Here is a 144,179-nt window from a genome sequence, read left to right on the forward strand (position 1 = left end):
TTTGCAAGGTTGAGATAAAACCCAGCAGAAGCAAACATGGAAAAATCCCAGTGGATGACCAACCTCACAGTCCAGTGGGAGATGTTCCCATCCTTTGCTCAGGTCCTGACAGACTGCAGTTTGTCATATACGCTGAAGTCAATCCATCCTACACGCAGTTTCTGGTACTTCCTGGTGTATAGAGGGACTAAGCTATGCACAAATCCTGGTCTGGATAAAGAGTAATGCCATGTAGCTCTCTATTATTTCTTGGGAGCTGACAAAAAGGGGTCGATGCTTGTATCTGTCAGCACGTGCATATCTGTCAAAAGCTGACAAAAGGAGTTGATGCTTGTATCTGTCAGCACTGTCAGTGGGTGGGGTGGGTGTTATTCTTCTGTGGGATTTGGGTTTTTTAATAGAAAGAGTGTTATTCATGAGGTCCTCTACTGATGATCACAAGTGAGTTGGAGAAGCAAGGGGTTTGACGGTGAAGGAAATCATCCTTATTTGGGTCCCTTGCCCTTGCGTGCTACCTGACCTTCTGCAGTTCCTGTCTCAGCCAGGAGGGCAGGGGCTGCCCCAGCCTGTGCAACAGCTTGGACAACTCCACGTTGTGGTCTCTGTAGTAGCTCGACAGAAATTCTCGAGACTGAGGAGGATGGGGAAAAAAGAAGAGAAACAACAGTCAAAGAAGGAAACCCACCAGGAGCTCTGCACTGCTCCCAGCGAGGGGCTCAGGGTGGCTGGCTTTGGAGTCAAACAGAAAGTCAATACTCAAACATGTTAACTTGAATCTCTGGAAAGCCCTTACCTCTTGGTCCATGGGTGGGTATTTCCGACCTTTGCTCTTCCCCAGGCACTTTGTTTTCCCTCCTTCCAGTAACTGGCACCAAAAGCCTTTCTGAGGGTCAAACCTGTAGAGGATTGTATTTTGTAATGACCGCACTACAGAATAATTGTCCAGCTACTAAGACATCAATGTGAGCCAACAAGTGTTGCTGTCCACTTCTCTCTAGATGACAGAAATACTGAGGACAGACTGAGGAAGAGCTTTCCTGTCTTGTGAAAGCTCCAGAAATGTATTTATTTTCCCCACAAACTTTCTTTAGACGTGGCTCAAGGTTAGACGTTTTTCACAGTGTTTTACCTACACTAGCTAGTTTTTATTCTTCTTGGCCATCATATAGAGTACAAGTTTTAAGTGTTGATCTGTAAGATGCCAGTTAAGGTCCTGAGCCTCAGTCTCAAGGATCTTACACAACCCCAGTCCAGACTGTGACTTACATTTTGTTTTCTGGTTTTGGTAAGAGATTTTATTAGTGTCAAACTGCTCCATGTACCCCTGTGGGATGGTTATGTTTTGATCAACTGACACTTGAAAAGAACTTTTTTGCTGAAAAAAGAATTAATACATTCTTTCCATGGAATTAGATGTGTTGTATTCTCAGGACATCATCAGCTGTGCTAAAGGACAGCTGTCCATCCTTCAGCTGGAGCTGATGCTGTCACTGGTCAGCACTGTCAAGGGGAGAGGGGTTAAAAAGGACAAGCATTTATTTGCTGGCTTTAACAGGCATGGGCTCAGTCCCTAAGTCTACTTGTACAGAAAAGTAATTATTGTGTGACTACCACATGATGAGAAATATAATATTGGCAGGTTTTATGTTGATTTTTGAGTGAAGTAAGCAGTGTTCAGGTCTGCTGAAAGAACTGTGGTTTGCTTGGTGATAATGTAACTGCACCTGAGAAGCTGGTGGTTCCATATCATTAGATCTAAATATGATTTTCATTCCAAGGATGGCATTAGAGCATAAACACTGTCTTAGCAGTCTTATCTGAAATACACAATTTGATTTGCATGTCTAAAACTCAGAGATATGGGAATTTTAGATTAAGGCTTTAAAGCACATAAGGAATGAACAACATGCAGCATTAAGTATTGAATTTATTGCTGCGGGACTTGCAGCATGCATAAAACATTGGCAAGGTTTGGGTTACTGCTATTCAGCAGATGTTTGAAAAGGATGAAGCAAAATTGCCCGGAACAGGTTGTTAATGAGTTACAGACTACCTTCTTGCCCTAGGTCTAGCTGTACAATATGGGTGCACCTGCAATTTGCCACTGTACATAAGTGAACTGATTTCTGGAGAAGGGTGAACCTTCTGCATGTTTTCTTGCCCAGCCCTTTATGGCAGCCCTGACCCTTGTTTCCTAAATATTTTCAGTAGCTGTATCAATTAAAAATGAATAAAACATTTATTAAATAGATATATCGATGATAACTTCATTTCTGCTTTGGCCTTTTCCATCTGCTCGTTGTATGGTGAAGTACTTGAGCTGGCTTGTGCTAATTTCCCAAAAGAAGCAGTAATATAGTGTGCTGGGAAAGGAAAACTACAAGACTGTGCCCCAAACAATATTTCTGCCTCAGAAGAAACATATTGAATGAATCTGGGTAGGGGAAAAGAGGGTAAGACAGCTAGGGCTGAATTCAATCAATGTGTCCAGCATGATGGAACTCTCAGAACCCTGCAAATGTAATTGGGCACAATGGAAGTATTTATCTGAAAATAGTGATAGTTTAAAGGCTAAAGTTACAAGCAAGCTCTCTAAAGCAGCCAGCAGAAGCCTCTCCTCCAGGCCTGGTTACCTTTTCCTCCCTTACAGAGCAAGGCTGTGGGAGGTGAAGGGCTGAACCGGGACACCTGTATGCTCACCCCATTGGGAAGTCAATATCCAATGCTAGAGGCAGGGTGGGTGCCTGTGAGGGCAGAGATAAACAATGCCACCATGAGGATCCTTCTGTTATCCTCTGACAAAGTGTTGCAGTGCTCCAAGAGAAAACTTGGGAGCACACTCCTCTAATCCTGCCTTTTCCTTTCTTTCCTGTTTTCACAGGAGAGAAAACAAGGGAAATCTCCCCTCAAGGCTGATGGATGTGGAGCTGCCCCCATGGCCAGAGCACAGTGTGAGGAGCCCAGGCTAGTGGAAAAGGTACTTTGTCCTAGGTTTCTGTTCATTTAGTTCAGATACCTTAAAATGTTAAACTATCACTCCATGTGAAAATGAGTTGGGTGGGGGAGAGGTGGGAAGCATCTCTTCAGTGCCGTAGTGGGAACTTCATGCAGACAACTGACTAGTTTCCCTGTCCTAGCACTTTGTGGGTCACCCTAACATCGACTTGATGGCATTGCATGTAAAAGACTTGCAACATTAGTTGATTTTCCTCATTTCTTTTCACTAATCTCTCAGGTTATGGAATCATAGAATCATAGATGGATTAGAAGGGACATTTAAACATCTTGTTCCAGCCTCGCTGCAATGAGCCAGGGAAACCTTCCACTAGACCAGGTTGCTCAAAGCTCCACCTTGAACACTTCCAGGGATGGGGCACCTACCACCTCTCTGAGCAACCTGTGCCAGTGTCTTACCACCCTCATTGTAAAGAACGTCTTCCTTGTGTCTAGCCTGAATCTAGGTCCTCTTTAGCAGTGTGTGTAAGAAGCAATGACCTAATTGCCCATCTCAGCTGTGGCTCTTGCTAACCCAACATGATGTGCAATTCTCTCCAGATGCCTAAGCCTTTCGTCTGTCTCCCCTCTGCTGTCTTCTGCTGGCTCTGATTAGTACTTTCCTTCTGCTTGGGTTGATTTTACTCTCCTATAAGATGTTCACATAATTACTCAGGGTGATGAACTTATCGCTCCCCAGTGTTTGCAGGTCTGGGTCCTCTGGCTGCTTTGTGACAACTTTAAAATCTGTGGTGTACTGTTATTAGGCAGTAATGACAAGGAGTGATCCTATGCAATCTCTTTGACAGTCCTACCATAAAGCGACTACATTGTTCGGTGCATTTTTCAATCCCATCCTAAATCTGCACAGAAGTGTGTGCTCCCACAGCACATTTGCATTCCTGGTGCCTCTAAAAAGTGATTGCATCATTTTATGGTTGTGTTTACAATCCATTTTTCCTGTCCAAACAAATAGGAGGCCGAAGTTTATTCCTGGTGTGTGACTCTGCTGGCTTTAATTTAGTTACGGAAAACAAGATATATGTATGTGGGTGTGTATTTAAAACCCAAGCAGAAGGCACTGCAGATGTGCAGCAGCAGTTACTCAAAGATCAGTAGTTCAGCTGTGTATTCAAACTCCTCCTCTATTTCAGCTGCTTTGGAAAACAATGACTTAAAAATTACATTGTCAAATATAAGATTTTTCCTTTAAAGAAAGATTTTGGCAGAGCAACATTCTTAAGGCCTGAAGACCAGCAAGCACTCAATTCTCTCTTTAAACCTCTTGTATACATAACCAGAACCCTCCTAGTGGAAGAAACATTAAACAATCATGAGCAGAGAGGAGGCTGTGTGGGGTTGCTGGAAAGCCTGTGGTCTCCTTTCCCCCTCACTTTTCCTGGTATCAGCCTTCAGGGTAAGGTACAGGCTTTGCTATTTCCCACCCTGTGTGCAGGCTCATGCTTTCTGCTTGCACACTGACTTGGCAAAACCCCCTACTGCGGTGCCAGGCTTCTCAGCGCTCTCTGAGCCCAGCACTTTGGGTCATAATGGGATGATGCTCCTCCTGTATAGAGGCTCAGTACAAAAACTACTTACTAATTACTTACTACTTACTTACTTTTCTGCCAGCTTAAGAGGGCAGAAAGTAATTCAGCCCACCTGCCACCCCCGCAGAGACTCTGCCTTCCTATGGGGAACTGAGTCAGAGCACCACACAGGCCATTAATCCCCTTACAGGGGGAAAGCTTCACCCTCCAGGTAATGAGAGTGAGAAATATGATCAGGCTCATCATAGCTGCCTTTGCTAGATCTGAACCAAAGTCTGTGGGAGGTCAATCAAAGGGCTTTCCATATATGAAAATGGGATTAGGGAATTATATATTTGGTCCATGTTAAAAGGAAATTATCAAGAACCTATATGACCAGACAAATCTTCGCGTACTGGGCAATTCTAACCCAGTGTCTGTCATTAGATTCCAACAAGAATATGGTAACAACATTTAAGCCAAATTTTTCACACCTGACCCTAGGTAGTCTTCAGATTCTGGAGACTAGCATAATGTTCAACAGTCTGATGTGTAAATGTGTGCTGAGTTCTTACGTGCACAGCTCACAGCAGCAGAATGTACATTTTAAATGGTCTAGTAATGAAAGCAAAACAGATACCCATAGCAAACAAGCACTGGGCACTTCAGATCACACACCCAGACTTAGAAGATGTGTTTTTACATAAATCTGTATGTTTGTTCTGCATCTGATACAACAGATTGTGAAGGTATTTGTTCTGGATGTTGTGCAAAGTACAGTTTGCATGTGGGAATGTGTGCAGTCATTAATTCTGTAATGTGTTACATGTGTGCAAGTTAAGGGAAAACTGGAGGGGTGTTAAACAGACAACCCCAAGCTTTGCAAAATTAGTGTTGTTGTGGATTTTTTTGTTTGTTTAATTGTAATTAATGATCAAGTGAGGATATACAGTGTGATCCCATAAGGTCGAGAGTAAAGGAACAGACTCACGTTAGAGCTTCAGAGTAATTATAATGAGGAGAGACTCCAAGAAACTTCTGCACTTCATCCATCACAGTAGCTGGGTCACTTCTTAGCTGCTGTCCATCAATAATAAGCAACTGTAGGGGTAAAAATGCTAGTTATTTAGAACCAAGACTAAGGCTAACAGCATAGGGTTAAATTAGCATGTGATTCAGTACAGTTTTATTACAGATGAACTTCCTTTTAGATATACTTTATTCTGTTGAATGTGTATAGGTGGGCACTTTATAACACTGTGTGCACATTGTTCAAATGCAACAGTTAAATCTCACAAGCCAATCCTGAGTCTCAGAAAATTCAGAGAAAAAGAGATAAAGAAGGAATGTAAAATTATGGTTAAGATTTATGTTGTGTTTTTAGGAAATCTGGCATGGAAGGTAAGTAACAGAAAACTCATGTATATCTTAGAATAAAGTGTTCAGAAGCTACTCAGGTTTGCAAAATTGTTGGCAAAGGTTTTATTGTTTTATTTCTAATTAAAGAGGAGTGTGGCATAAAGGTACATTGACCTCCACAAGCAAATGTTCAGACAGGGTATCAAAAGTGTCGTGGTGTACCACGCAGTATGGTTAATAACTATTTCAGGCAGATGGGGTTTATATTTATTTTGAAGGGTTATTATGAATTATTAAGGTTTTGAGTGCACAGGCCAAGAGAATGCACATTACTGATGCCCATTAGTAAGCACTGTGAGTGCTCTCTCTCTCTGTGCATCTTATTGGGAATGAGTGCATTTTGTTGTGCATCTTGTAAAATTAATCACTGTAACCATGAAACATGAGTGGTTACCGGTTTTACAAGGGAGATGTCAGTGTTTAATAAGAGGGCTGCAGTCACTCTTCATTGGAAGAGGAGAGAAATCTTCGTGAGAGGGACAGCAGCAGGGTGAGGGCAAAGAAGGAGCACGGGTAACAGGGCATGGGATGTTTGGCATCCTTTGTATGCTCCAAGTTGATCAGGACAGACCTTTCTCCTTCAGAGGAAGAAGTGGGTCTGTGCTGGAGATGAGGAGCCATACCCTGTTTGCTCCTAGGGCCATACTGCCTGGGGACAGTCTTTGCTGCTCTAGGCAGTACTGCTTCCCTGTTATGAAGGTGTAGAAAGGCCAGAGATGAAAGAAGAAAGTACTTTCTCCTTTCTCCTGGAGATGGGATTGGCCTGCTTCTCTTTGTAGTACAGCTGAGACTGTATGATAGGAAAAGGGAGGATTGCAAAAAGACAAAGCTTCTATTTTCTTTTTGTATTTTCAGGTCCCTGACTAAACAGGCAACACTCAGTTCCACCTCCTTTCAGCAAAATTCTGTCTCACATAAGGTAATCTCCGGAGATACTTGTTCATTATGCTTGCTCATTAAACACGCTTTTACTACTTCTTCTTACAGTAGGTAAACTTATGAGCTGAGCTGTGGACAACATCCATGGGTCAAGAGTGCCCATGTGTGTATCTTGTAGTACTAAAGTTTTGCTTTAGGTTTATATCTGTAAACAATATTTTTAGTAATGGCAATATTCTTTAGGTCTATGTGTTTACATCTATTTCTTCATGGGAAAGATTATAAAAGACAGTTTGGTAAGACATCTGAAGGAAGATGGGGACAAAAGAAGGTATTGCTGTCTAACACTGAGAAAGGCCTTGTCAACCTTGGCTGATGCTGGAAGGAATCCCTAAAGTCTCCCCAGCAGGCCCATGTGGCTGCAGTTCATAGCATTTTCCCGTTGCATCTTTTCCATCAGGAAACAGAAAAATCAATACACATCTGCCAAATAGCCTGGTCATGTTAGAACTGCATTTCCTGTCAGCTTAGAGTTGCAGTGGTAAATATCCCAGCACCTCTAGTGATGAGGCCATGCTCATTTTTGGGACTTTGATGAGCTTGGTTAAACAACAGGTTGAAAATTACCTGTGAAGCAGGGTAATGAGTTAACCATCGTTCAATGTGGACAGCATACCAGCCGGGTGTCAGGCATCTCTTCTGGAGGGTCCTTATCTCCGAGGATGCCCACTGGCTGGATGTAATGACTTCATAAAAGTTGAATTTCAAGGCAGCAGGGTCCTCATGGGATCGCTGGTGCTAATGGGAGAGATTAGGCAGGTATCACAGGGATGCTGAGGATAAAGCTATGAACCTCCCAAGGTCTGTTGGGAGGGCTGTGCTGGCACAGAGGGAGAGGAGCTGAGAAGCCAAATTTTGCCAAAATAGACACAATTTTTTACTGCTTTGCATCTCTCACATTGACAATTGTAAAGGTGCAAGTGAGCTGTTAAACATGGTGCAGACTGCAGCCCTAGGCCATGTTTTATTACTTGCAGTACTCATAACACCAGTATCAGAAATGGTGTTTTTTATGCTGATTGCAACATTAGTAATCCATGTCTAACTCTGCTTTCAATATGCCCTTTTTCTGTATGATTACACCATATTTTACAAATACATTTTTTAAGTAGAGTAGACTTTCTTATGCAAAGACATAGGCTTGGTGTCGTGGTTTAAGTCCAGCCAGTAACTCAGAACCATGCAGCTGCTCACTCACTCCCCCCACTTCTTTCTCCTCCTGCTCCTGGAGGGACAGGGGAGGAGAACTGAAAGAATGTACCTCCCATGGGTTGAGATAAGAACAATCCAGTAACTAAGGTATAACACAAATCACTGCTGCTACCACCAATAATGATAAAGATAAGCGATATAACAAGGGAAGAGAATACAACTGCTTCACCACCCCCCGACCGATACCTAGCCTGACCCAAGCAGTGATCTAGCCCTTCTGGGTAACTCCCCCCAGTTTATATACTGGATATGACATGCTATGGTATGGAATACCCCTTCGGCTAGTTTGGGTCAGGTGTCCTGTCCCTGCTTCCTCCTGACTTCTCCTCCTCCCTGCCAGAGCATGAGACTGACTTTGGTCAGAGTAAACATTACTTAGCAACAATTAAAAACATTGGGTTTTGTTGTTCCCAGGCTGAAAATCAAAACCACAGCTGAACCCGGGACAGTCGGTAAAAGATAAAGTGTTTCCTAGAGTTTTCTCAGGAAAACAACAGGCTTTATTTTCTTCCACTCTATACACATGTACACCACCCCATGTAGCTTGGCTTACATGCTGGAGTGTGGGATGAGGTACCAGATTCTAAGCATCAAGAGAAGAGCTCTGATTTTCTAGCAAGGCTATGCTCATTTCCCCTATGTATTCCCCTGGGCAAGGTGCACTGCTTTTCCTCCATGCAGTGTCAGTTGTAATTGAGATTAAACTGTTTGTTTACAGCTGGTGGCAGCTCTGTGCTGAGAAGTTTCATCATCTATGACACCGGTGTCACAGATGCCAACTGCAAAAGCTGGCACTCAGAATCCTTCCACTTCTACAGAGTTCATATTAGGTAACCCTAATTCTTGCTCAAGGGGGTTGCTCAAATTCCCACAGATGCTGGCTATCATCCCCTGCCACTGATTTCTCAAAGGCAAGGTCTGTACCTGGTACCAGGAATATGCCCGATCAGATGGGTCGATGAGGATGGTGATGATCTTGGCCTTGGGGATGAGGGAAGCAGCTCGCTTAGGGGCATCCTCAGAGTGGAAATAGTTGGCACTTTTCTCGAAGATGAGGTCAGTGGTGGTGTTGGAAGGAGTGGGGAAGAAATCCATGTACCTGGGAGGCGAAGGAACCCATTAGAATTAGCAAAATCGACAAAAGGATCGTATTTCTCTGCTTCCCATTTCCTTCTAGGTGAAAAGGTGGGTTTTCAGACATAATGCTCAAGAAGCAAAGTTGAATTTCTCAGCTCATTTCAGAACTGGAATAGGGGGAACACATCTTGGCTCTTATGTGGTACTGGTAATAGATAACGCTTCAACGAAGTCAGCTAATTAGGTTTTTCCTTTGATGGATGGGATTTTTGCTAAGAAGTTCAATGTCAAAGGGATAGCCTTCACCAGTTTGGAATAAGTTTGGTTTTACCTGCAGAAGAAAATGGGAAAAGCTTCAAAATGTCAAGCATTTAATTTTAACATTGTTAAAATACTTCATTTTGGAGCCACCAAATCTTTCCTTTTAGACATTTTCAGAATGTAAAATTTGGATTTTGGCTTTGAATAGTCTTTTCCACGTAAAACTGATTAGAATTAAAAGTAGAAGAGACAGTTCGACTGAAAGGGTGAAACATTCAAATGAGGCAAAAGGTGACATTTTTCTGGTGGTCTTTTCGGGTCCATTTGATTTCACTGAGCACCCAGTTTTGGTGGGGCTCACTGTTTTTTGTCCTTTCTATGGAAACAAAGTATGCAGGGCTCACCCTCTGCCCAGGACCCCACTGACTTTGGAACCTGAAGGCCAGTTTTTGGTGACACCTGGCAGAAGAAGTCTCCGAGAAGCCAGCCTCTTCCTCTACGTGTTACACGGGGTGCAGAGGAGAGAAACCCCCCTGCCCCACCGCCACTCCTTCTTCACTGTGTGTATTACACATGTAATATAGGATGACCATGGTGAGCTTCCCCTTTATGTAGTATGGAATAACAAACACCAAGCATTTCTTTCTCTTTCCCTTTATTGTTTGTGCCATCTTGACCTGGGCAGCTGGTGCTGTGGCTGGGGCACAGCCTGCTTATAGCAGTCAGGCCTATTCACTCCGCACACTCTCCATGCTGTATGCCAGGAAGGAAACCACTCCAGATTAACTTGTGGATTCTGACACATTTAGGCTTTCACACAAGGATGAGAACTGCTGTTCCCTGTGGAAAAAGAGCCTTACACAAATGCTTTTCTTAGAAATAAATAGTAAAAGCAATATTTAGAAGTGTGATAGTGATACCAGCTGAAATGCTCTACACTGTTTTTTTCTCAAGAAGAGACAAATCAAATGTTACTTGCTGAAAAGCCACTTTCAAAAGAAGAGAGTATAATTCAGTATAGAAACAGTTATGAAAAGACAGTTGCTATTCAGCATGAAGACAGACATCATAACTGGGGTGTCTATTGTGTTCATTGATGAAAAGATAACAAAATTGTGACTGTGATATCTAAACAAAATTAAGGACTTGATTAAATGTCCCATTGTTACAAATTAGTTTACTTTTGTTTGATAATGTCAAGCAGAACAAATTCATCCACTAATTACGTTGATGTCACACATTCTTCTGTAATTGTTCCATTGTGGTTTACCATGTATTAATAATGAATGCTTCTATTTTGTTATTCTTCTTACCAGTCGATTCCCTTGTGATAGTTATTTCCATTGAAGAACTGAACTTCTTCAAAAGTTTTTGGGCTAGGAATATTGCTGATAATGGAAGGATGCATCAGAAGAAATAAATAAAGGGCTGTTGTTCCTACAACAACAAAAAGAGATGCCATTAAATAGTAGAAAAATCCCCACCTTTGACTTTATTCATTCAAGAAAGTACTTTAAATCAATGCATGCTGAGATATACGGGAAAATTAGATTACCTTTTATACGGAAGTTTCCTATTGATGGAAGGCCTGTGTACGCACAAAGGGCTTTCAGAGGGATGGGGGATACGTGCAGACTCTTCTGCTTTTTGAGCTTTTGTAATTTCCAAACCCTGTATTCTGCTCTGTGATACAAGCCCGATATTGCTGCTGAAGGCATTTCTTGCTTGACTCTGTATTTAAACCTCTGAGGCAATTCAGACTGAACACCTTTGTTTTCAAACTATTCATGTTGCACTAAACTTCTCAAAAGCATTAACTGTGGGACTATGTTTTTGTTGCTCCCAGAACTGTCCTTTTGCCCTCTGTGCATTTGTCCTCGGGGTCTGCTACTGAGGAATAAAGGTTCTGTTTCAATGCTACCAAGCCTGTATGTGGTAAGTATGCTTTCAAATCCCAGTAATAGTACTTATTTGTTATTTGTTTGAGGAAAATAACTGGAAATGTTATATGGTAGTAAACAGAATTTTGGAGAATGTCTCTTTAAAATTGCACTTCAATGTTTTCATGCTGTGCAAACTGTCATTGGACTATGGATCAAAACCTGCTGTCTCTGTCACTGTCACAGTATTTCTGCATCATCTTGGATTACTCAATTATTTCCTTGCCTCAGCATCTTCTTAGTGTAGTATGTCCACAACAGTTATCACTATCCTGGGAAAGGAATTGGTGGCTTAATTTATATAATGCCCTGAGACCCTCAGAGGTCTGCAGGGTGTTAGGTACATTTGTTGTCAGATAGGTTCTTAAACAATGTTGAAATACTTAGTCAAAGAAGTTAATAGCTATCGTAACACAGGGCAACCTGACAGCAGCATTTTGTCATGTCAAATGAGTGCAATTTTACTATACAAACAGTTGTCACTGTCTGTTGGCAGTGGAGTTACTGTCTGAATCCCACAGGGTTTGGGAGTGAACCCTTTCTAAGGCAGGGAGTTGGTTTCCATTTACAGGACACAAATACAGATGCAAAACTGGGTGGCCAGCTTTGGTTACAAATTCATTACTTCTTACCTGTTTTCTGGGGTCCTATCACAAGGAATTTGGGCAGGTGGTCACAAGTTTTGTCTCTGGACCAAATATCCCTATGTCGTTTATCATCACACGGGTTCTGAAGAAGAAAAGGCAGTTGTGTACATCATGCTGGGGTATCCTAAATGTTTGCATGTCTTTGCAGGTGGGAAGTGTTAGGCACTAACTCCAGAGCCTTACACCAAGTAGTAAAATCCTGTATTTCCTCATAAGAGTTTACTCGTGGCAGATATTGAACACCATGGGAGCATTCAAGTACGCAAGGGACCAAACTCTCAGGTATCTCCCAGGACCAGCCCTTCCAGGAATCCCAGAGAAGTCAGTAAGGCTACACAGTTGTGCAAATCCTGGAAGGACTGGTGTCAAAATCCACACCCTATGAGACTACTGCATTTCCTTCTCTCCATTAGCTGGGCTCAGTTCATAAACTCAGTTTGTAGGCACTTAGGTTGTCTCTTTGAGTAAAAATCAATGCACACGTAAGGGTTTTGCATGACTGAGGATTAAGTTCACTCATTAGAAAAAAAGAAAATAAAAAAAAAATATTAAAAGATTGATTTAATCAAGTTTTCATTTGAGGTTAAAATGGAAACCTCTGAACAGCTTCAAGGCATTACTTTCTTAGGTGACAAAATGGTTTCAGATATATGGGACTTAGTGCCAATTTTAATTTACATAAACACCCAAAAGGAAGAACAAAATAGAAATGTGGGATATTATTAATCTCCTTATCTTGCTACTACCTATGAATGCAAAGTAAAAATGTGTGAACAAAGAAAAGGTTAGGATTGACTGCTTCTTAAAACAGTTATCACATGTGTACAGTTTTTGCATAGTATCAGCTAGTAATAGAAGATTTTGCTAGTGAATAAAGTTATCAAAATACAATGGAGAAAATCATTAACTGATTTGAATTGCTGCTGCTCCACTGATGCCAGTGGAAATATTATAGATTTAGACTTCTTTTGCATCTGGACCAAAAATAACAGGAAAAATTTCAGCTCCTTTTTGCTAGCATAAGCCCAGAATAACTGCCCAGATCGCTATGGTGTCGCTCTGGATTTATACCTGCATAGTTGAAAGCACAGCTTGGCATATCATATTCTGAATAAGAGAAGAGCCAGACATCTGTAACAATGATTAGGTAATTACAGTGCTGAAGGAGGTTACAAGCATCACATTTGAAACATACAGTTTATACAGAAACCCTCTTTATTCTTAAACAGAACTGCCCATTCTGTTTGCTGCTGACCCCTCCTGCTCTCCCTTTTCCTTGCTGTTCCACTGAAGGGGTTTCAGGTGGTAGGAAACCATCCTGGTAGCTACAGTAATCCAATGTTAGTGATTTCCCATTGAGGGGTCCAATGACTCTGCATCTCTTACACCTGGCTGGCTGAGAGCATCTTATGGGTAGTGCAACACAATTAGCGAACACAGGGCAATGCATCAGTAGAACTACAAACAGGGAGGATGGGAAGGGAAGCTTTCTCACACATAAGTGGCAATTAGGGGCTTTTACCATGTCTGAGTTAGGGGGAGTGGAAGCTAATCCATTTCTGTTCAAAAGCAGTGGTGTCTCAAGAATACGTAAATAGTCTAAGACAGTATGCAGGAAGAAATAACGTACCTGAATGAGAAGGGGGATTATTTTATTTTTTATAGGAAACGATTCTTATTTCAACAAGTGACTTGTAATTGGAGGAGGAAGAAGATGTGACATTACCTGCCAAAGAGGGTCTGTCTGCTCTGGGAAGAGCTCAAAGTACTTCTGAGCCAGCTGAACAGGGGGCAGTGTCTGAAGGTTCAGGTTAGTTGAGCTTTTAACAAAGTTGGCCAGGTTGACAAAGGTGTATAAGCCCAGGCGGTCGTTCCCATAATTAGACAAATGGGTCATGAAGATGCTGATCTGGGAGGCAAGAGAAACTTTTCAGTTACAGGGTATCAGCAGATAGCAGCATCTGGATGGAAGGGCAGGCACAGGGGCTCCAAGAGGTTCGCTAAACCCTGTACACACACCCCACACACACCCAAACCAAAAGACAATAAAAGTGTTAAACTAGTTGCACTTCCTGTCCTCTCTGTGAGGGTCACATCTTGAAACTTGTCACATGTGCACTTTAAAACCCGTTATCTGAAGGGATGTATTGCTCAAGGGCTCCCCATGGAGTGGCATTCAGGAGATGCTCTTGGAGACATTTTTGTTAATACTATGTTTTGAGCTCTTTTTACAAACAACATAGAAACTGTTTATTGCATGCTTTAAGTTTACTTTGCTCTTTCTCATCCCTGGGCAGGTGTCTGGGAGTCGCTGGCAAATGTGTAGGGTTAGGAATCCCCAGCACTCTGGAACATCTGAGGGAGACAGTTCAGTGCTCTTCAGATGGGTAGGCAAAGCTTAATTTCAGGGCTGCTACTTATGGAATTAACCTGAAAATCTGACTAATACGGTGTCTCCTATAAATGAAGGTTGGCTAATTTGTTTAAATTGGCATAGCTGGAAGTAGGTAAGTTCTGAAATGTAAAGATTTCAAGCCTTTGTGAATGATGGTATCTCAGCTAAATGTCACTGTCATTGTTTTCTCCTTAAAACCAATAAGGCTGCCTTTTTGTCAGCCTTACTCTGATTCTCCTGTACAAGGCCACTGCTTTGTAGATCTTATCATTTCTTTCAGAGGGATACAGATAATTTGTAAGAATAACATGAAGAATATATTTCCCACTATTTTCTTTACCTGGGGTGATTAAATTCAGTTTTGCAGCTGCAAAGGCCTCATTTTTCTGTAGATGGTAATGAAGATACTGTCAGACTGAGTGTTGCTACTTGACTCTTCTACTCAGTGAATTGGCCTATGATAGGATGTGCAATGATAGTACGATTTAATGACGCTGTTATCAAGAAATAACATCATAGTGGTAACGTTGCACACACAGTGCAGGTCATTGCACACTTCTGCTGGTGTGTGGTCCCAGGGTTTTGCTCTGGCAGAAGAAAGGGCTGCTGATAAAAATACTGTGTCCTGACTTTCAAAGTAACTATGGAATGCAAAACCACATGCTTTCCACTTCCACCATCTTGCTCTGCCAATGTGGTGCTTCTTTAATGTTTAAAATCATGGCCATTAGTTTGTTAAATTATTGATAAGGCTTTTAATTCTTCTATAAGGTGAAGATGGATGGAGCTTAGGACAAAGTGTCCCTTATGGCCCATCTGCAGTATGTTTACCCTTTGCCCACTTTATTCCACAAAAGGTAATTTGTTCCTCACTTTCATTCTGTACTGAGCCTCTGTTGAGCAAAGATTGTCAGCTGTGCAAGATCTGTGTTCTGCGGGCTTGGCTTAACTGGAGTGAACACTGAAATTGCCCTAGACATTGAGCAGGTCCGTATATAGTACCCCAGAAACAGAAGGAAGGCCATGAGTCCTCTTTGGGCTTGCAGTCTACTGACCTTCTCCTTCATACCCCCAAAAAATGCCAATGCAAACATATCCTTTTTGATTTAGAGTTCAGCTTCTTCGCAATATAACAAATACTTCCTGCAACCCAGTTTTAAAATGGTGTAAACCACAGGAAATGTTGATAGAGAATATTATCTTGTCTCAGAAGTGTTTTTCATAAGTACTAGAGGGTCTGTCAATGACATTTAATATTATTGCAGCAATTTAATATTACTGCAGCAAATAAAGTATGCAAGTAGATCTACTTGGTCTTTTTGCTTTCTTTACACTTGAATTAGAATGAGTTATTTTTAATGTTAAAAAGCACTTATAGGAGACACATATTAGCTTATTTTCAGAGTTTCATTAGGATGCAGCCCAATACAAAGGTTCCAATGGATGACTCTTCATGGAGTCAAAAGATCTGGGACATCTCTCTTGACTTCTTTTATTCCATTGACTTATTTATTTATTTATTAAGTGAAAATCTCTCAAATGTGGTGCATAATAGATGGGATAAAATCACAGCTAACTCTTTGCCATCTGTCTGTGAATCAGTTGAGACAAAAGGAGATAGATACTAACTGTTAATGTTTACAGCATGGAGGGACACAAAAGTTAGTTTTCATGCTGATGCCTCAATCCATAGAAAATGCAGTAGTCTAGAAATGTGCTGAGCTAGCACAGGGCTGCTGTGGTGTGCCTGAGGGTGGCGCTGGGCTGCTTAGTGCCAGTGCACTGCTTTACTGGGCTCTTTTGGTGTGTCCAATAGTGCACTACAGGGGCAATAAATTGTTTCAGGTTCCAGAAACTGGGGACAGGGCTCTGTCTGCTTTGCATTACTCTTGAGGTTAAACTAGCATAAGCAATCTGTGTTACACAAATATGCAGAAAGATACTGAGTAAAACCCTTGCGGTCACTACACAACCTATAGTAAACATGTTATGGGAAGTGACGTCAATTGTGCGTTAGGTTGTTCCCTCACCGGGGCCAGCCCAGACACTCTGCAGGACAGTGGTGTTCAGGTGACGCTGTAGTTTGTTCTGATGTGGTATCTCATCGGCTTTGGCAATTGGTCTCTCTGATATGAGATTGTCTGTAAACTAATGACAGGATCGTCACACAATTTTACTATCTAGTTCTTTCTTCCAGGGCTTTTTAGAATCAGTTATATCCAGAAATTATAGATATACAGGGAATTTTCTATATGTAATATTTGTATTTGCATGCTTGTGTCATATACATGAAATGAATATGACTTAATTGTTGGTTATCTTAGTAGAGGAAAATAAAAAGCTTGCTTCAAAATTATTGGAATATAAACAATGCTGGATCTGCTTAAAGTGTGCCAAAACTGTCTTCTCTACTCAGAGTTAGTGCACTTTCTCCAGATCCATAGCCCCGTGTACCTATTAATGCAGAATATAGAGGTTTATTTCCTCCTATAAGTGCCAAATTCAATACAGTCTTAAATAAAAGCACTCATTTTTGGACAAAGGTTAGCTACCTGTCTCTGGAGGGCACTAGGATGCTAGTCTCCTATAAGACTGGAAATCATATTTGTCTTTGTGTTGTGGGAATCCCTCCAGCCTGAGGGAAATCTGCAGTTGTGTGTGTTTGTACAGGAGCTGATACTAAACAAGGCTGTTGGATCTATGTTCCCAGGAGCCGATGCTCCATAGCCACCAATGTCCTTGCCATTTATCCTAGTGAATTGAAACAGTTATGAAATTTGCACAAAGCTTCTGGCTTCTCCTTGAGAATACTGTATGGCTACATTCCAGAACAGAAATCCCTGGGAAAAGGACTGTTAGAGCTCCAGATTTCAGCTGACGTGTAACCCAAGTAAGCTCACTGGTGTACCTGGCGAGTCTGAAGGATCACTAAGATGACCCAATATGTGATACTGGGAATCAAATATTGGCCCATATATGTTGATAATTTGAACTTATGCCTTTCCATTGATCTAGCACTTGCAGTCAAAAAATCAGTTACAAAACTTACATATAGATTTGCTCTACCTCACTCAGCCTTCAATAATTAAATAGGATCATTGTTCCCTTTTAAGTCCTTTCCTTCTGCTCATCCTTCGGCCCTTCCCCATTGCTGGAAAAGGCCAGGAACAGAGGTAAGTCTTATGTGTGAATCCTGTTTCTCTGAGAGGAACAACTTCTTTCCTCGCTTCTGTGCCTCTTAAATAACATTTGCAAGAAGGGATGAATTAACACACACAAAGTAAATCAGGAGTGTAGCTCAACTTTGTGCAGACTCAAGACACTGGGAAATACATGGTGCAGGATCCTGTTCTTGTAGAAATGTGGTAGCGTATTTCCTGCTCTTCTCTGCCCCTCTCTTGCATGAATGTCTCTCAGAAAAATGGATTTTGCTGTTCCATCTTTTTCCATTGTGCTCAGAAAATGCTGTTGCACAGCTGCTCCAAGAGAAACCTCTAATAACCGGGTCTAGATGGTAGCATGTTGTGTTTCTGCATGTGTAAACGGGATGGCATGGCTAAGAAATGCAAGACTGTCAAGTGTTCATTTACTAATACCAAGCAGCTTTAAGCTAGGCTGACCACAGAAATATCTCTTTCTGTTTCAGATGTTTAATATATTTCACATCTTGAACATCCTCCTGTTTTGGATTACAGACTTGTCTGGTACCTTATAATTCAGAGCCCCATTCACTGATAATGAATCCCAGAACACTTGAGCCCTTAATGCAGCTGGTTGTGCAGCAGCACAGAAAGCAAGCTGGAAGTGAGATTTTTGTGTTGACAAAGCACTTATTTTAATAATGACAAATTGTTTTTCTAGAATTCAGCACTATTCATATTCATGACTCTTCTGCTACTGAAGCAAAGTAATTTATATGCCTGAAAACCACTTTTTTCACTTTTACTCTATTTCCACTCTGCACATCTTGTTTATATTTTAGTATTCTTGACAGGATAATCAAATCTGTTTGAAACATGGTATCTCTACACGAAGCAAAAACCCACTGTGTTTGGAAAGAAACACTTTTGTCTTTGATTGAAGGGGAAACAAAAATGTTGAATGGCGTTTTATTTCCTGTGCCCATATTCATTACAGTGTCTACACTGGAAATACTCTACATGTGTCTGCATTTCCCAGTGATGGGAGGGGAAGCTGTGGTAAATCAGCAGTATTATGTGTCATTGGGACAGCCATACAAATGTTGTAGTATGTCTACGTTGCTTTAACATTCCCTAGTCGAAGAGCAAAGTTGTTTCTCATTTACCCAGGAACACTCCCCGTTTACATTATTTAGTTGGTATGATTAAATGAATTCCTTTTTATTGACAGAAAAATCCTGTGCGTTGCACCTTTCCCTATGAGGCTGAAGTTGCTATGTTCTTTATTTATTTTTAGTTTCTAATATTTACCTAAGTCTCACTTATAAAGTAAAAGTTAAATCAAGACCACATTCCAACACAGTAACTGTTTCCCATCTTTGATACTTCTGGTGCAGAAGGTCCTAGATGAAGAAAGCCAGATAGGAGGTTCCACTATATATATCCTATATATATATATATATATATAAAAATATATAGAATATATTAGATATAATTACTATATATTAAATAATATAAATATATAAGTATTATATATATAAAATATTATAGGTATATACACTTAACATCTATTAAATATTATATAATTATATATACACTATATATATATTTACCCAAATTTAAGAAAAGTGGGGTTTTTTTTACTGTTAGACCATACTTTCAGAGTCTGTGAAAAGCTAACTTCTGTTGATGAGGACATGCACTCAGTGAGTGGCTGCACTAGGGAGGAGAAACAAAATGGATTTTTTTATGCCTGTTAATTTGTCGCACTTTGTATAAGTGACCAGTGGTACATCCAGTTGTGACTGAAGTATAATGAGTTCTATGGACATATGATGCTGCCAGTTACATCTGTGGGCCCCAAGAAAGCTTTGCAGAAATCTACAGCAAGTCAGTCCTCCTGTTATAGCCATATATTTTCAAGTGAAGTTCATGACATGGGAATTTGATTTGTTGCCATCTGTGATTTCCCATTGAGGAGACTTCCTTAGACTATAAACTACCTCTGAAACAATAAAAAATTCAGACTCGAGAATAACCCCAACTTCACATTACACAAATGAACCAGATGAGAAAGGATTTGGGCACTATTGCCTGAAGTCAGATTTGTACACCAACTGTTTCTGATAGAATAATAAAAGTATCTTCAAAGATCCAGCTCTGGGAAGTCTCAGATGGTTTTGGTCTTCAGTTTTCAAAGATGATCAAAGCAGTTTGCATGAGGAGATAGCTATCAATACCCCATTTCCTTGATGATACATGTTCCGTCTCCCTTTTAACTTCTGTTGAGCAGCTACAAAACATTGGTTGAGGCTGTCGACCTCTTTAGTCATAATCCTCTACAAACAAAAATCAGTTGAGCTTCAATTATTTTGTGCCAGTGCATAACGTGAGTAGTCTTTGGCACCAGTTTATTGTGCCAAATTAAATTCCACTCTGGCTGCATCTACAGCAAATGATGGAGCTTTCTCTATTCCTGCATTGCAATAGGGATAGATGTCCCTTGCTGTTCTTCTTGTGGCAGATACTGTGCTGACAGTACCACCAGCACAGCAGGAGGAGAGCTGGCCTGAGCTGGCAGGTGAGTGGCCACCATGGGCCAGCATTATCTCATGTCCTTTGCAGTGCCTTGGAGTGGTGTGCCATAGGCAGTGCTTGTGTATCACTGTCTTACAGGCATGGTATTTACCTGCTGCTCTCTTATTTGTGTGTGTTTGTTCATAAATGCCTGATATCTAAACAAGAACATGGTTTAGTAGCATGTACATGTTGCAAATAATACAGGAGGGGTCACTTTTCAGCATAGAATAGATGTCTTTGCAGCAAAACTAATTACTTTCCCAGAATTTCCAAAATAATCTTAAGGGGCCTTTTAAGTGGAAAATAGGAAATATCTTCCTGTTTGAATTGTATTTTAATGGACAATATTCTCTTAACTTGAAGAAATCTAGATACAATGTGCATGTATTTTAAGCAACATTGATGGCTTGGCTTCATGAGCAAAGATTTTGGGAAGGGCTTTAACCACGCTTACTACAAGCACAATGACCAAGGGCAAGTGGGATATGCAAATCTGGCTGGAAAAGGGTGTTTAGGCAATCAGGGAGTGTCCAACCATGACTGTCATCTCCTGAGTAATCTCAAGCTACCCATGCCCTGGTCTGCCCACATGCAAGGTTGGATCTGCAGCTTCCCATGCACCTTGTCACCTACCGATTCGACCCTCACCTGTCCATACCAACAAGTGAGAGCAAGCCCTGCCAGCCTGTGCAGTGGATGTTCTAGGTGAGTGCAGCTTGCACAGAACTGGCCCCATCCTTTACACCTGAGGTTTAACTGCCAGGCCTAGCGAGCTAGGATGGTGACAGCAAAGTCTGCAGATTGTAGGTTTTATGAGTGTCCTTCTCTTAGATGGCAGACCATACACGGCTGGACGAGCTCCATCAGCCTGGGTTTGAAGATAGGAGTTTTCCTTCTCCTATGTTCTGAGCAAGACTGTCATTTCCTGGGTCAATCTCCAGTGACGACTATCACAAGCCCACTGAGGAGCTGGCAGTGCTGTGGTATTGCTACGTCCAGGCGGGATTCTGACTTAGAGACGTTCAGTCATAAGCCCACAGATGGTAGCCTCATGCCAGTGGCTCCTCAGCCAAGTGCAGGCACCAGGGGTCTGAACCTGTGGTTCCTCTCGTACTGAGCAGGATTACTATTGCAAGAACACATCATCAGTAGGGTAAAACTAACCTGTCTCATGACATTAAACCTCAGTTATGTAGACCATATTGGATACGATGCGATACAATTAAGAGCTTGCTCTACCCATGTAGTACCTGTATGGCTGCGATTCCTGGATAAGAAGAGGAGACTTTTCTACTCTGCAGTCTGTAAGCTACCAGACAGCATTAAACCAGGGGAGCCAGCAGCGGCCAGGCTGCCAAACAGCTATTAACTATGGTGATAAATATTTATGAGCACTGCTTTTGAGCCAAGCTGTGTGCTTGAGCCTCCCTGCATATACACTGTGGGTCAGCTGGGAATGCCCTGTCAAATTGCTCTCACCAGGGATTAACTTTTGTCATTTTGCAGCTTGGAGATGTCCCCTGGCTACTCTGTAGAGTTCTAGGGAAAGCAAGATATCTAGGCAGAATGAAGCCAATCCTGAAGTAAACATAGACTTCAAGGTTGACAAACTGACCACGTTCAGGGATAAAACATATGTTTTAGTGCTGCAGGTGTCTAGTGTGTTGCTGGGGGGCTGTCTGTGTTAATATCAGAGAGGAAGCACAGTACTGCACAGATTGAGTTCAATACCATTCACTTCAGTAGGACTTAAATAAATTGGGTTTTTTAATCTGGATCTTCAGTTGTCGCTCTCTCTATTTACCCTTCTAATCAGCGAATTAAAACATAATCCTCTGAGCTGACTGAACTGTGGGAGAAATATGCTCACCTATCTGCTGATGGCAAATAATGGTCAAAATGATCATTAATTCGGATAAGCAGACATAAATTACTTTCTCTGATGTTCCTTTTTGTAGATGTGCTGCAATAAGATCTGTTTCTAACTGTTTTGAATGATGGAGCGAATTATGTCTATTATCATTAATGTGGCACTTCATAGTCTCCAGGTAGAGGGAGGTAAAGTCTCTTGGAGCAATATTGATCTTCCCTGTGGGCTTTACTGCCCAGGGCCCAGCATAGCACACAGAGTTGTAGAACTTAAGTCATCCTACTCAAACTGATCTCTCATACATACTGAATAAGTGTTTTCAGCAGGATATTTCCTTTCAGATGGCAAAGAAAGAAGTGCCAGGCAAGCTGATATAGATTGGAGCTACAGGACATTTATCATTTGCTTTTATAAGTGTTCTACTGTCATGTTGCTATTCTAGCAGTTTTATGACAAGCTGACTGCTCTATGTTATGGAGTGTTCATAAATGATGATTAATTAATCCATTTTGGTGGCCTACTCTGAGCAAACAATCCTCAGAGTTAATTTAATTCTTCACTCTTGCTTTTTTTCAGGGAAAAAAAACCCTGCAGCATTTTCAGTTCACTAGAGGATATAATATTCTCAAATCAGCCGTTTTCCAATTAATTTTGAATAGCAGACACAGCAAGGAAATTTTGTTCTTGTCCATTTACTTCTATTAAGGATTCATTTTCAATAATCAGAGGATTCTGAGTCAGCTCATTTTTACCTTTAAAACTTGCTCCTGACACTTTAATGAATTATCCTGTGCTGTGTGCTTGAAGGTAACAGATTCTTTTTCCCTTTACCCAGTAACCCTCTTGTTGACACACAGCCATTTATTACTATTTCTGCCATCACCTAGCTTGCTGGGAAGTAATTCTGGTAAAGCACCAAAACTCATGGTGTGGGGTATCAGCTTTCGTAAAGAAGGAAAATGTAATTGAAGATGGAAGGGAGATGTGTTATCCTTGAAATCTTTTATTAATGCTCATAGTTTCAAGCTAATTAGTTTCTAAATATGCTGCTAAAGGCTTGAGTTTCTATGGGATAATATTTTCCTCTTCCAGCTCTTTGCAGCTGGGATAGCCATGTAGGATGAAGGAAAAAAGAATTATTTACAAAGGGGAAAACAGATTTAAAAGCCTGAGTGAGGTTGAAGCAGATTTAATCATACACCTGCATTTGGAAGATAAAAGTGGCTTCAACTTTTATGATTGTATTATATTTCTATCATGTTATCAGTTACAGGACCTTCAGCTGCAACAGGAAATACCTATAGGGAAAGGGTGACTGTGCTGTAGATAGAGGCACTTTTGTAGTGTGTGCTAGCTTTCAAAACAAATGTATGTTGATCATATTGAACCTTATTACATGCTGTGGCAGGAGCAAAACAGGTGTTTATGTTGCTGAACCCACATGAAATATGGGGTTTTTTTGGAATGAAGAGATTGTCTCTTCCTCCTCAGGCAGAAGCTAATGACTGCATCATGCAGAAGCTAATGACTGCATCACTTCCTGCCCATGCAGCTCCTTCTGGGATGTCCCTGGGATGGCAACCCCTTGTTCCTCTCTACAGGGAATGAACATGTGGCCACTCTTGTGCTCCACTAGGATGTTCATCTGATGCACTGAAACGGTTCTTTACATTGGCTTAGCAGGTTAATGGGCCCCAATGCAGAGAAGAATCAGGCCCAACTCTCTCCTTTTTCATTTGATTTGGTATGTTTGTGACCACTAAGACAAATTCTGACACAGCTGGTTAATAACAAAACTCCCTTTTAATTTGGTAGAGTGAAGACATCCCTCTTGTCATGCTGAGGAGGTACATGCCTGTCCCTGTAGGTAGTAGCCTGCTAATGGTGGCTCAACCAGTACTGACAGTTTTGTCATGGGGAGGTTGCTTTTTCCTGTTCCTGAAATATGCTGAGATGCTCTGTTCACAGAGCCCTTAGCAGCACAGTATTATGAATTACTTTTGTATTGCAGCATGTTTCCTACAATACCCAAGGTTATTTTTTATTCTTTCTACAGCTATGCTCAGAGAAACAAAGCAAATAAAAGGAAAAATACGATTAACAGTCAAGATGTTTCATAATAACACTCCCAAATCTCTTGTGGAAGGTACAAATTAACCCCTCTCTGCATTTACTTTTAATATTCCGAAGCAATAACATGTAATTCTCATCTGTTTTTGTGGTGAGTGGGAGCAGGAACCAAGAACAAAACCTTCAAAGTATGGCACATGTGGGACATGCAGAATCTAGATCTGACAGGCTGGAAATGAAAAATAACCCTTTAGTTATGGTGAGAGTTTAAAAATGTAAATGCATTTAAGTGGCCTTCAAAATTAAAAGTATCCCCATGACACTGACAAAGAGGAAAGAAATGCACCTTATTATGGCCTGTCTGTAGCTGTTGCTAAATTCAACCACCAGTCTGATTTCTCTCTCAACAACCAAATTCCTGTAAAAGAAGCTGACCTTCTGCAAGCCATATTCCACTTTTCATCTCAGGTTAAAGCTTCTTAAGGATGTTTGAAATAGGAAAAGGAGATTTTTTTTAAAAGTGCTTAAATTTTCCCTTTTTCTGCTACTATTATTATTTTTTTTAATTTAAAAATGCCTTGGTCTGTCAGTTGCAAATGTCTTACTTTGCTGGCTTTGTGAACAAAACCGTTTTGTACAGGGTATGCTTGTGTCTCTAGATAATCTGTGGTGATGCAGGTATAAATCTAGAGTAAAGAGATTTTTATATATGTATGTATATAGAAATAAAATGCAGGAATGACCTGTGCAAGCTCTTTATGGTAGAACTAACAAAAGGAGACAGTGGGAGTCTGAATTAAAACATGCCCTGAAAAGAAGAGGAAAGGAGGAGTTAGCCCAGCTATGTTTATGTGTGTAACAACGAGGACAAGGAAGGAGAAAACAGGAAAAGAGAAGCATCTTAATGAATTATGACACTGAATATAAGTAAAAAGCTGATTTTTGGTGGCGATCTGAAGTTTAACCACCTCTCTATGGATACCTGACCCTGTTGGTTCAGGCTGCAAAAAATCTTAATTCACTGTGTTCATCTGTGACCAGGACAGATATGGGAATGGCTTGATATGGTGGGGGTCTTATGTGGGATTTAATTGCTGTGGGGTGTTCTACTGTTCAGTTGGTGCCAAACATTTGGTCATACTTTGTCCGTGCAAGGTCTACATCTACTTTGGTTTCAGTGTTAACTTGACACTGCCTTGTAAAAGGGGTTGGTGGCTGCAAACCTGAAATGGGGCTGGAGCAGAGCAGAAAATAGGAAGGGGACTGCAGGAAAGGGATGGCAGGAGTAAGGGTCGCCCTTTAGCTTTTCCAGGTGAACAGAGAATGAGAAGAACACATACCAGGCTGGTGAGTACATCCAATTACCTGACTGCTCAACTGAGCAAGTGGATCTTGCTGGTTCTTCTAAAGTCTGATGCACTTTTATTTGCATTGTATTTGACTGAGGTTCGTTTTGTGCTGTCACTTGCTGGCTTAAAAAGCTCTCTGGTTTAAAAAGGGGTTTTGGTTTTGTTTTGGTTTGGTTTTTGAGAGAAATTACTCATTTTGTTTGTAGGGGCAATAATATTTAGGGCTGTTTTAATAGCTTATCTTGGCTATTAAATGTTTATGGCTGTTCTTTATTGTCTGTGAAGCAGGGGAGTAAAGGAGATGAAGTAGAAAAGAGATACTGGAAGACCTTGGGGATGCTGAGGATGTGATATATGAAACAATTTGTAAGAGCATGCTTTAAATATATCAGAGCATTTCTCAGGAGACTGAACGAAGGGCAGCAGTCAGAGAACATGGACTGAACCCACTTAGTTTTGAGCTTGACATTTGGATGTGGTAAATCCTCCTTAAATTTAAGACCCAGCAGAGTTCCCTAACTTTTCATATGGTTTTTCTGATGAAAGTATTTCAGTCTGGGAGCTGTATGTTCTGAATATTTTGGGGTTCCTTAATTCTAAATGTACATGTGTTTCATTTTAAAACAAAGGAAAGGATTTGCCTTGTTCATCCCTTTTGCTCACTTCACCTTGTGCTCCCTGTTTGCTCCTGGTAAGGGGCAAAGAAAGGGAATGTTACACAGCCCTACTGAAGGGAACAAAGAGGAAGGGATATTTTACAATGACATTCTGGAGACCCTTATTCTAAAGGACAACTAAGTTAAGAAAGTAATGAGAAGTGGAATTTTAAACGTGCTGAAAATGACTGACATGTTGAAGTCCTTGAGGTGCTATATGGTTTTTTAGAGTTATATAACCAAAGGAAGTAAACATTAAATAATATCTTTGTAAGTAGCTCAGAGCACTGCAAAAAGCTTGTGAAGAATTGGCAAGCTTCAGGGAGAGAGAGAAAGAAATAATGCAGTTCAAAGTGGTTTAAAAAGTAAATGAATTTTGCAAGTCTTAAGCTGTTTTATCTGTGGAAGCAGTAGAATGCTGCACAACTGCAGAAAACCTAAGTCTTTTTTGTCACAAGGGATTGGGTTGCTAGATGCTGGTCAGAGACAGAGCATTTTTGCTTGCATTTCCATGGCTGGGTAGTGTCATCTTCAGACTGAGGACATGGTATTCTTCCCATCTGATGTGCTTTGGTATTAAATTCCTGGTTTTGAAGACATGTCTTAAGTAGCAACATACTTTCTTAAGTAGTAGTGTAGTGTCTGGTTTTAAGATCCAACTACAATTCATGCAGGCATAGATGCTGGCACAGCACAGGGGTAACAGTCTTGCAAAAGTTTTATTTATTATCAGAATTAGATTAGGCACAAAGCAGTTTTATACAACTTTTCTTACATTGATGATTGATTGAAATTTGAGAACTTTATCTTTTTTCTTCTCTTCCCTTGCTTGTTTCTACTGAAAGTGATAATCTTTCTGCTTTATTTTCATGACTGACAGGGCAGTGCTAACACAATGACCTTTAGGAGTTCTGTCCTAATTAGGATTTAGTGATGTTGTTTGTCAAAGTACAAAGTAAATAAAGTCTATGATATACAATAATCTATAATAACATAGCACTGATTGAACATCTGGCTTTGGTTGGGCAAGGAAACAAAGTATTTCAGTTTGAACATTTCATTTTTTTCTTGTATAAAATAGTAAATGAAAACTCCAAAAGTACAGTAATGCCTCATTTTCTGCCCCAAACTGTATATGTATTCCTTATCTGTAAATACATCTGAAGCTCCCTATTACTGTTCTAAGCCTCCAAATGAATGTAACCCTTCAGGGAGGGCTAGATTGATACCTTTTCAAGGAGTTGCACTATTTAGGTTTATTTCAAACCCACTCTGTTGAGACTTTTCCCACTAACTTTAATGAGCTTTGCTTTGAATTGTTTATGCAAAGAATAAGCCCCAAACTCTAGACTTGAACAGCTTTCTGCATTAGCTGGGTCCTGGAGAGGGCTGGCTAGGATTCCTCTAACCCTCATTAAAACTCAAAGAAAAGATGGTCTGTTTTCTGTCTGTCTTGGAATTCAGCCTGCTATGCATACTACTAAATCACCTCTGCCAGACATGGCTCATCTTTAGGCTTCAGAAATAAGAAAGTGAAACTATCTTGCTCAGCCACAGGGGATTTAATAGAAGCCATTTAAAACAAACAAGCATTGGAGGATCCCCTTGACAATCTTTCTGCAAACTCTTTATCCTAATGTGATGTCACTTGGGATTGCCTAATATAACCATTTCTGTGATATTGCCTCGTGCAAGTGCAGACATTCTTGGTATATGAGCTTGATATTTATTTGTAATACAGTTGCTAAAATTGCTAACTCAAGCCTGAGTAATGGGTAGGGTTTGTCTAAACCACCCACTTGATAAGGCACGGGGGGGGAAAAAAGAGAATTTCCTAGTAGCCTTCATTGGTGGCATGATTTATAGTCCAGAAAAGCCAGCAGATTTAGTTGCAGGTTCCTTACCTGATGCAAAATCTTCATTATCTCCCACGTGCTCCCTGCCGAGGCCACTTTGTGAACTTCCCACATACGAAGTACATGGAATATGCATACTCACTGAAGAAATAATGTTGCAGTTGATATACTGCAATGTCCATGTTACTGCATGCTGTTATTGTGAAGAATTGCAGTCTGACCCTGCCTTAGTCTGACCCTACATTAGTTGTGAATAAATTCTTCTTATCTGATACATTATTCCTATTTAGCGAATTTGCTTCCCCACATCTAATGATTCTTGAAATGTGCTCCAGTAATCAAACTAATGGAAAAAACAAGGTTAATCAAAACTAGATTATTTAAGTTGTGCTCCTACTTGCACTTGTCTGGGGGGATGGGATAAAAGACTATAATGGATGTCATAACAGCCTAAGGAAACATAAACTTCTCTGTGCTGCCATTTGCAACCCATCTTCGCTGCCCAAATTCTGTTATAAACACGACTACAAATCATGTCCCCTGCTTTGCGCCTGGAAACCCTCAGCTACATCATTCGTGCAAGACTTTTTCATTCATGTGATGGAAGGAACCATAATGTATTACTTGGTTTTTTAACTCTGCTGGAGGATGGTTCAGTTGAATGTGATTGACTTATTAAATGTATTGATGGCAATGCAGAGAACACCTTAGTTGTAGGAGTTGTAGGGCTGAAAAGCCAGCACTAGTCCTCCTGCAAGTTAGAGTTGGTGTTGACTTTGGTTCTGTTGTGCTTTAGTTGTTGGGGTTTTTGGGGGCTTTTTAGTGGTGAGGTGGGTTTTTTTTGTTTGTTTTTTATTATTTTGGAGGGGACAGATTGTTTATTGGGTTTTTTTTAGTTCATTTTTTGCTCTTTGTGCTAAAGTTTGTTCACCACCTTGTGTCACCACTTACTCACAACCTTCCAAATTCCTGTTTCTTTGCCCCTGACATCTTAAGCTAGAAGACCAGAAATAGCTGACTTTTAGTTTGCTTTTAGACAACTGAAGAGCTGGAATCCACAGCAAAAGGTGATGGTGTGCAGATTTTAATCAAGCACCATGATTATCTTTCAAATTTGAAACAGTCTGAACAAGACTGTGTTGAAATGTGTGTGTGTGTGTGTGTTCTCTCCGCTCTCTTTAGAGGAGGGTAAATATGCACTTTTTTAGCTAGTGTTGTTAGTTTGCTTAATAAGCAACAGGTTCCTGTAAATGTCTCTTCAATGAGGCAAACTTAAAGTGAGAGAAGCCTTTTGGTTTTAGTGCTCCAACAGCTTTGGTCACTTCCATGTGGCAGTAAGGAGATGCCTTGCAGCAATGATGCTTTGTTTGTAGGTAGGCATATGGGATGTGGTGTGCGCTACTCCTCTTCATCCATTCGTTGAGTAAGTTCATGTCTACATTGCTTCAACCACATGGTGTTTCTGGACTTATGGCTCAAAAATATACCAGTTATTTTGCATGTCTGATTCTAAGTGTCTGAAATAGAGAGCTATCTTGTTGCTTTTGAGGGATGTTTTTATGCATGGCACTAATAACAACATGCTGCACACTCAAGGACATGGATTGAAAGAATGGGAAAACATGAGAATTGATAGCTTGCTGCAAATGGTGTTGAAGGTCTGCAGAGACTCAAAGCCAAAGCACCCTTGTCCAGACTGGCTTTTGGGAGCAGACCCTAAAGTAAACCACTCTCAAAATCCAGGTCCAGGGTTTTGATTTGGAGGAAACTAGACAGCTGCCTACAAAAGAGAAGCCAGGAACAAAGAGGCAGTTGTGCAATGTGTGGGAGACCAGCCCTTACTTTAGCTGTTTTGGGAAAATGTCATTGAACTGCACAGCTCACTTTATTTCTGTTTTCTGAAGTGTATTAGCAATTATTTATGAGTTAGCTCATTTTTATGGAGAAAACTTCTACATCTAGTTGTAGAAAAGGTTCTGTGAAAACAGATATTCCTTTTGTTTGGTTGTTTTTTATTTGTTGTTGCACCTGTGCTTTTCAAACCAGGCAGGGTAGTGAGCAGCATTGCACATCACAGGGCAGGTAATGAGCTGCATAAGTTGATATCTAACACAATCCTGGACTCTGGAATATGATCTTTTATGATAATAACACACCTAATTTGTATGTCACTTCAGCTGTCATGATAGCCTGGCAGCTCTTTGGGTGTGTGGAGGGGTTCCCCTCGCCCCAGGTTGTGTGCACAGAACTCACACTGATGCTGATGGCAAGTGCACACACCCGCTTGACAGCAGAGCCAGTGAGCAGGAGAGCTTGTGCAACTACATGGCAGTAGAATTAATAGAAGCTATTTCTGCAGATCTCCTCCACACCAGGACACTGGTCTGTGTAAATGAAAGATACTTTTCAACAATGTCAATAATGTAATAATAAACAAAGGTACAGGCAATCCCTGTCCTGCAAAACATGAAGCAGGATAACTGCAACAAGGTATAAAGCAGCCTTTATGATGGGGGTACGGCGCATTCTGGTTAAGATTTTATTTAAGAATTATGGTTTCTATCCATGGACTACATTAGGCATCTTGTTCAATAGGACTCAACAACAACATTGCAAATTATGGTTTTTAAAAGGCCTTTTTGTTCCAGACTGTTGTTCTTTTCCATAATCCATTTGGAGAGCACACACTGGCTTATGTTGAACCGCTTGCAGTAATCCCCGGAACTGCACAGGTTGATATCCAAATACTAAGGAAGCTTATTAATGAATGAAATGCTTCTAGGGTTATAAGATGGGAAGTTCCTTGTTGCTATTGCAGTATGTACTTGCTGCCAAATGGGAGCCCACATAGCATTCAAAGCATACTCTTTTATTTAACTGAATTTGTGATTGGCCAATGGAATCGGCGCTTTATTGACCCTTTTCAGAAGATACCATAGATTTTAGATACGGATCCATAAGCTTCTTTAAATTAACCACCAAAACACCTTTTCTTACACTGAAGTCTTCCCATTTGTTCGTTGTGTGCTCTCCAAACTTGGTATTTAACAAAAGAAAAAGGATGTCTGAATGTAGATGATTTTGTTTCCTACTCACACCAGCTTCCATCTGAGATAAGGCTAGATTTTGCTTTTACTGTTGTCAGTCAGTGCATATTTCATAGGATAGTGTGCCAACCTGACTTGAATGATGGTGGGGTTTTGTGGTATTTCTTACTTCAGCTCACACAGGATTAAATTGTTTCTCCCTGTTTGAATAAGCACTTATGTTAGAACAGATTTGTGCTTACTCTGAGTTAGGGAAGCATGTGTCAGTATTTCACTTGTGTCTCTTAGCTCAGTAAAATATCAGGTTTGATGAGGTAAAGGTAGAAAATCGTAAAAGTGGGAAGGGGGAATCAAACATCAACAGTGTAGAACAGCTGTTCAAGTAGCACCCAATAATATATAATGTATTCTCAAGTTATTGGAACCTAGCTTGGTCAAAGCAATGACTTAATGTACTGAAGAAAATCAAAGAAAATCTTTCTCCCCATGTCCTCCCCCTGCCCCCCTTTTCTTTGGAAGATAACTCTGTCGTGAACATCACAGATGCATGATTAAATCTGGCATGCTTTGCTGGCTGTTATGTATTGCCTTCCTAAGAAAGGTCCTGCTTCTGCTGCATCACTCCTGAAACCTAAAATGCAGATGGTAGCAACTGCTTTTCTCAAGCATTCTTTGTGCCATGCTCATCAGGACAACCTCTGCAAGACCTGCCTAGGAAGGGATTTGGCTCTTTTCTTTCCTTGGCTGAAGGAAACCTCCTGTGGGGCTGGCACAAGGAGCTTGGATTATTAGAGCTCCCAGAAGGAAGGTGCTCCAGCTCCTCTGAGCTTGGTCCTACTGGGAAGCTGCCTCAAGTGCCCAGGCTAATGACTTGTGGAAAATGTAATAAATGATGGCATAGGCTATCTGATTTTGTTCAGAGTTCAGTAGCAGCCTTTACATTTTAGACTAATTGAAGGGTTACCCTTTTCCATAGCCTCAGCCTGGCTTTGGTAAGAACATTTGGACAAAACTGGTTAAAAGTTTGAAAAGCTGAGATTTCTAATAAGCATTTTTGAGCTTGTGACTATCAGGAAGAAAAACCTGACAAAAGAAAGGTGAGCTGGTGGGAAAGAAGTCAGCATGCTTACAGGCTTAGACATGGTGGGTGATTGAGTTGTGGCTACTCAAAGTATCTCTTGTGGGGTAAGAACATACTCTGCTACAGACTGATGCACTGCCTGAGTCCGAGAAAAACTTTGGGTAAGTGAAAAGTACACAGCTATTGGTCAAAGATAATGATAACGTGATGAAGGTAAGGATAAATTCCAGCAGCATCTCAGGACAGAGATGAGCCAAATTACACTTAAGAAAACTATGGGAAGAGAAGCCAGCCTGAGAGCACTGAAGGTTATGGAAAGATAGGATAAAGAACAGAGATAGGTTTTATTCTCAAATTAGGTGTCACATGTATGGCACAGAAAAATTCCTAATTGAAATGTCCCATTTCTTAAAGCTCACTGGATCTTTGACTCAGAAACCAACTTGGCTCCCCAACCAAAGTTCACCTATAAGCATTTAATTATATAATACCGAAATCTATATTTAGATCTCTAAATAAAAGTGACCTGGATTTGAGAGTCAGCTCCACCTGAAGTATCTTTAACTCTGCCTAGAAGTCCATGAGTACAGCAATTTAAAACCAGTGAAAATTAGGCTACCTGGCAAGACACAGGGTGTTTTGTGAGTGGTCCAGCTTGTTGGGGTGGGACAGGATGAAGGCAGGACAATGAAGAAATATAATTGATGTGTAATTTCTTTTTGTTCTCATCCTTTGTCCTTCCACCTCTAGGCTGCTGTTTTAAATGACACCAGACTGTTGTTCACATCAAGAGAGTTGTGACTTCAAAGTATAGCATTTATATATCAAAATATAGCATTAGGTTTCCTCCTTGATAAGCCCAACTACATCATGTTGTCATATTTGTGTGTGCATGTTTATATTAACACAGCACAGTTCAGATCGCTTTATTAGCTGCGACTGAGGGATAGCTCTGAACATCATCCATAAAGTCTGTGGCACTTTTCATTAAATTATATATATATATATATATATATACACACATATGTGGGTGCTTGTACATAGGTTTTTTTAACATCTGCTCACATATATACATGAATATAGGGATCATGTACCATTGACAGAGCAAAAGAAATGCTGCACTGAGCAAAGCAAAGAAGTTCCTTAGAAGGTTATGTACTGTTGGGGTGGTTTTAGCTTCACAGAAACTATGTTGAAGAGCCAGTGGTGGGGAAATGATATGAGGCCTGAGCGCAGGGGTTTCTATGGCATTCTATCAGGAGTGCCTGAAGACCCAAGCTTATGAAAAAAAGGGAAATTAGAATAAAATCACTGATTTTTTTTCTACCCTCACTGTTTTTTTTCAGTCTCAGACAAGTTAGTTACTCTTCTCTCACAGGGACCTGAAACAGGATGGAGCTGAAATTAATGCGTTTTCCGGTAACTTATTGCATACAAGTGTAGTTACAAATTACCAGAACACATTTCACTCTTTTCCTCTTAAATTGCTTGTTACCTCTAGGCAAGTGGTCTTGGCTTTTATTTCCCAAACAAGATCGAAGGAAAGTGATCTCCTTCCCTTCCTCCCTTTTTCTCTCCCTCCTCCCCGTTTGTCACCTTGTCCAAAGAACAGCAAAAGAAGGTACCTACAGGATTCAGGAGAACGGTGAGAAAGAGTTCACCTCCTTGGATGCTTTTGTCCAGCTCCTGAGGACCCCCAGGATATTCCTTGTAATAAATGGTATGAGTGAAAAGGCCACAGGTCTGTCGAGGGAGCACCTGAGAACAAAATAACAGCGCCATTGCGGCATTAACTTCAATGCAAACTCAGCCTGGCACAGCCACCCGAATCCCTCCATCCACTCAAGGAAACAAAGATGCAACCCTTTCTGCCTCTGTGCTCTGTCATGGCTATCTGTGGTCTCCTCTGGGCCTTCTGTGCTCTTGTGGCAAACAAGCATGGCCCGTAGATGTGGAGATTTCCAGATGTGAGGTCTGAAAGGCTGTGACACAAGTGTTGAGTTTTCATGCAAACTCTTTTATTGAGCCCTGGCTTGTGCAAGAAGAAGAAAACAAAAAGCCAAACCTCTCTTTCCCTCAGCAATGCTGGTTTATTTGCAGATAAATAGCACTTCCTGGTCATCTTTGCTATCTCAGACCACTCATTTTACTGTTCTTGAGACAATGAACTGAATTTGTACTCAGGGCTGCAAACCACAAAAGACCTGTTGCTTTGTACTTTCCTCAGTCCTGGAAACCATCCTGAGCCCTCATTCCTGTTTGTGAAATATGGACAGGAATGGTGGGATGCTTGTGTGAGAGCAGCTCCAGGCCAGCTTCCCATCACCTCAGGAACTGAAAACATATTTGTCTTGGAGAGCTAGATGGGTTGGTTACATTAGTACCCAGGTACTATCAAAAGGTTGTGGTCAAGTAAAGACAGCAACTGTCAAGGCTTACATTAAACAGCAGAGGTTTATACTGGATCTAAGGAAGAAATTCTTTCCTGTTAGGGTGGTGAGGCACTGGAATGGGTTGCCCAGGGAGGTTGTGAATGCTCCATCCCTGGCAGTGTTCAAGGCCAGGTTGGATGAAGCTTTGGGTGATATGGTTTAGTGTGAGGTGTCCCTGCCCACGGCAGGGGGTTGGAACTAGATGATCTTGAGGTCCTTTCCAATCCTAACTATTCTATGATTCTATGATTCTATTGCCTAATCCCTGCAGAGATGTAATTCACCTGGGGAAGGCCTTTGGTTTCCCTCCAGTCAGTGTTTGCATTTTTCTACTCAGTTCAAAGGACAAACCCTATTCTGAGCAGAGTATTTTTATACACGTGTAAATGCACAGCTGAGTTTGAGTCCATTCCAACAGCAATGGGGCTCTGTGCAGTAACTTCTTGGTTTTGACTTTGGATGCATAGGCAATATTCAAGTCAGCCGGGACTATAAGCATCCTGGGACTGCAGTTATGCATGTTGTGTTTTAACAGCTATAGGGCTGCAGCTAGCTGGTAAGTCAGGCCAAATGATTTTGTACTGTTTCCTGCCTTTCATGCAGTTGAAGAATGTATGTGAGGAACCTTTTCTCTTCTCACACAAATGGATGGTCTGGAGGAGTCGATCATGTCTCTGGCCCTTGGCTCTGGGAGTTTCCAAGGCAAAGCTCAGAAGGAATTCTCAGCCTTGGAGAAGTGTTATACTTGCTGGAGGATATTGCTCACAACTGCTCACCTTCCTTCCCAGCTGGTGGGTTCCTAATCCTTTCATGCATAAAGATGAATCAGAGCTTGAAACATAGGTCTTAGACAGTTTAATGAATTTCAAAATATGCATTTATAACTTGGTTGTTAGTTGATGGAACTACAAGTACATTCAGTTTCTGAGGTTTACATTTGCAGTTGCCTGAGTTGTGTGATTTTTTAAGTGGCTGCATAATAAATACACTATTTTGCATCCTTACAAATCCTTGGTCACAGAGAATTTTAATGATTGCTGTAAAACTTGAGGCATTTGGTAAAAATAGCATACTTTTGAGTCACTTAAAGTACTATTGCTATGAAGCATGGAAATGCAGTGTACCATGATGCCATTGTGGATGAAGCCCCGTCTGTACCGTGCAGGCTTCAGGTGCGGGTATTCTTCTGTGCTGGTCACTTGGATGTGCCAAACCTTCTTCCAGGCCTCGTACAGCTGGATGTGAACTGGGTAAACCCCAGAGTGGTGCGGAGCCACAGCGTATCCCATGCCAATTGGTATGCCATGCTCCTGCAACACAGGAGAGGGAGGAATACATTTTGGAACAGAAAAGGAACACATAATTCTTCAAAGCTTATTTTTCCTGCGGACAGCTGGAAAGCTCTTGTCCTTGGGCAAACTTCTATCTGTTGGTATGTAGCACAAGGTTAAAACAGGAGAGAGATGAAGGGAACTGGAATTAACAGTTCTATAGCTGTGGAATGAGAAATAATCCTTTTGGATTATGTTGTGTTTTTGTTACATGGGATAGGTTTGCCTGCCTGTTCATTATATACTGTTACTAAGGTATCAAACAGCATTAGAGGAGTAAACAGATGGAAAAAATGGTTGCAGTAACATACAGGATTATTTGTTTCCTATTTCTGAAATATAAGCAAGATACTTTCCTGATTCAATTAATAAATAGATAACTATCCCCTATAGCTTCTGAATCTGCTTACATTTTTCCTATGGTGTTAAGATAGCAGCAGAAAAAAAGCTGGAATTTGACTGACATGTTTTTCATTTCATAAATACTTAGCTCCATCTCTATGAGAAAATATGGGCATTCTCATGAATATAATCTATAGGTTATCTTGAAAATATCTTACATGGCACAATGAGGTAGTTAATGTGCAGGCAGAGAGAATTAAGGAAGAAGCTTAACTGTGAGCATGCTGAGCGTGTTTCATTCGCTGCTGATGTTCTCTTGCCTTTGTTCTGTTCCTCATCCCTTCTGCTCCCAGCTCAGTGTGGGCTGTCTGAAAAACCCCATCTGATGACGAGGGCTGATAACTACATCTATAGACCAGGTTATATTTAAAATTGAGCAGAACATTTCAAGTGTAAGCTTCATATGAAAACAAGGTAATTAATTTAAATGAGTTGAATGACTGTTCAGAGATGCATCCAGTGTCTGTCACCAGCTACTGGCATGAAGGACGATTGCGGTCTGCCTCTTCTTTCAAGGCTGGTTTCCAGCAGGTTGGGCCAAAGCCCTTTTCCACTTTCTCACACCATTTCCAGGTTGCAAGAGTGTCCTGCAGCTGTGGCTCTTGCAGGATCCCTTCCCACATTCTGAGTGTGAACTGAGTTAATTTTACTCCCAGTACTCCCAGTATAAAGGAAAAAACTGTATCTAAAAGTTTCTGACAAATCTAGCTATTTATTACTCTGCCCGAGTAACTGATGATGGTCATGCGGTCAAATACACTGTGCTAACTGGCGTATACTGTATTAACAGGAATCTCCAAACCTTCACCAACCCTGTGTTGGGGAGTACACAGACACATAACATAAGGCAGATGTGTTCTGAGCTAGAGAATGAACACTGCTCTGAATGACATGTCTGTATTGCGTGGACCAAAACATGAAAAATCCAGTTTCTCTACTTCCTTTTTGCTGCTGGTATTGCCATGGCAACAGAATGGTGACATGGTAATCTGCCATTCACAAATAAATTAAGGCACCTTTTCATAAGTTCTTAATAGAAAGAGCTAATTAGCTTCTGAATAAGACTTACTACATAGTTCAGCATACAAATCTGTGTCAGTCACTCAGATACTCAATGTGACCTTAAGACACAACTACCAAATGATCAGATTTTCTTCTGTCAGTTTTGTGTTCAGTTTACTCAGGTAAATGAAATATTTTGTGTCCTCTTTTAGTGATTTCTGATGCTTTCTCTCCTTTCTTCCTCTCATTTTGTTATTAAATTATTTTGGGATTGAGACCTAATGTGTTACAGGAGTATACACTGCAATCTAAGACATTGAGCAGAAAGGGAGATGCCTATACGAAGTATATTTCTTATCTATTCTACTGAACAATTTATAACAAGATTTAACATTAAATACTTCCTTTCTTTTAATTTCAAAAGTTTTGTGCATGTGTTTGTCTACTTAGGAAAATTTGTGAACCATTCTGACAATGAAAGCAGCAGTGTTATGTATGTTCCTTTACATGCTTAAGCTGGGGCCACAGAGCCATTGATTTTGGACAGCCTAAATTTGTATTCCCATTTCACTTGTGCATGAAGAGACTTTAAATTCTAATTTAAATTACAGTGTAAGTTGAAGCTACAGCAGTGTATTGGGCAAGGTCATCATTAGAGAATAATCTCTGTTACAACCAGTGGGATGCAGAGAGATGGATAGTTAAAAGAGTTATTGTATTTTTGGCAGGAAATTCCCCAAGTTGTCTCTGTATGGCTCTACACGCATTGGTTTGTTTTATAGTGCAGTCTGGGAGCACACAACCTGCCTTCTTTTAAGGGCTAGACAGACTCTTCACGAGTACACCTCATGTCCTCAGGCACCGGTGAGATTGTGGTAGGTGGATCAGACTAAAACCCACCCAAAACAATCTTCTTCTGATGCCTGCATGTGCCCACACTTCTGGCCAGCAGCAGTAATGCTGATGCACCCAAACCAGAGAAGCTGGAATCTGCCAAGGCAGCCTGGCTCATCTTTGCTCCTTCTAAAGTGCCCATGAGTAGGACTGGTACTTCTGTGTTTGATCTAAATGGCTGAAGCAATCTGCCAAGTCTGCTTCTCTCTCTCAATTATCAGCTTGGTTCAAGCAAGTGAAGATTTGCTTGAAGCTCCTAACCTCTTTCGACCTCTTTCTTGTTTGTACAGCAAAGAGCTGTGATTGCCATGAGTCAGCATGTGCTGTGTGTGCTTTTGCTGTGTGTCCTCTGCTAGGGAAAGGGCAGGTAACACAAAATGAGCACTGCTCTCCAGAAGGAGATACATCCTCAATAAGTAAGTTTGCATTCCTGTAGCAATTTTTCTGTGAGCACATGTTGGAAATGTGAATAAAAAGCATCCTGTGTAAGACTGACTATTTATATTACCAGGAACTTGTCTGACACAAAACCCCCAGCTTCTGATTGCGCCAAGTATTACAAGTCCTTGTTGAAATGCAGTGAGAAATAAAAGGAAACAAAACCTCAATCTGTTATAACACAACTGGCATTCCTGTTCTTCTAGGTCGCTGTTTTGCAGAAGTATCTAGTATTGGCCATTGTCAGAGAAAGAATAAAACAACAACCTTTTACACTTCCATGATTCTATGATTTTAATCTCTTCAATCTCATGACTACTGTAGATCTTTTCCCACCGCCAGTTGAACTGCAGGATTTCTCTTGGTGTAAAGACTTTTATTAGATGAAAGAGTTACCAATACAAACTCAGATAAGTTTGCTAAACCTTTTGATTTTGTCCAACAGCAGGGGGTAGAGTAAATGCAGTACTTTTTAAGATGTTACCTTCTGAAGTAAAAAGCTTTGCATAAGCTTTGCATATTTTTAGTACTGGAATTTATTTCTAGTATTGATGCACATGGGTGAGATTTCCTATAAGAAATACGGTGTTACTGCCATTTTAAAATACTTTTTAAAGTTTCTCTCATTTGGTAAATAAATTTGCTACTTTCTTGCTTGTCGACACTCACAAAAGTGTTGTATTTTATCCTTTATGGATGTATGTTTTTTGCTCTCAAGGGTTACATTTCTGGGTAATTTTTATTGAATATATATTACAGCCTCCAATTCCTTTTAAATCAATTATAATCTTTAAAGATGTGTTGAAAAGCTCTCTAAGCTAGAAAAGATGGTTCAGCAAACATGTGGTGATTGCTACTGAGATATGGGGGCTCTGTGTGTTGTTATTTGCTTTCACCTAGCAGCCAGTACAAGGGCTATTAACTAAATGGGCTTTCTGGTGTCAAAGTTGGCTCCAGGATTGACAGGAACATGGGAAAAGCCAGCTTTTCACTAGTCTTACATAGAAGCCTCCCAGTTATTCCCATGACTCCTGTTCTAGACATGCTTTGCACAGCAGCAGACTACCAAGAGACAGGGAAGATGTTGGGATTTGAGATCTTAGGTTTCTGAGGATGTGAAATGAAAAGAGGCAGTCCAGCATGGCAGAAGCTTTACATGGCTCAGAAACACATAGACTCTGCATGCCTCTGGTACCAAATGAATCTGGAAGGTAGAGGCAGTCTTCGAGATATGCTGTCAGAGCACACTCTTGATAAGGACAAAAGTACTAATGAAGATGGACTATTTCAGAAGGATCTTAAGGTTAGACAGAATAAATCTCATCCTGTCTGCAAAGTATGGTGTTATCCTATATGTGAGACAATTTACAAAACATTTTAGAAGCAATCCCTAGTGGGCATATCTCCTTCCCAACATTAACTACAGATATTATTGATGGGACAAATTGGACTCACTTTTCACCACATGTAAATACTTTGCCTTCGCTATGTGGTCACTGGTCTTCATATTCTTTGTATTTAACTGGTATATTAAAAGCTTATATCTTTGTGGTTGGGGCAGCTCAAAAGGAAGGGAAGAGGAAGTGCTTCCTTTTAGGCAGAGGAAGTGCTGATGTGCATCAGTAGTTGGTTTATAAACAGGCGATTGAAGCCAAAGAGGGCTACTAGGCAAGTTCCAAATGAATTTGGTTTGTATATGTCTTTCATTTCTTCCTATCAGATCACAGCTGTCTTTTTAGTTGACGACAGTTTTTGCCCTGTTTCTGCCATGCTTTGGGCACATGTGTTCACAAATGGGTGCAGAAGATAATCACGTAGCAAGCAAATCGAGGGACAAAACAATGAGCTACATGCTTTGTCTTCAATGTATTCTACTTAGTTTTGTCAAATAAGGAAGTACAAAATGGGAGAGGAAGGATATCTTGTGATTAAAGGATGGCAGTGAAAACTTGGTTTTGGGATAGTACTATCAGAGACTTCTGTTTGTGCAATCCATTTACCTCTGTGTATCGACTGCGTTGCCTATAAACAAGGAGAATATGTGAGATATCAGTTTGCAAAATGTAATCTAAGGCTTAATCAATTAGTGTCTTTAGAGGATTTGGGAATCTTCTTATAGAAATAAAAACCCAACCACCCCCCCCTCCCTCCCCCACTCCAAACAAAGAAAAACGAAGAAACAAGAAAGCAAAAAAACCCACAAAACAACAAAAGCCCCAAAATATTGCTAAAAAATAATCAAAATAGATGTCATTTGACATTTCCTTAGCCAGGCTCTAGAGCATGTAACCATATTAATCTTCATCAGGGACTGTAGCAGTAGGACAAGTGGTAATAGGTTTAAACAGGCGAAGTTCAGGCTAGGTGTAAGGAAGAATTTCTTTACTGTGAGGGTGATGAGGCACTGGAACAGATTGCCCAGAGAAGTGGTGAATGCTCCATCCCTGGCAGTGTTCAAGGCCAGGCTGGACAGAGTCTTGGGTGATATGGTTTAGTGTGAGGTGTCCCTGCCCATGGCAGGGGGGTTGGAACTGGATGATCTTAAGGTCCTTTCCAACCCTAACTATTCTATGATTCTATGTAAATTTATGATTTCTATGTAAATTCTTTGCACCAACTAGACGTGAAACAGTAGAAATGATAAATATCTTAATAACACATAAAACAGAATAATTTTGAGGGCTCTTGCTAAAGGCAGTTTCCTGGTTCTCAAGCAATTTACATTTAAGGGAATCCCTTAAAGGCTGTTGATTTTAAAAAGCCACAGATACACAAAGGTATACACATCTGCACTGAAAGCAAGACAATTAGATGCCGAATTAGCAATTAGGTGTATGTATACAAAACTATTTAGACATCTGATTTCTACATGTATCTTGTGACACGGGCTTCCGGCAGGCTGCAATTGTAACCCTCTGTTTTCTAGAGCATCATTACAAGGTATGAATATATCCATGTAAAACAGAATGAGGTCTTTTCTTTAGCTGCAGCTGTAACACCTGTATTTCTTGCCTCTGTTCGGCAGTCTGTATGTGTACTCAAGCTCCTGCAAACTGAAGATTACGCATACAGTGTAAAGACAAGAGGCAATAACAATTATGGTTATGTACATTTATAGCTCTGTGTGATAATACTCATTAAATACTGTTTTGGGTGCACTGGCTTGTTTCATGAAAGGACATCCCTTTCATGAAACCATTTACCCCAGTGACAAATGTTAACCCCAAGTCTGATGCTGTCTCGCATGGAGAAACTGCTGATTGTTGAAGGGTTTTGGGCGCAGGTTTCAGGACAGTGTGATTAGTTTCATCTTTCTTCTAAAATGATACAGCCAGAAGGTGCCAACAGGTCTTAAATGAACAGGATTTTGTTGTGGTATTGGGGATCTTGAAACAACCTTTATTGTTCTTCCCAGGTATAATTACATGCTCTCCCACCCTGTTACCATCTTACCCAAGTTTAAAATATATCAATGAAGAAATGCCATGTCAGGTGAAGAATTAATGTAATCACATTGATTCTCCATCAGTTGCTGATGTGAGTAGCTTGAGAGAGGACACCTGCAACACCGGGTGGAGCGGGGGGAGATCAGCATCCAGGAGCCTCACCTCAGAGCAAGAGCCACTGAGGAGGGAGCCTCAAGTCCTCGACAGGAGCTGACTCATTGGGGACGGAGCCAGGAGGAGCAGCACCAGCCCTGACTGGTTATAAACCCAGAGCGGGTCGAGGCAGTTCACATGGGCAGGTGAGCAGGATGGTGAGCACTCGCTGTATGACCAGGGTCCGGTCTGGGAGCTCTGCCCTGGCTGCCCTGGTGGTGACCAGCGTAGGCACCCAGACAGAGCCGGTAAGAGGGGAGGTTGTAGTGCAGAGCTCGGAGTGTAGAGAGTGCCTGCACTGGTCTGGGGAGGGAATGGTGCAGAATGGGCAGGGCTGTGCTCGCTGCTCCCTGATGGAGGTCCTCCTGCAGCAGGTGGCTGAGCTATGGGATGTTAGCAATGAGCTGCAAGATGTCAGGGAAGCTGAGAGGAAGCAGGACTGCTGCTCCAGGACCAAACAGCACAGGGGCCTCAAGCTTCCCCTCTAGCTCATGGAGGGGAGAAGGAGGCTGTTGATCAGGGAAGCTGGGAATTAGTAACAAAGAAAAACAACCAAAGGAGGAAGAGGGCAATTAAAAGCAAGGGGCTTCCTCCTAAATCTGCTGTCCCCATGCAGAACTGCTTTGCTGTCCTGCAGGGGGCTGATGAGGAAATGCACTTGCATCAGAAACAGTCGGCTGGTGCACTGGTACAGATCTCTACTGGTGCCGCCAGGAAAAAGCAGTGGGTCATAGTAGTAGGGGACTCTGCCTTGAAAGGGACAGAAGCGCTCATCTGTCGGCCTGACCCGGTCACAAGGGAGGTGTGCTGCCTACCTGGGGCATGGATCAGGGATGTTATGGAGAGGCTGCCTGCTCTAGTAAGTCCCACGGACCATTTCCCACTTCTAGTGATACATGTGGGTGCTAGGGATATAGATAGCAGTAGCCTGAGGAGTACAAAGAAGGACTACAGAGCCCTTGGGGAGGTGGTCAGGGGCTCTGGAGCTTAGACAGTCTTTTCATCAATTCTCCAGAACACAGGGGAGGACCTTCCAAAGGCAAGGAGGATTGGACAGGTTAATAAATGGTTAAAAGGGTGGTGTCATACTCAAAGGTCTGGGTGTCTTGAACACAGGACCCAGATTTGTAGGCCAGGACTACTGGGGGCTGGTGGAGATGCTCTGACAAAGATAGAGAGTGGACAGAGCCTTGGGTGATATGGTTTAGTGTGAGGTGTCCCTGCCCATGGCAGGGGGGTTGGAACTAGATGATCTGAAGGTCCTTTCCAACACTAACTGTTCTATGGTTCTATGATTCTATATTTCCAAATAATTGTTGTAACTTTCCTTCCAGCAACACAGTGTTGTCTGTACCTGCAGCTAAAACTGGAGGTGGGAAGATATTGTCAAATGGGAAATGCAAGAGAAAATGGCATCCCTGAGTGAAATACTAATTAAATATCATAGAGCATAAATAGAACATATTTAACAAAAGCACATGTATGTATTGTTCTAGATGTCTGATCCACACTGTAAATTCATGGAATAATGAAAAGGGGTTTGCTTCAGCTTTGGAGGACTTGTGGTAGTGCAGCTGTAGAACACAGAGTTTCTTTCCCAAATAAGACATGATGCTGAGGATGAGAAAGCATGGGAGGATGCAAAACTACTGTGGAGTCTCTGATAGCTGTCAGGAAAGTTGTCATAGTGGGAAGATAAATTTCCCCCACAGAGTTCCACAGAAAGCCTTTTGAAAATAAATGTTCTCATAAATAATTTTATAGCTGATATAGATTTAAGGTTAAGAAGTTGGTGCAACCCCTGTCCAAACGTTCGCAGCAAATAGAACAGTAATAGCAGCAGCTTTTCATTGACATTAGCTCCATATTTATAAGCACCCTAAAGAGCCTCTACTCTTCAGTGATGATAGGGACATGGGCTTTATCTTTCTGCAGTTGAGGTTGCAAAGAGATTCTATTACAAGCCCTGTTTTCAGGCTATGTTATAGATTTTACTTCTAAAGGTGATTTGACCCAGAGGACTTCATGCTCCCTGAAAACAGGAGGAGAATTTCCCCTCAGGTTTAAAGATGAATAGACTATGTATTTTTGAGATAGAGACTATTTAGAAAACTACTCTTGTGTTTAAAATCCCAACTGTATTTGAGTCTCTGAGCTGGGCTTAGACAAAAAACATGAACAGGCCATGCCAGGAACGAAGGCTGACAGTAAAGCAGAAATGTAGACAGAAAAATAAGTCTGTACTAACAATGCCTCTATACTAACGCCCTGCCAAGCAGATCATGGGAAGGGGGAAATCTGACAAGAAGAGTAAACAGTTAAGCCATTTTTCATGAGTTTTATTTAAAGGTTGTTAGGAAAATATTGTTGTAAACAAAGAAATAAATTGCTTCCAACTGCTTGTTCAGGCAGCTGCCTTGGCTCACATGAGGGATGGGAGGAAGGGTTAGCTGCTGGCTGGCCTTTGCAAGTGGAGGTTTGGGTTCCCTAAGCAGCAGAGAAAGCCCTGCTGTGTCACTCTGCTCTGCAGAGTGGCTCTGATTCCTTGGTATGTCTATATGGTCTTAGAGACCACATTGTCTTTTCCAAAGGGAGCATTTACAGGTTTCAGGTTTTCTTTGTCATGCTCAATAAGCAAGGAGGGTTATCCTGAAAGGACTCTAAATGGTACAGGTACTCTGAGCTCTGGGTAATGCTGGAAAGATAGTTCTTGTAAATTAACAACCCAGATGAGCAAAAATGAAACAGTATCTATCAATATCAGTAAAAAGCATATTTTTCAAGCAGTTAATCTAAAACAAAAAGCCCAGTGAAATCCAGAAGCTTCACTTCTTGTTTTGCTAGCTTCAAGATTTCTCACAAACTATACACAACATAACATTTAACACTGCAACTTTCCCCCTTCCCTATTGAGTATATTTGAGGAAGCTGATAACCTGTGTTTAAATCTCTTCCTAAAGCTTGAAATGGCAGCTGGTATCTACTTAGATTTCACTGTTTCTAAACCCTGTGGTCTTGCAAGGGTGCTTGCGTGAAGGGCTGCTACCTCTCCAGAAAGGCCCTCTCAGGGAATAAATATAAGACAAAATTCAGCCCAAGTTTTAGTCACAGAAAGGCTTTTTGGGGGCTCTTTCCAACCTTGCATCTTTATTTGTATATCTATGTAAATATATTTCTACTTATAACATAAAAACAGCTTGGAAGACATAACTATAATATGTCAAGGTATCATAGTGAGCCTTTTGGTAACCTTTACTCACTATTGCAAATTCTCTGTTGAGGATCATCTGCTCCACCAGTGACGACTCATTGTGGAAGAGGTGAGGCTGCATGTGACTCCACATATGGGGAAACCACCAAAACTCATCCACAGATCTCAACAGCAGGTCATCACCTTCATCTTCTTCCTCAGTCCCTGCAAAAGAAAGGAAAAGTAACAACAGAAAAGGCCCATAATTGTTTTTTAAACACAGAAGAGGTCGCCATAAAACCTAATGTCCTTGGCCTGGATGTGTCAGTGTTCCTGGCACGGTGTTAACTGACAGTAATTCTAACAAGAATTAGTTTCCAAGGGCTGATTGTTGTGCTGTGTAGCACACCAGGAGTGTTTAGAAGTTCAGGCTACCCCGGAAATTAGAGATGGGATGGACTTGTACCCACTGGTACCCTGCTTTGGTCCTGCCAGACTCTGTGTAGCTGTAGCTGGACAAGGTGGCATCCCAGAGAACTGTGTGCCAGTTATAGAATACTTTAGGTTGCAAAAAACCTTTAAGGTCATCAAGTCCAAGCCTAAAGCTAAACTAAACCGCTAGGTCCACCGCTACACCATGTCTCCAAGTGCCACATTTACATGTCCTTTAAATACCTCCAGGGTACTGGGCCACTTCCCTGGGCAGCATGTTCCAGTGCTTGACAACCTTTTTTGGTGAAGATAAGCTGCTCTCTGGATGAGAATAGAAAGCAGTTAGCTAAAATATGAACAGTTATTGGTATATTTATAAACAAAGGAATATTACATAAAACTGGTCAGGGGTTTTTTGGGTTTTTTTTAAGTGTCTGTGATATTAGAAAACCAACAAACTACATTTTCTATATTTGCTTTAATTTAATGTCACACTATCTCTTATCACCATAACCCGACAGCTTGGATTTAACAGGACAAAACAGTGTCAGGAATATTAAAACTGGCCAGAAGATGACAATCAATCAAGTATTTAAAACGAAACAAATGCATAGACCTGTTGTTTTCTGGTTTGTCCTGACAATAATGTCACTGTCCAATTCAAAATACAGGAATAGGGAAAACATATGGGTAAAAATGAAATCTTATCAATGCCAAGCACTGCCCCGCCCCATAGCTACTTTAATATTAGCCTCACTAAATTGAAATCTGATAATTTCTGGTGAATTTAAACCACGTTTGCAATAGTTTCTAAATACAATGGAGTGGAAGACGTGAAGCTGTAATGGCAAAGGGATTCCAAATGTTATTTCCTATGCATCTGCATTCAGTATTTAGCCAGGTTTAATCTTGAAGCAAACCCAGTAAAAACTCCTCTGCTAGTAAAGAGTATCTGTTTCAGGCAGAAGGAAGCATGTGTGGTTATAACAAAGGAATGATACAATGCTGCTTCCACCATCTGCAGACAGGTGTCTGCAGCGCTTGTTTAAATTTCATTAACTTCACCCTGAAATTATTCAACAATATTCAGTTTATTAGCAGCTTTATTAGCTTGTTCCTTTACCATTTAAATGTTCTCTTTTAGCTTCAGTTAAAGATTGTCAGGATCAGTCTACTGATGCAAACACAGGTATCTTGTCTTCTTACAAGCCTTTCAGTGTTTTGCAGAACTCATTGGGTTTTGAAGAGTGATACTACACAAACAGAGCATTACTTTGAGACTTTCTCCTGGTGTCACTGAATCACTTTGCTCCCCTCTTTGCAACACTCTGCAAGCTCTAAGCAAGTTGCTCCAACTGATGGGAGCACTGCTGGAAAGAGAAAACTACCTTGTTTACTAGGTAATCCCTTATTGAAAAGAAAGGATTGATAGCTTGCTCCTTTTACAAACATCTGCTCCTTTGTGCAAGACTTCTTGTGCACAATGTGCCTGGGGGAAGAAATTTAACTTGGCTTTCAAAATAGGATGGAAGAGAAAGGAATTAGGAGTACGTGAAGCCATTAAAGATCTCTTTGGTAACCAGAAGGTAGAAAACTGACAGGAGGGGGGAAGGGAAAAAAAAGACAGTATTTGAAATATATGAAAAGCCATAATCACCTGATTCAAGATTTAGGTTGAAGTATAACCTAGTGCCTTATTAACATTTGAAGTACCATATGGTTCTTGAAATAATTTCAGTATCAAAAACTATATTTTAAAATCCTATTTTTCCTACTAATTTCTTTGTAAAATGAGATATAACTAACCAAACTTGTCACTTTGTTTTACAGTAACAAAAACCAAACAAGATAAAGCATAACACTTTTGAATTTAAAGAAAAACAACCACTCCCTTCCACCCCCATAATAGCAGAACTGAAACTGAATGGTTGGAAGTTTAACATTTGATGGTGGTGTTGCTTTTGTGGATAATTTTCTTCACAAGCCTTTAAAAAGAGCGTTGTTATAAATGTTTAAATCTGAAAAATGCAGAATACCTACAAGCACATACAACATGTATGTGTTTTGAGATGCAGTATACACTTTACACAGGTATGTAATAATTCAAAGCTTATTTGCACATAATAAATGATCCCTTATTTTAAAGGTGCAACCATAACTTGGACATCTTGTTTGAGCTCAAAACTGAAACTAAGTTTGAAGTTGCTATCAATAACCTTACAAATCTTAAATGCAAATCTGGAGAACATTTTAGTTTCTGTTGCCACTGCATGAGCAAGTAGAAACATGGTTGCTAGAACTGCATAACTAGTAGGGTCTGCTCAGTTTTTTGCTAATAGCATTATGCCTACAGTGCATAGTTCACCAGTGGCACAGAAAGGTGTGGTGATGAGATGATGAGCAGTGAGGCTGATGTGTCAGCTGTTGTAGTTATGTGCAGGCATACCAACTGGAATTGGTATTTGTGGTACAGATGTCAGCAACATCTTATGATGGAAATGTGTAACTTTAATCTGCTAACACATTCCCACACTTGGTAGTCTTAAAATGATCCACATTTTGGAAAGGAAAGAACAAAATCACACATGAAGGAAGTCAGTAAAGCACAGCAGCTGAAATGCACAAATAAAGAGTTGAATACCTACTACTAAAAGCCACTCTGGGTGAACAAGCCACATTTATGGTAATTAAAGAATACCTTTCCATGGTTTATTTCTAATGACTCAATAAAGTGTGTATGGTATGGAGAATACTTTGAAACCTTTCCACTAAGCTGATACAACAAAACATCACCACCAACCTCTAAATGAATTCACTTAAATACTCTTCTATTCACTTAAAAACTCAGATGCATAGCTGAGTATAGGCAGCAGCAGGTCCCTTAAAGGGGGCAGTGACATGCTTCAATTCATTAAGCAGTTCTGCAAACTACTATAACTCTTAATAACTCTAAGAACTCTTTAGTAGTTCAGTTCTGTAATCCTCGGGAGCATTAGGAGGACAGGCACACAGGCACATCTATTTTCAATCACTACAGCAGCAGGAACTCGGACATTGGTTAGCATTGTATCAGCTGGGCAAGGAAACCTGTGACAATAATATGGAGGCCTTTGGGATGAAGGAAGAAAAGAATGTATTGGCAGGTCAGGGGTTTGATTTTGTTGAAAGGTTGCATGGTGTATGTCATAGTATTTATAGTATTCTCCCTGAATTACCTTTGTCTGCAGTGGACACTGTAATGACTGATATCACCTTTACTCTGTAGATAGCCACAGCTGAGCAGCATCCTATGGTACAGCAACTCAGAGCCTTGGGCTACTTTTGTTTGTTTTGATGTGTTATGTGTGTGCCCAATTAATCTCCAAAGGAGTAACTACATAGGCAGGTAAAGATGAAGTGAGGAGAATGCTGAGGTTCGGTCTCCTAAGTTACTTTCTGATCACAGGTCTGCCACTGGTTTGTTATATGACCCTAGGCAAGTAATTCCATCTCTCCCTACCTCTTATTTTTCTCAGGCTCTTCAGCCTATATCTTTAGTTCATAAGGTTTCCTGGGCAGCAGTTGATTATCATTGAATGCTCGCACAAGGGGAAAACAGCCTGGAATTTGAAAGCAGTGGGGATGCAAATACATCATTCTCTACTCTCTCTACATTCTCTCTACTTCTCTCTAGTCATCCCTCAAATGCTTCCTCATCTCTCCTTCTTCCATCTCTCCTAATGGATGGTGAAACAGAGCCATGAGAGCTGGGTAAGCTCATCTATTTGGTGTTCAAATACCGGCTATGAAAAGGGAAATACAGCTACATCTACCCTGTGAGTGGTGACCTGCCTTATTCCACAGCTACCGCATGGCCTGTGACAGCTGGGGATGCATCATTCCCAGCTTTTAAACTTACTTTCCCATCCTTTTGCTGCTGTAATTCCTCTTCCTCTGTTCTAGATAAACTCCTCAGCTTCCCTAGCATAACTTGGTAAAAGTTGCTAAATGTGGCTGAATGGGTTGGCAGCTGAGGATGTTGGAGGTGGTCATCAAAGGTGGGAGCTTAGAATGGAGAAGGACAGGAGGTGTCTGCTTTGAAATGAGTCTCTAAGTATCTGTTTTATTTTGCCTTAGCAGTACTGGGGAGGAGCACGGCTCAAGTGGCAGCAGAGGGAAGCCTGAGTGGAGATGCTGCAAAGTATTAAGGAGAGAGCAAAGAAGGAGGGGAAAATAGGAGCATTGTGCTGTGGAGAAAATGAGCAAAAGACAGAAAGGACTCAGGAGGAGGAGCTGTAAAAATGCCTCATCTTCTATAGAAAGACAGTGTGAGTGTGCAACTCATTATTGCTTGGATTGTGAAAAGAGCAGGGTTTCAATACAAATAGCTTTTCATTTTGTTTTCGTTTATCATCCCTCTTGATTTGCAGACCACTGAGATAGAGACCTTTACAGTCATAACAAAATATTGTGCCTTTTCAGAGGACACTGAATTAGACACAGATGCTAAAACGGTGGAGCATGTATTTCCCACTGCTTCAATGAGTCAACATGTTTCTTAAAAAGGGCATATTTAAAGCTAGGTTTAAAATCCTGATACCTATTTAACTGCCACTACCTCAAAGCACAAAGTTCCTTCTTACCTGTGTGGTAAAATTTTCCTGAAAATCCAAGGTTGAAGGTAAAATTTGCAACCTGAGTGCGCAGTAAATTTTGAGTCTCTAGTAAAGCCTGAAATAAATAAGAAATTAACATGCATTTAGAAAAATGAGTATCATTTTTTGGAATGCCTCATTTTACAGGTTATGTCCAATTGAGGAGATACAAAAAAGAAGACCCTGTTAAATGTTTCACTTTTTCTGGGGGGGGGCCTCATTCTTTATTATAAGACTATTACAGTGAGCTTAATTTGTTCTATCAGTGTTTGATGGTCTTGCAATGCTAGTAATAGTACGTAAGTACCAAAGGTGGTAATAGTTCTGTACCTCAGACCAAGATACTGAACACTGTTTGCAGTGATCTATGGCAGGACTTGAATTCAGATATACTAAATCACTAAGCCACTCATGCTTTGGGTTGTTGATGAAGCTTGATGAAATGTACTTAAAACCCAAAGTAAAATTAGGAATGCTACTTGCTATTCAAATGTAGAGGTGTTGGGATTTACTTACCTGCAGAAACACTTTTGGTTGTGTCTGATTACCAAATTCATGCTAAAGTGTGAATGAGCAAAACTCCAATTTCAACCTGTGGCAGAAGTAGTGTTTGTGTCAGAAATGGAAACCCTCTTTTCTTATTCTGTCCTCCAAGCAAAAGGTAAGACCTGTCTAAGTGACATGAAAGAAATGGGTATTGCTTATAGAAGAAATAGGTGTCTTGGTCACCATTTTTCTTGCACGTATTTCCAACTATTAGGGAAGGATGGTTCAGCCTGCATGAGTTATCTACATTTACTGTTAGCTGTCAGCTCTGCACTGCTGCTAAAGATAGTCTTTGTGTCTGCTTTCAGTCACCAGCCCACATAATCTGGATGTGCTATATATGTGAGATGGATAATGCACTTATCTCCCTATTGTGCTTGCCAGTGTTGAATGGGTTATAAGCTCTATTTTCATCAATTTTCTGTGTCTCCATTATGTGGCTCTTGAGAACTTTTCCCATTATCAATTAATAATGTTTCTATTGATTGAATGTTCATGTTCTTGCACAATTCAAAGACAAAATGAATGCAGTGATTTACACACAGTCTGAGTCCAGCTAATGTTTCCTTTCATTTGAAAAAATCACATTTTGTATGGTCCTTAATAATTTCACTTAACATTACAGGAAAATAACTACCTTTTTGGTCAACCCACTGGTCTAATTTAAACAACAACAACAACAAATTCTACTTACGACCACAATCTAAATGCATATCCAGGCCAGTGTAAATGATGAAACAAGGGTTTAAGTGGCTGAGGTGCCAACTGGTGGCCTCTGCAATCATCATCCAGAGTGGAGCTGAACTAAGCAGATCAGGTTTTGGTGGTCTCATGATTTATCAGATTTCCTTTATATTTCAGTGTTTTGGGAGGTGCTGTCAGCTTCTGTCAGCATTTGCTCTAGGACATTAGCTGTTCAAAGTTACTGACTCCCACCTAATGAGGCATATTTGGCACCCTACATGTTGGAGCACAGGTTTCTTCTGAAGCATCTTTTTCTAACAGCTGCCTTCTAAAGAGGCATCCCTCAGGTGCCAGGCGGCTCGGGAATGTAACACAGGATATTGTCAGACTGTGCATCTGCCTTCATTTCTTAAACAGAAACATTTCCTGAGTGTTTAGGAAGATGTAAAACAAAGATAGTGGTTATTGGCTATAACAGTCATTGGCTATAACAATCATTCCCTTGCTAACAGAAATGAAGTAATCTAGTGACAGTAAATCTTGTGATTTAGAATTAAATATTAAGATAGCAGTATCGTTTGCAGCCTATCTTGCCAGGCATTTAGTAAGTGGGTTATTTCAATCCTGTGACAATTTCACATGTGGGACTATATTTACATAATATAAAGCAACTAAATGTTCACTAAAATGTAAAACTACAGAGATCAACCCCACTGTTAGAAAGACATTGAGAAAAATCCCCAGTTGGTAAAAACTGGCACTAAATTGACACCATTAAATTCACAAGCATAGAATCTGAGTCACTGTATTTAGAACATAATTTTCCAAGCAGTCTAGAGCATTTTATAGATGCTGAAAGACTGATGGTCTGAGCAAAATCAATTCAATTTTCCTTTGAGGAATGAACATCTTGAGAAATTATCATCACTTAACATATAGTATAAAAAGGTACATGAAACAAATATCATTATATCCTGTTGATTTTTCTCTTTGATTTCCCTCACACTCACATCTTAATAACATGACAGAGCTGTGGGATAGGCAGATGCCTTCTAGCCTGGTGTAGTCTCTTTAAAAACACAGAGCAAGAATTAAGATATAAACCCTGTAACCTGCAGTGTGTCAAGCGTTCTCTGTCAGAAGGGCAAATGTGTAACTCAAACTGGATTTTGCTTGGTCCTGAAGATTTCAATTTCTTTTTATGCATATTAATTTCTATAGTATGCAACTAAGCTTCATGACCTTACCTGGTTTTGATAATGAGAAGGTATTTTCAGCTAGTCAGTCCAAACATATTTTGTCATTACTTTCCTGTTTGGGGAAGGGGGAATGTCTTCCATATCCTTAATCTAAAGCAGTCTCTGTTGAAGAGATTAGGGTCTGCTTTCCCCATTTTTAAATAACACATATTCAAACAAAGTTGCTAATGACTCATACTGCCTTCAATGGTAATTTTGCACCATAGATAATGAGAGCTTTTGTCTCCTGTAGGTATAGACTTTAAGGGCATGTAGCATAGAAAAGTCCCATAGCAGAAGAGCAGACAACTTTCTTCCATCGCCCCTCTTGCATTCTCCCTGGTGGGTGAATTTGAACCCCTTCTTGTTTGCCTGTCTGTGAGGACAGCTGCAAACACTGCTGCGCAGGCAGTTCTGTGGCTCCTGGATGAAGCAGGATGGAGGAGCTGCACATCCCTGGCATCCAGTGCTCAACACCTTGCTAGGATGTGCGCAGCCTTCCTGTATGGCACAAGGTGTTTAATTTGAAGGGTTTGCAGGATGCAGAAGGGCTATTGAATTTTAACAGCTGGAAAGCCTACCCAATGCCAAGCGCAAACACGTCTGTTCACATTCTGCCTGGTCGTGCTGTGCCATCCCAAGCTCCCTTTGGCAGCCCTCTAAATATTTCATCTGACCACAGTATTTAAGTTATCTCTACCACTGTGTGTCTTTTCCTCAGAGTTGGTGGGATTGCCTTTTTTTCCTCTGAGTACTGGAGCTTAAAAGAGATGTAAGTGGAGGAAAGCATGTGAGAACACAATTAGTGTTCCCCATTGAACTCATAGGGGTATGTTAAAGCAACAGCTGGAACTCACTGTTGCTTTAGTTTCAGACAGTTAAATAGATCATGCTAAATAATTATCCTTCTCCATGGGAAGAACCATGGAGCACACCTGCACATGGACAAACAGGCCTATCTCACTGTCAGGATAATGGGATTTTTTTTAGGTAAATCAAGCCATTCTTTCAAATACAAAACCTTAATTGCCTGAAATCTCTCAAAACTTGTGGGTTTCATTTTATGAATTGTTTCTTTGGGTTGTCAATGAGGTTTCTCTCTGACAGCCACAAGATAAGGGTTTCTTCTTTATATTGCATTTACATTCAGCAGTCTTTGCTGTTAATCCATATAAACACCTTTTGTGGAGTTGAAGTTGCAGTGTCTTCATAATTGGTGCATCTATTAAGAAGAAGTGATATTTTCCTCTATGTCCTTGTTAATTAGAACTCTACCCTTCATTTGCATAATCAACTTTTTTGGGCAATATCTGCAGTAGCATTTCGTGCCTAATAAGAAGCAATTTGCTTTCCTTTATTAAGTACATTAAAACTTCATGCCCAGACATCAGTGACTGTAAACATTTGATTCTGCTTAAATTTAATGCACCAAGGCATTTTGCTCTGCCATATTAAGTTTATTTATGTGCTATGTTCTGGATTGTTAGCTGCTAATGAGGCTTCGGCTCTTATTGCTCTGAGGCCTGAACACTAACCTCATTTTAATGAGTTCATTATTTGCTGCCTTCTGAATGGAAGGAAACAAATTTTCCTTTTAATTAAAGGTCAAAACACCTCTGGCTAAGGAAAGTGTAGAGGTTATCAAATCCTTAGAGAAGGTAAAAGAATGGCTTTTCCTAATTCTGATGGCAGGCATGGGAAGGCTAGCTGAGGTAGGAGGTGCTTCTCTGGGGACCAAAACTCCGAATCTAAGCTAAATGCTAGCAACACTAAAACATGGTACTAGTCTTCCCAAGACTTAAAACCCCAAACCCAACAAAACCCAAACAAACCCTGAAAGTCACCTAAAGTAATTAAAGATGCTTTACTCCTAAATCAGAGGTCTGCCTGGATCAATACTGCTGCTAAAGCATGAGCCCTTCTTTGCATATGCAATGATTTGTAGGATGCAGATGATGCCAGATTAATTAAGCCAGCAAAGGTTGATCTCATATTTCTTATCTGGGAAAGTGAGGCAAATGGGATCAATATTGGGGGCTTTTTGTAGGGAGCCAGAGGTATAGGCAACAGTGTGTGTGTCTGTGCAAATGAACATAAAAGGGATTGGTGATCCCTCTCTTTGAAAATAGAGAGTGGAAACTTTAGCCAAACCAAAAAAGGATTAAATACAGGAATTAATACACAGATCCTTGTCCTTTGTCGAGCATTTTACATCTGGTCATCGTCTTAAAGGAAGGCCAACAGATACTGGTTCATGTGCCTCTCATTCCAGAAACCGCTTACATCACAGGTAACAGTGTTAGAGACTGGGAGGATATTTGGGAAAGAAGGGACCAGTGTCTGTGAGAACAGTGGGTGAAAACTTAAAATGTGGTTTTGGAGGAAAACCCTAACACCTTGTGAAACACAGAGATTGTTTAGCATGAAACTGATACTGTCACAATGTCCTTCTAGCAGCTCTAAACAGTATTTCTGCAAACAAGAACCTGATTCCTGACTTTGGCATGTGTTTTAGGGACCTTCCCAGAGTGGCAGGGATCTCTGTGGTCCTGTGCCAAGGGGCCCCAGCCTATGGGGCACTCCACTATGTGGAGCTGCCTAAGGAAACATGATCCCAAGTTACTCCATGGCCAGTCTATAAGGACTGCACGATGTGGAGGGCAGATGAGAAAGGTTTAGAAGGAGATCAAGGGAAGGAAGGGAAGTTTGCTATTTCTACTCTTCAGTGTAACTATAATTTGCTGTCATCATGAATTATTTTGTTTCCACAGACTCATTCTAGGGAGTGCTTCTGGTGTGGGAGGATGTGCCAGTGTCTGGCATGTCAGGGCTGCATGATCAAGGTTACATTGCCCCATCACCATCCTGAGGGATATGACTGAGGATCTTGTCAAAAATGGGCTAACTTGCCATTACTCAAAGTCATCATTAATTTGGGAATGGATCCTAGCACTGGACAGTGATTCCACTGCTGCAGGTTTGTTTTCTTTTTCATATATGTGCATAAAGTATATATATATATATATGATCATTATATACACATTTATTTATATGTACAGCAGAGATAAAGTATGTGCAAGCATGCAAATGTAGATAAACCAGTAAAACTTTTTATACATGATGTTTGTACACATTGCATAGTAAAAAGGATTTTTGCCTGGGACAGCTTGCCCAGAAACGATGAGGAATCTCTGTCCTTTGAGATACAATCTGATCTAACTTTGAAGTTACCTCTGCTTTGAGCGGGGGTTTAGACTAGATCACCTCCAGAAATCCCTTCTAACTAAAATTATGTTAAGATTTGATGACAGTTTTGCCTCATTTTTCACTTCAAGACAGTTTTGTCAGTCTGGTTAATACCAAGAAGCCTTCTAATGCATTTATTCATTTTTGTTCTTAACATCTGTCCTTAATGCTTTTGCACTTATATAGCCTGAGGTTCATTCCCAAGCTGCTCTGTGAAATTTGCTGGTGATCTGTGGGAAGTTGGAGAACTACAAAGGGTATTATTTCCAGCTGCAAGTTTGGAGAGAAATAAAAAGCAAAGGACACTTTCAGCAGTGCTTTATCCACTGCTGTTTCCACTGTGATCTTTGATTGCCTCTTCCTTCTCTCTCACACAAATTTATGCTAAAAAAGATGTCTGACAATGCCTTATGTGGTCTTGGCAATCTACAAAGCAAATGCAATCTTTGTAGGACTACCATGAACTAGTAATAATCACAATAACTATCATTAAAATGATGTAGTAAAGCTAGTTACTGTATTTCTGATAGGAAAACCAAATTTAAACACATACAAATAAGAAGGGATATGTGGCCTGGCATCACTGACAGGGTCACTGCAAAGCCAGGACTCTAGGTTCCTTAGTTTTTAGCTTTCGGTTTGGAACACAGATTTCTGCCATAAGAGGGACAATGAAATCAGTTGTATCTGCACTTCTTAAAACCTAACTCAGTGAGAAATTTATAAACCCAGTGAAGCTGAGTCATTGATTTCTGTGTGATGAGGATTTCAGCCCACTTTGCATGCTTGTAACAGAATTTTAAATCAGAACATTCTTTCATACTATAATATAGGTATTATAAAGAATTCACGTTATTGACTTACTGGCTAGATTTTGAAAGGAGTTTTGGAATTGGTCAAAACTTTAATGGTATTTAGGAATCCCATTTGGCTACACCAAACCTGATTTGAATAGCTGTTAATCAGGCCACAGATAAATGGACAGCTCTCAGCCTTCACAAATTTACATTCCCTCTTCAGACACCAATTTGCCCAGACCACTCACTGCAGCCAGTGGGGCAAGCAGCACTTTGGCCACTGTCCTTCCTTCCTGAGATGTGGGACTTCACTTTCTTTTTGGTATGTATTTCTGTGAGGTACTATGCTAATCTGTAATGCTATATAAATAATGAATAGGGAGGGCTCTGGTGGTGCTGAACACAGCCAGCTCTGTCTGCAGATCTATTTTTTATTATAGAGCTACTCCTTGAGTCTGTTTAGCATTTCCCCTGAGTAGCTGTCTTAGTGTGAGGTCTGAGAGGATATGTGGGTTTATTTAAGTGAGAAAAAAACCTCATGTTTTGCTTTCATATGTAATATGATTATTGCAAACAGCAAAATTCATTTTCCCTTTATGAGTGGAATATCCAGTGTGTCAGATCTACTTCTGCTGCCATTTTGTGACTCAAACCTAAAGTCAAGAAACTGTCCAGAGTCTAATTGCATGCAATTCATCACAGAGGAATGCATCTGTTCCAGTAAAGGTTCTGGTCATTTGAGATGAATTAGATCAATCTGGTGATGTAGCAAGTTTACTATCTACTCATTACTAACTGGCTAATAACATCACCTGAGAACTCAGAAGAAGGCTTTTGGTTAAGTGTTACAGGAGAGTTGATGCTAGGACAGTTACATAGGTACCCTGGCATTGAGAGCACCTTGCCTAACTACACATGTGAGGGTACATGAATAAATAAATAGCCATGGCAATTATTCAGGCTCTCTTCTTGGGAAAAGGAATTCATATCTTGTACTTGTAGAAGATCTAGCAACAAAAATCTCAAATGAAGAGCAAGGGAACAGTCTAACAGGGCAAAAAGTATGAATTAAGAATAAAGAGCACTAATGAAAAGCAGGGTTTCTTTTAAGCAAGACTGTGTAGATGAGTCAGTGGGATTGCTTCCAATTCTCCAGCCATAGGGAAGATCAAAGGCATTAGGCATGGTGGTGATCAGCCACGGGCCCTGCTTCTGGTAATGTAGGAGCAGGGTATGGCTACACTGGTTACCTGCTAACAGCGATTGCTGTCCTATGTTGGTGTTATTTGGGAAATCACTGAGGGTCTTTAATATAAATTACTACTGACTCTGAAGGACTTTTTAGGAATACTAATGAAATCTACTGGCAAGTCCTGGAAAGGTTAAAACCAGCACATGCCCAAGCTGAGAACATGTGGGGCTTCCCTGTGGCTGGCACTAGCACTGCTGCTGTCCCTGCAGGTTGAATGCAGCAGGGACAAGAGCCAGCAGCGCTTTCAGCAGGGCAGTGAATAGGCTTAAAGCTTATTTCTTGTCAATTCTGATTTTCCAAAAGCTTAAGCATTTTCAGCAAATCTCTTGCAGAAAGCCCCAGCTCCCATGTTCCCTACAGCTGCAGTTCTGCTTGGCCCATACAACAGCTGCACAAAGAAGAGATACTTCTTGCATCTTGCCCTGTACCCATGTCTGCACAAGGCAGGTGGGGTTGTTCTGCACCTTATTAGTAGTAAAACACAAAGACTAGTACTTACAGTTCCTCTTCAGTAATTTTTTGGGCTGTGCCAAAAAAAAGAACAAAGTCTCCCCTTTTTTGGCACAATACAAATACAGAGTAAAAGACAGATGACATTGACAGCTGTGTTGTCTTTTAGTTGTATATGATGTCTTTTTTTCCCTCTTGCTTCTTGGTTCAGAATTGCTTATTTAAGAAAAATAAACAAAAAAACCCCACAAAACCCCAACAAATGAACACAAAAAAAACAACCCAAAGAAAAAACCCAAAACCAACAAGAAAAAGAAAACCCAACTATTAGTAGGCACTCAGTTGTTATAAATTATTTAAGGGATGGCTAAGAAGGCCAATGGCATCCTAGGGTGCATTAGAAGGGATGTGGTTAGTAGGGCAAGAGAGGTTCTCCTCCCCCTCTACTCTGCCTTGGTGAGGTCGCATCTGGAATATTGCATCCAGTTCTGGGCCCCTCAGTTCAAGAAGGACAGGGAATTGCTTGAAAGAGTCCAGCACAGAGCCACAAAGATGATGAAGGGAGTGGAACACCTCCCTTATGAGGAGAGGCTGAGGGAGCTGGGTCTCTTTAGCTTGGAGGAGACTGAGGGGTGACCTCATCAGTGTGTACAGATATGTAAAGGGTGGGTGTCAGGATGATGGAGCTAGGCTTTTTTCAGTGATATCCAGTGGTAGGACAAGGGGCAATGGGTGTAAACTGGAGCATAGGAGGTTCCATGTTAACATCAGGAAGAACTCCTTTACTGTAAGAGTGTCAGAGCACTGGAACAGGTTGCCCAGGGGGTTGTGGAGTCTCCTACACTGGACATATTCAAGGCCCTCCTGGACAAGTTCCTGTGTGATGTACTCTAGGTTACCTTGTTCTTGCAGGGGGGTTGGACGAGATGATCTTTCGAGGTCCCTTCCAACCCTTGGGATTCTGTGATTCTGTGATTCTGTAATGGAGGCTACCTTATTTATCTTCTTTAATTTATGGATTTGGATATACTAAGGTTTAACCAGAGTTGTTTTCTGCTCCTTTACTGCTCTTGAAAATTATTTACTTGGGTAGCTTGTCATAAAAAAAAAAATTTCTTCGAGTTCTCATCATGGATATTTATCTCAAAACTCTGAACCAGCAATCTCAAATGTCTACTTTAAATTTACTGTTTAAAACCTGAGGTATATACTTTGTGGAGGAATTAAGGTTTTTTTTCAACACACATTCAATCACAAAGGAGAGATTGGAAGAGGTGATATATACAGAATTCAGGTCTGTCCTTCAGTTTTCAGAATGGGTGTGTTTGCACGATGATGGATATAACCAGTGCCTTTAAGAGGGTACTTCCATATGTTTAAATGAAGAGCTTCTAAAGCTTTTGGACTGGGAGGGGAACAAGGAAACTGCAGCAGTCTCTGATTTCTCTGTTCCTGTTCCTGCTATTACTGGTAAAAAATGGGAATGTCCAACAGGAAAAACATGGCTCTCCAGCACTTTTTGGTCTGTGAACAGATTTTTCTGAGTTTTCCAATTTTGTCTTTCTTATTAGTTTCTATGTTTCCTAATAACCCCTTCTAAAGAATTCAATGAGAATCACAAATAATTCACTCATACAATTTCTTTGTACGTTTCACACCACTTCTAGCACCTATAGCTGTGTCTGTGGCCTGTGTTTTTTGCCCGTTGCAAGTTTGTCCATTGCCCACCCTCTCCATAAAGATCAGAAACATCTGAGTCTAAGTTAAAGATAAGTCAAAGTCATTTTGGGTAAAATGAGAACAAATCTCTCTAAGATCCAGAGGAAATGCTTCAGGTGTGTGGTTAAAAAGGATCACCACATCCTTTCAAAAAGTGGGAACACTATATTCAGAGCAAAACTGAAGTATTGACCTTATTTAGATCACTCTGGATTAGGGGCTTGAAAAAAAACCCAACCTACACCCTTCATAAATTCAAGTGGTATAGTGTAACTGTTGAAAAGTATGAAGAAGTCTTTCATCCATCTGTCAGTGAATTCATAGGAAGAAAAGTCCTGCTAGCAAGGAGCCCTTCCATCTGGCACCACAGCCAAGGTAGATCCAGGGGCAGCAGAAAAGTCCAGGCTTCTGTTGGTTTGGATAGATGATGTGCAGATCACTGGAGGAGTTTGTATGCCCTGTTGTTTAGGATGTCACACCAAGTTATCCCAATGGTTCCCCCTGGTCACCCCAGCACTGGGACGTCTGGCAGGGTATTTCAGCCACCAGAAAGGAAAAGAGGGTTTGGGTGAGCTTCCTACTGGCTGATGGAGCTCATCCCTTTCTGGATGCTGATAAATCATTGCTGACAGGTACAACTTATCCCCAGGGCTTCTAAAATGGTTTCTAACAACCTCTTTTGGTATTGCAATGCCTTGAATTCTCACAAGCATCATGCATCTGTGAAGTATTTCCTGTTAGAAAGGTATGCTTGGCTATCTTCAAGGTCCTCATTCCTGCTTTCCTAATTACACAGGATGAATGCTGTGCTATGCTGTAAGCACAGAAAGTGAATTATTTGGAAGGGAGAGTAAATATTTCTAGCAAGAGATTTTTAATCAGAAAGTGGTTACTGATGTCTTACACTACATGTTTTCTTGGCTTCATTGGAAGAGAATGGGAACTTAATTTTGAAGTTTCTCATTATTTTCCCCAACTTATCATTTGAATGAGAACACATTCCTGTGGTATATGGGGCCTTCCACAGGGAATGTGTTTTGGTGAGAAATTCAGCCCACACCCTAAAGGAAAGGGATGTCTTCCAAGCAAAATAATGTTTGATAACAATAATATTTCAGTGAAAATCAGTGTTTTTAATCTTTGTCATCCCTTTGTAGGTCTCACAATAGTTGAAATTTTGCTTTTTTCATTTTTTCTCTGTTCTCACATATAAAAGAACACCAGCTGACAGTATTTATGGTGATCAAGTTTCTAGCAGTTAAGACAGTGAAGAAAGCCAGGCTCAACAGCAAATTAAGTGCTTGCATAGTATTATCTCAGAAAACAAAAGATGCACAGAAAGAGGGTTTGTATTGTTTTTAATTTTACAAATATTCCTATTTCAAAGCTGTTCACATGTATTTTGGTCGTAGGCAGAAAGTGGCAATACTAAGCCAGTCAACTTTTAAATCTAGTTGCTTTTGATCTTAGTCATTATAGGTAGTACTTTTATTTCTAAATCATTCTATTGAAAACTGTATAGCTACTTGCAGTATAAACTATGAATCAATGTAACTTATGATCATTAAACTGATAAAAACATGTTCAGCAAAATATCAGCCTTTTAGTTATAGGTGTTACACTAAATTTCTACTAATTTCTGACATGAGAGGTTCTATTACTTTCCTAGTTGTGGAGTAGTGCCATATTTTATATGGGCAGAGGAGGTTAAAAATCATAAGTACTAGATTGCTCTGATAGGTTTTGCTTGACCAATGATCTGGTACCCAAATGGGAATGTTTAACAAGGTGTACATGCAGATCCTGGAAAGAATATGCAGCAGAAAGTTGAGAAATTGCTAAAAACCAGGTGATATTTTTCCATTGTGGAAAATCTTCCTTGCTCCTCAAACTCTTCTGTGTGCTCTGCATTCCCCCTTCTTTGCACCCTCTCTCCACTTAGGCTTAGCACACCTCAAACCTTTGCTGACTAAGGTTATAGCACCAGCAATCAGCCACTGAAATTACTAAACCCAGAATGGATTCAAACCATTTAAACATCTGGCTTTGATCAGGTTAATCATAGAATCAGCTGGGTTGGAAAAGACCATTAAGATCATCAAGTCCAACAACCTCATGAAGTTTAACCATGACAACTGCAAGGTCCTACACCTGGGTCGGAGCAATCCCAGGCACAGCTACAGGTTGGGCAGAGAAGAGATTCAGAGCAGCCCAAAGAGAAGGACTTGGGGGTGTTGGTCAATGAGAAAATGAACATGAGCCAGCTTCAGTGTGTGCTTACAGCCCAGAAAGCAACCACATCCTGGGCTGCATCAAAAGGAGCGTGACCAGCAGGTCAAAGGAGGTGATCCTGCCCCTCTACTCTGCTCTTGTGAGACCTCACTTGGAGCATTGTGTGCAGTTCTGGTGCCCTCAACATAAAAAGGACATGGAACTGTTAGAACAAGTCCAGAGGAGGCCACGAGGATGATCAGGGACTGGAGCACCTCCTGTATGAAGACAGGCTGAGAAAGTTGGGGCTGTTCAGCCTGGAGAAGAGAAGGCTGCATGGAGACCTCATAGCAGCCTTCCAGTATCTGAAGGGGGCCTACAGGGATGCTGGGGAGGGACTGTTCATTAGGGACTGTAGTGATAGGACAAGGGGTAACGGGTTGAAACTTAAACAGCAGAGGTTTAGGCTGGATCTGAGGAAGAAATTCTTTCCTGTTAGGGTGCTGAGGCACTGGAATGGGTTGCCCAGAGAGGTTGTGAATGCTCCATCCCTGGCAGTGTTCAAGGCCAGGTTGGATGAAGCCTTGGGTGATATGGTTTAGTGTGAGGTGTCCCTGCCCATGGCAGGTGGGTTGGAACTAGATGATCTTAAGGTCCTTTCCAACCCTAACTATTCTATGATTCTATGATCCTTTCCCATGAGCAGTTTTCCAGCCATTCTTCCCCAAGCCTGGACAGTTGCATGGGATTGTTGTGGCCCAAATGCACTTTGCCTTGTTGAACCTTATACTATTGGCCATAGCCCATCGATCCAGCCTGTCCAGATCCTTCTGCAGAGCTTTCCTATCCATCAGCAGATAATAGCAGAAGAACATTGCAAGACTGGTTTTAACCATCCTACGGTGCACTCTTTCCAGCCTTTTGTGTACACATAGATCTACAGGCACATACCTGTGTCTGTATATATTGCAATGAACTGTAGCATTTCACATTTGCAAGCTTGTCCTCTTAAACTGGCACAGTACAGAATATTGTCCAATATATCAACAGAGAAAAGCAAGGACAAGTACTTAGTACATGATTCAGCCAAAAATGTTCCCCCAACACATTTAGTCAATTAAACCTCATTGTACCTTTATGTCAGTGGATAATCTTTATATTGCCTTCAATGTGCAGTATACAGGGCTTGTTATCTGTGCCACCCAATGAAAACTGTAACAGTGAAAGACTAATAAACTCCCTTTTCCAAAGATCATTTCACCCTTTACGAAATCTTGGCCATAAGTTATTTGACATCCAAGTCTCAGGCAAGATCCTCATCTTTGGAAGTCTCTAAGTCTCCCTTTGATATTATCAATGTATGCATTATCAACCCAAAATGTTTCCTTGTATTAAGCAAACAAATGATAGACTATTGCTAGTCTGAAGCTTTGCCTCTTGTTGCTGAGCTTTGAAATGTACTTGTAGCCTGAAGGCTGAGAGTAAATCCCCGCAGGTCTGTAACACAGGGCTGCTCTTTAAACACCCACCTTGCAATAGCTGCAGCAGTGATGGGTAGCTTTTATTTCCGAGTAATTTGCTGGCAGCCTCTTCCCAGTTACAAGAGGAATAATAGTGAAAGCATATGGGAAACCTTATTCCCTTTCCTAATAACAAATACAGTGGAATTACACTTCATAATACCACAGACGTATTTATTTATGATGCACATAAATCTTGGGATATGTTACGAGAAAGACACATGCAGAGCTATTTTATTAAAAAATCTGCATTCTGCAGCTGAACCTATTTCTTTAACAGAAATGCATTATTATTATTAAACATGCAAAGTGTAGCCTCAACAGTTCACACTTATGCCTTGAGCTCCATCAAAGATTTCCTAAATTAATAAGATTCTATTTAGTCTCTATTAATTATAGAGACATACAGATTAATGCTTATTTATCCATGCATTTTCAATTAATTTCCTAACATTTGTGCTAATTTGCTGAAAAAACTACAGTAAATACTATTACAAAGGAGGTCTTCAGTCTTTATAGCCCTTAGGGACTAAATATTACTGGAAAATGTGGCCTCCTCCCTCTCCAAAGTCCTGAACTCACAGTCAAAGCTGCTGTTGCAGAGAATATTTCTGAGACCAAAACCCCCTTTATGTTGAAATCAATATCAAAACTTTGATTACCTAAACTGATCCTGATCTTGGCTTTGCATGTACACTGTTAATGAGCAGGATAATGCACTGTTCTACAGAGTTCTGAGGAGTTTAAAAGAACAGGGAATGGAAAATTATGCTGAGATTTACCCTATTAAAACAACTGAATCTTAACCAAAAAACCCACTTGTGCTTTCAAGAATCACTGATTGTTTTAAGGGCCAATATTTCATGAGTTTTGAGAAAGGCAAGCAAATACAGTATGCTGGCAAAAACTGTGAACTCAAGTATTCTTTATACAGCCTTTACTTGAAGGTCTGATGTCTTGGGGTGAAAATCATAGGTTCTTGAAGCCCGTGATCTGGGCAATTCAAATGTAACATTGAGACAACTTTAGAAGTTGCTCAAATGTTAATATTTTGGATTTCATATATAATATATATGTTATGATGATTCTAGCTTTTGCATGAAATGAAGGGGCAGTAAACCCCTGAAATATCCATTTCCTGGGACAGTCTCATGTTAGAAAACCTCTCAGCAGGGTGTGAACTATTTTTTAATAATTTTTTAATTTCTGGGAGATCAGAAATTCCAAATTATGATCTTTTGGGATATTTAAGAAATAGCCTTCAAATGGTCTGGTTTTCTGGGCCTGAGCAGATGAGCTGGCAGAATAGAATTCTGTTTCAATCGCATTGCAGTGAAACATTCTGACTTTAATAAATCAACTTTTTGCCACAAGAAACTGTTTCACTGAAGCAGTCCAAGTTGATTGAGTAACAAGAATAACAACTTCATTTCCCCCTGCTTTGCCACTTTGCCATTTTGGAAGCGTTTTTCACCCATTTGGTCTAAGGATAGCTGGCTAAACAAGTTGGAAAGAAGGAAATCTAAAAGCCTAAACTCTAATTCTTTGAATTTCAACATATCTTGGTCAGAAAGGATTGGGAAGGAGGTACAAGTTTTAATACATTTAATTTGTGACCTTTTAAAAATAAATGTAAAATGCCAATGAAATGACTCCATCAGTTAAAAACCTGAAACACTCTTGGATAACTAATTTAGCCCTCTCCAATCAGAAGTGTTGAAAATAGCATGGATGCTGTGCTAGAGAAGCTGAGTGTGTCTCACACCACTGAGCCCGCTTCTGTTTGGGTGCTGTCTGCATTAAAACATGAACAGTGGATTAAAAGAGTGCTGGTATTATGAAGAAAGAATAAAAACCATATGAAAGAGTAGGGTCTACAGATATTTAGAGAGACTGTCATAGCTTGGTAAATGGTATGTACCATTTGAGCTGCTGGAGGGAAAGAAAAATGTTTGTAGGTTTATTTCCTCAAGGAAACATCATACCAGAGATGAACATTGAGGTGATGTTATGCTAATAGAGTATGTCTGGGGATGGGGAGGCATTGCTTTCTTTCAGATGAAAGTTAAAAAAGCCAGTTACTGGTTTGGCTTTTCCAAAACGAGATATAGGTGGGATAATGGCTTTACTGCTCAAAGATGCTGCCTGAGAAAGGAAGAGGCTATTCTGACATTTGCTAGCTTGTTACAAATCTCACTGCTAATTAAACAAAAATGGAGATTCATTCTATTAAAAGGAATCCAAGGTTTAGGAGAGCTGGTCTCACAAAAAAAACCCCATCAACCAACAACCAACCAACCAACCAAAACCTACCAAAGCAATAAACTTTTCTTCCCATTCACAGAACCACCCTTGTGAGCTCTATGGGCTTGGATGACAGGCCTGGGTAAGACAACCTCTGACTAAACAGGCAAAGTCACTCTTCAAGAGTCTTGCAGATGTGAAGGTCAGCACATTGCCTTAGCAGTCTCTCTGTGCCAACCTTAACTGGAAATACAAGAGCTCTTTACCGCGTGCTCTGCTAATCAATGCTAAATGCTGGAGTCTTACATCAGAAACCTTTAATACATGCAATGTGTTGCAATAAATCATATCCTAATGAACCAAAACACTGTTCAGAAAGCTCCAGAGTGTTTTTACTAATACACTGGTTTGCAGAAAATTATGAATAACTTTTCCTTTCATTTATTTGTTACTTTTGAAAATGAAATTTGATTAAGGTTTTAAAGGAAATACAGTTCTTTTCATCCTGGCATTTCTTGAGAGGGCTTCTTAACTTCTATAAAATATTCTGCATAAAATATTGGAACTACTGAAATTAGAATTTATTATATTTAATATTTCCATTACAAATTTAGACATTTTGGCTACAGGAGATGACACAAAATAGCCTGATATTATAAGATTATAATTGCCAATGAGACCAAGAACTTATTTTATACTTTTTTTTTGAGAAATGAATTCATAGCACTCAGAAATCATTTTTATGTAAGTATGTAGAACTAGCGAGGTATTTACATAAGGTCATATTAAATAGTAAAACCAAGAATGTGAAAGAAATATGATTTTAATAAATGGAAAGGCACTTATACAGTAAGGTTTTATGCAGTTGAATCTCATAGACAGTTAGAAACCTTGATTTTAAGACCACTGCATATTCTGGCAGAGAGAGCAGACTAATTGTAAGCAGAAATATGACTTCATTAGGACAATGTTTCCAGAATAAAAGGTTGACAGCAAAATAACCCTAATGTTGTGTGGCTTCCTCTCTGTGGGTGATGCTGCCTTATGGGCAGCAGTTCTCAAATTACTTTTCTTTCTTATCTCAAACAGAACCTCATAGGAACATTGCCTGGTGCATCTGGCCCATAAGGTTATTCCTCTCACCTCCTGTATTTATGTAGTGTTTCCTGCCTGCAGAAAACTATTACAGTTGGATACAAAGCTGTGCTACATCCATGTTCATCACTTGGAAAGGGTACCAATGTGCATTCAGAACAGGCACCACGCAAGGGATGTGAAGACAGCAGTGCTAAGAAATGTGTGGATAAGACATTAAAGGCCAGGAAATGAAAATGAAGGTAAATTGAAACTGATGTTGGCATTCCACTACCAAACTAAGAATAGGCTGACAGTGAAGAAGCAGGCGGATTTACTGGAAACCCTTGTTACTGCTAGCATCTGTGTGGCAGTAAAGAAACGGGAGCAATCCCGACATGGAGGAGGAGTAATCATCTGTGCTGGCAGCAAAAACACATGAAAGGAGAGTCTCTGTCAGGGGGTTTAAGAAGTTGGGGCAGCAACCTGGGGTGCTCTGTGTAGCAAAGCAGAAGGTTGCATTTGAGACAAGATAGCATCTAGTGGTCCACAGTCATGGAGGACAAGCTGATCTCCTATGTATTTCTGGTTCAGCCTGCTATATATCTTGGCAATGACTCAGCTGCAATGATAACAAGTACTGGAGCTTGACAATGCAGTACTGCTGATGCCTTGGTAAGATGGTGTGCACAGATGTTAGCCTTATTCAGGAGAAAACGTTGACCATCTGTAGGTTCTTGGCATCATCCTTTGAAAGCCTGAGTGATACTGCATTGTTGCAGGGTCCCAGACATGTACCTCTTTCCAGGATCATAGCTCTGGGTGGTGAAACTATCAGCCATTCCTAAAAGATAAACACTCACACATAGCAAAGCGTTTACCTGTCGCTGCTCTTGGTTTTAAGCTGAGAACCTTGATTTGTGATTCCACAAAGGGCTTGAGAGTTTCCATGTCAATAGTCATAGGTCAAAAACTGACTATCAGGTCTAGCTAGTTGGCATCTGGTGGAAAACCACAATGCATCATGTAGTGTTTCATCATAGTTCATCCTTTCACAGCAAACCCTGAATGCTTCACACCAGAATATTGTCTGGTGACATAAACATAAAAGTCAGGATGATTTTCTCATCAAATTTGATTCTTTCTCTGTGTGTTTGTGATCGTTGCAGAAAAACCCAAGTAACTCTCTGATTCACAGACATCCCCTTCAGTAGTGAGATAACTATAACAAACTGTCACAGTTTCAAATGTTCTATGAAATGATTCATTTCTTTATTTATTAAAGCAGCTGCACACAGACCATATAAAATTTCCTAAATAGAATAGTTTCTTTTGCAAAATGAATTTCTTCATACGAATCAATGTGTTTGCATGCAAAGCACTATTCTCCAGCAAACACTGCTGAAAGCAATATATGACTCATTCTAACTTTTCCACACTATGCATGACTCATGTTGAACGATGGAGGCAGAAGGTCATTTGTTTTTATGTCTCTGTAAAAGTATTTGGGCTCTGTATATGGCCGGAGGAAAAGGAAAAACATATGAAAATTGTCCATCTCTTTGAGGAAAGCCTGAATTTTCCCATAGATGAATGAACAGCTGAGTAGAAACAGTGTTTACATCCTAGATTTTAGAATCATAGAATCACAGAATGGTTTGGGATGGAAAGGGCCTTAAGATCATCTAGTGACACCTCACACTAGATTGTGTTGCCCAAGGCTCTGTCCAGCCTGACCTTGAATACTGCCAGGGATGCAGCATTCACCACTTCTCTGGGCGAACAATTCCAGTGCCTCACCAGCCTCACAGTAAAGAGCTTTTTGCTTGTATCTAACCTGAACTTCCCCTGCTTCAGCTTAAACCCATCACCCCTTGTCCTGTCATTACAGTCCCTAATGAAGAGTCCCTCTTCATCATCCCTGTAGGCCCCCTTCAGATACTGGAAGGCTGCTATGAGGTCACCATGCAGCCTTCTCTACTCCAGGCTGAACAGCCCCAACTTGCTTAGCCCCTTCTTTCTTTAGACCAAAGTCATTTTGTTCTGAAATGAAGCTGATGTTTAGCTTGAAGTTTATTGTGTTGTCTGTATCTTAATCTGATTGTGATTTACCGCTTTTGAAGTTTTGCATGCTAACATGTGATGCTTACCTTTAGGACTGATAATTAATAGGCAGTGTCCCTCTACTAGAAAGTATTTTTGTACTTCAGAGGGACACCAATCTCAGTATTTGAGGGGCAGCTCTTATTCTGCCTGCTGCATAAGCTGGCATTTGGTAACTTTTACCTAAAAGTCCTTACATTATTCTGACTATATGGACAGAGGACAGGTGGAGACATATTAGAAGTGAAAGTATTAATTGCAGGAGGCTATGGCCATATTCATAGAAGAAATAAAGAAGACCATATGGTTTAATTTGGGTGAGTATATGTGTTATATAGGTATATGGTTATATTGATTGTTCAAATGACATGTGTAAGGATTTGAAAACAGGAATAAATGAAGATTTGGTTTCATACTATGTTATGATACAGAGGTGGGAAGAAAATGCCTAGCTAACGATTGTTAAATATTAGGAGTTTCAAAGTTCTCCTTTTCTCTTTGAGATTTTCTCTATGATCTCATCTGTTTGACTATCCCTCCATCTATTCACCTTGTTTCCCTCTTTCTGAGTATTGCTATTTTCAAATCATTTGAATAATGCCAATGATGCTAAATTGAGCTTTTGCTTTAAGGGTGTTTTCTGCTCACATTTGGATGACAAAGGCATATTTAAAGCTACTTAAGTGACACTGCTACTAAAGTAACTGCATTATATACAGCATTAATGGTAATGTATTTATTGCTGCATCAAGTGCTTTTAAAGCAGTAATTGTGACTGCTTTTTTACGTCTGAATTGCCTAGCCTTTCTAGAAAGATATTTGATAATTTCATAGACTATTATTTTGCTATACAAGAAACAACTGTTATTGCTTCCTTTTAACTAATATGCATTGTTTTAAAACTCAGGCTAATGTGGGCCTCTTGAGAGGCTGATATGAAGCAGCCATGTGGTTTGACTCCTACAGATTCCCTAAATGTAATGAAAACGATTTAAAAGGAATTAAATGAAGCTAAGTTAAACAGAATACCATGTATATCCTGGAAATATACTCCAGTATGATACAACCTATGACTTCAGAATTACTTTGGAGAAAGGATTTGAGAAATCAATACAATTCCAGGAAATTAGTGGAAGCATAGACAAAGGAATCTGTCAACAGACAGTGAGGCTGAGCACAGGCTGTGAGCCTTTATGAATTAGACCAATAATGAAAAACTCTGCCTTTTCTATATTTTAACAGGTATTGTGCTGGTTTTTAACAGTTCAGAATTGTTAATCTTTTCAAAACTGAAGTTCTGTTGTGTTCTTATTGCTAGCTAAAAAGAAGAAGAATGGATGATTTTTCTGTTTTGCTTGCTTTGTGAAAGAGAAAAAAGAAAGGGAGTTGTGATATGAACTGCTTGTACAGCAGAATCAAATTGCCCTGCTTGGAATCTTTTACCTCTACAGGCAAAAAAATCCAGTGCACCCTTTAGGAAAAAAGAGCACTGAGTGAGGAAAACACAGGAAAACCTTGGTTAGACCATACCCCTATAACATGTGGGACACATAGAAGGAATCTAATTGTCTAAACTTGTGAAACGTAAGAATTAGAAGATCAGAGACAGAGGAATTTGTTTTCTGGCAAGACTCTACACTGTTGAGACCTACCGTATATTTGATGGGAAACCTGGCAGATGAGAGAACCCCAAATCTATTGTAATTCAGACAGGGTGCTTGGACAGACTGTTAATCCACCAAGGGGGAAAATAAATACTTTGCTGATGGCAAAGGAACGGATGAAAGAACAGGCTTTACTAAAACAGGGAAAAAAGAAATAGTATGAAACATTTTGTATGATGTATCTTGACAAGGCACTTGAGCAGTGTTCAACACCCAGATTACTGCAGAAAGAACTAAGGGATTCAAGAGACCTAAAAAGGGAATATATTGAATGAAATGTCATGTCAGCGGAAGCAGAATGGAGCAGACACTCCCATTGTTAGAAAGATTGTCTGATTGTTAAATTTTTCTTATAATATCTTCTCAGCTCATTTTACATTAATTTTTAATTATTTAAGACCATCCAAAAGTGTGAACTCCAGCATTTTGCTTCATTATATTTTTCATTGCCACTCTCAAGTGCTTTAAAAGGTGACAGTGGAGCAACACAGCTTATAATGACTGATGCTTGGCTGTCTCCTCTAGCTTCCTACACTCATACATCTTGTGTTTTTAGTTTCTTCCGTGTTGTCCATTGGTGTGGTTACTTCACTGGCAGGACTTTATGATTACAAAAAGACTATAGGGATGACTGTTATATCTCACCAGAAAGGAATAAATTGCTGTTTGCAGCTTCTGCTGAAGGAGAAATCTGCAAATGAATGAACAAAAAAAGATGTGTTTCTAGTGCCTATTTATAGCACCAAAAGTTTCAAATTTGCCCAAGCACTGGGGGTTTTGGAAATTGATATTGAGTACATTTGGAAGTAACTGGATGCAGATTGAGGTACTGGGCTTCTGTTATGTCCATTAGGACCTTTCCTACAGTTGGGTGTGAGTGCAGGATGGCCAGAAGAGAGCAGGGCATCCAGAGAAACTCTTTGAAAACCTGAGTTAGAAATCCAAGTATCTGTTATAATCCTCCCAGACTCTTAATTCTGGTCTTGACCACTGCTGGCAAATCTCTATAGAAAGCTGGGCAAATTCTGTGACACTAGATGCCAAATTCTGTGAAGGGCTTCAGAAATACATTTCTGCCTGTTGCTAAATAGATTCCTCATCCACCTGGCTGGCTTGAGTCCATAACAGCAACTCCAAACAGCACAAAAGATAAGGCATCCCAGCAGAACTGAAGCAGGAACAAGCATTAGTCTACAACAGCTTAGTATTAAAATCCTTCTTTCAAAAGGCATTTAAACTTTGCATGGACAGGGAGGAAGGTTTGCACACAGCAGTGTGGAAAGCTTTATCCACCCTGTGCCCACCTGCAGCTTTGTACTGACTTTCTGCATATGCTGGGGAGATGCAGCTATGGGGCTCAGCCTCCTGCTAGGCCAGCACTCTTTAATTTAGAATTACCAGTAAAGATGCAACTCCAACATGAATTCCTGTCTTTAAAATACTAAAACAAACAAGATACCACAACCTTGAAGTGTTCAAGGCATTCTAATGATGATGAAGGTCAAAGACAAACTGCAGACTTGTGGAAGAGCTGTCAGACACTAATGTAATGCTTATTTCCACTGAAGTAAGTGGACTGAGGATTAGAGTGGAAAAAGGTGGGAGAATGCAGATGGGCTTTTTGGTGCTGCAAGAAGGAAGGAGTGCAGTCAGCAGTAACCCAAATGGCATTCCAAGCATGTAAATATTACACCAGGTCTTACTATAGCAACAACAACAAGAAAGACTTTAGCAATTGGGTAGCACAGCTCTGTTTGTACTCAGTTAAAAGCAAACTGTGAAGGTAAAAGTTCTTTGTTTTCTCAGTATGGTAATCCCAGACACAGCATAACCAGAGGTTTCTAGGCTTTTTACTAAGTCACTGCTGATGGTGATCATCGTCTTGTTGTGTGGCTGGGAACCAATGTAATTTGCAAGTACACAAATAAGGTAATTCTGCAAATTAACTGATGAATCCTTGAGTCTTTTGCCTTCTAAAATCCATCAGTAAGATAATAGATTGGCAGGAGAGGAAGGGAGAAATTCATCTGCACAAGCTCACTAGGCTCAAGATAGATCCCTGCAAAGCTTGGGAGAAAGCTTTCTGTGGCTCTGCTGACTTCCTGTTTAATTACTTAGCCAGACATGACCTTGCACAACTTCTCTAATACAAGGACTAGGAGATCTCTTGTGGTAAGCAGAGCCCATAATAACTGTTCTCTAATCTTTCTCTAGCTGATGCCACCCTTTGCGTAACTATACATATCCCTGAAGAACCTAATTGAGAGATGGCTTTGCGAGGAGATAATATTTGAGTTGTAGGAAGTAATTACACAGGAATGGTGTTACTTGTCTTTTTATTGTTACATACAAATACTGTTATCAGAAACCTCATTTCTATTCACATGCCCTTTGGGTTGGCAGTTGTTACATGTTTGGTCCCTGGAAGAAGGAAAAATCGAAGAGGCTGAACAGAGTGATGCTATTTACATGTATTTTTCATGCAACTGGGAGGTGTGTAACTCTTTAGTTGTATTCTTGTATGCACCTGGGAATCTGCCATGTATGAAGGCATTCCCATGGAACATGAGTGTGAGTGGCACCTTAGGAGAGCCTAGCAGGGAGTCTGCAAAGTGGAACTATGCTGCTTGCAGTGACAAATCACGAGAACTGGAGTAACTGGAGACGTAGTGACATAGCGGCATAATGCAGTGGATTGTTCTATGCTAAGAAACTGTTTCATTACAAGCCCTACATTATATGGTTCTTCTGTTGTTTTTTTTTAAGGCACTGTATAAATAACAGATATTTTAGGTTGTATTGGTGATCTGACAGTTTAAACTTGCATTGAAGGAGACGATATTGTTTGTGAGGTGCATCACATCGTACATGTAGACTGTGGGGGTTGGTTGTTGGTTGGATTTTGTTTTGGTGGTGGGTGTTTGGGGTTTTTTTGGTGCTAAACATACCTGTAATATGGAGTTCAGGAAAGACAGGAGATGATCAAAGTTCTGCCACATTTTGTTGAACAACATACAGATGCTGTGCTAATCCCTCTAGCTGTTGGAGTCATTCACACTTCCACCCTTATCATACCCCTCTAGGAGAAGCACAACCTGCCCCTATATCTCATGCCCTGAAAACACAACCCTCTCAGAGCACCTGGCCACAGCTGCTGCTTCCAAATGCACAAAAGTACTTTGATGCTACTTGCACATCATCTCTTTAAATGTCTCTCTCTGTTATATTTGCCTTTCCAGCAAAGAAACTGCTCTGCCCTAAGGGATGAATAAAGCCCCACTGGTTCTTAATTGCCTTCTTCCCCAAGTGGCTTGGGAGGTTGTTTGCTAACTGGCTGTAATTATCCTTTATTGTAAACTAACTAATGTACACTCTGATTTTGGTGTTATGATGTTCATTAGCAAGCATGCTGTTTTGAATGTGTATGCATTCTGGGAATGTCCAGTCTATAAGAATGGAATAAGAATAAGAACTTCTGTCACAAGTGTAGGTGATATACCCTGAGGAACAAAGCTGTGTGTGATAACTGATCTGAAATGAAAACTAGTGATGTTAAGGACAGAATATCAATGGATGATCAAGTTGCAGAGTGGATTTCGTGTGCATATTTTCTAAAAGTGAGATACAATTTTTATTGTCCCCAAAAGATTGTTTGATGGGAAGATTGGTTTTGAGCCTGTGCCTGCAAAAGATTCCTCCCCATGGTCTGTGTTTGTGGCATCATTTCTTGTTAGAGGTGAAGAAAGAATACATCTCCTGAGTGGCACTGTTGGTGGTTTTGTGATGGAAGTGGGATGCTACTTTTGCACTCAGGAAATGTGGATAGAATGGAAGCTTCCCTTCATACCTTGACTCAAACATAATCTATAATTTAAGACAAAGTCTGAGTCCTAGCAGATGATTTTTCTTGTTATTTTCAAGATACTCAGCAACGTGGACTGCTCAGTTTTCAGATGGATAAATGTGTGCAGCATGTAAAACTGATGCTGAATGCTTTTTAACAGCTATGGTTCTGCCATCTGCCTCCTACTCAAGCCTGGAGTTTTCTTCCCTGTCTTCCATAATAAAGAGCATTGAAGTGCGGCTGTTCCCCAAGCACAGGCTACTAATAGCTAGTAGTATTGATTTCTGGATAATGAAGGAGGCGACTTGGCTTTTTTCTGTCTAGTGAGATTATTCCAGTCAAAAGTATGATTTGAATTTCCAAGTGACTCTCTGTGGACATTTTTCTTATCGTAATAGAGGCTCTTTACCCAATGTAGAATAACAGACTTCCTTAGTGCAGCAAACCCCATCAGGAAGAGATGCTCTCAAAATTGTGCAGGTGGAAAGCTATTGCTGAAAATATGCTGAATTGTTCCACAATTGCCTTTTCAGTTAATTTCCTCTTGTATACAAGCCCTTTCTCAGAGCATTTTATATATATTTCCAGAGAGAGCACTTGATCACCGAGCCTGTGCACAGTGCTCACATCTCAAGATACCAGGCATTGCAAGTGCCTGGTGCTAGAAATCAGCCTGATGAGCATTCATATGCCTGGTTTGGCTAATAGAATTACCTGATCTGTTCTAATGTGCAAAACAGTTCTAACTGTATATGAGACTACTGCTTTTTCTGGGTGTTTTGATATCTGTCTTACTGAACTAGATGAGGAGGCAGCTGAATAGAGATGTTGTATAAATAGAAATAAGAATTAAGTAATAAAATAGATATATGTTTAAAAACAAAAGGCTTGCCTATTACTTATGGAAGTTTCGGGGTATTTACAGGAACAAAGCCTTTAGAGTAAAGGCTTAAGAATGTGATGCTGCATGCTTAGGAACTTTAGCTAATCTCTGAACATGACCATTCCCACATGTGGAAAATTACAGGGAAATAATTGTCATGCTATTGAGCTCTGTCCAAGTTGAGCACATTTTGAAAGTTACTCTAAGCAAATCTAATGGTACCCCTGGATACTACAGACTACAAAATAGGTTTCAAAGAGCCTCTGAAGTCTGTGAGCTTTTCACCATATCAGGTGTTTATGTCATTTGTTAAGTATAGGCTATGCTTCCATCCTGCCACTAGGAACTTTAAACGCTGACCTGCCAGTCCACTAAGTCAAAATGTGACTGTAAATCTTCTAGGCTTTTTTTTCCTTTTCCTCTTTTGGTTCCTTTTAAATATAGTGACAGTAATGTGAGATGTAAAATGCAACCATCTTCTATTGTTCCATTTACTTTTCAGAAATACTGAAAGGAAGAATAAAAACATCACTTATTAGATGGCATTTTGTGTATGTTGCAGACATACATGTGTATGTATGTGTGTGCATAGGGGAAAACAAAATTAATGCAGTGTAAAACATGGTCTTACCTAAAAATTCAGGTATCTTAGCAGCAAACCTGCTCGAGAAACTGAGATCCTTTTATTTAGTTTAAAGAAAGATCTCTCATGTCAGATATAAAAAGTCTCAATTTGCTATATGCATTACTGTATCAGGCCATCTCTGTATCAATTACACATACATAAATATATCTCTATGTATGTGGGTAAATGGACTTGTAAAGTAATCTTAAGTTATGGTTTCTGTATCTGCTAGCTACTCTTGTGCACTTTCAGCCTTCGCCTACAAATGGAGCTTGCCAGCTTTTTCAGGCTTTGTCTCTTTTTAAGTATCCATTTGCATACATAGTATCCCCCAGTTCTTGCCTTACCTTGACATCATTGATGTTCATCCTAGTTCCCTCCTTCCCAACAAAGATGTCATCTATGTCAACCAGAATATACCTGTCCAAGGACAGGGTGAGCTTCTTCCCCGATAGGAAAGAGATGGCATCAATAAAGATCAGTTTGTGCAACCAGAAGGTCAAGTTGTTTCCAAAGAGGACTCTCTGAATCCCATCATGAAGCCCCAAATCTTGGATGACAGTTGCATACAGAGCAGCCTTTGGCAATGCTGTGAGGTGCGGTCTGGAGGTCTGTAGTTCAGTTAAAAGCACAGGTTGGTAGGTGGAATGGTTAAACTGGAAAACTGTCCAGTCTTCACCAGGCAGTGGACCTTTCTCAACCCTTGGTGCTTTGGTAATGCGCAGCAGGGGAGACTGAGAGTTTACCATACAGTCTTTGAGGGCCACGTTATTGTAAAGGTGTAATGGCAATCCTTTCAATTTTGTACTGGGGGAGCTGTTTTCATTGGCTTTATGAAAACCAATTATGCTAACACTATATTCCACACAGTATTTTTCCAGAAGCTCTCTATTCCATGAGTCCATGGATACATACTTTAAAATATTCTCATATATAACAATAGTGTATTTTCCTCTTCCACTGTCTGTGAGAGGGGGAATATCCCCCTTAGCTGGTGCAATGACCATGTGGTACTGAAATCTGCTGGACTCAAGGATGGCTATGATGTCTTGCCCCAGCTGGGAGTACTGGCTTTCTACAAACAAGAGGACGGTGGGATCAGTTTTAGATGGATCAATTGGTTTAGCTGTTTTCAGCTCCACAGACCTGTATGGTAGATGCTTGAGGTCTTCACACTCTACTTCCCCAGTGGTTTCCACAAAGGCCATTTCCTGCTTGTAGCCGGTATAGAGGTAATAGGCAGAAATGACAATACTTGCCAAGCAGAAGGTCGCCAGAAGAATGACCAGTGTCCTGAAACTTCTGCGGAACTTCACAATTAGACTCATCTTTCGCAGGACTTTCAGCTTCTGTTGGACTTGCTGCTCTTTTGGTTCTTTGTTCCTAAACTACCATAGGAACAAGGAGATGCAGAGGTGCCAATTCCCCTTCCAGGATGTTCATGTGACCATTGCAGTGCATTTATGAAGCTGTCAGGGACGTTATAAAGCTGTTGGAGTAGGAAGTCAAAGGATCCAGAAAGCTAAATTGAAAGAGGTTTTGTCAGAAAGCAGCAGCTGCCAATAATCAATGAAGAAGACTCTTAACATTATCTGCAACAAGGAGCAGAGGAAGAGTAAATAAAATAAAATCCATAAAGCAATTAAAAACACATGTTGATAAAGTCGGTGATTGATACTGGTAATCTCAGTTGAAAGTTTATGAACAGTTTGAGGAACACTCAATGTCCCTTTTTGTTTTGATGTATTAAGATAATCTGCATTAAAGAGCTCTCCCATATTCCTAGGGTATAAAGTCTGAACATAACTTCTTGAGGAAATGTATCTCTTCATTTATGGACACTTCTTATCTAAACTTGCTGTCACAAATGGGAATGACTGAAGATTGCAGGACAACGTTAGGATAAAGTAAATACTTTTCAAATACTGGTCCATGTTGCATGTCAGTTTCAAACTTCAGAAGTATTTTGAAAGGGGCAACAAACTTTATACTGGACCATGAAACTAATGAAAGTGAAGTGAAAGGCATGAGAGGACTTTTCCTCTCCAGTTTCCATTCTGTATCTGGAGTAACTTGTGACTTGTGACTTTGCCAGGTTCAGGATTCTATCTGCTTTACCTTTCTCAGGAGCTTGCCAAGAGATTAGTTTGCCTGCATGGTGGGCAAATCCATCAACAGACCTACTTGTGTTACACACAGATTGATGGGCAAGGTGGGTAGTTTATCCGTGGATGGAAGTTAACAGGAATGAGAAAAATTGTTCTGAATTTAGTAATGTCTCATGTATGAGAGAAGTAATAAAAAGAAATCACACCTGATGATTTGAGAGCAATGAAAATCACCCTGATAACTGCAGGAATATTCGCCTCCCTTTGCTGCTTCCCTTGTTCTGCAGCTCTGCTTGCTGGAATCTTGCTCCCTATTGAAACTCCAATTAAGATTTTATCAAAGATAAAACTGCATCAAGTGAAATATCCTCTGTGAGGCCACGTTCTAGTTTTGGTGACATTGACGAGTCACTCAGCAGGACTCCGAGGGCTTATTGGATCTAGAGGATTGCTCTCCGTTGGAAAGGTGGGTAATAACCTCACAAAACAGTTAGTTGCACTAAGCCTTAGATTTGTTAGCATGAAGCAGGCAGGTTTGGAACAAGAATTAAAAGCCCCTCTCGGACACCGCAGCCTCTGCTTTGTTTCAGCACTAGAGGGCAATGTTTTCTTGCTTTTTAGCAGACGGCACCTGCTCTCTATAGGCAGAGCAGACAGTCCTGCCTGCTGCCAGGCATTTTCCAGAAGAGTCTCGAAATCCTCAGGGCAGGTAAAACAGCTTAATTAAGACTCTTATGTGTAATAATAAATAAAACATAAGACCTCTGCTCTAAGAAATATGCCACTAAATCACACTGAATGCTTACCAAATGTCTCAGCCTACACCTGGAGTGCAAGAGAATAGCAAGCCCAGAGAGCTAAAGTTGCACGTGTTTTTTGTCTCTGTTCTGTCCTGCTGATCTCCCAGGTACTGACATTGCAAGCTGTCCAGATAATGAGCCAGATCTTTGCTGCTGCTGTTGCTTGTGTGACTAAATGTAATATGCAAAACTAAATGGAAATGTAAAATATGAGAAGCTCCTGGCTTTGTATTAGCCAAAACAAAGATATAGTCTTCATTTCAAACTATTTGATCCAAATAACATTGGTAAAATCTCTTCCAGTTAAAATGCTAGTAATCAGATTTAGTATAAGCTAATAAATCTATTGTATGTAGATGGCATAACAAGTGCCAATATTAACAATTATCTAAATGTCTAAATACTAGAATTGATAAGGAATTTAAACTTGCATACAGAAACCTGGCATTGGAGCAGATCTCTTTTAGTTTGTGCATTGTGTTTGAACTGCTCTTTTGAACTGATTATACTGTTCAGTTAAAAAAGAAGTGTGAAGTAATTAAAGTTTATGAAAATAAATCAGCTATATTAGCCATTAGTGGGACATTTTCCAAGGCATAATTGGAAGTTAAGTGTGGCTTGTGCCTTTGAAACTCTCCCTCATAAAGTTCAACAGCTTTCTATTCACTAAGAAATTCAAATATCTTAGGAGTATTGCTATGCTATATTCATTTGAGAAGCATGAAAATAGGCTATATTTCATAATTAGTGTTACTAATATTAGTTTCATTTTAGAAACGGGTGTCTGAGGTCCTGTATTCCTACTGTCACCAGTCAGCATTTGTTGACTATTCAGGGGTAAAGCCCAAAGCTGTCTGCACTGGATCAAGGTTACACTCATCCAGAGCATGATGTAGATCTTCAGTCTTGCATTCAGATGACTTCTTAGGCATGGGGCCTTTCCTCAAAGAGCAGATCTCTGCAGTATATCATTGTTGTGATGCTATAGCCATCTGCAGGAATTGTAGTTTTTCTTTAGTTCAATCAGCCAAAGAAAAACAGGTTTCAAAACTGCTGCCTCTTTATTAAACACTACTTCCTGCTTCCCATTAAAAATGCATTTGGTTGATGATTAAAGCATACTGATTTTGAACATTGATTGAGTGGGGGATTAGGACTCTACTGTTTATAACTGATACCAATATATTGAAGAGAAACAGTCTTGTATGAATACCATGTGTTAACGCTGCATCAGGAATCAAAGCTGATTCTCTCATGGGCCGGTTCCTATATTCAGACTTTCTCACAGGGCTTAGTGATTTAGCAAGCAGTTTGACCAAATTAGGTGCAACTAATCAGGGTAGGACATACATTGCAGAAAACAGTTAACACTTGGTGAAAGTGGCTGTTAATTGCTAATAAGGGATAGCTGAAATAATTAAGTTATCACCTGGGTAAATGGGTGAAACTCCATTAAAAGTGAGAGTTGCTGCCTCCCACTATCTCTTTGGAGAAAGAGGTGATAAGTGAGCAGTTTGGCTCTGGCAGGAGGCTGCCAGCCTGACCAAAGGGCTGGGTCAGAGCACTGTCTTGCAGGTCTGTTGTAACGCTCTACTCCTTTCCTTACTCTTTTTTGTAGGTAGGCTAAGGGTCTCTGATCTAGTTCAACTTGTGGAAAGCAGAGATGTTGATGTTAAGCAATAGTTGTGTTTATCTGCTCTACGGATCCAGTTAATAGACTTCATGTCTGCAGCATGTAAGAGTATGTTGTTGATGCCAGTGCAGAGTAGAGGAGCAGGATGCTTGCTAAATTTGCATGATGGCAATACAGTTGTTCCTAGTCTCCTGTCTGCACCAGCATGCAAGGCTGCTCTCGTGGAATGCTCTATGAGTAATCCATCTGGAGCCAGGTCAGAGGTTTCTTTCCATCCTACTCCAACAGAAGTCAGAGTGTCTTTGTTTTCTTTATCTAAAATTTCCCTTTAGGCTAAAAGAAATATTGTGAGCTTTCCTCTTTTCCTTCCTTTATAAGCTTGTATGACTTCTGCCATTTATTAGAAACCCAATGATCCATGAAACCTACTTGCTACTCCTTACATATGACTGCTCATTCAGTATAGAAACAAGCAAACTGATTTAAGTGGAAAAAATTGCTCCTGTTGACCATTAGCTAAAGTTCAGGGTTTCAATTCATGCAGAGGGAAAACAGCTATTTTTCTCAGAAAAGTTTCCAATAACCTTTTTACTGAGCTCACAAAACTTGGGCACTTCTTGAAAGTGTCCTTTTTCTTTCTCAAGCTTTGCAAAGTTGCAGTGTGTTTTATGTTCATAAATGTGGCCTTGCTCATGAGGGGTGCTGCTGCCACCTGCTCATAGCTTGTCATAGGTTTCAGAACACTCTTTTGGTAGGATAAGGGCTGGTAAAAGCTGTTGCAGGTCTTCTAACTTTGTCCTAGCCCCACCTTGTAATTTCTGAATGGAGAGGCTGTTCAGCACTTTCATGTCTTCTTTTTCATGCATAATTACCTCTTAAGTCAAAACTCCAATATTCCAGTATTTTCAGCAATGTGGTCAGTCTGTAATGCACATGTGTGATTTGAGAAAGCTAAATGATGCCATAGGTCGAAGTTGATAATGAATGAATGTAAAAGTGCTTCAAATACCTCAATAACTTGTGCACTCAATGAAAGCTGGCATGGTTGTGTGCATGAAACAATACTTGGAAGCTAGCTATTTGGCCCTCTTGACTTCTGTATTTCTTTGGCTCTAAACTCTTCCAGATGATTTCAGAACTTGGAGATTTGAAGAAAAAAGGCTTCCTGGCGGAAAGGCAGCTAGAGGCGTATTTGGAGATAGCTTTCATACATATATGTATTTCACACATGTACAGGTATGTGCACACCCCCCCCACCTTACAATGTATATAATATAGTTGGGGAAAGTGGTGTAATGATACTTAGGAAGCTGTAAACTTTTCACTCTTGAAAATCTGATAACATCTGATACCTGCAGACAGATTCATGCAAAGTTAACCGTTTGTCTCTCTCCAAGACCACCAAAGTTGATCTGGATCATAGTTAGTATTGTCAAGTATGATCTGAAGCATACTAATAGAGTGGTTTATTTTTAGTGTTTTACTTGTCTGTGGACTGAGTAAGGGAACTGTGATCAGAACAAGCCCTGTAAGAATTATTTCTATTCCTTTAATACTCCCAAAGGTGTGCAGATAGCCACCACTGCCTTGCCACAGGTCCCACTTTCTGGAACACACAATGATGCATGTACTGTTGCAACAGCACACAGGCAAACATATTTTGTTTTCATTATTTCACGTGTGATCTGAAGTAACTGACTCATCAGTGGTTTGGCTTTTGGGTTTTCTCTTATTGATGCTTTTAGACAGGTAACTATGACTAGGCTAAGAAAGTTGGGGCTGTTCATCCTGGAGAAGGCTGCATGGAGACCTCAGAGCAGCCTTCCAGTATCTGAAGGGAGACTACAAGGATGCTGGGGAGGGACTCTTCATCAGGGACTGTAGTGATAGGACAAGGGGTAATGGGTTCAAACTTAAACAGGGGAAGTTCAGGTTAGATCTAAGGAAGAAGTTCTTTACTATGAGGGTGGTGAGGCACTGGCACATGTTGCCCAAAGAAGTGATGGATGCTCCATCCATGGCACTGTTCAAGGCCAGCTTGGGCTGAACCTTAGGCAACATGGTCTAGGGTGAGACATCCCTGCCCATGGCAGGGGGGTTGGAACTAGAGGTTCTTGAGGTCTTTTCCAACCCTAACTATTCTATGATTAATGAGACTTCTCACAAAGATATTCTACATGAATCTGTGGGACCTTTCTACAAATATGAACTGAAAACACTGTAAGGAAGATACTGTTCTTTCTGCAGATTCTCACAGAATTGTTGCCTCCTTTGGTTCTCCAGACCATATGTAAGACTTTTTGGCATTGCTTAACTCACAGGAGAAATTTATTGTAAGACTCATTAACTTCTAACAGTCCCACAGTCATTTGGACCACCCGGAAATGCACATAAATATCCCATCTGTGGTGGTTCAGTGACATTTTCATCAAGTGTCACCATTTATCAGTGTTTTTGAATGTAAGTAGTTGTAATATTTCCTCAGAATTTGGACTACTGAATTCTTGAGTGTCAGGTGTGAAATTAGTAATAATGAAAGTATAGTCTTAGGAGGACCATGCATGAAGGGAGAATGTGTAGGTTATATTTCTTGTTTCTTGATAAAGTGGCTCTAGTCACCATCGTAGCAGGTAGGTGTTAATGACCACATTCACCTTTTGTGCAGCTCCCTATGTAGCAAAAATGTTGTGTAACAATATCAAAATATATCACTTTATCAAAATATACCAAAATATACATAATATTTAGATATTATTAGGCAAAACATTTAGCTCTGTGGCCAGACTTAAAATAAGAAAGTATCTTCTCAGTGCTGTTCCTAATAAATGTGTTATCTTGCCTGAGTGATGGTAATATCATTCAAAAAAGCTAAATAGCATTATTCTTGGGTAAAGGCTTGACTTTTTCAAGGTCATTTGGCAGACCCATGACTGAACTGGAAGCAATAGCAACTTACTCCTGCATAGTGACCTTCCACAAACAGATACAACCTTCACGACATCAGGAGAAAAATAATTGAACTTCCAAGGATCAAAATAAGGTTTTGAGATGATCTGAAAGTCAAAAGCCTATTGCTGAAGCCATGATGTCAGAGCCAAAATGTCATGGCAGAAAGCTGGGGCTGAAAACACAACAGTGGTTTCCATGTTACCGGATGAAGTCCTTGGAGCTCGTGCTTACTTTACCAGTTTGGTTAGTGGAAAGTGCAGGTGTAATGCATGTGCTGTGGTTGACCCAGCCCTTTTGAATGAAGCTGGTGAATAAAAGCAGTCTTCGTATGTTTTCCTGAGACAGCCTGCAAAATATTCCTTCTGACTTGATGCAACAAATCTGCTTGGTTAATGGCTCTTCATCACTTCTCAATTCATAGTTTAATGCTTCAATGGAAGCCAATTTGAATTCATTTAACTTTCCAAATAAAACTTCAGTGAGATGCTCTATCAGATATTTTTTACTGTTTTCTACTTTTATAAGGCTGTCAATTAGCTATCCATTTTCAATAGAATGATTTGTGTGGTGAATTTAGTTGAGAGACAGCATTTGTGCAATATAGTGGCTGTCTAACTATAACTCCTTAAAGTCAATCAATGCAGTAGTCAAAATCTATACAGCTTGTTTGATTATATATAAAGTTAATGCATGTAGAAAAAATGAGCTTTCTGTGGTTCTCTTAGCATCTAGATAACTGCAGGTTTTCTGTATCTTACCAAGGATTACAGATTTACTGGATAGCTATTGAAACTTTTCTTTTTGGAGCTTTCTTACCCCAAAAAGGTTAAAAGCTCCCTTTTTAATGAAGAGGCTGTTTGCCTACAAAGACATAGTTACAGACTCTGGAACAGCCTATTAGAAGCTAAACTCTTTGGTCTTTATACTTCTTTGGTTTCCCACTCTTTGGTTTCCTGTTACTTTTATGGGACCAAAAAATATTTGCCATCATACAAGATAATTAAAGTGTCTCCATCTTTATATCAATGCCAATCTATTTCACTAGATAACATGTTTTGTGGTATCTGTATCCTGTCACGGGGATCAGTTGTGAGAAAGTCTGATGTGGTCACATCTCTGCTAGGAATTAAAAGGAGGCCACTAACTTACATGAGAGAGAGACTACTGCTGTCACATAGTAATGTTCTGTTACTAGTGCACAGGAACTGTATTTAAACCCAGATAAGGACTTTGTACCTAAATCCTTATAGCAGCACATTTACTACATGAAATTTGAAGAGGTTTACTCTGAGTTTACTCAGACCAGATTCCAGTCAGCTAGAGACTGTTTTCAAGCTCTGGGTACATTAACTGTCATTATAATAGCTTCCCTATATTTATTATTTAAGTAAATTCTACTGAGTACACCCTCCCCATTTTCATCCTTGTTGGCTGACAAGTTTTGTTGTTATTGAGAGGATAAGGTAGAAAAATAGATAGGAAACATAGTGAGTTGAGTCCCAGCATCATCTAAGCCATGACAACATGACAGGTCTTAGCCAGCTAGTACTGGCGATGGCAAGCAATGGATTTCAAGCAGAGTAAGGAAAGCACAGTGAATGAAGACAGAGTGTCTCTCTGGGTTTTGTGCTTGTCTGAAAGTGTGCTTTTGGACTTCCAAAGAGCATTGTTCTGAAAAGGCAAATTCAAACAGTCATTTCTACCTTGCTCATAAAATACTTGCATTAATCACTGCTTTATTACATGATAGTTTGGGGGCAAGAAGTTAAGTTTATAATACCTCTCCTGTCTTTTCCCATGAATACTTAAATTGCTTTAATTAGACTCTTAGTCCAGACTGGATTCCAGGCTGTTGTTCAGAAAACTATGTATCTTATTAGAAGTTCTTTAGAAGGATTAGCTTTCTCTAGGAACCAGTTATGGCTGCACATATTACTGTTGTCAGCAAAACTAATCTAGATAGAAAAACTTCATAATGTACCAAACTCACTTGAATGTATTTAATAGCTCAGACACTGCAAAGCAGACAATATAGTCCAAGGAATGTTTATGGAAGATATTAATACAAATTTAACCTCTTTTATCTTTAAATGATTGAATGGGTATTGTTTGCCTATTGGGAAGAAAGATGCCTAGTGGTGAGAGGAATAAGGCAGGCAGCCAAAACTGAGTTTAGTTTCTTTCTGCCACCAACATCATGTATTGCTTTCTGGAAGCCACTGGAATAATACCCTTTTCTGCCTTTACATGGACTGTAGCTGTAAAACGTTTGAAGTTCATATTTGGTCAAATGTCTAAAGTGTGGATATTGCAAACAGTGCATATAAGAAAGCCAGTACAAATTCATGCTGTCATGTGCAGTCACATGTATTTGCAGTGTTTGCTCCTTTTTTGTCTTAGTCTTCATACCCTGGTTAGATGGCTCGATGTTTATTTCTGTCACTGTTTTATGGGGCTTCTCTGAGAGAAACCACATTGTCAGTCAAGTGAAAGATGTCTTTTGAGATTGCTGGTGTGTCATCTGTGACCTATAGATACTGTTTTGCTTTTGGTTTATAATATAAACAAATGCTTTCTTTGGAAAGATCTAATCTTTGTTTTGTCTAGATAAAGTTCAATTTAGAAATGCCACTAGTAGGGTAAGGGTCCTCTTTGGGAATTCAAGGGACTTTTTGTTGAGTCATGGGAAGCTCAGAGACTGGAACTAGAACTAATGCCATTAGAGCTATGTGATAGAATATCGAGGCTTTGATTAAACTGTTTTGATGAAAAATCTCCAAAACTGAACTACTGAGACATTAACTTATTTTTGGAAGCAGGGTGTTTGTGACCATACAGCACCTGCACCAGGCTGGAATGAGTTATGTTTCTTTACATGCCTATTCTTCCCTGTGGGCTCGGTATACAACTACGTGGTTGTTTTCTAATATTAATCTCCAGCATGCACTTGGAAGTGGAAATACAGCTTGGGTTTCTATTCTATGGTAATGTCTTACAAGCCAACAAAATGATGGCTCATTAATTGACATGATGATATATTGTAATCATAACATTCTGGTTTAGACAGTATATACATAGATAATTAATTTTCTTCCCTCCCCCCCCAAGTACAAATTATAGTAATATGAACTGTTCCAGGTAATATAGTAATGTAGAAATAATATATAGAAATATAGAAATAGTAGAAGGTGCAGTTGCTGTTGTGTTAGAAGATGAAGTTCCAGAATCACTGCTTTTCAGTTACTAATGAGATATGAGTGACCAATTCCTCCTTAAGGTCTGTCAATTCAAAACAAACCTGGACCTTCAATTGCTAACAGTAGTTACTGGTTTGTACCGTGCCCTGTGCAGGAAGGAATTGCATACCCGTAACAGTGCAATTGTGTCGGGTAGGATGGTGAAACCATTTAAAATGGCACAGCAAATACAGTCTACTGATGTTTTAAAGGGGTTGAAAATGAAAAGTGTAATTTCTGTATCTTACTCAGAGGTGTAGACCCTACTGCATTTTTCTCTCATTTCCAAAGGTCTTTGTGAATCACTGACCACCTGCCCTCCCCTCTGGTGGTTTAGGGGGTGATAAATATGCCAGTGGGAGAGAATAAATTCAAAGAATACCCTGAAGCTTGGGAACTTGAGCTCTGGCCTTCTCCTTGCAAAATATGGTCCCATGGAAAAAGAAAGGATGTTGGATAAAACATCCCCTGAAACTAGAACATAGAGGTAGGTGCATATTTCATGGCAGACTGATTTAACTTTCCAAAGTTGCCTCTTTTATGGCCAGCAGCTACTATTAATTATTTATCAGAACACTTATTTATACACTAAAAGCTAAATGCAATCCTTTCTGTGGAAGCCTGGCAGAGTGTGGGCTGAAATAAGTAGCTGTGGATAGTCCTTCAGGAGGTTTTTTTTGAGCCCAGTTCTGCTCAGGGAAGAGCCTGTTAGCATTATTCTGTCTGCTGTGTGTCTGATAATGATATATACATAGGGGAGATTAAACCCCAACCATTAGTAAAACTCTACAGCTGTAGATGCATCAGCCCTGAGCATTAGCTCTGCATGCATTTCTCAGTGCTCTTGTGGGCTGTGACAGGATGGCAGATGCTCCTCTCATCCTGTGGCTGCTAAGAGCTCACTTTGAAGTCACAAGAGTGTCCTAGCACAAATTCTGCACCAGCAGCTTTGGGTCAGAAGCATGCACTCTGTAAGGTTACCTGGAGCATGGCCTGGGACAAATGCATCAGCAGCTGTACGTGTACAGATGTGATATTTGTGTTACACTGTCTGTTTTGGGGCTGTGCTAGGGAATACCTTGTCTTAGTGTGTTTTAGGGGAGGAAAGAAACTTGCATGGTAGCTTCCTTGTGACATGAAGAAGCAGGGAAAACAAAGACTTCCCTAGGTAGTGAAAAGCAAACCAGAGATGTGGCAGGTTTTCCCTTAGCCAACTAAGTAAACCAGTACAGTTCTTACTTTATCAGCTTCCAGGGAAGAGGAGGGAACCCCTTTCTTTTTGCTTCTTTTCTTGTGAAAGAAGCTCACCCTGCCCTGGCTTCTACTTCTGTATTTGTTCTGGCTCTGCAAAACCCATTACAGCAGAGGGGGGAAGAACATTTTGTTCCTCTTTCCTACACTTGGGGAAAGCAGTTGGGACCCTTCCTGTAGACAGAGGGAAGGAAGTAGTTGTAAATACTTCTTTGAGAACTGAGTTTACATCATCTCATCACAATACATCTGGTGACAGTTGTGTTTTCTCCATCAAATACTGACATGGTTGTGCTGTTGCCATGTGATTCTGGTGGCAGTACTATTTAGATAAAATATTATTAGTTTTCTATAGCAACTGCTAATTTCAGAAGAATCTGGGATTTCATTGTAATTGTTACTGACAGTCGTTGTAATCAGTGTTTGGGATTGACATGCATGGGTTTCATTTCCTTCCAGCATCTGAGCTTCTTTTTTTATATAGCCCAAATCAAATTTTCTAATTTAAATGTTGACATAGATGGAAAATAATAAGTTTTTCATCTAGCACTCTTCTGGGTGGCTTACACTTCATGAGGGGCAGTGCTTTAAGATCTCAATAGGAGAAGATTTGTTGCTGTGATAGGGACATTCTTCAGCCTTTCTCCAAATGTGAGACTTCATACTCCAAACAATTTCCAGCACAGAGACCCTCTTTCTCCCATAGTCCAGTGCCTCTACCTGCTCTAATGGTCTTCAACTGTGTCCCAGGCCTGAGAAAAGGGGTCTGCTAAACTGACACCTTACACTGTATTCCTTCATCTTTGCAAGCAGTTTCAAACCCAGGCTCCCATCACCTTGGAAAGATGGAGAGCCCTTGGCTCATCTTAAGCTCAGCTCCCTGTTCCTGATATTCCACAGGCAGGGGAAACAGCAGTTTTCTACACAATTATGAGTTATCCTTTCCTTCAGCCACCCACACCCCCAGCTTGAAATGCTTTACTGCTCTTGGCCCAGGGTTTGCTTTGTTCAGAAAAGCCAATTTTGCAGCTATGGAAAGCAGCTTCTTGGATGCACCTAAGAAGCTGAAGCATTATGAAAGCTTTGCAAAGCAAACACTTGATGGAAGCAAACATCAGTGTATACATGCAGCTGAAGCTCAGCCAGCCATGTGGTTGGAAGCAGTCAAATCGAAGTTGTTGGCTAAACCAAAGATTTCTAAACAGAAATTATTTATTGGGGGGGGGGGGGAAGAGATCTTTATATTCTTTCCCTTATTGCTTATGGAAAAATACAGTGAGAAACAAATTTGGTGGCATATGGTCAAATGTAATCTTTTGTTTATCCAACTGAAAACTCATAGTCACAACTACTAGTAACTCATCAGCATTTTATTTGATGGTTGCCCTAGGTTTGCAATATGTATCCATGTTTTCCTTCAAGTATCTCATTATACCTCTGAGATCATTCCTGTGCTGTAAGACTTCAGAATAAGATAATAAAAACCAGAAGTCTTTACTATTAGCATATTTTTCTTCCTAACTGGAATAATAGTTGAACTCTCGCTTAACTCATGATTCCTGTGTGCTGCCACATCAGCTAAGTTTGATCAGTGCCATTACAAAGAGCAATATAGCAGATATCTCAGCCTCTAAATACCCATAAAGTTTTAATAGGACTTCCAGAACTTTATAGTGTGAGCTACCAGGGTGTTCAGACTGAAATGGAATTATACGCCGAGGCATATATATGTGTCTGCGGTCATTCACTGAAGCATCCTGATCTGGGCTTAAATCTAACCCTTTGGATTTGATTTACTTGCAGGAAATGTAAGTTAGAGGAGCATTTGCCTGGCCTCCCAGAAAACAAGTGGTGTCAATAAGACATTAAGATACATCTGCTTTTATTTCTGAGGCTTTCAGACATTAGGCATTTATTATGACTTAAAAATTGCCGTGTTTTGAGGAAATGGCACAAAAACTAATACACGATATTAAACTTCTGCACAGAGCAATGCCATTAGGAGCATCTAATCTAGTTGAGCAGATCATATTATTTGAATTTGCCAGATTCAGAAGAAAACCGAAAGCCAAGAATTTCCTTAGTTAAATGTGACTTGGCATTCCTCCTCCCCTTCCCCTCTTCTTTAGAGTAGCATTTCAGAAAGCAAATCAGACAGTGCAGCTTGGCTGGTGGTAAAGCTTGCATGATGAAAGTATACAGACATGATGGGGCAAAACAGAGAAGCACCTGGCAACATTCCCAACTATTTAAACTTATGAACAAGGAGATTCTGCTGTTCTTCCACAAGCTGAACATCTTATAGCAGGAGGATCATAAACTGAAGAGATGGGGTGCAAATGACTTATATCTCTTTTTATCTTTTGCTCTGGTTACATTCAGATATATAAAAGGCAGAATAACCTGCTAGATGGGGTAGGCCAGATTCTGCAACATTTATTCATAGGGAGGAAGAGTCCAATCAATGTGATTAAGAGCTGCAGAAGTTAGTAAAAAACGACATAGTAAATTCCCTATGGAAAAGAGAACTTAAGGAGTGTGGGTTTCCCTATGTATGTGTGGTTACATTAGTGTAGTGCTTGAAGGAAGGAGACTTCCTCACCTCTAAACATTTCCTGCTTGTTTATTCCCAGCAGCAATGACTCGGAGCCAGTGTGTCAGCTTTAAAATAGAAAACAGGGCTGCCCCTGTGTTCTGCCTCTGTAGTCATCTGAAAAGCAAACACTGATTTCTTCAGTTTTACTACCTGAAACAATACTTGCTTCCATATCATGAATGATCATGCTGCTTATAAAGAAATGTTGCTGACAGATGTTATTTGGGTATCAAACCACTGGAAGAGAGTAGATCTGTGGGTCTTGGCTTCCTCAATGTACAGTTACTCTGACATTAAATAGTGCATGTTTACTATATATCTGTGGAAAGCTTTCACACTGTCATTTTAATGCACTAGTTTTGCTTAAATTTGCTAAATGGTAGCAAATAAAAGCAAAACGTATTAAATAGAGAAGAACTGCAGCCTTATTCTCTTTCTTTCCTCACATAACTCCCATGCTTTAACTTCTGTGGTCTTTCATATATTTAGTCAGACAGCTGTTTTCCCCATGCATCCATTTACATCAAGGGCACTTGCATGCAAACATGGCAAAGACTATCTCAAACTTTCAAATAATCCTTTGATTGCCAGGTTCTAGCCAGCTTTCCGAAGTACTTACTATACATAATCAGACACTGTCTGGATATTTATACCTGTTCATGAACTGTTTTCTTGTCCCTGAGTATAGGCACTATCTATATAGTTATGTGAATATATACCCAGAAGTATAGGTTAAGGTAGCAGGATGTATGTGCAGAAGCTGAACAATAGCTTACCTAGAGAAGAATTTCTCTTCCTAGCATGCAGGAAAAAGGCATCTGCTATTCAAATCTCTTCACATGGCTCCAGGTAAACTGGGAAGAGTTTTCAATTGATAGCAGCTGTCTGAGCAGCATCCTGGGAAGATTCTTCTTGCTCCAGCCCCAGTAACTGAACTCTACCAGTACAGTCGCATCTCATTTATACACAGACTGTCCTTTTCAAAGCAAGCAGCCAGCTGGAATGATTCAAACCTCTGTTCAGCACACTGTTAAAAATGCAGCTTCCTTCATGGATGTGGGGAGTACACCGTGGAGCAGCCAGGCTACAGCAAAAAGGCTACAAGAACTATTTAATCACCCAAATATCGGCTGCTCCCGTTACTACTACCGGTGCTGCTGCTGTGCCTCCTGTTTGCTGTAGTCAGCCTTCCTCTCCCTCATATCTACAAGAGTATCAAGGCGGCTTTGCAGGGTTGTGATTGGCAGAAGCAGCCAATTCCTCCAGCTAATCAACCCCCAGACTTTCAAGGACTCTGAGCTGCTCTGATGTCATTCCAGCCGAGGGGGGATGCTTCATGTGAGGACTAGGATGTGGCGACAGAGGCTAATTTGGAGATGAGCTTCATTCCTCTCCTGCTGCTGTGATTGATTAGATGCTCCAGGAGGATTTGCATAATCTGTCATTGTGCAGTTGGACCACCTCCCCTCTTGCCTGCCCGCCCAATATGCGGGAGGAAAATGCCACTTCCAGCTTCTGATTTTACACGTGGAGTCTATGACTGAAAGCATAGAGGAAAGAAAGTTGAAAGAGTCATTTTTAGGCAGGAGAATCAAAGACCCCCCCCCAACCCTAACCCTAACCCCCCCCCCCCTGCCAGCTCCTCATGGTACCCCGGATGCTAAAGGAGGCTCAAGAAAATTACAATACTAGAAGACTTTACATGGTCAAAATCAAGCAGAGGTTGCCCAGCAAGTTGGTTACCGGTGATCTCCCTGACAGCAGCTCTAGGTGGATACTGGCAAACATGCAGCATTCAGAGGTGTATTTTCCTACTGCACACACCACAGATTTCATTTATTTGTTGCATAATTTCTTATTAACTTTCTTTATCTCATCCAGCTGGAGATGAAACCTACTTCCATAGCCAAGAAAAGTGATTATTATATGACTTGAAATTATATTACAGAGGAAAAACAAAACACTTTCTATATTAAACGCCCTCAATTTTACACCAATCTAATTTCTGATTTTTGCCAGCTTGGCACCTTTCACTCCAAAACTGTTCTTTGTACGATACACCTTGGAATTGAAATTCAGCCAGTTCTGTGCAGCAAATGTGAGGAGAAAATAGTTTTGTTCAAGGAGACTGGAACAAACCCTTTCTGAGATGATGAATGATGCTGTAAACTCAGATTTGAATCATAGGAGGGTCAGCTCAAACTTTCATGCTTCCAAAACAGTGTAAATAAATGGTGTTCCATGCAGTTTACCATTTACATCCTTCAGCTGGGACCTTTTCCATGGGGAGCTATTTGCTCTCTGAATATCCAGGTTTCAAAGATGGCAGATACTCCTAGCTGAGGACTAATTTATTGCTTCTGGCTAAATTAGAAACTAAGGGAAAATGAAAATTCAAAGTATGTGTGAGTCATTTCCTGCATTTTTTAATTATAAAGCTCTCTCTGGGGGTCTTCTAAAATGCCTTACACCTATGGCTGGCTCTGGGTTTGGGATTTATTTCCCAAAGACTGTTGCAAAGGCTAGGTTTGGGGTTCCCACTGCAACTGGGTGGTGTGTGGGTGCCTCCTTGCATCCTGTGTGAACATCAGAACTTAAATCAGTCTGTAACTAAAACCTTCAAGTGAGACATTCTCTTCCCAACATAAAGGAGACTTTCTGGTGCAATTGGTCAAAGGCCACAAAAATGTGATAGCTTCCTATTACTAGTCTGATGGTGCAATAATTCCAGTGGTTTTGTTCCTCTCTCTGCTCATATACTTGACTCCTAGCTGTACTGTCAGCACTGAAGACATCCCTGTGAGCAGAAGGGATTGGCTGCAGGGTGCAGATGTGCTTCAGGACAGCTCTTGGCTGCTGCCAGATGTGGTGGGAGCAGCAGGCTGCCCCTTTGAAGCTGCTGCCACAGGTATTTCCAGGGTGGGCCAGCAGCCAAGTGGTTATCCATACCCTTGAGAAGGTGTTTTAATTCAGATGCTAAAGTCACTCTTTCACATAGACTCCCTGCTTAGTACTAGGTAAGTTAACAAGACTGTGAATCAGATTTGGGTTTTGGAAGGGGCATCTGCATTTACACTATAGGTAACTAGTGGAAATTCAGGATCCTTCTATTTAGATGCTTGAATCTAAAGCTAATAGTTATTTATTCTAAGTAGTATCCAATCACTACAATGTCTGTGCCTCTGTTGTTAACATATTTGTCTTCACAGCACATTATGGGCTAGCAAAACACCATTCCTGTAATTCTGTGCTTAGAAACATGATACAGAGCAAGTGACTACTTTCAGAAACTAATAGGTATAATATATGGTCTCCCACTGCTTCACTCTTCTAGGCTAGTTGAAAACTTTCACTGGGATATTTGGATTGATGTTTTGTTGTTGTTATGTCGAGCTTTTGTTTTCTCTGACTGCCCTCACTTTTCTCACCTGTTACTGCAGTGCTCTGATGATACTTTAATAGGTAATCCCTACTCCTTGCAGCGTGAAGGCCATGCTTCAAAATTAAGTTGACTAGGATACATCTCCTTCAGCTAGAATAGTCTTTACCAAAAGATGGCTTTTGACATTGAGTTCATAATGAGTTTAAAAGAACAAAAAATGACTATTGCTCCTTTAGCAGTGGAGGCTTCTTATAAACTGCTCTTTAATTTTATAGCAGTGTGTCTTTTATTAAACACAGAGTAGTTCTGCAGCTAGTATAAATTGTCAAAACTCATTGATTTCAGAGGAACTATGACAACTTACAAGAGTTACACATTAGTCACTAATTCTCTAGCAGCTCCTCAAGGTATGCAGAACTTAATTGATGGCTTGGCTTGGCTTTGTGAGTGAAGATTTTGGGAAGGGCTTTAACAAGGGCTACAAGCACAATGACCAAGGGTGAGTGGGATATGCAAATCTGGTTGGAAAGGGTGCTTGGGCAATCAGGGAGTGTCCAAACAGGATTGTCATATCCTGGGTAATCTTGAGCTACCCATGTGCTGGTCTGCCCACATGCAAGGTTGGATCTGCAGCTTCCCATGCACCTTGTCACCTACTGATTCGACCCTCACCTGTCCATACCAACAAGTGAGAGCAAGCCCTGCCAGCCTGTGCAGTGGATGTTCTAGGTGAGTGCAGCTTGCACAGAACTGGCCCCATCCTTTACACCTGAGGTTTAACTGCCAGGCCTAGCGAGCTAGGATGGTGACAGCAAAGTCTGCAGATTGTAGGTTTTATGAGTGTCCTTCTCTTAGATGACAGACCATACAAGGCTGGACAAGCTCCATCAGCCTGGGTTTGAAGATAGGAGTTTTCCTTCTCCTATGTTCTGAGCAAGACTGTCATTTCCTGGGTCAATCTCCAGTGACAGCTATCACGAGCTGACTGAGGAGCTGGCAGTGCTGTGGTATTGCTACGTCCAGGCAGGATTCTGACTTAGAGGCGTTCAGTCATAAGCCTGCAGATGAGAGCCTCATGCCAGTGGCTCCTCAGCCAAGAGCATGCACCAGGGGTCTGAACCGGTGGTTCCTCTCGTACTGAGCAGGATTACTATTGCAACAACACATCATCAGTAGGGTAAAACTAACCTGTCTCACAATGGTCTAATGATCTTTCTGGCTTTTTGGGTTTTCAACAGGAGGTGTCAGAAAAGTTACCATAGGGATAACTGGCTTGTGGCGGCCAAGCGTTCATAGCGATGTCACTTTTTGATCCTTCCATGTCAGCTCTTCCTATCATTGTGAAGCAGAATTCGCCAAGCGTTGGATTGTTCACCCACTAATAGGGAACGTGGGCTGAAAACTTAATTACACTCTCATCAAAAGTGCAAGGAACAGAACAGTGTAGCAGAATGGCCTTTTTTCTGTTTTTTTTTAATTGTATTCAAACTTATATTTCATTGAGAAAAGTGTATTTGGGGTTTTTGGTGTTTCAACAGTTCCTTAGGGTTTTCAATATGAATATTTTGGCTCTGCCCCAAAATGTGTTAGAAATGTAGGGTGATATATAGATACACTTGGAGCTGAGTTTCATGTTTGTCAACTCAGTTAAGGCATTCATATCTTCTGCTGAAAGTGCCTGCCTTGTCACTGGTTATTCTTATTTCCCAGATGACAGTGGAGAATATGCTGCTAGTAGTCCACTTAAGCATAAAGCATTGATTTGAAGCAACATCAACAGCAAAAATTATGCAAAGTCCTACAAGCAAAATAATAAAAACCATGTAAGCATTAGAGTCTCTGACTTTCACCAGCTACAGTTTCTATTCAGCTTCTGTTATCCTCCACTGTTTATTGTTGGACACACTTCTGCAAATGGTGAGGGCAAGACTGTAATGACCTTTATCCTAAAGTCTGATTCCTTTGTAAAGGAACTTCGGTGCCCTAATCTGGTTTTGTTCCTGTAAGGCTTCAGATGTATTAGTTTCAGAGACTGTGTTGGTCTGATGTTGAAATTTCTCTTAAACCAACATACATTCATTAACATTGAGCTGCTCATTAGAGCTGCTCCAAATCTTTGATGACATTACTCTTTTATGTCTTAAGTGCTTATTCAACCATAAAAATGTAAACTCTGGTCTCTTAAGTACTACTATCTAGATACTGTCAAAGCAAAAAAGTGAGTTCTGCAAGATCCACAGTCTGATCTGTGTCACCTCTTCTTGAGTTATCAGCTCACTGTGACACTGAGGCAAGGGTTCATGTGTATGAGAGAGAAGTGTGTCTGTGTGTATCCAGAAAGCCTTTAGGGCTCTTTGCCACAATTTTCCTTACAGAATCCTTCCTGGGTTCAGCCTGAAGTCAGCAGGAAGCTTCTGGGAAGTAGATGGGGTTAGGTCTGGAGTTTAGGAAGAGGTTTTTCCTCAGGCCACACTTCAGTGTCGCAGGGGAGATTGAAGCACCAGAGAAGGTTATGTTCTGTTCAGCCCCCCTGTGATTTGTGTTTGTGCCCGTAATGCCTTAGCAGTGTACGGGAGGTGTTTTAATCTGGTCTGCTTTTATGAACACTGTTCTTGTGACCTCCCTGCTGATACGCAAGTCAATGTATCTGTGTAAAATTTCACACAAACTAGAGTAAAAGGAGGTCCAGTTCATTCGACTACCTCGCTCAGAGAAACCTGCTGCTACCTGCACTGCATTGCAAATATGAACATTTGTTGATCTAGGAACTCTGGTAGCACTCCCAGTTCTCCTTTCTATGGAGGTATGAAGAATCATGTACTGTATTTCTCCTGTGTGACTCACAAAAGTTATCCTTCATCAGAGGTCATTATATAGTTTCTCTCATCCCCAGTACTGCAAACAGCAGTATTGTCCTCCAGTTGTACATCAGCAGTGGCCCTCCAGTGCTCACAACCCAGCTTCAGGTGGGCAAGTCAGATGTTTTAATGGGTAACACATTGTATACACAATTGCTTTACAACAATTTGAGGAACTTCTTGCTCCTGCCATGATTTGTGCTGATTTATCATTTCCATAAAATGGGGAGAATACCCCTTGACATGCAGGGTCTGTGCTGCAATAACAAAGGGGCAAAAAATGCCCAATTCCACCCTGCCACCATTGAGGGAAGAGGCCAACCCAAGAGACTAGGCAGCATTGCTTATGTGGAGGGACTGGTTCCTGCTGAGGGCCTTTAAACCTTTCTGCTTTCTCCCATCCAAATTTAATGGGGCTATTTTGGGAAGAATTAGAACTAAGGGAGTAAACCAGCTTGTGCTCAAAAGAAAGATCTATATTTTGTTATTGTGGAGTAATATATATCCTTCTCTCCCCTTGCATTTTAAGTAATTATGGTAGAATTTTGGTAAAGAAAAAAGATCATTCATTCTTGCTGCTCTACCACAACACTTTGGACTATGACAATAACTGTCTCTGTATAATATCTACATTTGGTCATCATGTGCCAGTTGGATATCTGAGCTTTGGTGGCTTTCTAGGTAAAGGGGGAGTAATGTGGTTGTATCACTGTGGTATGTTGTTTTTCTCATGGATAAATCAACAAGTCAGTACTTTCTCCTGATGGATACATTAGCAAGTCAGATCCAGGGGTTAATAGCTCATGCAAGAGAACAAAGAATATAAGCAGGGAAGTTGTAGGTAAGATGCCTACAGGAAGGTGACTTCTGACACAGAGGAATCCAAAACAGCTATTGTGAAAGACATTATCACAAAGAGCATCATCCATAACACCAAGTGATAGCATCCAAATGCTAGAACTAAGCATTTCTTTGATTCTTAAAAATGAACAAGCTTAAACTCTTTCTTTAAGGTATTAAGTGGGTTTGGTTGGTTTTTGGTTTGTTTGGGATTTTTTTGTTTGGTTTTTTTTTTCTTTTTTTGAGTCATTCAAAGTGGAATGATTCATAAAATAGTTTAATTAGACCATACCTCCAATGGGAGTCCCCTGTCTATAGAGGCTCTTTACTGGAGTCCACTTCTGAATAAAAGGTGAAAGCAGGAATTACATTTTCAAAGGAGAAACTACAAAGAGCATTTATCTTTCTCTTTTTAGTTTTCTGTCTTTGTGACCTAGGTATCAAGCTTCCATTACACTCTAAGGGTGACTTTTTTCTGTCCTAGCTCTCACAAGAATAGCTTTCTAGATACCCTAATTTAAAATGTAAAAACTCCCTCAAAGTGAAAAATCTATTACTAAACCACTTTCAAACTGATATTCTAGCATTGCTCTAATAAATGGACCCTGTTGTAGAGAATGCTTTGTTTCACCTCTTAGCAAATTTACTTTAGATAATCACATTATCATTAATTTTCTTCATCTAGTCCTATACGAGGAGGCCTCATGCTTATGAGTTAGCTCTGCTAATGCTCCAGTTGATGGGGGAGATCTTGGTGTTAAATGAAGCTTTTGTGTATCAGTTTCTGTTCTCTTCTGTCCCTTTCTCCTTTGTAATTTGTTGCTGTTCTGCAGCATGTTTGTGGTACTCAGAGGGACCTGGTCTTCCATCTTTTAAAAGAATTGATTTCCTGCTACTGATCATTGGCTTTATGAATATTTGGTGCTTGAAAGGTCTCAAGAATGTGTCTATAGAACCATTTGTTTTAAGGAATTATGCTTGTCTTCAGGTGCGCAGACATGTTTGTCTGTCTGAGTACCTCCATTAGCTTTGGTGGGATTAATTGTGCAAGTCAAATCAATAATCTGGGACTGAACTCTCTATGTTACAGTAAGTGCTAGCTGTTTGTTACAGGAACTTTCAGCATTGTAGCTTTCAAACGTATGCTGGGATTTTGGCATCTTCTCCAGTCTGGCAGAAGCTCTAGCTTACGCTTGTGTACTGTGAGTGGTCTCTTCATTTCTCTTGTGAGCCACAACATGCCATACCAAACTGCACTGTTTCACAAAAGCCACCCCAAACCATGAAACATGACACACCACATCAAAATGAGAAATAGAATTATACCCTCAGAGGTCCATTTTTAGACTAATGCAGTGATGCTATATGTCAACATTAAGGAAAACCCACACAAATCTGGGTTCAACAAAAGGGAGGCTAATTTCCTATTTACATTGCACTGACTTTTTAGAAAGGTGAAATCTCTCTGTGATGTCTAAGGAGAATAGAGTTAATAAGCTGAAGAAATGGTTTCATGTCTAACTGCTATCGATTATGTTTTCTTGAGGTAGGAATTGCAGACTTTCAGCATTGTTTTCTCAAAATATCAGGAGGCAGCAGGAGGAATATTGGGTTATTTTTTGGAATATGCAGTACAGTTCAGTGAGTACAATGAGTTCAAATTCCTTTAAGAAACATATTTTCCTCATGGGAAGAAATATTTTTCCTTGATCATTAGTTAAAATGATGAAAAACAGGGATGGAGCAATCAAGAGCAAGGGCACTCCAAGTGAACTGAGTACTTAACCATGATCATGCTCATTCCTTCTCATCTCCTGCCACTCATGCCCAACAGGTTACATTTGAAAGTATCTGTTTCTATCTACAGTGATGTTTTTGAGCTGCCTCTTTGCTCTCTGAAGTTCCCAATGGGAACTTTAGAAACAATATCCAAAGCGTTGTTTTCCTGTTTGTACCATTGATGTGACTCTTGGGTTGTATGCATTTTGGTTTGGGTTATTTTGTTTAGACATGGAAAAAGGCATACATACACACTTTGAGCAGAGACTCTGTGAACTGAGATTATCATATAAGTGACAAACCCCAGTAATAGGTGTATTTGTTACAATATGGAATGTAAGCTTGAAAGAAATAGATGAGATGATGAGAGGGCAATAGGGCAGTTTTTCTCTGATGGCATAATGCTTTTACGTTAAAAGCGTTTTAAGAAATAGATATACTAAAAGAAAAGAATAATGCAAAACCCAGAATGCATGCTTTTTTTAAATCTATTATATTATGTGTTCCCATAGAGGGCAGTATTGTATAAAAGATAGGTTTAAGCCATGTATTAGGGATCTGCCAATTCATCTTTGTTAATATACTTTAAGGGAAATTGCTGTTAAAATAAATTTGATGCAACATTTCCCTTCAGTCAGGCTATGACTAATGTGTACAATAATGCACATCAAACCACAAAACAGAACCTCATTAAAGGAGAAGGAAATTAATTCTGTAGATAACCTTATTGTAGGTGGTAATGGGGAAAAAAAGTAAGGTTTTACATTACTTCAGAGTTTCTGTTCAGTAACAGAGTCACTGTAAGTGAACTCTTTTGATTGGACAAACCCAGAAGAAAAAGAACACAGGTTTGTGTTGTCAGTCCTGGGAATAGGACTTGTAGAGTGTTATGTCCTGGGCACAGTGAGATCATCTGCATTTCTGTATTGTATCAGGTTTTTTTTTCTGTGGAATGAATGGGCAAAGTTATTGTGATGCTTTAATTTACTTTTGTGCTTCTCTTATTTTAATGTGTTGTCAGCACAAGGTTTCTTAGCCTTCTGTGTAGCTGAAGCATGGGGAGATCCATGCCCATTTATAATAATCTCATATATAAAATTTCTTTCCTATACTTACTCACCTGCTTCATGAGCACCACTGAGTTACATCACAGTAAGTTGTTTGTGTTGTCTATGTCATACATAAGTGAGGGTACAGGGGTCTAAGTTCATGTATAGTCACTGGAGAGAGGCAGGTTCCCCTTTCAGAGGAATGGGAACCTCATAGTTATATGTCTACAATTAAAAAGTATTAAGTGTCTTCAGTGTTTCAGGCACTGACAAAAAGAAAATCATATGATGAAAAAAACATTACAAATGTTCCTAAAAGATTCAGCTGGTTTGGAGATGACTCTGATTAAGTCTCAAGAGGTGATAAGTTCCCAGGTTTTGACTGAAATCAGACTGGTTGATGTATTGATGAAGGCCTCCTGAATTGAACAGTAATAACTATTGTTCTGAATAGTACACTGTTTACCTTCAAACCTCTGTTAAAATGGTTTGTTTAATGAGTAATATTTGCTTAAGACTTAGGGGATCTATTCTTTCACTGCACGTAAATGATGTTAGGCAGAAAAATAAATGTCTTCTTTGAAATGTGGGTAGGTCACTTAAGGCCAGGATTCTGTATTTATATTAATATTAGCATGTAGCACCTTGAAAGATAAAACTACAGGCTGAGTAGAACACCTGAGGTGAGTATACCTCACCTCAAGGTCCTTTGATCATTCAGATAGAAAAGCCTGTTGGAGTTTGCTGGGTTGCTTCCCCATCTCTGTTCATGAGCTGTCTTGCAGTTGACCTCATAGTATGTGTGTGTTTGGGGGGAAGATGGTCCTATGTGTGTCGATTAGACATGATACAGCCAAAGACTCGTTGCAAAATAAAGGAGAACAGACAGGGTATTTTAGGTATCTACAGTATAATCTTACTGGATGCCATAGTTCACTGAAGGTGGACAGAAGGTGCAGACTGAATGCAGAATATGGTTGAGAATTGACTGTGAAGAGAGTAGAGCTTATTGGGGATGGTGTGGCCTTCATTTAGGGCCAATGTCAGGTTAGAGAGGCAGTGTCGGAGCAAGAGCAGTCCACTGACAAGTACAGGGAGAGCAGCAAGTCTGATGTAGCTTTCACCAGAAATGTGACAAAATTTCATATCTAGCTTAAGGAAAAGTTATAAGGGGGACTCTATTCAACAAGTACTGATGGTAGTTAGTGACATTAGTGCAATCACAATGAATAAAACAGATTCAGAGACATCCACTGTAGAAATCCACTAATGATAGAGACAGGGTAAGACAATTCTCCCCCCTTTTTTTCTGTGAGTTTTGATTTTGTTTTTTCTTATCTCTTTTTTCTTATTCTTTCTTCTTTTCATGTAACAGCTCTAAAGTCCAAGAAACCCTGTTCTTCTATAATGAAAAATGCCAAGATTAATCCTATTACCAATAGCTTGGAAACACCCCAGAAATCAGGAATGAAGAAATCTTTGTCCAGAACTTGAATATGGGCTATACAGTATCTTTGCATATAAATGCACATATATTTATATATATATATATATATATGTGTGTGTGTGTGTGTGTGTGATATGCAATGACAAAATATGATATGGCTATATATATGTCATTATATATATCTCATTATATATATATCCAGACCTTGTATCTGAAGGATTGTCTCCACCTGGAGGTTCAGATGCAGCTGTAGGGGCTCTCCCCTTGCTGCCATGGAAGTCTGTTCTGGCAGCCACCACCTCCTCTCTAGAGCTATTTTCTTCTCTCCCCTACTGTGGGAATCTGGACAGAGTGGAAAAGAGCAGGTTGTGGCTGTCTGTACCAGTCAGGCTCCAAAAACAGGTAGATTCAACAAAAGAGAAGAATTATAGGAAACTTGCAGTTGATAGAAGGGTCTACACTCTGTAAATGGCAATTTTCAGTTCTTAACTAATTTGATATTTGGTGGATTGTGTTTTTCTGCACTTCTGTGGAGTTCATCTCATTAATTTGCATGTTTAGTGATTATTTAAAAGCGTGTTAATGACACTTCATTGTATTTGTATCCCATCAATCTGCATTATCCTTATTTAATATACTGTAGCAGTGGAGAATTTCTGTGCAATCACATCTTGGATTTGAATATTTTTGTGTTCTCAATAGACATATTGTTTAACACTGATTAAATAATTCCAACCTTTTCAGCTACTGTTCAACACAGTATAGTAGTATTTCAAAACACCTATCTGTATTGGGAAATACAAGAATGCATACATTGGATCAAAAATAACAATTAAAAGATGAACTCCAATAAATGTATTTGAGGCTTCCTAGAAAGTTTTTAAGGTCACATAGGTTGCTGAAAAGGGAGGATGACAAAGAAGGAAGATAAATAATTGCTTTGCAATTAAAATGTCTGTTCTATTTAGGGCTAAATTGAGGCCCAACATTTCAAAAATAGTAGTGTAAGTGGAATTGCATTCAACTGCACCAGATTCAAACGTGGTGTTGACAGACACACACATTACCAGTGAGCAAAAGGTAGCTCTAGCATTTAATCATGGGAGGAGAGGAAAAGAACAAAGAGCTTCCTGATGTACACAATATCTCAATTTCCTTTTTCCTTCTTTCTGCTTTAATGGACTGTAGTCAACCTTCAGCTTCCTACTTTAGGCTGTAGTCACTTTCTGATCATCTTTCCTTTCTCCCTCTTCCAAGAGCTGTCTGGAAAAGTAATGATCTATGAGAAAATCCCAAGGACTATATGACTATATGAAATTGTTGGGGGTTTTTTGTTTGTTTGTTGGGTTTTTTTTTGAATGCAGATTTTAGTAAATTCCAGCTAATCAAATCATGTATTTGTCCAACATAGGTTTAATTTGAATAACAACTAAGTCTTATAATGGGAAACTGTAGCTTTAGAACACCTACTGGCTCTATCTTATACACTTATGAAAAAACATGAATGCCTCACGTTTTTTAATAGTCTATAACTCTCCAATAATTCTCAATAATTCTCCACCACTGTTCTTTTTATTGCTGCTATTTTGCTGTTACGAACTCATCAGTAATGATATGTATGGAAAATGAAGATGTGGCAGTAACATGTATTGAAAAATAATGTAAGTCATAAATCAGAGCGCTAATTATGGCAGTGGATCCATCTTCTGTTAGATATGAATGAGGTGTGGACTAAGGATATTAGTATTTGGGGCCTATAAGGATGCTGGGGGAGGGACTCTTCATTAGGGACTGTAGTGGTAGGACAAGGGGTGATGGGTTCAAACTTACACAGGAGAAGTTTAGAATAGATGTGAGGAAGAAGTCCTTTACTGTGAGGGTGGTGAGGCACTGGCACAGGTTTCCCAGTGAAGTTGTGAATGCTCCATCCTTGGAGGTGTTCAAGGCCAGGTTGGACAGAGCCTTGGGTGACATGGTTTAATGCGAGGTGTCCTTGCCCATGGCAGATGGCTTGGAACTAGATGTCCTTTCCAACCCTAACTATTCTATGATTCTATGATTTTCTTCAGAACTCTGCTCTGTATAAATACAGCTAATTTACATGACCTCTGGATTTTGGATAATCCTAATGCAACGTGGACATAAGAATTTTAGGTCCATAATTTTAAAAGCCTTCCACAGCTTGGTGTGAAGTATTATAGGACTACTTCTACAACAACTGAAATGCTGCCAACTGAATGATAGTTGGAAGAGGAAAACTTAAAGAGAGATGGTGTTAGTAATAGAAAACTAATGTAGTAAACTGCGTCTTTAAAGCTTAATCATTCAAAAGTTTCACTGAAGTTATAAAGTTTGGTTGGTTTTTTTTCCTCCAAGTCTTAGGAGATTTCCACTTTTCAGCAATAGGGTAAAAATGTGTTTAAGAACTTGTTTTGATTTGCTTTTCATGGAATATAACAGCTGGAAAAATTGAAGAAAAATTTTAATACTTGTATGCATGGTATAAAACTACAGAATTATTCTCATTCTACACAAGTCTGGAGACAAAAACTTATTTGAGGACTGCAGAAGCTCTGCAGAAGGTCTTTGTCCTGCCTCCTGGTCTTGCTAGAAGAAGAAAATCCTGTCCTCCCACCCTTTTGCTGCAGCGCTGGCTCTGCTGGCACAGGAGACATCAGGGTATGATTGTCCCAGGCAGATCCTGAGTACCCTTCACCCCAGCTGGTACTAAGGAAATTGCAGGGTCAAGTATAGCAAGCTGTTGGCTCTTCAATCTCTCATCCAAAATGCTGCTGGATTGGAAGCCCTCCAAGTCGCAGACAAGTGAAGCCATCAAGTTAACAACCAGGAGGTCTATTGAGTCATTTCCTGCCTTTTTATCCCAATCTCTGCCTTTCATGGGCACTGAAATATGTCTGACAGAGATCCAGCTTCCACAAACACGTTCCTTCTGCCTGACGCATTCACGTTAACAAAGAACACAGAGGTGGCTGAAAATCACACAATTTGAACACAGATACATCAGAACATTTAAAATATATTGGAAACCAGCCAACACAACTGCAAACTCTGCAATGACATATGTGGAACTATTTTTTTCTAGTAGAAGTTTAGAGGCCTTCTAGTGTATGGGAGACAGTTTGAAATGGAGAAAGGGTGAAAACACAGACTTAACCAAAAGATTACTTGTTATTAACTGCAGTGTGAGGATAGTGAGATTCTAGTTTGGTAGAAAAAGATTCATTTCAGGTGATGCTGCAGCTCTATTATGCTCTTGTGAGACCTCACTTGGAGTATTGTGTACAGTTCTGGTGTCCTCAACATAAGAAGGACATGGAGCTGTTGGAGCAAGTCCAGAGCCAGCGGGCACAGGTATGTAAGCAGTGTTATCTTCCTGTATGAAGACAGGCTAAGAAAGTTGGGGCTGTTCAGCCTAGAGAAGAGAAGCTGTGTGGAGACCTCATAGCAGCCTTCCAGTATCTGAAGGGGGCCTACAGGGATGCTGGGGAGGGACTCTTCATAAGGGACTGTAGCAATAGGACAAGGGGTAGTGGGTCTAAACTGAAATAGGGAAAGTTCAGGTTAGATATAAGGAAGAAGTTCTTTACTGTGAGAGTGGTGAGGCACTGGCACAGATTGCCCAGAGAAGTGGTGAATGCTTCATCCCTGGCAGTGTTCAAGGCCAGGTTGGACACAGCCTTGGGTGACAGGGTCTAGGGTGAGGCATCCCTGCCCATGGCAGGTGGGTTGGAACTCGATGATCTTAAGGTTCTTTCCAACCCTAACTATTCTATTATAAATTGAAGTTTGAGGGTGTACCTGGTGTGGTATACGTTCTACAATTCAGAGATCTTATGTGTCTGTTTCAGTTAATATGTCATCAGGAAAAATTGCCCTAATTAAAATTATAATAGCAAATGTAGAAGGATTCAAGATTAACTGAAGATTAAAAAGTTTTAAAGTCTTCGTTGATTCCTCTCCACTACTTTTCTCGTTCTGTGGCTACAGAGGTGTGCAGATGAGATGTTAGTAGCAGAAGATGCTATTTAAGTCAGGATTTCACATCCACGTTTTCAGAGACAAAGAACTTGTAAAACAAATGCAAATCTGAGATGAGTCATGGCCTTAAATTCAGTCGAGGTAAACAGGAAAATTCAACAACTTGCCAAAACACTGAACTCTGAGTTGCTCAGCTATCCAGACAGAGTTTACATTATTGTGCAGACAGGGCACGTAGCCTTAAGATGGGTTTAAGAAATCACAGTGGTTATTGCTTGGATTTATTTGATGTGATCATTAAAGTTTTCCTAAGTCACAGCAGCCAAAAGTAGACTTATTCTTGCACCCATTGGGGGAACCAGTTCTGTTTCATACAAAACCCCACTCCATTTCAAGGAAATGCTAATTCCATTTAAAGACTAAATGAATTCCTCACCATTCAGAATTCTGTTTGTCAATGACCAGAGAATATTCGCAGAAAATAGGCTTACTTAATAGCAATTCAGGACTGCCACACGGTTTGCTGTACTGAAAGAATGAAGCAAAGTCAGCTGAAACAGAAACAGGTGTTTCAGACCCAGCAAGAAGATATGAACATTAAAGCTCTGCTATTAGAAAGGAAAAAACTAATTTTCTCAGTGTTTAAACTTACCATTTTATAGTTGCTCTGCTGCCATCTCTGCACCTACTTTGAACCATAGCTAAAAAAAGCCTTTTCTGAAGAAAGAAACAGGCCTGAGCTAAACTGGAAACCAACGTGAGACCATCCTGTAAAGTTTTTCTAGTGATGTTCTCTAGTGGGTAAAACTTGATACTCAGTAATATTTGAATTGATCAGTCTGAGGAACTAACTAGCCCTTTCCTTCCAGCCCACTGGACCATGTTTGGTTTTACTAGGCTTATACCATCAGTGTTAATATTATTTGTTTCAGAATATAAGCAAGTTGGAGATACTAATAACAGTAATAGCTGTTATTCCCTTTAATATATATGAAAATAGATCTAACTCTCAGTTAAATAAAAAATGTTTGAGTAATAGCTGAAAAATGGCCTGCATTCAGATGATATATCACAAGAGTGCTAGGGTGGTACTCTGGTATTCAGAAAGCAGAAAGTCAATACTAGCAAATGGTCTAAAGATATTCCAAAGCTTTAATAAACATATTGGTTAGATAAGAAATGTGGGAAAGAACACCCCTTGGTCAGCTATGAGCATAAAATTGTAATGATAGATTTCTTTCAAGGACAATTTCCAATAACAATTTTAGGGAAAATAATGAAGGTAACATTAAAAGAGAAGGAAGGAGAGTCACTTGTGAAGTTATCAAAATCCTGCATAAAGGATAAAAGGTGGTAAAGGAGTCCAGTGCTGCAGCTGAAAAAAGCTTAGAGGGAAAGGGGATGAAGCTCATAATGAACTCATCTCTGGTCCTGATTCAGGTCAGGAAGCATGGCACATCTTCAGCAATAGTGGCACTCTGCCAGCTCATGGTGACCTGCTCTCTCCTAGAGCCCTGGGGCTGATCCCTGGGCACAAGCTCTAACATGGACAGGCAAAGAAATACTATTGCTTAAGGCTTGTGCAGCTAAATGCAGAAAGCATGAAGCATTATTATGTAATTCCTAATGGCAAAGAGGTAGACAGCATCACCTCATATGCCTTATTTAATCTCCATATTAATTGTTTCTGTGAAGTGAAAATAAATGCTGATAGATCCATCTCACTGCTCTCAAAACACCTTAAAAGAATCATTCCTCAAGGAGTAATATTAATATAGTCATACTGAAAATCCTTTCCCCTTTTCTTTCCTCTTCTACACAACTGTGTGCATGCACACATGCTTGAATTTGAGATTGTTAATTCCTCTTCATGTCTTTGAACATCTTTTCCTATGTGATTCCTCAGTTTAAGTGTATTTGCTGTTTATTATATAGGTGTCACTTCCATGCCTCCATATTGAAGCAATAAGGAAAGGATGTACTTATCTATAAATATTTAACTATAGCGACAATAAAGATAGTGAGGAATTATCAAGCACTTAAAAGATGTAATGAACTGAAACTAGAAAAAATGCATTAGGAGAAAAAGGTATTCTTAAGGGAAGGTCAGTCCTACAGTGGATAACTTATACAGAAAAAGTTCATCAGCACTGTGGAGGTGATGATGTGAATATTAGATATGGTATGTGAGAAGGTAGAGAGGTATAGAAAAATAAAGCTGTAGTAAATATTTTGTAGAAAACATTAATGCACTGATGAGCAGCCAGAGGGGAGAGCCCAATATTTCTTTTCCGTACTTTTACTATGTAAGATTATACTTTCATGACACTAGCAGTAGTTCATAGCAATGGGAAGGGAGGCATAACATATCTAAGAAGCCCCTTTCAGCTTTAACATCTACAGAATCAGTCATCTCCTTCTTGGCACTGGGTTGAACTCACCCTTCTCTGATTTATATATCCAAAATGTTTATTTTAATGCTCTCGCTTGTAGGGGAGAAATATTACAGCCTGATAGGAACTTTAAACAGTTGTTTGCCATGTGAAGAAGTACATTTTTACTGTTGTCACCAGGCATTGCTTGTTTTCTGCCCACTCACCAGAAGTGTATTAAACACTCAGTAATGCTAACACCAGTAATAAATAATTATCCTGTGGTGAAATATATGCTGTGCAAAGCCTTTTAGCCATCATAAACATGACTTCCTGCACTGTCAGATTTCTATACTGTGGGATTACAAGGGTTTATTTTACTGAAAAGAAAAAGCTGTCTGCTGATAAGATCACATATCAAAAATATGCAAAAATGTTCCCTTTACGTTTGGCTAAGGCAGAGACTGCATTCTTCTTTTGCATCCTAATTTGGAGACCCAAGAAGTATATAGGTGCTAGTGCAGAGAGCACCTCACCAACCTGTTTTTCTTGCACTCAACAACACAGGGAAATCATCTACTTCATTCATAAAAGGCAAAGAGAAGGGGAGTAATTTTGCTATAGAAACCAGAGTGTGCTTTGGACTGAGATTGATGTGCAGTCTTGGATATTTGCTCATTTCTGGAAAACTGAAACAGTCAATCAGGAATAAGATATGGGCTCTCTCTATTACTAGTAGTATGCACAATGAGATGAAAGAAGAAGAGAGTGGGAGGTGGAAAGAGGCAGTGTGTCCCTCTGCCTTTTCTTGAACAGGTTTATGGAGCACATGCACTTCCCAAGGGTGAATCCCTTACCAAGAAATTAACAGAAACCTTTTTCCTGGGGGATAAGAAGTATCTGTTCTAAATCAGATCTGATCTAACTCAACAGAAATGGACTAAATGGAATGGACCCTTTTCCTGCTCTTCTGCTGTTAAAATTGCCATATCTGGGAAAAGTAGAGTTTCAGTTACAAGGGGAGGCATATCATCAGGTGTTAATAGCTTCATTGATTATGCTTGCTGAAAAAGAAGGATGTGCCCCAGGGTTTTGATTTTTCCAGACTTCCCCTAGGACAATAAGCATCAGTTATTTGCCCAGTGCAGATAGATGCATCCAAAATGTTCAATTTCCAGCAACTACAAGGCAGCAGGTGTGGATAAATGTTGTTATTTCCTGTTTATTTCTTGATTTCAGTCCTTATTTTTCCTGGAACTATCTTTTGTGCTTTGTTTTTCTCAGTAATACACAATATTTTGTAAGCTTTATTTGCACAAAGCAAACCAGACTCTCTTCTATTTTGTAACATCAATATACTCCTCTCCCCTTTTAAAATCTGATAGTCAAGAATGTATACAATACAGAATTTGTGAGGTCCTTGCATAGTGATCTGATATCTCTTCACCCACCACTATCTAGTTCCTAAACTCTGCTGTCTTGTTACTTCATTACACATTCCTTTCAAGTTTATGCAGGTTTCTCAGATTTCTTCCCATAGAAAAACCCAGACACAGACACCTCAGTCTTAATTTCTTCCATCACTGACTAAACATTGATACTTGGGAGTCCTTTTTAATGTTTCCTTTTTCCCCAGTTTTTGACAGCAGGTTGTAGGGCTGCTGTAATTCAGATGACCCGATTGCTTTCTGACCTCTCAGTCCTCATGTTCCAACCTCCCTTCCCCTCTTCTAAAGCCCTTAATATTGAAGAACTCAGACAGGTGATCTCCTGACACCTTCTGTATATAATTATACCTTGAGGTTTCTCTGGAAAGAAAACTACTGCTTGCTTGGTTCTCTTGATGAAAGTGCCTTCCTGCCTACAGCAAGGTATAGGTAATTAATTAGGACCAATATACTGCCACAGGCAGGGATGCTGCTATGCTTTCCTGTGGAGGCTACATGCAAATAAGCACCTTCTCCTTGGAAGCCAGGCTCTTATGTGTTTAGGATTTACTAAATTTAGTCACTGGTCAAGAGAAATCATGAAATAATGGAATATAGATGAGGGATGAATGAAGCAGATGCAGGGTCTGCATTGCAACAAAAGTGTAAGCAAACACATTGTGGAGCCTTTTCAGTAAGATACACATTTAAAGGCATAGCAGATTCAGTAAATTGCTTTTGTAATCTGTAATTTTACAATGCATTGAAAGTCTCATCTTCTGAACTAGTAAATTTCAAATGGAATATCAACAGTCCTGTTCCACTCCTTTTCATGTGAATTTGTTCTGAGACCATCAGCTTTTCTCTAACCACTGATTATTTTTAGGTACTATCAATACAATATCCATGACAAAACAACCACACCACTGTGGATATTTATGTTTTATGTGTGATGCTGACACACTACATTAAGCTGCAGCTGCCACTCCAATCCCATTATCAGAACCTGAGGACTGTCATGATTCCTCTGTATCACAACAGCTGCAAGCAGAGCTGCACAGGCAGCAGATTTTCCCCTGTGAGCTACCATCATGCTCAACATCCGATTAAGACTTCAGTATTGCATATGCGTCAGAGGAGGGCCAGAACTTCAGCATGAACTGCACCCAAGTTTTGCGGGTACTTCCTCTCTTAAATCCCAGATCAGAGAGAACAAAAACCAAAGGAGATGGGAATGCAAAGATATGGTCTTGCCAGTTGCTCCCACCATCATCTTATTCCAAGAAATAAGGAGCCTAGGATAATCACATTGTGTTCTTCTTTGTAGAGAGCCTAGGCATTGCTCAGACCCTGCAGCTCTTCCCTTTGTCCTCTGCTGCTGGGTTACTCTTCCCTGGGCTGAAAAGCCTGGCTCAGGTGCCAGCACATAGAACAGCTGAAGGCAGCCCACTCACTCAGACTATGTACAGGTCAGAAAACTTGCCAAAATGTCCACATTGACACTATGAGGGATTTAAAGGGAGCAGATATGACAGCTTATATATATGTACATGTTCCGTAACTGTAGTCACTGTAGTAGGTGTAAATTGCCTACATTTTCAGAACACTTTCTGATTTCCATTGACATGCCAGTGAATTTCTGGCACTTTTCTTAAGCATGATAATTTTGCAAAACAAAAAAAGCAACCAAACCAAAATCCCTTTAAGAGAACTTGCGCATCAAATGCTGACTGGTATTTAAAAACCCATTTGGCCTTTATCATTCTCTTTGTTCTGTGCCATAGTGTCTGTCCTGAGAGCAACAGCCAAATTAATCTAGTTAATGTAACTAATGCCTGATTAAATCATGTTATGCATTATCACCCCCTTTAATTTTACAGCATGTCCCTCTAGGCTGAAGCCAAGCTTCTTGTTTGTAAGTTCAGATTCGGTTCTGAAATGAGCTTTTTCTTTCAGTGCTCCTCAGAACTCTTGGTTTCTCAGCCTGCCTTCACCACTAAGATGTATGACAAGGTTTGAATTTCTTGTTTCTAGGCTCTACTTTGTTTTATTCCACATTGCATTAAAAGATCCCAGATCAGGCACATAGAGTTACGGAAATTCCTTTGAACCTCATAGGCTGTTCCAATTTTTCTCTGTAATATCTTTCAGTCAATTAGACCAAAATTATCAAATGAAATAAAAATCTTCTCTTCATTTCAATGATCTCAGAGAGCAACAGCGAACAGAGAATGGAAAGTCTCCAGCACTGTGGGGGCATCCTGAAGTCCAAGCATCTACCCTTATATAAATACAGAGAGAATGCTAAGTGCTAATGATACATTGGACACAGAAAACAGACACCAGCAGGGGGAATTTTTACCTGCATTATTCCAACAGAGCTTTTGAAAATAATTATGCCTTTTTTATAGTATTTCAATAGATCCGCACACCTACTGTATTACAACTGTGCAATTCCAAGTATGAAATCACTAATTAACATGTATTCACAGCAAGGTTATTTCTTGAAATTAAATAGTTGGGGTGGACCCAGAACACTCTTGAGACTACATTAGCCTTTCACCTATCAATAAAGTACAATGGAGAGACAGGAAGAAAAGAAAGATTCTGATTCCAAATTATTCTACTTGCATATTTGAATAGTTACAGGTGAGAGACTTGTGGTTTATTATCATACAACAAAACTATTTCATGATATTTCACCTTTCCACCAGCTCTCCAGAAGCATGTTCAATGTGGAAGAATGGAGTAAAGGAATTGCAGGGAAAATGGTAGAAAGATTGTTGAAAAACATTAAGCTGAGAAGCTGCTGCTGTCCCGGATGTGAAAAAGAGCAGTTGCATTGAAAGCTGCTGCCACACATCATCTGGCTATGTTCCTTGTCTGAGCAAAGCAAGTGGCAACTAAGGTAAATGGGAAAGTGGAAGGAGCACAGTTACAAGAGAAGCTCCTCTTGTAGATGAATGTGTGCTTGGAGATATCACATATGATTTCCTGTGACAGCCCTGGTGGGTATGAACCTTGGACTTCAAAATTGATGGAGGGCGTTTTATGTCCCTCAGCCTCCATCACCAAGTTCTTTCATATTTGATCCAGCTTTGTCAGTTCATCCTGTGGGCTTATGAGCATTAGTCAAAACAAAGTGTTTAATGCAATTCAGAACAGTTAGAGTAATTAAATTTGGAATTGTGAATATGAATATCAGGACTCTACTTTTCCAAAAACTTGCATACAATCAGCAAATAACCTTTATCAAAAGCGCCAAATGTTTGATCAAAACATTCTTTGTGTGGAATATTGGTTGTTCATGAATAATCTGAAGCCAAGGAATTAAACATTTTATCCAAAAATAAGGCAGAATACTAAATATCCAACTTCAAATTATGTTCCTTGATATCTCTTGCAAAGAGCCTGATATTACAGAGCCATGTTGCATTTTCTCTGTTGTATAACTTGCCACAGGAATCCAGGTGGTAGCTGGATCTCAGCCTGGATGTGATGAAAGATATAAATTTAGATGTCCAGAGTAGGTTGGAATGTGATTTCTCCCATAAAGAAACATATTTAATGGGGGTGCTGACAGAAATACTAATACAATTGATGCTGCCAACTTACCACCCAACAAAAGCAGAAAAAACCATAAGGAACAAGCCTGCTGCTTTCACTCATTTGAGGGAATGGAACTTGTTATTACCAAGATACTAAGGCTCAGAGGAAAAACATAGCAGATGTGTTTGATTTTTGGTTTTATCTATGTGGGTTTAAAGATGTTGGTTAAACAATATAACCTTCCACACAGGATGTTTGAGAATGGAATGTTTTGTTATTTAGTCTCTGGTATAGAAATATGCACACTGTAGAAAGTGTCCATATGTCTTTATGTCCATATTACTTTAGAAGCTCAGAGGAGCCCTGGCCTCAAAGTCATAAACAAGGTACAATAACAGAGTCAGTATACTGAGATGGAAAGAATGATTACCCAGCATTTTCCATAAAGATTAGTTTATAGTACATTCTCATCTAATAGGTTCAGTAATTCAGCATTTAAGGCTGTGGACTCACCCCTTTCCTTATTCATTGATTCCAATGTATTACTTGCCCTCAAAAGTTCTGCCAAGTACTTGCTAGAATGTTTAATTAGAAAACTTAGTCTAATTTGCAAATGTAAAGCAGGGACTTTTTTATCAGGATGGAGAAATAATGTCAGGTAGATTCTTCCAGAGGTTTAAAGTTGGTCTAGTTTATCTGTGGACCTGGAGCACATCTACCCTTTAGGGGAGATTGGCTGCAGGGCTTGGAGCCAGCTCAGCACCCTGGTTTGCCTGTCCCACAGATGTGCATATGGGGAGATTGTCGTGGGTGACAGGGTGAGAGGAGGTGGCATAGCAGGCAGGTAGCCTTTGTTGTCTTGATAAATAGCCAGCCCCACATCATTGCCAAAAAGAAGTCCTTGTCTTCCCAGTATGGAGCATTTAATTCACAAAATAAGTCCTTTTAACTTCTGAAATTTTTAGAGCTCATGAACTTTACTTGTGAAGGGCTGAGGCAATACAATTCTCTGGTGATTTTCTTTTCAGTCATAGACATGAATCACAACCACACAAATTAGATCAGGGTATTGACTTTAGAATTTGAATGCAGCCACAAGTGAGAAATAACAGATAAAATTCTGTAGTTCACAGATTCTTTATCAGAGTAAATTTAAAGACAAAAGAGAACTAGGGCAAAAGAAGATCTAGGGCAAATCTGTGGACTTTAAACTTTTCAGAAGGATTCAGAGCTGGTTCTCCTATTTACATGCTGACTGTGGATATAATGGAAGGTAGATCTGATTTAAAGTGAATAAAATTACACTGTTTAGAGAAGATCGGATTCACAACAATTTCAGTTGTTGATCAGGAAAGTAGATCTTGTTGCAAAGCATCAAATGCTTTTATGTCCTGAAAAGTACTAAAACAACTCAACCTCCCCCAAGATCTTTAATTATAAATAGCATGCAAAAAACTCTAAAGCGAATTCCTAACATTTTAAAGGCACATTTAAGGTTTAATTGCAGGAACACAAGCAGAGAAATTAGAATCTTGGTTCACATTGCCTGTGTGATCACTTAGTAGTAAATGTGAAGTTGTGTATATCATTCTGGGAAACCTTATTGCTTGTGCTATCAAAACAAAGGAGGATCTGATCCAATAATTCTTATACGAAAGCAAAATAGTAAAATATATACAAAACTTTTGTTATAAACAAAACTTAAAGCACCATGTTTCCAAGTGCTGTAATGTATTAAAAATGGGAATTAATGAGAAAAATATCAAGAATAGTTTCTGCTTATCAATGTTTACTATGTAAAACTTGGAGCCTTTTTACCTTGGAGCTAAAGAAGAGGAAGATGTAATAGGTTATTTAGAAGAATGGCTTTGCGGGAGACTCTGAAGTAACCTCTCTATTGCAGTGGAGTCACACCTGCATGCTAACAAAAGCTGTCACCACCACAGATTAGCTTCACACTTCTCAGAAATTGTCCTTAATACTAAAAGGAAACACAAAGAAGGGATAGCCCATCCAAAGGAACAGCTTGAGGGCAGGGTAATAATAAAATACTCTTATGAAGAACACTGTTAAACTTGTTTTCTTTTTCTTTATTTATGTAGATGGGCTGGCTCCAGATGTGGAAAACTGGTAACATACATTCTGTTGTTCAGGAAAATGTAGAATTAATGTTGTTATAATTGGCAAGATTGATAGGTTTTCTTACTTATGTCAGGGTATGATTGGAGAGAAACACAGTGTTGGACTGTCCAGTGTTCAGCTGTAACAGTTATTTTTCTCCTTTTTGGTAGCTGATGCAGTGCTGTGTGTTTGGCTTTAGTCTGAGAACAATGCTGATAACACACCGATGGTTTTAGTTGTTGCTAAGTAATGTTTACCCTGACCAAGGACTTTTCCATCTGTCATGCTCTGACAGTGAGGAGGGGCACAAGAAACTGTGAGGGAGCAGAGACAGGGCACCTGACCCAAACTAGCCAAAGGGGTATTTCATACCACGTTACGTCGTGCTCAATGTATAAACTAGAGAGAGCTACTTGAAAGGCCCAGATTGCTGCTCAGGTTGGGCTGGGTATCAGTTGGTGGGTGGTGAGCAATTGTATTGTGCATCACTTGTGTTTGTTTTCTTTTTCCCCTTTGTTGTGGCTTAAACCCAGCCACACAGCTCATTCACTCACTCCCCCCACTTCCTCCCCTAACTCCTGGAGAGTTGGGGAGAAGAATCAAAAGAATGTAGCTCCTATGGGTTGAGACAAGAACAGTTTAATAACTAAGGTCTAACACAAATCACTACTGCTACTACCAATAATAATAATTATGATAAAGGAAGGAACAAGTGAATACGACACCTCACCATCCACTGACCAATAACTCACCCCACCCTCCCCGACCAAGCACTGACTGATACCTCCTCTAACCCCTCAGAGCACTAAACCTTCCAGATAACTGTGTTACATCCTGGGCATGACATGCTGTGGTTTGGAATACCTCTTTGGCTAGTTTGGGTCAGGTGTCCTGTCTCTGCTTCCTCCCAGCCTCCCCTCCTCCCTGGCAGAACAAAGGCTCAGAAAGTCCTTGGCCAGAGTAAACATTTGAGCAGTAACTAAGAATGTCAGTGCTATCAGCACCATTCCCAGGCTGAAAGTCAAAACACAAGTGCTGCACCAGCTACAAAGAAGGAGAAAATATGACTGCTACTGCTGAACGCAGGACACCCTTTTAGTGTCATATTCTCTCCCCTTGTTATTTCCCTTGTCATTATTATTATTGGTGGTAGCAGCAGTAGTTTTGTATTATACCTCAGTTATTGGACTGGTTTTATTTCAACCTGTGGGTTTTACATTCTTTCAATTCTCCTTTCCATCCCTCCAGGACCAGGGTGGGGAGAGGAAAGAAGGTGGTTGGCGTGAGCGAGGACTGCATGGTTCTGAGTTGCAGACAAGTGAGGTCAAGTTCTGTAACTGAATTACAAAGCAAAGCAACAATTGTTATAAAAAAGGAGATAGCGACAGGACAGATAAAAAAAAGAAAAAGAAATTAAACAGGAATTTGGGGTGTAGAGAGATAGGCACCACTGTGGATCCAGCAGTGTCCCAGTGGTTCATGGTCATTATCCTCAGTGGTGGGAGTCCTCCAGGGTCCATAGTTGGTGTCAGAGCAGAGTGTCCCCAAGAGTCCACAGTAGACGTTGAGAGGTGGGTGTCCTCATGGAGGTGTTCTCGTGGAGGTGCTCCTCATGATGATTACCTTTTCCCCCTTTTATTATGAGGTGGGGGGAGTATCTCTGTTCTTAATGTCTCATACTACATGTTCCTGGTGGACCAGCTCTAACCTGCACATCTGCAGCAGTTCTTGGGATAATGGGCAGCAATTCCTCACACCAGTCCCCAAGATAATGGAAGAGTCTTACTTCAGCTCCTCACACCCATCTCTCAGACAATTGTCTCTGGAATCCCATCTCAGCTTCTCATGCCATTCTTTGAGACAATGGGCAGTGGAGTCTGATTTCAGTTCAGTTTCTCACAACTTAGAACTATTGGGATCTGACTTGAAGAAAAACAACTTTGTGATATGCTCCAGATGAGAGCTGTCTTTAGTGCTGTATAAAGTAATAGAAAGAAAAGCAGTGTGTGATTACTGGAAGCAACATTCTTCATGTGGACAATTTGTTGCCCATTGGACTGAGATCAAAAAATAGTTTAGGTTAGAAGGGACCTTAGGTTAGAAGGATAAAGCTCATCTAGTTCCACCCCCCGTGCAATGAGCATGGACACCTTCAACTACATTGGGTTGCTCGGAGCCCCATCCCACTTGGCCTTGAATGTTTTCAGGAATGAGGTACCTATCACCTCTCTGAGCAACCAGTGCCAGTGTCTTACTGTAAAATATTTCTTCTTTACATCTAACCTGGATCTACCTTCTTTTCTTTTAAAACCACTAACACTTGTCCTGTTGCTACAGGCAACATCTAAGCTAACATCAGTCCTTATTTTTCTCACCCATTTAAGCATTGAAGGGCCACAAATAGATGGGTTTAAGTCAAAAGTAAAAGGGCCAGATGTAATTTAAGTCAGCTTTGGTTCAGAAAAGCGTGTGCTTTATTTTAAGCATATGGAAAGACTCATGTCTTCAGTAGTGTGATGGTGAAGGAGTTGGACAATTTGTCTTTCTCTTAGTTTGGACTTTTTGGACTATTCATGAAAAGCTTAAAGTACAGTATTTTTTATCTTTGGCATCAAAGTAGGGGGGTTATTTGCTGGATAAATTTGTGAGGTCACACAATGCTCAAAATAAACTCTCCCTACAGGATTAAATATAACTTTTAATTGTTCTGTAGCTGATATAATATCTTAATCAACATCTTATCTTGGGGTTAGAGAAATGTTATTATAAACATGCAGCTTTAACCTTCATTGATTTCAAGGACTCTGTCATTATCCCATTTTCCAGGGTGAGGTCTCTAATTACTTAACATTCTGGTGCTTAATTTCATGTGATAAGCCTAAAACTAACAGATAAATAGTCTCACTTCATTCTGAGGACAAAATCATTTGCAGAAAATGATGTAGAAGATCTGGGAAAAAGATGTTTGAAAGAAAAATCTACATCTAGTACCTAGAAACAGATGTTTTACATAGCAAAATATAATTTAAACAAGGCTTGCTTACAATTTACTGTTAGGCCACAAAGAAGTTTCTTTTGTGTGATTCTTTGAGCACTGCACTAAAAAAGCTCCACCAAAGGAGGAGATAGCTGTTTTGCTGAGCATCTAAACACAAGGTACGGTGCACTAACTGGAGGCTTACTCTTCACTGGGGTGTTTTCTTTGTACCCCTGACTCCTTGCTCTGGAGAAGGCATGTGGATTACAAGTTCAAAATGCCATTTCTTTCTTTGTATAATTAATGTAGCTGCTAATGGAAGCTATCCACATAGTCTCGCAATTAATACTTTCTTTTTTGCAACTTCTTTGCTACCCTTTTTAATGAAATATTTTGCTAGGCTGTTTTAAGTACATGCTAGGTGGCTTACCTACCCTGAAAAGGTTGCTCAGAGGTAAAGATACTTAAAGATACCGGTTACTGGGCTGTCAAGGATAAGATGGGTGAGACCTCTGAAGTAATCCTTCATCTAGCTGAAAACACATAGAAACTGTGATTTTTTTTTTCTATAACCAAGGTCTTTTGAAGATTTAGTCTTTGCAAGTTATATTTTGCATCACATACGTAGCTAAAAAATGGGCTGTCAGAACAGGGTTTGTGTAACCCCCCTTTATCTACTTCCCATCCACCATTGCTACTATGAAGGCAGCCAAGTGTCCTGTACTTAGCTCATGTAGTACTTGTTGCTCCGAAGTACAGATTTTCATCAGTGAAAAATTAATCCAGATGAACAACAATCAAGGCTTTTTGTAGCAGCTAAAAATCTTTTTCTTTACAATATGCTCATGAGCAGCTATGTTTGAAACAGCTGGTTTGAAACAGGTTAAAGAGTGTTGGGGACTGTTCATGTCACTGCTTTTTATTTCAACCATTAGGACTAAATTGTAAAGCTGGGGATGCCAAATGAAAAGTAAATTCCTATTCTAACTTGGTATCTCTGCAGATGTTAGCCTTTACAAAACTGCACTCCTACCTGATCCACTCCTCTAATTCTGTATTATCAAGAGTGTGTCCTTGACCCCTAACCCACCCCAAAACCCACTGTGTGACCTTGAAGAATGCAGGTTCTATACTGTGAGAGCCCCATAGATGTCAAAACGACAGAAACACAAGGAAGAGAAAACAAATGATTTTGACCTGTTTATTATACACCCTGTTGTACATGAAGTTAACATAATACGGTCTCACGGGAAAATCCTCTGACAAGGCATAAAGCTAAATAACCTGTTTGCCTAGGAAAAATATCTCCTCAGAAAGGACCCTGGTTTCTGGTTTTTTTTTAGATCAGGTTTTGTCTATGTATTCATCTGGTGTCTTTCTTAACTCTCTTTATAGATGGTTTCATATATTGCAATGGAACTCGATAGGTACCTTAGTGGGATATCAGCAAGGAGCCTCTTCTAGTATGTATAAAGGAAACTCTAAACCCAGAAACAGCAGTTTAGTGTTTAGAAACTCCAGGAAGTTATACCAACATTTTAATAGCTGATAAAAATATAGCAATTGGTTCAAATAAAACTTCCTAGGTGTGGTAGATGTATATATCCTTGAACTGTCTAGATGAGAACACTGAATTCCTTTAGTAAGGATAATAATGTACCCTTTCTGAAGAGAAAAAAATCCTTTGATATAAATACTTTTATCTTTTTCCTCCTATTGTTGCATCATTGGAAGAGAGAAAAGAAATGGAAGGTAGTTTTTAAATCCCACATAGTTCTGGGTTTGTTCCTTCCAAATTGTCCTGCATTTAGTTATTTTTCTCTTTTTCAGTAGCTGATGCAGTGCTGTGTGTTCGGCTTTAGTCTGAGAACAGTGCTGATAACACACCAATGGTTTTAGTTGTTGTCAAGTAATGTTTACTCTGATCAAGGGCTTTTCCAGCTCTCATGCTCTGCCAGTGAGAAACTGTGAGGGAGCAGAGACAGGACACCAGACCTAAACTAGCCAAAGGAGTATTCCATACCACATGCCCACTATATAAACTAGAGAGAGTTACTTGGAAGGCCCAGATTGCTGCTCGGGTCAGGCTGGGTATCGGTTGGTGGGTGGTGAGCAATTGTATTGTGCATCACTTGGGGATTATTTTCCTTCCCTTTTCAGCTTTATATTCTCTCCCCTTGTTATTTCCCTTATCATTATTATTAGTGGTAGCATTAATAGTTTTGTATGGTACCTTAGTTATTGGACTGTTCTCATCTCAACCCATGGGTTTTACATTCTTTCGATTCTCGTTCTCACCCCACCAGGAGCAGGGGGGAGGAAGGAGAAGAGTGAGAGAGCGGCTGCATGGTTCTGAGTTACTGGCTGAGCTTAACCACAACACAAATATTCCCTGGATTTCCTATTAGTGGTGTAGGGCACTGACTTTGTAATCAAGATCGGATGTTTTGCTTCAGAGAGAGAGAGGGACTTGTTATTTTCTGACAGCTATCAGAATTACTGCTGTAGCTTGAGGGGCTGAGAGAGACAGATTCATTTCTGTCTACCTATGTAGTTTCCTGCACTTCATTGCAGAAAAAGAACATTGTGAAATGGTGTTGCAAGTCCTAAATGCTGAAGAATAACTTTTCTAGCAAATGATGTAATGCTAACAGGGTGTTGTAGCAGTCCCCAGATGATGTCTATCTTGTGCCCACAAAGAACAGGAATGCTAGCAATTGATAGTTATGTGAGGTGTTCCTTTAGCTCAGGTGTTAATGGCTGAATGTTGGGTTTTTTTTTGGTGAAAGTCAAATGGGTGATTCCTGCTGAGCCCAATACAGGTATGTATACAGCCAGCAGCTGCTCACTTGCTGTACTACACTTAGACATCTTTTTACAAGCTGTACTCTTTGCATATATGCAATAGATACTACAGAAACATAGACCCCTTTTAGCAGCAGGCAAGACCCTTTCCTGCATCAGGGCCATGCTCAGTACAGGACATTTGGTGGTCTATGTGCATCAGCAGAATCTCCAGCATGACTTGAATTGGTTATTAATCATCTTTGCTTTGAATCTTAAAAAGGACTTAGACTCAACAATGCTGCATGAATGTGTAAGCATTCAGTACCTGTACAGGCTGTCTGGGTTGCAAGGTTACAGTGAAGATGTGCTTGAAGATGTGCCAGTGCTGCGTATCTCAGAGATGTGAGCATGAGCTGGGTAGTGCAGTAACACGGCAAGTGGCTGATTATCTAAAGGAGTTAAACACAGCCAACATACTAAAGAAGTCTCCTGAATTATGGCTGGCCAGCGCACAGATACTGAGAGCCATCCCAAGTACAGGAGATGGTGAGTTTTGTCCTGTTAAAGCTACTCCCCAAGAGAGTGCCCGCTTCCATTGATCAACCTGGAGGTTATGTCCAGAGGACTGAAATGATTTCACCCATTTCTTTGTAAAGCCAAAGGAAGAAAACATATTAGAGACCTATCCTTATTCTACTCACCTCTTTACAGTATTTTAATAAGTCAGGCACAGAAAACAGAATAATTTTCATTTTCTGCTTTAGGATTTTAAAACTTTATTTGTTCCCCACACTAAGCAAAAAGCTCTATGGTCCATGTTGAAAAAATGACCAAATACCCTCCATGCACACAAGATTTACTTCAAAATTACTATCCAAATAAATGGGCCAGAGGGACTCTACAGGCAATGTAGTGTTCAGTGCTTCCGGCAGAATTATTGATGGATTGCACAGTAGTTGAATGCTAGTAGTTGGATTCAGTAGCACTTCTATCCTTTTAAATACAAGAATGCATTACTTCTGAAAATGTGTTATTCTCTACGTCCATATGTATAGGAAGCAAGTTCTATATTTGCATTTCAGATATGATTGAAGTGATTCCTATGTGTACTATGTTCAACATGCCCACACCAGCATGCACAAGTGCACGCAGATGGAGTAAAGATGTTTTCAAATAAGAGGCATATTCCTAATGTACTGCTAATAACAACTTTGTCTCCTAATGTCATTTGTGTAATGCTCATATTTAAACCGTGCCTTTAGTTTTCCATTATGATTAAACTACATGGCTATTTAAATACAAAATGGCACAGTGTTAATGCTCAGCACTATTTATCAATATGTGCCTAGGCATGTTTAGCTGTAAGTGCTTAAGTACTGCACTTAATAATTGTAATGTGCTACCCAGTGTTTAATCAGAGCTAAAATCTTGAATGTGGACTCTGATTTTGATTAATGGCACTTACACACTGGAGCAGAGACAACACTGGGGCAGAGACATGTTTTATTAAATGATCTGTATTTCAACTCCATTTGGCATAAAGGTAGCATCTTTTTTTGCTTGCATGAAAACTTGTAAATCATATAAGTATTGATTATATTTGTGGCTTTAATGAAGTAAAAGTGGATTTCTGACTAATGCAATGGAAAGTATACAATAGAGTCCTGCCATCATAAATCACTTTGTGGTGAATACAACAGTTTTTATTGGAAGTCACCTGAGTTAGAAGCAAAATCAATTCAAATCAAATCACACAGCTGCTGTGTATACCAGAAAACTACAAAGAATTAATACACTTACATACTTGTTCTCCATGCATACCTAAAGTAAATATGAGTAGTTTGCATGAAGATGTGTTGCATTGCAGCCGGTTAAAATGATTTTATGACAGATAGTCCTGATACCTGGTCAATAGAGACTGGCTGGAGTCTGCAGTTAAAAAAGCAAACTGCATCCTGTCAGCCAAAGAATACATGGGTAGTGGTTTTCCATAGAGAAACAGGAATCTAGTTTTGAGAACATGATTAATTTCTCTCATAGTTAAATTGCTTATTTTGGCAAGAAAGTTCTGAACTTTTAAATATCTTTTTCATGTTGTTTATGTTAATACCAACAAAGCCAAACTGCTGCAGTGGGTGTCACTGAAGACATTTCTGCTTCCTTTGTATCTCAAGTTCAGAGTCTGCTATCTCATTATTATGTTTGTTGAGCAAATTCTAAAGTACAAGAATATTTTCCTTCTTTTGATGTGATGGAACCTCACAGAAGGATACATTGCTCAGAGTCATAGAATGATGGGTCTTAAATGTCTTTTTCCCAATAAAGCCAGTACCAGTTCTCTGAAAATGCTGATGCAGTCATGAGGCTAAAGCTAAAAAACACTGTTTCTTCTGATACCCTTTTTTCCTTTGGGAAAAATAAATGGACGTTTAGTGTTCAATCCTTCCAAGGAAAAGGATTATTATTACCTTTTCTTCCCCCCTTTGTCTTCTTTTAAATTGTAAGTAATTGATGCAAATTCTCAAAAAAGTGTGTTTCTTATAAGATTTTAGTGCTTCTGACTTGAAATTACCTGAAATTTCTTGTGCCCACTTGGACTCAGGACTCCAGAAGAGATTATCCCTTTAGAAAAATAGCAAGATAGATGAGCAGATGTGTGTGACCGATTTATATCCTCCTCGATCTTAAAGTTAGTTCATACACCAAATTATTGGTGAAAGACAATAAGCCACAGAATGGGAAACCTCAGAGCAAAACATCAATAAAAAAGTTAAAAGCACTATCTCTTCAGCAGCAGAAATACCACTTAGTGTGAAGCTCTAATGGAGAAGACTTCCTCTAATATTTATGAGCAGCTATTATGCAGAGGATGCCCCTAGGTTCCTAGATGTTCAAGAGGGAGTCAATTTATGCTGTGCTCTGTTTAGCACCATGACACAATTTATCATTATTAAGGGTGAAAATTCAGTCTCAGTTGTGCTGAGTTCACAATGGACAACATATCTGCCTTCTCTGTATTGCTGAACACTGGAACAAAGTTAAATACCTGACCATTTCCATGCTGTTTTTCCTAAACTTGTTGAAAACAAAGGTAAAAGGGTATTATTACAAAGGCTTCATACTGAAGACTGATGCTTTTTGACTGAGAGAAGCCTGAGTTCATCACCAATCTTATCAATCAGCTTTAGGATTTACTTTTTTTTAGTGTCTTCAGTAACTTGCAGCTTGGCATAATTCTTCTGCCACTGCTGATGAGAAGTGAATAGCTTGCCATATGTAGATTGTCAGAACTTAATTCCAGGTTTATATATCAGTAATATTGTAGACCTTCTAAACTACCTCGTTAGTTATCAAAAGGTCTCTGAGCAGATATCATTCTGAAGTGCTGTGTTCAAAGGATAAGCTGTAAACTAAATGAAAGTAATAATTATGATGTCAAATAGATTATGAGTCAGTCAGTTCCTAGCCATAGAACTAGAGAACATGTTTGATGAGTTAGTGATCTAAATTTAAAAGCATGAACTCCAGTTAAATGGACTAAATTTAAGTCTTTTCCTGGGTTCTGCAATTGAATAAATGTAATTAAACTATGCAGTAGGCACTTTGGGAATGAAATAAAGAAGAAGTCAATACTTCTTCTTGTTATTTACGAGTTAAGGTCAAGTCACATACAATGGACATTGGGAACAAAATCCAGTCTTTATTTACACCTGTGTAGCTCCATTTGGTCCTAAGCTTAAAACGCCAGGAAAGAAACAGAGCTATTTTTCATTGGACTGTGGCCCCTTGAGCACAGTAATAACAATGAAATGGGAAGAAGCAATATAAAATTAGGTAAAGAAAACTTAAAGCCTTTCCCAGATGAGCTGTAAGTTCCCTTCCAACCCCAACCAACTTCTCTATGACTGCGAAGTGTGGAGTGTGTACTGGGACAGAAGAGCCTATGGGAAAGCCACCAACCAAGGTAGCACTTTGTGGATACATTTCCCAAGGAAGATAGTCTGGGAGGATGAGGGGAGCCCCTGCAGCTTGGAGCAGCCCAGGCCCCTGGCTCTATCATAGCCCCTGGCACATCCAGCCAGCTCCAGGCAAGACAGCATCCATGTTTTGGCAGCATATTCTGAGCTGGCCTGCACAGTGGTGGTAGACCTATGACGACTTGTCACCTAGGGATGATGGGGGTCCATGCTGGGGACACCAGCCCTGGATGATGGAGGGGTGGCAAGGAGGAGTGAGTGGAGCGGGGGGCTCACAGCCAGCTCCATTGACCACCAGGTTACTGATTGCTTACCGCTCCAGGTGATGGAGGGTATGCCTTCTCCAGGGGCCAGCAGTGCTGCTACAGCCAGAGGTGAGGCTGAGGTGGGGGTGACAGCAGGGGGTAATATGTGTTCCAGGCACCACAAGGATGCTCTGGGGACCCTGGCTCTGGGCAATGGAGGGGTGGCAAGGAGGAGGGAACAGGGAGTGTGGGTCACACTCACTGCTGGCTCTGTTCCCCATCAGATTGCCAATCTCAGTTGCAGAGAAGATATTGATCCTTCTGCAAGCGTTCTCCCATGCAGGGTGTCCTGGCCATTGGCTGCCACCTGCCCCATGATCTGACAAATCATCACAGGTCTACCACCACTGGGCAGGCCAAATTAGAATCATAGAATAGTTAGGGTTGGAAAGGACCTTATGATTATCTAGTTCCAATCCCCTTGCCATGTGCAGGGACACCTCACACTAAACCATGTCACCCAAGGCTCTGTCCAACATGGTCAACACCCCCAGGGATGGAGTATTCACCACTTCCCTGGGCAACCCATTCCAGTACCTCAGCACCCTCACAGTAAAGAATTTCTTCCTTATATCCAATTTAAACTTCCCCTGTTTAAGTTTCAACCCATTACCCCTTGTCCTATCACTACAGTCCCTAATGAAGAGTCCCTCCCCAGCATCCTGTTTCACATAAAAACTGCCATTGACCATAGTGTGCTGGGGGCTGGGGTAGGCTGCACTGGAGCTGTCTCTGGAATCATGGAGTCATAGGATCAAAGAAAGGTTTGTAGTGGAGTCATATATCACAGAATGGTTTGGAAGGGACCTTAAAGCTCATCTAGTTACTACCCTACACTACAGGCAGGAACACCTTCCAATAGACCAACTCACTCAAAGCTCTGCACCTTCCTGGGAATAGGAGCACATGATGGACCAAGAAATACCCATTAGAGGGGATTTCTGTACAGTATGTTTCACTCTTCCCCATCAAGTAATTTCTTGAGCTCAGCAACATGTGCTGAAGAGTCATGGCACAGGACATCAAGGGGCAAAACCTGGTCAGTCTGTGATTGCAATGTGTGTGTTTGAGGCCAAGGTGCATCATACATCTATGAAGTGTCAAGACCTTTATATCCTATAGTACCCTGGAAGCAAAGATAATAGTGTCTGGGTAAACACATCCTGCCTCACGATGCAAAATTCTCCTTTTTCTATGGGTGAGTCACAGCATGAGTGGGTGAGAAGAAGCAGAAGGTACTTGAAGTAGTGAATGCTACTGAAAGATATCTCCCTATCACATTCCACATTAAACACTTTCAATCTCTTGTGCGTGTTCCCTCAATAATACATTAGTTTCCACAAACAATATTTATAGGTATTGTTTGTAAGCCCTCCAGTAGTATTTATTTTTATGAAACACTTTAAAAACACTTAAAACAACCTGCCCTGAAAATATTCCTCATGCTGGGAATACACTGAGCAATCATCTCAGTTTCCTTTAGCTAAAAGGATGAAGAAACAAGCAGCATCATCCTGCTGCCCTGGGAGCCAGCTGTGCCCAGTAGCGTGTCAGTGGCTTGGATGTGGGACTGAGCAGGGGCCTTTGGGGCAGCCAAGCCACTGCCCCCAGGTCTGATTTTGGAACATGGGGGAGGAACAGAGAGAGGTTTGTACTCATCCCATTACTGCTGGGAGAATGGCACTGGGCAGGGTTAGTGGGGCAAACACCCTCTAACCCTCTAGTCCTTCACCTTAGGGATGAGTGGGTGGATGAATGATCTCCTTTGCATCGACACCACATTCTATGATGTCACTGCATGCCACAATCATCCACTATCTCTATCTCAAAGTTATTTCCCAACCTAGTTGATTCTGTGATTCTAAAGAATTCAGCATGAGCACTGGTAATCCCTGCAAACGAGTTCTAAAGGACAGGTGTGATGCAACATTTATCAACGGGAAACACATTGTAAAGATCCTACATGTATGCAAAAGACTGTGCATAACTCTTTCAGAACAAGTAATTATTAAAGTAGGAATACTTAATGTACAATGAAATGCAAGTGATGCAGCTCTCATCACATGGTGGTTTTGTTCCTTTGTGAAAAGGAGGAACAGCAGTCTAGGGAGTACTACGGAGTACTGATGAGTACTGAGCCTCATGATTTGCCTCCTCAGCTATGGGAGCTCATTACTTATCCCAGCTGTGGGCAATCAGGCAATTAGGGGTGGCTCTTATAAAAGGTCTGGGTGGGGCATTTGCTGATATCTGTTTCAGGGAGAACATGGTATGGGTTGTAGTAGAACAAAGGACGAAGAGGGTCTCTGATGCAGAAGGTATGTTCGTGTTTTATTGGCTTATTAAGTGAGTGTTATTAATGTCTGTGGAAAGAGGTGTTATGGGTTGCAATAATTGTTCTCTGTTGTGGGCACTGGAGCTTCTCCAGTGGGCATTGCTGGTTACAGCCCTGAGGTAATGCAGCACAAGGGCTTTCAGAGGCTACAAGGAGCAGCCTATGCTTTGTGAATAGGGTCTCATGGGGATGTCTGTTGGCATGGTTTCATTTTGTTGTTCTGTTAGCTTCTCTGTTGGTCAAAGGGAGCTTTTAGGGTTTTTCTGTGGTGGAGTAGTTGGCTCTTCCTTTCTTATCCAAAATATTTCTTCATAGCACATGCTTCTATGAGAAATATAATTATCCATGTATAAGGAATAAATCGATTGAGAAGATGTGTCATGGTTTTAGCCCAGCCAGTAACTCAGAACCATGCAGTTTCTCTCTGACTTCCCCCCACCTTCCTCCCCCTGCTCCCAGAGGGATGGATAGGAGAATTGAAAGAATGTAAAACCCACCGGTTGAGATAAGAACAGTCCAGTAACTAAGGTATAACACAAACCACTACTGCTGCCATCAATAATAATAATGATAAGGGAAATAGCAAGGGAAGAGAATACAACCGCTCACCACCGGCCGACCAGTACCCAGCCTGACCTGAGCAGTGATCTAGCCCTTCCGGGTAACTGTCCCCAGTTTATATACTGGGCATGATGTGCTGCGGTATGGAATACCTCTTTGGCTAATTTGGGTTAGGTGTCCTGTCTCTGCTTCCTCCCAGCTTCCCTTCCTCCCTGGCAGAGCATGAGAATCATAAAGTCCTTGGTCAGACTAAACATTACTGAGCAACAACTAAAACCATTGGTGTTATCAGTGCTGTTCCCAGGCTGACAGTCAAAACCACAGCTCTGCACCAGCTACTAAGAATGAGAAAAATGACTGCAACTTTTGAACCCAGGACAGGATGGTATAAACTGGCATGTTTGAAGAGTCTGGTTGGATCTCTCTCTGCTTCCCAGTTAACACAGGATTCTTGTATATGTTGTAGTGGGCAGCCTGCCATCCTTTTTTTTCTGAATTTCCTGTGGTGCCTGGAATACAAGTGTTAAATAGATTTGAAGAAAGTGACTGAAATGGCTTGTATGTTGTTATCTGCAGTACTATGTAGTACCCTGGTATATCTGTCCAAGTTGTGTTTGGGACCTTCAATTTTAATACTGTAATATTTTTAAGAAGGGGGAAATGGAAGACCCAGGGAATTACAGACCAGTCAGTCTCACCTCTGTACCTGACAAAATCTTGGAGCAGATTCTCCTGGAAGGCATGCTAAGGCACATGAAAAACAACAAGGTGCTTGGTGACAGCAGCAGGGCTTTACTAGGGGGAAATCCTGCCTGACCAATTTGGTGGCCTTCTGTGGTGGGGCTATTCAACTGATGGATAGGGGCAGAGCAGTTGATGTCATCTGCCTGGACTTGCGCAGTGTTCAACACTGCCCCACATGGCATCCTTGTCTCTAAATCGGAGAGACATCAGTTTGATAGGTGGACCACTTGGTGGATAAAGAACTGGCTGGATGGCCGCACACAAAGAGTTGTGGTCAGTGACCTTCCGAACACTCTGGCCTACTTGAGGTATTACCTTGTCCTGGTTCGTTAGTGACATCTCACTTCTTACATAAATTTTTCATAGCTATATTAATGTATTTTCTTAGGTTTTCATACCTAAACTAAAACTTCTCAAGGAAGCGTAAGATGCATGATACTAATAACTGTTGACCTCTTGGATACATTGCTTGCAAGCTCTTACTATTTCAGGTAATTCTGAAGTGGTTTTCGGCTGTCTTGATTGCTTTTACAGCTGACTGCTAAATTATTTTCCATATGCATGTTTGTTTTACCAGCATAAAATGATATCATTCTCAACTGAGTAACATATCTATGTTTTTTCTTTTATTTTGCTTTTTACATTGCCTCGAGGGAGTGTGATAAAAATTATGTCAAATTCTGTAACTACAAACAATGAGGAACAAAAAAGGAAATGAAGATTAGCTTCTGTAAGCATGGAGGAAATGAAATTTTACTTCTGGCAGTGAGGAGCACATAGTGTTTTATATGATTGTGAACTTTTTTATTGTTTCTTTTTCCAAACGAAGTTGCTGATACAAAGAATTAAAGTGCAATGTGGCTATAGGAGGTTGAGTCACTGAAGTGTGCACAGTGGGGTGGAATGGATTAAAGTGAAAATTTAGAGCCAGTTTTTAAAACTTTAGTACAAGAAACTTATGTTGACTTTTATGTAAATAAATCACTGTCTTGGAACCTTGAAATGTTTTGGGCTTTGGATTTTGTAATGACATTTCACATCCCGTAAGGGCTTTACTGCCTTTGTAAATCAGCCCCAAAGTCTATGGTGATGAAATAAAATTGTTGGTTTGGGGTTTCTTATCACCTACTTTGCTATCTTGACTGCAAATTTTGTTCTGGGTTTGCTATTGATATCTACAGCTACGCATTCAGCGTAACACTTGAGATAAATGAGGAACATAGGATTACCCTTATCTTTTCTGCAAGACTGAGAAACTACAATGGATTCTGTGTATAATACCTGGTTGATGATATATGTTCGAACTTATGTGTATATCATGTTTTTCCTATGTAATTTTTAGAAGAACAAAGAACCTGTGTTCAGTTTTCCTGCAGTAATGAGAGTTTTTAAATATGTGGCTAAAGACACAAGCATGGGTGTCTGTTAGAAGCACCTGAGCCTTTTTCTAGTGTTAAGATAGTTACCCTGCTTCTTCTGCATAAGTGCAGGTTGCCCAGAATTGACGCATCAGAGTTTGAATTCAGAGTTGCTTGTTTATCTCATTCTAAACTTTCTAACTCATTCTCCCTTGAGGACCTTCCCAAAATAAAACATTTCAGCAGATTGCTTTAGAAACGTGTTTTTGCTAATTTTAAAATAAAGCTAAATGGGACTGAGTCCCTTTAGATTTAGGTTTGTTTTCATAGTAATGTTCTGAAAGGTGAGGTTTCTTCAATAATCTGAAAGGCATTTTAACATTTGCTTTCATTTGACTTAGCAGAAAGAAATTGAGTGTTACAGATGCTTTAAGCATGCTCTAACCCACAACATTTCTAACCAGGTACTAATCAGGGCAAATTAGAGAACAGTGAAGAAACAGTTTACTGGCCTGGTATGTCAGAGGACTGAAGAATGAACAAGAATGGAGGAGAAATGCTTTAAACTTGAAGGAGAAACATTTTCTCATTTCCCATGTTCAATGTTAGACCTCTTTAAGCATGTTTCTCCACCAGTGCAGAACTAGAGAGCATCAGGCAGAACACTTACTCTTATACATGCAGCAGTCTTTGATGTGGTGAAAATGAGTTATCTGGAGTATTAAAATGTTTAACATGATTATTTCCATGGATTTTTATAGTATTTATATATCACACACTAGAAAGTTGCTAGCAACTAGTTAGAAATAACTAGAAACTTACTTATAGCAATAGTGTTTAAGTGTTAACTCTTGGTGCTGTGATTGCAAGAGTGGTTCAATCCTGTTTATTCTGGAGAAAAAATAACTTTTTTTGGAAGGGGATAAGATTACTTTTTAACAGAGGACAGTCTCTGATATGTACCAAGGGAATCTGCAGTGCAGCATAACTATGAATGAAAATAGTTCATTGAACATCAAACATATTCTTAGGTTGTATTTATTAATAAGTCAAGTCAGTTTTCAGTAGAATGGTGCTAAGTTTATCTGCTCTTAGTCTACTGTTGTTGCAAATGTTGTAAGTTATAAAAAGCTTTTGATTTGGAATTTCTTTGCAATTAGATTTTTTTTCCTGTGTGAAGTTATCAGGTGAAGAACAGCCTCTGACTTCTTTAAAGCAAGCATATGCCTACTATGACTTACAGTGGCCTTCAAGTTAAAACCCATAATGCTTGATCTATTGCCACAATTAATGCTAGAGAAAAACTGAAGACCAAAACAGGCACAAATATATCTGAAAGTATCAAACTGCTGGTATTGGTAACAGAGGCAGAGAACTACAGTGAAGGTGTTTTTGACTAGATGATGCTGTCACAGTAGTAGCTGACTGTACAGAATTAATGGGTCACCAAAGGATGAATGAAGTTCAAGGGGGTACATGGATAGGAGTTTATGCTGTAGTCTGAGCAAACTTGGGATTTCTTTTATAGCTGTAGAGAAGCTTTGTTCTTAACTGAACAGAAATCAAAAGCAACAGGAAGGCTTTACCTGCAGTGCTGCTCAGCCACTTCCTTCCCTTCCCCTCTGACATGCATGCTCTCTCTTCCTCTTACCTTCTGTTTGTTCTATGTAGTAGTTATTCTTTTGTCCCCTTTGCCCTCTTATCAGGAATGCTTTTCTTGTCTACTTAGACTATGTCCCCTGCATTTCTGTGGGTTTTTTTCCTATTTAGTCACTTTTCCACTAAGCTGATTAGGGAAAGAGCAAGAGCTACTGTAACATGCAGCTTCCCTATGCACTTGAAAATCAGATGCTCTGTCTGCAGGGAATGCAAAAAGGGTTAGGTTGTGGTCTAGAGTAATACTCTGCTATTCTAAGTGTAGAAGAGCCAGAGCATGAGGAAGACTTATGGAGGTAAGAGTTGTTCCATGCTTTGGAATGAAATAATCTAAAGGAAAGTGTCTTCACTGACAACTTCAGTCACTGTGCATTGTGCAAGCAGAGGCTTTAATATTATAGACAGGCTTCTAGGTTTCTACAGGAAAGACACTGCCCAGCTCAGTAGTGTCCAGCTCAGAAAACAGTTCAGCAGCCAGAAAAACACTAGTTTCAATGTACAGTATAATTTGGTTCCAGAGCACTAATAAACTTGGAGGTTTATGAGAAAACTAGAGCAGCTGCTGTAGTAAGAAGGACTCTTAAGGTCAATGTTTTATTACTTTAAGAAAATATGGAGAGCTCCTTCCTTCAAATTATACTGGTGGGGGGAAAATCCACAACTTCATCAGACTAACTCATGCAAATATCCACAGATGTCTTGCTGCAGAATCACTTTTCTCAGTAATGAGGGGAAGTTATTTAGCCATCATCAGTAAATAGCACCATTTAGAAAACTTGATACTTTTCTTGACAGTTTAATCTCTTTCTATACCCCAGAAAGCAAATAGCATCATGATTTTTCTCAAAGTATTAGGGCTTTATTTTGTTTAAACTCCCAACACCAAGCCATGTAAATAGGTGTTCAGGCCTTTAGTGATGGCTCAACTGTTAGAGCTCTAATGTGTTGGGTTTTTTTTGGGGTTTTGTTTTTTTTCTGTCAAAATGCTTTTCATATGATAATAGGATTATATGAGTTTCTATGCCACACATGGGATTAAGTTTTTAACTGTCAAAGTTTTTTTAGACCTTTTATTGTAGTAACAGTGCATATGCAACTGTCTCTTTAAAGACCATTTCACCAGAAACTGGATGTTGTGGGGCACATCTTTAACTGAAGATTTAGGACCGAGCTAATTGTAGTTGTGGACTATTTGAGACAGTCTCTTTAGACATGAAAATGTGGGTACTTTGGTCTGTAGTCTTCATTTCAGTGCCTCTGTTCTATAGGACTGCTATGCCTGACTTGTATATTAAAAAAAATAAGAAATGTAATGGCTGTTGCAGTTAAATGACAGAAAAGTAGTAGTTTCAATGCAAATAGTAAATATTTCCTATGGTATGATAGCTTGGTGAGACTCATGCTTTTGCTGCCCTGTTAAATAACAATAGCCGTTTGTGCTGCTGCTTCTGAGATTCAGACCTTCTGCAGCCTTTGGTAGCTGTATTTCATGAACCTTTATAAACCTCTTGCCTTCAGCAGCAGCAAATGAAACTGGCACAATGTCTCCCTCTAGGCCACAGACAACTCCAAGTTCCAGCAGTTCAGTGTTGGAGTTGGGTTGCAGACAAATTATTCTGTCATGTGTCTGTAGCTACAATATACCAACCAATAATACTTATTGTGAAATAAGTACTTGCTGTGAAAGAAGTGGGGATATTATCAGTTACTGCCAGTTACTTATCCATGGTGTGTGAAACTGTGCAGCTCATTGTGGTGTGCAAAGCACTGCTTCATGTTTGGCTTTGAACCCTGGATTTTCCTTGCGCACATGGGACCAGAAACAAAACCTGAAGATTCTGTGGTCTTTTGTCAAAGAAGGTGCAATATGTGATAAATTTGGCTCTATAGGAAAGGTTAAACTGAGAGGTTAAAAGAGGTATACCTTCTTTGTCTGTGTACAGTATGTGTGTGTGTACAGCAGAGCTGAAGCTGAGTGGAGCTCAGCAACCACAAGCACTGAAACTTTCACTTTCTTCTGAATAGAGTTCATAATTATCTTGCTAAAAGCAAAAAGATATCTGACTGTGGAGACAGTGTTCTCACAGGAAAATGAATATTTGGTATATGAGCTCTGAATAACTCCAAGGGATACAGCAAGGCCATGGGAGGCCCGAGGAAGCCTAAACAAGCAAGATAAGAAGAAGCTGTAATTCACTGAGTTATGAGAACTGTGGACTGTTGGCAAGCGTTCGAGGTCAAGTTCTCACACCTGTGCTTAACCAATTATATGTTAGTCACTAAGGGTCTTCAAGACAAGTATCCAATCATGATATGCCAAATTGCTGTAGGTGTGTATAAGCAGTAGTATATAAGGAGTTAATGCTTTGTAATAAATGGCTTTTTGTCTGATCACATTGATCTCTGACTGAGTCCATTCCGCGGCAAATGGCGCCCGAACAGGGACCCTCTATAAGTTCACATTGAAATGGAGGAGGGTGTGAATCGCTGGGCCGTGAAGAAATCGGCTGGAATCGATCTGGCTGGACCAAGATCGGGAGGCAGAAGCCTCGGAGGAGGGAATCCTCGGATCAGAGCCTTGTGAGCCCGGAAGACACTGCGCAGTGCAAATAAGGTAAGCAGCCGGACGGTTGGAAGGGAGCTTAAGGATGGGAAACCAGTTAAGTAAAGAAGATGAAGTAATGCTTAAGCCTTTCCAATATATCCTCTCTGAGAGAGGGATAAAGTATGATGATGAAACACTGAAGAGGCTTTTACTCTGGTGTAAAAAGAAAAAGCTAATTGTGGAGGTTGGTGAAGCTTTTAAGACTGAGACTTGGGAGAAAGTTGTTTTTGCGTTTGCTTGTGTTTGTTGTATTTGGGTTTTTTGTTTGTTTTTTGTTGGTTTGTGTTTGTGTGTGTTATGTTTGTTGTGTTTGTGGGACGATAATTCCCAAGGGTCAAAGGAGGCAAGGCCCCTTGCCACACTGTGGCGACTGTTAAAAGACACATTAACTGCTATGAAAGCTGAGAAGGAAGTAGCCATGTCTGCCTTTCCGATGTTTTCGGACTCACCTGAGCAACAGCCGGCTGCTGCTGGTGCGCCGGTAGCAGCCGGAGTGTTGGTTTCGGGTGAGGCGGCTCCAGCTAGAAAGCCCGTGCGTCAGAAAGTACGGATGTTTGAGGACCCAGTGCCCCCCTCCTACCCCGTAATATGCGATGAGGGGGCTTGGGAGAGGGAGGGTGTGCGACCACGACCACCTATGGTTAATCCTTTTCGTGATGCTACTGCCCCAGAGGCAGACAATATCTCTCCCCTGGCCCACCACCCCCACCCCCTACGGACAGGGAGAGAGAACCTTTTGAGGAGTATAATAAAACTCCCACTTTACAACACCCCCCTTCGCCTTTGACACCAGCACTTGCATCGCTCCCGTCGGAGCCGCAAATTAGCCAGGAATGGCATCGCTGGTCAAAGCTGTTAGATCAAAAGCTACAAGATTTACGAGACCGCCTGGAGGAGCTGGGGCCTAAAGATAAGGAGCAAGCTCTCAAGCAATCCACAGAAGTTAACCCTTTTCAGGTGCCGCTACCACCAACTCCGGCACTCTCTCAGCAAGCTGCTCCCAGTGCCCTGAGATGGCGTGGTCTTATTCAAGATGCGATTATAGATGGCACTATTTTACCGATTGATGTCCCTTCTGCATTTCCAGTTATTGTGAATGCCCAAGGGCAACCTCTCTGGACTCCTATGGATTGGAAGGCTATGAAAGCACTAAAAGGAGCAATTGCTCAATATGGGTTGTCTTCCTCATATACTCAACAGATGCTGACTGCCTTATTTTCTAGTATGCTGTTAACTCCTAGTGATTGTTATCGAATAGCTGCAATTTTATTAACCCCCTCTCAGGTCTTACACTTTAAGAGTGGGTTTGAAGAGTTAGCTGCAAGAGCTGCTGATGACAACTTAGCTCGCAATCCCACTGACCCTTTACATGGTATCACATCTGACATGTTACTAGGGAGGGGCCAATTTCATCCTGATGCAGTACAGGCTCATATGAGGGTTGAGGTTTTACGGCAAGCACAGCAATTGGCATTAGCTGCCTTAAAAGCTGTACCAGAGGCAGGAAAACCTAATCCCTCTTATACATCGGTAAAACAGGGAGCTACTGAGCCTTACATGCAATTTATCGATAGATTAACAGATGCTATTGGAAAAAATATTGATTTGGCATCTAATGCTAAAGAGTCTGTGCTTATGTCCTTAGCTATGGAAAATGCTAACCCGATTTGTAAGCGTATTTTACAGGCTTTGCCAAAATCTGCTGGATTACAAGAAATGATGGATGCATGCTCTAAGGTGGGCACAACAGAGGAAAAGGCAGAATATATGGCACATGCCTTTGCCGCTGCTCTCAGACCTCTTCTACAACAAGGTCAGGATGATCGAGGGGGCATGAAGGGTGTAAAATGTCATAATTGTGGACAGCTGGGACATGTTAAAAAACAATGCACTGCAAAGAAACATCGCCCCCCCCCAGGGCAGCAGCTCAAGCGTTTGTGTCAGATGTGACAGACGTGGTCACACAGCAGCAGCATGTCATTCTAGGTTTAAGAAAGATGGAACCCTGTTGGGAAACTTGGTGGTGAGCGCAACACCACCCCACGCGATGACACAAAATCAGGGTGTCTGGACTGCATCCCCTCCGCCACAGCAGGGAGTGCCGGAGTGGACGTGGCAACAGCAATAGATTTTACCATTACTGATACTTCTGTCCATTGCATTCCATCTACATTAAGTGGGCCCCTTGGTCATGGGTTATGTGCTTTGCTGTTAGGACGCTCATCAACATCCAGGACAGGAGTCTTTGTATTACCAGGCGTAGTTGATGCTGATTATACTGGAAACATTGGGATCATGGTGCAGACACATGCACCCCCAGTACACATCCCCAAGGATTCTAAAATAGCTCAATTAGTCCCATTTGAAGCAAAAGTTCCCCAGATGGGGCAAAAAATCAGAGGAAATCAGGCATGGGGTTCCACAGGAATCCCACACATTTTGTTTGCATTGGATATTGCAAAGCACAAACCCGAGGACCAGGTCTCTATACGGGGCCATAATAATCAAATAATTAAACTGCCTATGCTAATCGACACGGGGGCTGATGTTACTATCATACCATATCGTCAGTGGCCAAAAGCTTGGCCCCTACAAGCCGTTGCCACAGGAGTTATTGGAATCGGAGGAATGCAATCGACAAAAATTAGTACAGAATTGGTGGATGTTTTTCTATCTGATGGCAGTCATACACGCATCAGACCATATGTCGTGCACTCTCCAATTGCATTGCTCGGACGGGATGCTCTTAGTCAAATGGGAATGAGATTGACTACAAAAAATGTTTAATGGTGGCCATTGATGGACGGCCAACCTATAAATTATGATGGCTTACTGAAACACCTGTATGGGTTGATCAATGGCCGCTGACAAAAGAAAAGCTGTCCCATCTTCATGAATTGGTCGCTGAACAATTAGAAGCAGGCCATATTGTGCCTTCCACCAGCCCATGGAATACTCCTATATTTACCATCCCCAAGAAAAGCGGAAAATGGCGATTGTTACATGACTTGCGGGCTATAAATGCCATCATGCAAGACATGGGTGCCTTGCAAGCTGGTTTACCTAGTCCCACTATGATACCCGAAGGATGGGATTTAATGATAATTGATTTAAAAGACTGCTTTTTCACAATTCCCCTGCATCTGAGTGATCGGGAAAAATTTGCTTTCTCTGTCCCAGCAATTAACAAAGGAGAACCAGTAAAAAGATATGAATGGGTTGTGCTGCCTCAAGGTATGAAACATTCTCCTACTATTTGTCAGCTTTACAGCCAATTCATCAATACTTACAGCACTGTTTAATTTACCACTATATGGATGATATTCTGATTGCAACGCAGGATTTAAATAAGGACCACCTACTTGGACTATTACAATCAGAGTTGGCCACTCAGGCCTTTCCGGAAGCCTTTGCGATAAATTAGTTGCTCCAGCATGGGCAGGGCCACCAGTAGATATTTTTCAACAAGCCCGGACATCTCATGCCTTCTTCCACCAATCGGCAAACATGTTGGTTCGACAGTTTGGCCTGTCCTTGACAGATGCCCGAGGACAAGCTATCATTGAATGAACACATCAAACACTGAAACAGTTATTGGAAAAACAAAAAAAGGGGGAAGAAGGGCTTACGCCGGTACCAAGAATACAGAAAGCTGTATATGTTATGAATTTCTTGCGACTAACAGGAGACTTTAATGACCCTCCTGCTGTAATACATGGCCAGGCATTAGGGTCAGGTTATATGAATAAGACTCAGGGTATCCTGGTCCAATACAAGGACATGGAAACTGGTGTTTGGAAGGGTCCTGTGGAAGTAAAATTAAGTGGTCGAGGATACATGTGTGTAATTACGGACTCCGGCCTGCGGTGGGTGCCAGCTCGGTGGGTGAAGCCCTGGAAAGAGCCAGCAGCACCAAAGGAGAACCAGGATATCCCCCTTGTCAACAGCTGAATGAGTTAACTGGACGAACTCTGAACTTCTTTACTGTGAGAGTGACAGAGCACTGGAACAGGTTGCCCAGGGGGGTTGTGGAGTCTCCTATGTTGGAGATATTCAAGGTCCACCTAGACAAGTTCCTGTGTGTGACGTACTCTGGGTTACCCTGCTCTTGCAGGGGGTTGGACTGAATTTTTCAAGGTTCTTTCCAACCCTTGGGATTCTGTGATTCTGTAATTTATCCAATACATGGGTCTTGTGAACTGTGGGTCTCTCATGAGTGTTTAAAATATAAATTACGATTATGGGTTAGGTTACCCTTTTGAATATAAGTATATCCATGTTTCCAGTGACCTTTGGAGACCTTTATAGATATGGCTGACCACTTCTTCCAACATAGGCTGGCCACCTGTGTTGGAATGAGTGTGCTTTTTGGTCAATATAAAAGCCCAAGCCTCATGCAATGTGAGGGAGGCAGAGCCTCTGCGGGGACGCCCGCTAAGGTTGAGCCTGCCACCTTGCACTGCGATGATGCTTCTTGGAGCTGATTTCCTGATACTCTTCACAAGGTCCTTGTGCTATGCTCTCTATGTGGGACTGTGTAGAGGGAGTAATGATTGTATGGATTTTGTGTTTCAAATATTGTAGTTGGGTGAAGTGTGCTTGTGGGATCCCAAGCGTGTGTGTGTGTGTGTGTGTGATGAGGGCAGACAGTGTTTTGTTTTGTTGTTGGGTTCATGCAATAGTTTTTACAACTATTGGGTAAGAATTTTATGCATGCTAAATAATTAACTCACTCTAGCTGTTATTAATGACTGCAGTTTTGATGTATATTGCTTCAAGCTTGTTTCCCAGACAATATGCATGTCTGATCAAAAAAAAAAAAAAAAAAAAGTAATGCTATGGCAAACTTGACTGTTAACACTGTACAGTTGACTTCTACAGCTGCTTCACATCCCCTTTGCATTAGAATGCTTCTGCTTTAAGGAGTCACTTTAACCTGTCTACTTCTCAAGAACTGATAACCCGGAGGAAGGGGTATATTTCTGTCCTACTACCTACAGGTCCACGGTGGCTGCCTGCAAAGTTTGTCAAGCCTTGCCATGAGCTGAACAGATGAGTGGAAGAACTCGATGCATCAGCTACAGGAGCTGACCTTGAAAACCCCAAGCAGAATGAGATAGAGAGAAACAAATGATTGTAAAACATCACTTGAGGGCAACTGAAAATTAACACCTTGAATATGTATGCTTGTAAAGTAGCTATTATTAGAGGTTGGGATTTCGCATATAAAACCACCTGTATTTACTAGCCAGTTGCTAATAAGAAACTATACCTTGTATTGTATGGAACTGTCACTTGTAAAAGAGATGTTAGAATATACAAATTTGCAGCAGCTGCTAGAAGATGCTAAGGCAAAAGGTAGAAAGATTCTAATATGATGGTACTGTTACAAAGCAGGTAATGGAACAAATTAAGAGGGTGGGAGAACTCCACTGGTAAGAAGTTTCTTTGGTTAGTCCCTCACTGCCATTGGCATCTTCAGCATGCTGATGCACTCTGTGATAGTTACTCTGCTAATGTAAATCTGTGTGTGCTTTGCTGTAGTAGTGACTTGTTACTGGGTGAAGCAGGTGAAACTCTGCATTGACAACAATGTTCAAGGACTGATATTGACCAAATGCCTGCTACCACAGTCAAGGGCAAGACTGGGTTGGCCTCTGTGTCTGCCACCAAGAAGAACCTTTAGCTCCGCTGCTGGCTGCAACCCAGCAGGCGTAGAGCGGTGGAGGCACATGCCATGCCAGACCTTGATGTGAGGGATGGCCTCCGCTGTTATCAGAGAGCCATCCAGGGGAAAAGGGCAGGCCCAGCTGTGTACAGCTATCAACAGGACCATACTGACTGCCAGTGAAAAGTACAAAGCCGCAGAACTCAGCAACATAAAGAAACAGCAATGACAGAAATCTTTGTAATATCTGTTCTATTATTTGTGATCGTGGGTAATGGACAAGTATACTGAGCACATCTGTTAAATCCCCATTAGTCCATCCTGTTACATGGTGTGTAGGATTCACTGGTATGCCACATGTTATAAAGGTGACTTCAAGTGACTTCAAGTCAGACCAATCTTACTGAAATAATGCTACCTAGAGTAGTGGGTTGTTATGTTACACAAGTCAAGCAGTGATAGAGCAGACAATAAATTGTCAAAAACTTTTAATAAAATTAAAAAGGGGGAGATGTGGAGACAGTGTTCTCACAGGAAAATGAATATTTGGTATATGAGCTCTGAATAACTCCGAGGGATACAGCAAGGCCATGGGAGGCCCGAGGAAGCCTAAACAAGCAAGATAAGAAGAAGCTGTAATTCACTGAGTTATGAGAACTGTGGACTGTTGGCAAGCGTTCGAGGTCAAGTTCTCACACCTGTGCTTAACCAATTATATGTTAGTCACTAAGGGTCTTCAAGACAAGTATCCAATCATGATATGCCAAATTGCTGTAGGTGTGTATAAGCAGTAGTATATAAGGAGTTAATGCTTTGTAATAAATGGCTTTTTGTCTGATCACATTGATCTCTGACTGAGTCCATTCCGCGGCATCTGACCGTTCCAGACAGTTTGATGTAGTAGCTCATAGGATGAGAATGATAGCTGGATTATATCTAATAGTCTAATATATGGGCCTTGCATATAGAGCATCCGTAATGGTTGAGAACTGATTCTGGTGACCAGGCTGAAGAGCCATTCTCCTGATTACCCCTGCTTGAAGGAATCTCAGAAAGTGTTCTGACAGTCTCAGGAGCAGTTTCATTTGTCTGAATACTTCAAAATACTTATTATTACTTTAGCAACTATAAGTTTCCCCCTTGTTTAATAACTCAGCAGTGAAAATAAATCTGTTTTCCCTTTTTCAAGGCTTTGAATATATGTGCATGAATGATCATCTTAGAGACTTCAAATGCTTCAAGATCTCTCAGTGATGAGCTTTTTACATTGTAGGCAGATGCACGACCTTAGTGTGAGCAGATTAGTATATAAAGAGTTGACCAAAACATTTCTGGTAACACACCAGTGCCTTACCTATTGCTGAACAGTGTTTGAATGGCATCAAGGAGAGGGTGGAAAAGAGGCTGGGAGAGCAAGTGACAAGAGAGCAAGGCACAGCAAGAGAGCTAACCCAAGGTGACCAAAGTAGCTGCCTACCACTGTTAATCCACAACAGGTCATGGCTAGTTCACAAGAACTGCATAGATACTGAGAGCTAGAAATTACCTGATTTAATGCTCTCCATTCCTTAACTTCTAGTTTGCAGAATTATACAAGTAGCTTCTGTGACTTATTGCACAGCTGGAAGTCAGGAGAGGACAAATATATTTCATTTTTGCTAAGTAACATGCATAGAACAAGCTACTTTGTCAATGTCACATTAATTGTCCAATAACATTGAACTTAAATCTTGCTGTAAATTTAGATGTGTTTCCTTGCATCATAATGATGTGCTAAACCTTACCTGCTACTGCAAAACCATACCCACTACTGCATACTATTCTATGATTCTAAGAAAAGGTTTTCTAGAAAGGCTTATTCCTAACAATTAGCTTAAAAATTGATAGCAAGAGATTTCCCCTTTACTCGTGTTACTTCAGGTATTATGTTTTTCACGATGTATAGACTGCTGTCTAATAAGTACCATCATATGGTGGTTATGTAGCAGAAATAATTGTTAGTAAATTCAAATTTTCCCATTCTGGTCTAGATTTCAGTCAAGAAAAATAACTGTAGTCTTTGCATCCAGTTTCCCTGGTCCTATTCTCTGTAAAGATAAATACTTGGGGTTTGCAGTTGAAAACTAGCAGTCCTACTTACTGGCAGGTTATCAGATTCATCACAGTACAGTAGTACAAAACAAAGTGGATAGGCAATTGCACTTGATGAGTAGGAGCATGGAAAGGAAAATCAGTTTAAAGGATAAAGGAGGAATAGTGGCAAGTTCTTATCAATTGACAGTGATTCAGAGATGGTTTCCTGTAATGCCATATTGACAGTGATGTGAAATCTTACAGCTCGTATTTTTGTTTCAAAGGATAGAAAGCGCTGTTTTTGACAGCCCCAAAAAGAAGCCCAGAAGGTGATAGGGTTTCACTTCTAATCAGCACTTTTGCATTTGATGCTGGTGTTAGTGATGAATAACCTGAAAATATTGTTAAAGATGCTGGAATGGCTTCTCTGCTGCATTATATTTCTACGTTATTCAGTAGGTATAGAGGGACCATCCGGATACAGTTTTTAGCTTTCAGTCTGTCTAGCTCCACAATTCAGTGTGTTTTTATAAAAGGGAAGACCCTCACTAAGCACAGACTGCTTCTTCTTTCTGTCTTTGGCTACTTGGTTGGGTGAGATACTTGCCCTATTTATTCACTCCTTACTGTTTGCTTTCTTACTGAGAATTGGTGCTGCTTACATAAACACAAACCTATTGCTTTCAAGTGTGTTACCTGAGAGTCTGAACACATCTGGACACTTCTCAAGAAAGTAACTTGTGTTATGTAGTATATACAGTAGGACATAAGTAAACTCGGGAACTCTCTTCAGACCTACAGTCTGTGTAATTCTGCTATTAGAAAAACCTAACCAAACAAAAAACTCCCAAAAAAACCCAAACCAATCACAAAATGCCCATACAAAACACCTAAAACAAATCAAACCAACTACACCTGAAAACCAAACCCTGAAAACTGTGTAAAGATACTTTCCAAGTACTCTGCTTACTGCAGAATGCCTCTTTATAATATTTTTGTGACCTTTAGGCTTTGACATGCTCTACAGAAAATCCTGCTGAGAGTAGCTGGTTGAGCTTACTCATTCTCCTTTACAAAGGAGAACTTATTCCTCAGAATAACCCCTTTTTCGGAAGGTTCTGGAGCAGTGATTCCATGTTTTCCTGTTTCCAGCTACTTTTTCCTACATAAGTCCACATGAAAGGATAATAATTAGTGGGGTGTATAGTATCCTGGCAGAAG

At 40.3% G+C, this 144,179-nt stretch overlaps 1 protein-coding gene across 1 annotated transcript; it reads right to left on the reverse strand.

Annotated features, from left to right (window-relative positions):
- Positions 1-511: 511 nt before the first annotated feature.
- LOC101874819 (N-deacetylase and N-sulfotransferase 4) lies at positions 512-77,844 on the reverse strand. Its single transcript, XM_005151495.3, has 13 exons — positions 76,864-77,844; positions 50,405-50,492; positions 45,421-45,575; positions 35,619-35,804; positions 33,692-33,820; positions 13,745-13,927; positions 12,004-12,100; positions 10,745-10,868; positions 9,018-9,192; positions 7,449-7,619; positions 5,515-5,624; positions 794-896; positions 512-631 (listed from the first exon to the last, which is right to left on the reverse strand). The coding sequence occupies exons 1-13, from the start codon at positions 77,842-77,844 to the stop codon at positions 512-514; spliced, it is 2,622 nt and encodes an 873-aa protein (XP_005151552.1).
- Between the last annotated feature and the right edge of the window lie 66,335 nt (positions 77,845-144,179).

Source organism: Melopsittacus undulatus, chromosome 7 (genome assembly GCF_012275295.1).
Source record: "Melopsittacus undulatus isolate bMelUnd1 chromosome 7, bMelUnd1.mat.Z, whole genome shotgun sequence".
Lineage (NCBI taxonomy): Eukaryota > Metazoa > Chordata > Aves > Psittaciformes > Psittaculidae > Melopsittacus > Melopsittacus undulatus.

Coding starts and splice junctions, on each gene's coding strand:
- LOC101874819 (XM_005151495.3), bottom strand. CDS start 77,844: ATGAGTCTAATTGTGAAGTTCCGCAGAAGTTTCAGGACACTGGTCATT. Junction 35,805..45,420: donor TCAACAGAGAATTTGCAATA/GTGAGTAAAGGT, acceptor CCTGTGTTGCAG/GAGCATGGCATACCAATTGG. Junction 7,620..9,017: donor GGGCATATTCCTGGTACCAG/GTACAGACCTTG, acceptor CTCTCCCATTAG/CACCAGCGATCCCATGAGGA.